Source organism: Oppia nitens, unplaced genomic scaffold (assembly GCF_028296485.1).
Source record: "Oppia nitens isolate AA-2021 unplaced genomic scaffold, nextdenovo-longstitch-racon4-pilon3 scaffold3_pilon_pilon_pilon, whole genome shotgun sequence".
NCBI lineage: Eukaryota > Metazoa > Arthropoda > Arachnida > Sarcoptiformes > Oppiidae > Oppia > Oppia nitens.
The window spans coordinates 6,273,640-6,417,818 of NW_026533221.1; the positions used below are offsets into that span (position 1 = coordinate 6,273,640).

Consider the following 144,179-nt stretch of genomic DNA (forward strand, 5'->3'; position numbering starts at 1 on the left):
TACCATAACTCACATTACATAATGTTTAATTAAAAACACGTTTGTATAGTAAATGACTGCAAAATGTATTTAATGTTTTTACTAAATGTTTAATAATATTTGAATCATATTTTGATTGAGTTATTGCTAACATACTGGTCCCAATTGAAACACATAGTCATTGAGATTAGGTACTTTATAATGTATGACAAATTATATTTTCCCTTTCTAACGATCAAGGGAGGGAATATAATATATTTTCCATATTTTCCGGGAAAATTGGAGGGATTTTATTTGGGAACTTCCCTCCCTGGGAATCTCAATCTAACCCTAACTGTATATAAGGTATACAGCGTCACTATCAGGGTTTTAAAAATGGCAGGCATAAACAATAGATGCCAATTTTGCCAAATGCCTGCCCTGACTCTGCCATGCCCTGGGCATCTATTTTCATGTGGTGACACCTATTATTTTAATTTTATATTATTAATTAATTTATAAAACATTGTTTTTATAATATATTTGCTTGTATTTTTGTTTTGTATACCTTTAATTAAAAGGTAATATCATTGGAAATAAATAAATTGTAAATTTAATTAACACGTTAAAACACTAAATTACGTTATTTTTATAAATACAGTTGCTTTTGGCAATTTAAATTGGCAGGCAAATAAAATAGATGCCTAAAATGCCAGGCATTTATGGCATCTATTTGGGCATTGCCAGGGCAGGCATTTATTTTCTTAAAACCCTGGTCACTTTACACAACTAACACAAATAACACAATAATTGTATATTTATTACACATTTATCTTACACTGTCTTAATGTCGTCTATAATATAGACTCTATACTATTATTGTATTGTAATATACAGTCATTGTATTATAGTGTACAGTATAGGCTAAATATATAAAATTAACAAAATTAACTAAATAATATACTGTATATACATAATTATAAATTTTAAAATACTTTTATATTATTACTACTAATTATTTAAAATACGAAATAAAAGAATTGAAGTAATAATTAACAATTTCATATAATTACAATTTATGAATTTTTAACTAAAATTTAACATTTTCTCGAATAATTTAATCATAAGTTTATATCTATTGAGAGTCGTAAGCAAATGTTTGAAATATATTATTAACAAATATAACATATACTGTATACCCATATAATACTATATAATAATATAACAAAAATCATAAAATATAACAAATAGTATAATTATGTTATAAGTAGTGTAACCGTAATATACAGTAGTATAATATATCAACTTTGTTATAATAATTATGTCTATTTGTTAGTCGAAATAAAGTTTATACATAAGTATAATATATAATATTATCAAATTAATTTTAATGATTTAAAATATAGTTTACATATTTTAATGTAACAGTACATTAACACTATATAATATTTTATGCTTAATATACCGTATTTAAGGTTATATAACAATAATTAATAGTTAATATATAATAATTTTATGTCTAGACAATATTTAAATGATTTTTATAAATTTTATAAAGGAGGAATTTAATCAGATTATCGAAACTTATCAATATTAATCTATTATTAAATTAATTATTTAAATTATAGGGTAATTACTAAATTATTTAAGCACTTGCATTGGCACATATGATATTTATGTAAAGTTTTACAGATACCTATAATTTAATTAGTATTTGAAATAAACTTATTTATCAATACAAACCTTGAGGTATAAATCAATGATATATTTAAATAAAATATTTTGAATCATAAATTGTAACATTAGTTATATTTCAAATATAATAAATTATATTTTAAAGTGTACTGTAAATGAATGTAATGTTCATTAAAACTTAAGCTTTAAAAATATTATAAAATATACTAATATAAAGTCCCTATAATTTAAAATAATACTACAACTGGTAGTCTATATGTATCGTATAATGTAATACTAAATATTAATAAATTTAATTATAATTTGTAGTCATGGCTTGTATCATAAAAATATAAGTAATTTTAGCATTTAAAAAAAAACATAGATTAATAAATACAATATAGATATTTAGCAAAAATGTTTCTTTTTTTATTTGAATAAAAAAATTCAAAAATCAAAATTGTAATATTTTAATATTGAGTAGATTAAAGGTGTACTCATATAATGGACAAAAATATACTTAAATATAGTTTTTATATTAAAATAATTATTATTAAATAAATATAGATAATTGATAAATAATTTATTTTTTATATTATAAAGATATATAATGAAATGTTATTTTTTAATACAATGAAATACATTAACTTCAATGCATTATCAATACATGATTTGATATGATTTGGTTAAGTAATGATTTTAAAAATATCAGTTATAACAAATTAAAATACAAAATAATTAAATTGATTGAAAGATAATAAATATTTTTTACAAATTTTATATACTATAAAATATTATTTAAGAAAGTTTACTATAATATCTATAAAATCATAAATGACTAAATATAATGTTAATTAAATTAAAATTTATTTAGTATAATATATGACTATTCAAATATACTGTACATTATATACTTTATTATATTATATTAATATTTCTATTAAATTATTAATTTGTTTTTAATAGTTTATTAAAAGATTATATTTTCAATAGACTTGAATTGAAAACTAATTAAAACTGAAATTTTTCTAATTAATGACTAATTTGTTATATTTTAATACATTTTTATTAAATAAATAATATATAAAAAGTTAAATATTATTTACTATACATTATATACAGTACAGTATATTAAATTAAATATTTTATGAAATAATTAATTTAAATATTCAAATATATATAATTTTATATAATTATAATGACCATGATCAATTATTACATTATTACTAATAATTATAATATAAAATTAATATAATGTAAATTATAATATATAATACATTATTAATACAACGTTATTGATTGTATGCAATAAACAGCTGTTGTATTAAATGGACAAAACATAACATTTGAAGACAACGTATGATATAATAAATAACAACAAAATGGAGAGTAAATTGACTTTATATGGGAGAGGGTTTGACTATACATTCATTAATAATGAGTCACTGAGTTAGTGATGAGTGAGTCAGTGAGTGAGTCTGTGAGTGAGTCTGTGAGTGAGTCAGTGAGTGAGTCTGTGAGTGAGTCTGTGAGTGAGTCAGTGAGTGAGTCTGTGAGTGAGTCTGTGAGTGAGTCTGTGAGTGAGTCTGTGAGTGAGTCTGTGAGTCATTGATTCAAACAGTTGTGTTGTTTGTTATATTAAATGAGTAAATCATATGAGTGTTAGTAAACATAGCATTAGTGTTGTTGTTATGTTAGAAATGGAGTCATCGGTGCTATTGTTGGACACTTCAGGCAATAATAGTCAGACTAATAGTAATACTATTAGTAATAATAATAATAATAACAATAATAATAGTAATCTAATGGACAGAATTGATGAGATCACTCAAGAAGTGGTCCAAGAAATGAGTCAATCCATACAATCAATACAACAATTAAGTGAAGAGTTGACTGAATCGCCGAAAAAGCGATTCAAAAGTGAGTCTTCAGTGGTCGAGACCACCAAACAAGTGGTCGACCAGAAGTTAGAGCACCGGTTGGGAGGCATACTGTGCTGTGCTGTATGTCTTGATCTCCCAAAGTCTGGCATCTTTCAGGTATGACTATTCATATCTTATTTACTATCAATCAATTGATCCATTAGTTAACTACTATTGCCTTAAACTAACCCATCAATTGATAACACAGTTTCCTATGATTTTTACATTTTTATTAATGTTTTATCATATAATATGATATTATAGCAAAAACAATGTATGAATATAACAATTGACTATTAAATTAGTCTATTATTATTATTATATAGAAATTGGCATCAAATGTAAATTTTATAACATATGTCTATCGGTTAAAACTATAAACAAATAGTTTTTAATAAATTTGTCAAACAATATATGTTTACAAAAATAGTGTTAACCGATTAGTGTATAATATTTAATTGAATTATGATATATAAATTATCAATTTTTATAATGCCATCAATGGACAGGTATGTATATTGATAATACAAATATCCTCATTAATGGACTGTTAGGTGAACAGTGCATATAAGCATTATTGGTAAGTATTTTGAATAAATGTCATTCAATTAGCAAAGTAATCAAATGTAAGCTTAGGTTATTGACATTTATATACAATTGAAGTGATGATAAAATAATTTGATTTAAGTAAAACTACTACCATTATCAGTACTGTTTACTATTGATTTATTTTAATTATATATACTTTATAAATCTACACTATAGTAGTGGTAAGTGTGAGTTACTGTTTAATTATATTTAAAATTTCAATTTGAAATACATGTCTATTTGTTACGATATGTGTGTTTGTCTACATTAATATTTTATTGCAACAGTTTGATTTTTTGCTATAATTTATCTTAATTATAAAATTATTTTAAATATTTATCAAAATTAACTAATTAAGCTTATTGTATTCTGATTTTTAAATTTTGTAATTTTAAATGAAATGTTATTTATTTTAATGATAAACAAAATTTATGTAAATTCATAAATTTATAGACTGTATTTAATAAATATAACGATAAATCAAATAAAGCTAGTATTATACCAAATTATTATTAAATGTTTTATTTAATAACTTGTATTTTTTATAAAACGTTTATTATATTTCTAAGTATTTTAATTATTTAGATTTTGTTGTTGTTGTTGAAAACCTTAACCCAAATAAGGTTTGCATTCAACATAAATATTAATATATATTTATTAATAACAAAATTAAAAAAGGGTTGTAAATTTGTATAATTAACTTATATTATAAATAATATGAATAATAATGTTGAATAAATAACTTTATATTCATATAAAGTGCACAAATGGGCACCTGATGTGCGCCGGATGTTTCACTCACTTGTTGGCTGATGGTATGAATTTGGATAAGATGTGCCATAACTTATAATGAGTTTGTTTAACGTATTATTGTACAGCACGATTGCGGGACGAGACGGCCACGTGTCCAAACTGTCGGTGCGTGATTTCACGTGATTTGTGTTCACGTAATTTGGCGGTCGAGAAAGCTGTTTGTGAATTACCCGGTTTGTGTCGCTTCTGCAACCAAGAGCTGCCCCGCGCTCTCCTCAATAAACACCAGTTTGAATATTGTGAGGAACGCATCGTTTGCTGTACTTATTCTCGCATTGGTTGTCCCTGGAGTGGACCCTATCATGAATCTGGTAATCAATTAGTTTTATTATCAATTGATTGTTTCATATATCATATACTGCTATATCTGCTATAGGCTCGCACTCATCTTCATGTATTCATCCAAACAAAACTGGACGCGAAGTATTGGATGTGTTGTTGACATCAGATAAAGAGGCAAAAGAAGACAAAAAGCTATACGACTCGATATTTGATTTGTTATCATTTGAAAAGATAACATTCAATGATTTACAATTAAAGCCCTATCGTACCGATGAATACATACATAAACTATATTATGAAACCTCACGGTTTACCGCATTTAATACCCAATGGGTTGTTAAGGCCAGAGTTAATGAGGATCAGAGAGATCCGACTCAATTTTGTGAGAGACAACTGGGCTATCAAATTGTCCTTAAAAGTAAACTGACTACTCCTATGGTCATTCATTATGTCGTGCTTAAGGTATTTGACTAAATATTAATTATTTTATTGAACTAATAAATCTTAATGAATATTAAGGGTCCATTTGGTGATATGAAACTATATCCACAATTACATAAACATGAGTTCAATGAATCAAGTAATGAGAGTCCTTTTCAATCAATTCAATTACATGATTCACATGAATGTAACAAATTATTGGCTGCAAAGGTAATTATAAGATAAACTGATAAAAACAAAAGTTTTATATCAATATTTTTAAACACATTTATTTGTTAGGCCATCAACTTTCGTCTAATTATGTTTCAAATGCAAAAGTAATTTAAACATTTTATTTATATTCAACGTTTGATTTAATCGATATTTAATTAATCATTCACTAGTGTTTCGACTAAATACAATATATAATTAGTAATTAGCTTTTATTTACACATTATGTGATTCAATAATATTGTGTTAAAATTATAATTTTTTTGATAATTAAATTTTTAAAATGTTGTTAAATATTATATATAAATTCTTCTACTAAAAGTCATGTAATAGCGTAAACAAATAATTGTGCAAATAATTTAATTTTATGTCCATATTTTTCTGCAATTTAATATAAAGAATATATGAAATAAAAGTCTATTATCAATGTATTAAATGATATTTACACATTTCACTGATGAATAATGACAATAAATATTATTATTTTATAATTGTTAAACAATACACAATGGATTTGGATGTAATTGGATCTATTGATTTAATTAATTTGATATTTGTTAATTGATTAAATCAATCCAATTACTATTAGTTCATTAGATATTTTTGGACATTAATTGTCTTTGTATTTAATATACAGTATATTATCACGAGTTTAGGTTAAGAGAGATTACCGTAATATATAAATAAATATAATATAATTAATATATGATTTGTTTTATTTTAGTTTACATTTTAGTCTATAAACATTAGGCTAAAATTAATGATTTAATTTTATATATGAAACAAAATGTTAGTTTTAAATGTAATGATATGATATTAATTTTGTACAATTCATTTAACATTTAATAAGTTATACATTTAAATTTATATACACATGAGAAAAAATATATCATATATTACCGTAAGTTTGAATAAATTCATTCAAAACTGATATTAACTTACAGATTAATAATAATACTTTAATAATATATAGTTATTTAATAATAACATTTCAGTTACAATTGTAATGTTAAAAGTATTACATGAATTTATTCAATTTTAATATACAATTTGTATAACTATTTTCTGTGTATTGTTAAAAATATTATTTGACACTATCTTTTAGATTAAAATATCCAATACTTTATGTTTTACGGTACCAAATGGTGTATTTGAACAGCTTTTTAAATAAAAATTATAATTATATTTTATCATAGATTTATAAAACATATTATCTGTTAATTCATAAAATACCAGTTATTGTTTATCATAAGAAATGCAATATTTTAAAGATTATATTTACTGTATACTTATATATAAATATAATTATAATCTTTTATTACAAAATAAATATATAATGTATTAATAAAATAAAAGTTCATTGAAATTGAAAAAATTGTTAAATACTAAGTAATTAATATTTGGTTTACACTAAAAGTCCTAAATATGTTGATCGTTGATATTTACGCTGAAGTTGTGGCCATTGAACCAGAAAGTGGTCACAAATGGCTAAATAGTAGAGAATTTTGCCCGAAAGGGACAGACATTCAGTCCTACAGAAACTCTCGACAAATACAATGCAAACATTTGTTGGCAATAGTGTTGCGGCCAAACATATGGGCAAACAAACTCCCGGTCCGTTACAAATCAACAGTTGTGGCCTAACTGTTATCACAATTATCATTGACTGTATTAACGATATAAATGTGGTAATCAATGATGTAATATAACTTTGTCCCACTGAACGACTTCTTGTAATTGTCTTCACCTCACAGTCTGGTAATGTTTGTCTCAATTTTGTCACTTTTTCAACACTTAACATATCATTATTGGCCACAATTAATGTAATTGGACTGTATTTGCCATTAGATTTTCCAACATTTAAATGAGACAACAGTGCCATCATTTCCTGAGTGTGTCCACCGCTTCCCATAACAGCCATCACTGATACAAATCCATGTTTGGCACCAATAATGCAAAACTTAGTTAATAACAAAATCATTGCTTTCATTGCTATTAATAGTAGAAACACTAACACTGCAAACCATACAATCAAATATATCATATTTCCTAATAATCCAAACATTATTTTAAATTAATCACAAATATAGGAAAATTTGTTAAAATTATTGATAATCAAAGTTAGTTTATTTATAAATACTAAATATTGTATTAATATATGAATCATATAATATGATATATAAATTAATAGTTATATAATATATGTTTGTTTACATCAAACATGTGTTGAAAGTATCAATAATGCAATAATACTGTAGATGTCATTACATGTGATAGCAATTGAGGTCAATATAAACTTTAAACCAATCAAATGTCGACAACTTTAAAGACATGTTTTATATAAGTTTATCCAATATTTGTGTATATATTTTGTTGAACCCATGTTTGTGAGCCCAACCCCAGGCTTTCAAAGCATTTATATAATAACAACAAAATTATATATATTTGTAAAAATGTGTGCAATTTATAGCATTTGTTGTCAAACAAGTATTGGCCACTAAATCAAGTCAATCGTATTAAAGGCATAATTGCTTACAATTCCCCCACAACTCCCCCGACAACTGTTTGGTCACTCATTTGAATTGAAACTCCATTTTCGCAATCATTGAAAATCTTAAAACAAATTGTTTGACAAATGCTTTCAATTATTCAAATTAATACCTTATTTGTCGATAAATTAATTAACAATTTTATTGTTTATTTTATTATGTGTTTTGTATTTACATTTGATATATAATGTTTTAAATGAATATAAAATAAAACTGACCATGATCATTTATATAAATGATATTATTATATATATATAATAAACTTTGTGATATATAATCTGAATAATCCTATGGATTAACTAATCTGAATAATAATAAAGATCTGATTTAACAAACAGATTAACAAATTTACTAAAGTTATGGATTTATTATAGCATTAAATGTCGATTATGTGGACAATCGACACAACAATTATAATATGTTTTTATAATCTCAATAATAATTGGTTTTACAATTAGGTTTGTATTCATTTGAATCTATATTACAAACATTTGTTTTATATAAAGTTGTCATATATTTCATAATTTATAGGATATAATCCTATAATATATAAAAGTAAATCTTACTTATCATACTATAAATAAAATACTAGAAATATATGATATTTATTATTATTGTATATAATTATATTTATAATAAATAAGTAGTTATTTCTTTATATAATATGTGATATTTATAATAAAATAAATATCATATACATGTATGATATAATCCCATATAGTATAAGTAAATTACATTTAAAACTTTTAAACATAAAATATTTGTTTGTATTTTGATGTCTATTTAAAGTTTGAAAATATTTAAATAATTTGAAAGATTGACAAAATTGAGATTTTTATTTACTATAAAAGTGAATGTTTAAACAGATTTTATTTGGAAAATATAATTAAATGTATTATAAAAGCCATATATACTAACAAAAAGTTATGAAAAACATGTAAATGAGGTCTCAATTGAATGATATTACGACTCATTGAATAAGTCATACCTTAAGAAGTCATAACTTTTCTCATAAGTAGAGCATTACTATTGAGTTAACTGTTTGTATAAACTGTTGATTGCTTTAAGGCTTGTCATTAGTTATAATAAGTTATGCCATCAAATGCATTGATTTTTAATATATATTTAACTTTAACTTTAGTTTTCTTTCAAATTATATAATATAAATAACAAACATTTGCAATATTAAAATTTGTCACAACTTGTATGTCATGTTATGTAATATCTATTGTATAGTAAGTTGTGTACAAATATTAAACATAAATTATTCTTTATATTATTAATTATTATTTTATATACAGTATTGTTTCAATTTATGTACAAATTATATCTTTTAATATATAATTGTTTTTTTTATAAATAATGAAATTAATGTATGGTTTCTACTTTCAGATCTTAACAAATGGTTTGTCACAAAACCGGAATCTCTTAATGACAACATTATGGACAACAAAAATTTTAATATATATTTTATACTTTTATTATACATTTTAATAAATGACACACTTTTTGTTTTAGGCGGTAAGTTAATTATTTAATTAAATTTAATATAAATTTAAACCAAAATTAATAAGATTTTAAGATTATATTTCTATATTGCAAATTTGCCTGAAGTTAGTTTAGTTTCAAATGAAAATTATTGATACTTTAATTAAATAATATAATATGAATATATACTGTACAGCTCCCGATCCGCCACGGGAATTATCAATTGATGTCCAATCGGGTAAATCTGTAGAACTCGATTGGAAGCCACCAATTAAAGGGGGAGTCAGTGGTTATAAATTAGCAATAGTTCCGCTATCAGAACAAGATGAGACCGGTATTCGCAATCTTGAAGTCGGTGCCAATGATCCCTTTCCTGTTGCCATAAGAGATCTGACTCCCGGGGCTTCATATGAGGTTCAGTTGCACTCAGTTTTATTAGGGAAGCCATCAAATGTATTTCTATCGGCCAACTTTACGACCAAACCTAACACTCCCGGAAGATTTATAGTATGGTTCAGGAATGAGACAACACTTTTGGTGTTATGGCAGCCGCCATATCCGGCCGGCATTTTTGATCAATACAGAGTCAGCATTGTTCCCAATGATGCCACACAGTCGATCCTATTTGTTGAAAAAGAAACTGAACCTCCCGGTCCAGCTCAAGCAGCTTTTTATGGTTTAACGCCTGGCAGAGCATATAATATATCGGTGCAAACAGTTAGTCACTCACAACTTAGTGATCCCACAGAAGCTCAATACAGAACAGTTCCCTTACCGCCAACTAATGTCACGTTTGATAGAAACACTATATCTTCCTATTCTTTTGATGTCCATTGGAGTCCTCCTAAGTCTATGTCAGAGTTTGATAGATATCAGGTCTCATTGGGTATTAGAAACTCATTACCGAAAATAGTGGCCAAAGATGATACCAGAATTGCACATTTTGCTGAAGATTTAGATCCAGGAAAGACATATGAAGTGGTTGTGAAATCTGTTTCGGGAAACGTTGCTTCTTGGCCTGTGTCCGGTAATATTACTACCAGACCTTTACCTGTAATGAACTTAAAAGCAAAACCTGGAGAAGTGTCAGATATATACTTGGAGTGGTCGGCAAACAATGAAAGTACTCAAGACTCGTATATGATTACATACCACGAACTCGAAGCTTTCAATTCCGATGGTTCGGTACAAGTGGTTAAAGATACTCATCTTCATCTGACAGGTTTGTTGTCAGGCCGTAACTACTCGATAGCAGTAGTGGCCATATCTAAAAATGTTTACAGCGAAAACACTGTTGTCTATCAACCCACTCGACCTGCCAGTCCTGTCATTGGTGTTGTTGAGCCTATATCTGGTCATAGTCTGAATGTTTCGTGGAAATGGGATGTGACTTCTAAGCAAGATTCTTATAAAATTGTGTGGACACGCAGTGATACTAAAGAGAAGAAAGAGGCAGTTATTAAAAATAATTGGCATCTTCTTGAAGATCTTTATCCTGGAGCTGGTTATGAAATATCAGTGTCGGCTATAAGTTATGGATTGATGTCTGAACCGCATTCATATTTCCAGACTGTTGTTCCGCAATCTCCCGATAAATTCCAGATAGCAATGCATACTAATTCATCATTAAGTCTTACATGGAGTTCTTCAACAGAATCTCTTGTCGATCACTATATTATTCGTTACCGACCTATCGGTAGCAGTGTTTGGCGTGAATTGACACCAATTAATAGCACTTCGTATGAAATTAAGGATTTAACTGCGGGTCAGAAATATGTAGTTAGAGTTTCGTCGGTCAGCAATAAAGCCGAAAGTCCTGATATTCGGGAAGTCGAACAAACACTTTCACCGAATCCTATATTCGATGTCAAGCATACTATTGATTCACATAATATATCATTTCAATGGTTGGTTCCAAGTGGACGAATAGATTATTATAACATTGTCTATAACACTGTTAAAGAGGCCACAAAACAGGAGTCAAAACAAATTAATGCTTCGAATGACACCGAAATGATGTCTGTATTAATTGATTCACTAAAACCTGGAGAACAGTATTCCTTTCGATTCTATGTCATCAGTCATAAGATCAGAAGTGAAGGAATTGGTTTACAAATCAGAACAAGTAATTAGATTTCTATATTATAATAAATTTATTAATTTTGATATATTTTCAAATATAGTGCCAGTAATTGATTCAGTTATTAATGTGGTTATCGATGAACACGAGACTAAAGTGTTGAGAATTAAATACACTCCAACTCCGACTCGTAATGTTGTCTTTGATAGATATAGATTTCAATTGAGTGGTACTAACATTCCGGCGCAGGAAAAGATGTTTAATGACACCAATAGACTCGTCGTGTTTGAGAATCTAGTTCCCGGACGTCTCTATAATCTTAGCATTTGGACAGTTAGTGGCGGCACATCATCTTTACCAATACAACGACACGCTCGTCTATATCCCGAACCGATACGTTCAATATCGGCATTATCTGTGACCGATAGTCAGATTACACTTTCATGGGAAGTGCCTTATGGTGATAAAGATGGATATGAAGTGCAGTATTTGGATCCACATGAGAAAAGTCTTGTGGTTAATGTGACATTTTCTGAAAAAATTGATTACTTAAATCTTAAACCGCATAATAATTATACATTTGTTGTGACAACTTTATCGGGTTATGGAACCCCAACAATGCTCAGGAGTTCGCCTGTTTCGCAGACATTTCTCACATTAGAATCAATTCCTGGAAAAGTTATAAATTTTCAGTCAATTGAGACTAAACCAAATGAAATTACACTTCAGTGGTCACTTCCGTCATCAGAAATGAATGGTATTTTGACGGGTTTTAAAATAAGTTATTACATAAAAGGAAATCCAGTTATGAAACATCAATTATTTGAACCGATTGATACTCAGGGAACTATTTATAATCTAATACCTGGCAAACCATATGTCTTTCAAATACAAGCGCATACCAAAGTGGGTCCGGGACAGAAAGCTATTTGGGAAGAAATTATGCCCATATGGTCGGCACCTCCACCAGCAGATAATGTATTTCCCACAGAAGTAGCGCACACGTCAACTACTATTAGGATTAGATTCAGAAAAAATTATTTCTCAAATATGTACGGACCGGTCACTGCATTTGCAGTGATTGTGGCGGAAGACGACAAAATTAATACAAATCATTTAGAACTGCTCTCTTGGTTTGATGTTCAGGACTATTCTGTTTGGCCACCATATCAAACATCAGAAGCTTTCTATCCTTTTAACACAACTATTACTGAAGACTTTACTGTTGGTGCTGATGATTGTACCACAAAAAGCAGTCGCAAATATTGTAACGGACCACTCAAACCGGGAACTACTTTTAAAATAAAGATTAGAGCTTTTACTACGACAGAGAAGTTTACTGATACTGTCTATTCTTACACAATATCTACTGATCCCAATAATACGGCTCTGTATTTGGGAATATGTTTACCATTATTATTATTGCTGTTATTAATAGCAATAGTGATATATTTAAAACAACGAAGACTCGGACCATTCAGTGCCACTAAAAAGATGAATAATATTCACAACAATGGAAAAGAAGATTCACTTTCTATTACTGAAAGTGAATTAATAACGAGTCGACCCATAAAACTGAAAGACTTTGGCGAACACTTCCGCATAATGTCAGCCGATTCTGACTTTAGGTTTTCTGAAGAGTTTGAACTTCTCAAACACGTGGGACGGGATAAGCCGTGTAATGCGGCCGATCTGCCAGCGAATAGACCTAAGAATCGATTTACAAATATACTTCCGTACGACCACTCGAGAGTCAAATTGTTACCGACTGATGATGAGGACGGCTCTGATTTTATTAATTCCAATTATATTCCTGGATATAACAGTCCCCGAGAATTCATCGTAACTCAGGGACCGCTTCACAGCACTCGCGATGACTTTTGGCGTATGGTTTGGGAGCAAAACTCCAGAGCTATTGTTATGCTTACCCGTTGTATTGAAAAGGGTAGAGAAAAGTGTGATCATTACTGGCCTTATGATACACAACCAGCCTTTTATGGTGACATTCAGGTGACAATACTCAATGAATCTCAATATCCAGATTGGACTATATGTGAGTTCAAAGTGCAACGAGTAAGTGATGAATATATCAATTATATTGAAAATGATTTGTTTGCAGATAATTGTGTTAATGATATTTGTTTGATATAAAGGGTGATCAGTCAAGAATAGTACGTCACTTTCATTTCACTACTTGGCCTGACTTTGGAGTACCTGAGCCGCCAAAAACTTTAGTAAAATTTGTTAGAGCTTTTAGAGAGCGGTGTTCACCGGACAGCAACAAACCCATTATAGTCCACTGTTCGGCCGGAGTCGGGCGCTCCGGTACTTTCATAGCATTAGATCGTATATTACAACGAATTAATAAATATGAATCGGTCGACATATTTGGTATCGTTTATGAAATGCGTAAAGAAAGGGTTTGGATGGTCCAGAATGAGGTCAGTCCTACTTTTACACACACAAAGTGTAATTGAAATTAATTACGGGATTTGTTTTTATTTACAATAATAGCAACAATATATATGTATTCACGAATGCCTTCTCTGCGTTCTCGAGGGTAAAGAAGATCTCATGGATTCTCCACGACTTGAAATGCATGACAACCAAGGATTTGAAGGTTTGCTTTCATCTAATTTATTAATTATATAATTATAAAAATCATTTCTAAATATAACCAATAATTCGGTTAAATTTTCAGAAAGTACTCAAAACAGTGAATTTATAAAAATAATTTAAAATTGATTGCTTGCATATCACAAATGTTAATATTTGTTAATATTAGTTATCAAACCATTAGTTTGAAATGAAATTATTAAGTAATTTGAAAAAAGGACACAAAAGGAAATCATTTATGGAGAACGACACCCAAAATGTAAATTAATAAATGATTTTTGAATATAACTTACGTTAGTGTTTAGTAATATTTTTTTGATAACTAATTTGCACATAAAATTTCATTGCAATTAATGATCGTTCGCTTTATTGTATAAATTTTTAGACCAAAATTTATTTTTAATTTATAAAAATATACATAAAATATTTCAAAATACTGTCCAATTAAATGAAAAATAATATTTTTTTTATATTTATTTCAGATGACGAGGGAATCGCTGAATCGGGAATTTAACAAATTTGTGTCAATCAATAATATAAATAAATGCAACTATTTTTATGGTTTTTTTATGTTTACCGTAATGTTTTGTACTAATTTTTAAATAATTATTTATTTATAGATTTATAAATATTTTTTATGTATTTAATTATTATTAAATAAAGAATTTCTATTTTTCTGAATATCTCTTAATTGTTTGAATAATTGCACGATTTGTTCAACAATTCTATTCTCTTCTTCAGTAAGATTTTCTTGAGTTCTTTCTTCGCTATCGATTCCAATGACATAAACACTCGGCTATACATTCAAAGTATTAAATAATAATATTATTTAAATGATAATATCTTTCAACTAAAAAAAATACCTGAAAAGAATCACTCGTTAATTGTTGACTAAGAATTTCAACCATTTCTTGTCTTCCGTCTTCAAGGGTTTTCTCATATATCAATTTCAATGGTATTGAATCAGATTGTGATGATATTGATGTAGTACTTGTGTTTGGATCAGCTGATACTTGTGTAATAACTGTCGAGGTTGAAGGTATTACGCGAGTCAATGGTAGTGTTTGTGTTGAATTCAAAGACTGTGCTCTTATTGTAGATTCATTGGGAAATAAAGGAGTTTGCGATCTGATTGGTGTTGATGTCATTATTTGTGGTGTAATTGTTTCGTTTCTTGATGTCGATGGCGTCTCATCTGATATCATGTCACTACTAGTGGATGTGTTTCTGATATTACGATTAATTCTTATAATTTTTGATTTTTTAGGTCTAATAATGTTGTCTGGGTTTTCATTTGCAGATAAGTTTCGTTTGTTATTATTGGTTGTCAAACATTTACTAACTTTAATATTATTATCTTTCGTATTACTTCTTAAAGTTGTAGACTCTTCTTGTAGATTACTTTGCAACAAAACTAATGATATTTCTTTGAATACATTTATGTCGTATTTCAGAAAAAATTTTATGACAAAAGTCCTTAAATGAAGAGGAATATCGGATTCTGTAAATTATAGCAATTTATATTAATATATTGTACAGTATTTAACTAAACAGTAAATAAATATCTAATAAATACCTTTAATACTGATTTGTTTATTAATGGTTAGATAGAAATGATTGTCATACGAACGGTTGACTAAATTGATTTCAGGAAATACTTGTTTTTTATGTTCATTGTCTATGAGTTCAAACACTTTTGCCACAACATTATGATTTCTGCGGATAAGTGTCACATCATTGCCTCCCATATCATGCAAATAAACTTCTATTTCGGGAATCGAGTTGTTTTGTGCTTCAATTGGAAGATTAGGTTCTATTATAATATCAATAGGGTTTCCCAATTGCACCTCAATGTCCAACTTTTCTTTATTTTCAATCGACATCAATGATATCTCAAATGTTATAATAATCTATTAAAATAAATAGTAAATTGCAGGTAATAGTAAATTTTCATTTTAAATATTATCAATACATTGTCCATTATTTTTCCTAATATAACCACATTCTTCAATATAAGTTTATGGCCTTTAATCTCAGTCGCCTCGACATTGACAATGAAATCACTAATAATAAACAAAATCAAATAAATATATTCTACAGCATTACTGGTGTGTATAAGAATCAGTATTATAATCAATGTCTTACTTGTGTTTAATTTCAGGTGAATATACTGTATTGGAATCGGGTTTCACTAAATTATCGAACTGATCGAACAATTCAAGTGTCAGATTAAATGGTTTTCCAATCATAACTTTCAGATTATTTTCAGAGACAACAAAATGATTGGTCTCATCGGGAATGACAGTAAATTTCATGGGTGGTAGAGAAGGCAGCGCATCTCCATTTGCAAACTTTGCTGTCATTGAGCTATCAGTTCCAGTGGTTGAGTTAAGACAAACACAAACTATTTGATACTTTCCAGCCTTATTAATGCCATCTAAAAAATAAATATTATTTATAAATTAAATATTAATATACTAATCAACTATTAATGATTAAAACCTGTTTGTGTGAACCAATAATCCCAATCCTTTGAATAATGTGCCAAAGGATACTCAATTTCAGTAACTGTTTCGTTGTCTAAATCAAAACATTTAAATTAATCATAAAAATCAACGATTTGTGTCACTATATAACTTACTTTCAATTTCGCGAAGTATTTCCAATTGAATGCTTAGCTTTTTATGAGTTCCTTTATACGGAATGCGATCCGTTTGTAATTTTTCAGAATTAGAATTCAAGAGTTCGACTCTAATGTCACCAATAGGTCGACCGGCCACAAGTTGGTCGCCTTCTTTTATTGGATACCTTTTAGGAAAAGTCAATTTAATACTTTCGGGTAATCGACAATAAAGTTTGTCCAATTCTTGGCCAATTATGTCCAATTCGGCTTCAATATTAATTTTAATGAAATGAATTATTTTTGACGATTCAGAACCATTTCCATAGATTTCTTCAGGCAATTGATGTATTTCAACAAAACCGGGAGAACCGATGTAATCGCCGCTACATTTAACGGGAACTAAGAATTTATCAATTTTTCCAATTAATTTCTGAGGTCTAGTGTGTTGTGTTTGAATGATATCTCCTTTTTTCAAAAATTTGTTTCTCCACTCAATTTTATTAAACACAGAAAACACGTTAGTTATCGAAAGCTTCCTTAAAGATTGAATATCAACACGTGGTATATCACCTATCAATTAAAATAAATTTAAGATTAGCATAGATTTACTAAAACAATATAACAGACTCACATTGATACTCAAAATAGTGGACCTGTTTATCGAGTTTTGTATGACAATTCTTAAGCCAATTCATAAATTCATTTTCGAAATTACATCTGACTCTTCTTCCTTGTCCATCAACTTTATAAAACACAAGTTTCTGTGTTTGAGACATCAATCGATTCAAATCCATAAAACTTTGCTTATTTTGTGAGACTTGAAAACAGGCGTCAGTAAAGAGTGCACCGGATAATCGGTTATAGCATTCTTCAAGTTCTTTAGTACAATTGGTATTCTTCGGATTGTATTTATTCCATTCAAAGTCAATGCAATCTTGTGGTATAAGTCTTCCGTGCCAAAAACATTCAAACACTTCACGCATCTTCTTTCGGGTTGCTTTTTGCATACAATCTTCAATGTCTTCATCGATAGTTCTCGAAGACGCAACAGACGTGGATTCGGTCAGATCATCATATATTGTGAGCTCCGGTATAGTTTCACTATCGTATTCATACGGATGATAACGAATAACTCCTTCAATAACCGCTGGCATGTTATCACTGTTTTGTCGGTCTGAATGTTCGACTTCAAACAGAAATGAATCCTTTGCCGAACGAATTAAAAGTGATTCGTAATCATCGTTAATATCTTTCAAATTTATTTGATGTTTTAATTGTGTTTCGATATTCTCTTCGAGTTTAATCTGAAATATCTTTATAATAATATTGATATCCTGTAGTTCTTTAACAATATTTTGTTTTTCATTTTTATTACCATCGGGTCCGTGAAGATAATAGTGATAAACTCTGGCTAAACCTTTAGTCCAATAGTTCATGTTTTCCGTATTCCGTTTGAACTGAATGTGATGTTTCGCAAAGACATCTTTTATACAGCAAATGGTGAAACTTTTGTAATCGTTTTCAATTTCAATAATAATTGAGTTCTCGATTTGATCCATAATTGTAGGGTTTTTTTTCAAAGGTCTTTCAGATCCTTTCGTTCTCTGAATGAGTTCTTCTTTATAAACACCGCTCGGATTAATACGAGTTTTTTCATCAAATTTACTCTTCGAAAGTGTCAATTCAAAGACACACTCTTCGTCTGCAGCCTTCGTGATCATTGTAGTGGTTTCGCCGATATTAAAGATGGCTTGTTTGCCACCCGCACCGAAATAGTTTATATTACTGTCCAAATATCGAATCATTCGTCGAGGACTCGGCGGTGGCATTGATTGGCGATCACGAAGTCCACTAAGTGGTAGATGCGATGAATTAAATGAAGTCAAATCAATGTTATTGTGTGTCTGATTTGATTCATTGTTGGCACCATTTCTGACAAACTTCGAGCACTTAAATTTGGCCCAATTTGTCAAATCGTTTCGACCCATTCCACAGCCGTTGTCGATAATGACGAGCAATGAATCTGATCCATAGTCATAATAACGGATCTCAACAAGTCTTAAACCGTCGTTATCCTTAGTGGCGGCCAATGAGTTATCGATCAATTCTGCTATTGATATGACTACTGAATCGATACCTCGGGAGTCATAGTACTCATACATTCCCGACTTTGTTATAGTGTCCGGATGTGGAGCGATATCGACCTCACATTTCATCACATTTTCTGATCTATAAATAATAATAATATCTTATAAGAAATAAGTAAATGTCAACCAAATTGTGTCAAAACAACTCACAGCGTCTCATAGATATGAAGCTCAAGATCATCGGTCATCACATCTTTGAAATTTTCGGGACAGAGTGGGGTGTTGTCAGTCAGGGTTAACACAAAATCAGTCGTATTATTAAACTTTTTAACAAAATATTGGTATAAATCCATACAATTGTCATCAATTTGTGACAACCGATACACACTCCTGGCATCGGCTGATCGATTTGGTCTCAGGTCACGAACCGTTATATTGCAATACATTGTTTGACACAAATTTATAACTTTTACTTCAAAATAGTTTCACAAATAATCAAAAGTTAAATTTAATAATAATTATCAACAAAATAGTCACAAAAAAGTAAACCTAAATAATAATAATTATTGTGTAAAACATTTGTCTTAAATGTCGTGTTGTAGTGAAACACGTGTCACGTATTGTAATACTATTGAGTGAAATGAGTGGTCAAACTAGTGGTCAAACTAGTGGTCAATCAGTTAATCACTTGATTATTGGTTTTAAAATACTATATATTTTACAGTACTATAACTTGTTATATGTTTTACAGTAAAACTTGTAAACAATACTTCAATTCAAACAAATATCAAAACATTACATCAGTATTATTACAATCAGTCATATGTTTTCCATATATGTCTTTTGTAACACAAAAAGTAATATTAATAACAATAAAATAGCAATTGTTAAGCAAAAACTGTATATAAATTGAAAACTACTAAAACATGAAACTGCAGATAAACTATGATTGAGTGAGTATTAATTCATTCATTAATGACGTCAATAATGTTTGTTAAAGTGTTGTAATTATTGAGTATTTATTTGAGTAAACATTAGGACAATGAGTGGTCAGTCGGCGTACCGTCGGGTCACTCAATGGATGGTTTTTTCGAGACAGTGGTATCTCTATGACGCCAAATGGCAGGACGTGTTTGACTCGGCAGAGCTGATTGGCCGTCACCTTCACGGTCGACATAAGCCGATCTACGATCCCGAACAAGACTGCGGTGACCACGTGGTGGTGATTAACGCGCGACACGTGGCGATGCCGGCCGATGAATGGCGTTATCGTCATTACTATCATCACACACATTATGCCGGTGGCAGACATTGGGCCACAGCTCATGAGCTGCACCTCAAAGACCCGACTCTTGTTTTATATAAAGCCATTTACAAAGCCGTCGGAAACGTTAAACTCAAGCGACAGGAATTGATCGCTCGATTACATCTGTATGCGGACGACAAAGTGCCACAACATATAATGAGGAATGTTTCCGATCAGATAAGACAATTGAGAACCGTTGACAAACCAATACAACAATACACTAAACAACAAATCAAAGACTTTCCCAAAATCTTTGATTATCCCGAAGATTATGCCATCAAATAATCACAAGATTTTTGTTTAAAATTCATAATTATTTGTAGTTTTCTTTAAATCATTTATAAAAACATTTATTAGTTTTTCAATTATAACTTATTATATATTATGTAATACTTTTTCTAATAGATTTAAATAGAAATTTAAATTATAGATTAAAATGCTTACAAATGTATTGATTATAAAATTAAAAAATTATTTGAATGATAATTGAAATATACGTCAAATGACAGTTCAGACAGACTGTAGTCTTCTTGTGTCGACTTTGTCTAAAATGACGAGTGGTTTAAGTGAATCGGAGAATGCCTTCATTTCATCGGCAATTCCCTCCTGACCTGCGGGTGCGTTGACACTGAGTTCAACCAAATATGATCGCGAGATAGCCTCGAGAGCGTCGGGTCCGACGTGAGGTTGAGTTTTGAAGAGTTTGGCCACAATTACTTTCATTCGTCCCTTTCGGAACATATATCCTTTGAGGACAAACTCGTAATCCAATTTAAAACCCATTTCTTGAAGAAATTGGACACAATCTGATGAAGTGCTGCAATCGATGCAATTGCGGACAATTGTTGCCCTATTTTTGTCTCCCAATTCTTGTTGTCCTAAATATCTCAAATGGTATGGATTGTTGGGTACATCCAATGATTTCCTGACCCGTAGTGAAGTGTTGGTACCATTGGGTGCTCTAATAGTGAACACCATTTCGTGGTCTTGAAATGGTTCGGCACTGGAGTCACAGTTATCACAAAATCCGCGCAATTTATGCAACAATTGTTCACAAGAGTCGTCTAAAATGCTTCCCGAAAGCAGATACTCGTGTTGTTGACCTAATCCAGTGCCCGATCGACGCCCACTTGTATTTGTCATCGACTCCATCACCGATTGGATCCAAACATCTAATTGTCTTTAAATTATCAAAACATTACGTTTTCATCAAATTATTCAAAAGTGATACTCATTTCAAACATTACGTCAAATGATTGCAATCATTATAATACACAATGTTTTACATTATGAGTCATAATTTATGACTACATTTACTGTACAATAGTTGACATTATTTTATCATAAATTACTTTTATTTAAAATTTATTTAAAATTACAATTTGTTGTAACATTTTGTCATTTCTATAATTACATTAAAACTTTGAAAAATGGATAGAAACTAGTTTTATGATATAAAACAATATTAATAAATCAATAAATTAAAAAACAGCCTAACATTTACTAAAATCGTTATTAAACATTTGATACATTACTGTATTACATATTTGCTTATAAAAAATATACAATAGATTAAAATAATAAGCAAATATATTTTAAATGTATAACAAACTATCAATTCAATTGAATTTCACTAATAAATTCAATTAAATCAATTTATATAACTGTTAGCATTTAATTTATATGCATAAAATAAAAACCAATATCAGTGTATTAGTTAAGCAATAATATGTTGTATAAGCGACAAATTAAAGCAATTGCCAGTTAAAAGCAGCCAAATTGCTGGATGTTTCCAATGCATGTGCTATTTGCTCGGGTATGCCGTGTCTGAGCCATATTTTGTGAAGTTTTGCATACGACGACTCACAGAGATGTAATGGATTTCCGCGAATCAATCCCTGATCTGTTTCGCCGTATTCATCAATATATGGCGGCGCCAAATAACAACCTATAAATACATACAGTATATTATAATCACATTTAGCCAATACATTGCATATACTAAACCTTTTGTTTTTCCGGCCAAAAGCAATATCTTACAATCCCTGATCCTGAGGAACATACCCTGTCCGGCACCACAAAAGTGTGAGTGCCACGTACACGACCCAACCATTGTCCCCTCCAAATCATTTTGACAACAATAACTGTGTGAACATAATATTGTTCCGCAAATCTATAATTAAATACAATATGTTAAATAGATTTATTTATAAATAAATCTATAATTTAATACAAACCAAACACATAGTGGGAGATCGGGAGTCATTTCCATCAGAGTTAGGACACGTAAATTGAGACACACTATTGATGAGATCGCTGTAATCATTGGGCAAACGAACCAAATAATTGAGTGAATGCGGTTGTACTATAAGTTTGGGCTTAAATTCTAATAATGAGTCCAAATCTGACTTTTCATTAATTATAACATTAACTCTTGGATGTCGGGCCCATATAAGTGCCAATTGTCTTAACGAAGTACTCTCAAGAAGAACTGAAAATTTCGAACTCAAACCCAAATAATGACAAAGAATGTCAAACTCTTCTACAGGAGTAACCGATTGATTGCTGTTATCTTTAAATTTTTGTGGCGGAGAAACGTTTGTCAGAAAATGAAAAAATAGAGCCACAGATCGTAGGAAAGGCAATAAATTTGTTTTTAGGAAGAGTTCGATTTGCAACACATTCGGCACCTTATAATTACTCTGACCCGAAGCTATCATAATCTCTGAATAAAATGATTGAATCGTCCGATTAACCGATTGACCAGTACTTGAAGTATCAAACTCTTCCACTTCCATAGGCTCTTCTGTATAGTTATCCGGACTTTGGGTTAATATTATCTAAAAAATAAATATCTTTTATATTATAATTGCGGTAATAATAAAAAATAAAATAATAATACCGGTAATTACCTGAACAATATTAAAAACTATCATTAAGTTAATATAATGTTTATCCGAAACATTTCCCAAAGACATTGAATACAATTTATTGTTGCATTGGCTATCGGTGTCCAACAGAAATAATGATGGAGTAGTGATCACAAGGGATATAAGCAATGACAAGGCGTCCAAATCAAGACAACAGTTATTGTTTGTAATGTGACAATCATTGACCAGAAGATATCGCATAATTTTAATGCAATGACTTTTCATAATCGGACCGTTAAATACAGCAATACTCGAACCGATATATCGCACGAGTGCTTTAAGACAATTGTATTTACGGGACGAAAGATCGGCAAATATTGTCTTCTCCTCCAAACGAAGCATTCGTTCAATCGATTGAAGAGTGTAAGAACACGACCAGTATATCATTAACGATATCCTCTCATCTTCTGAATTTGGATTCACTAAAAGTGATGTCTAAAATATTTGATAAATTTAAGTCTTTGTTTATCATAATTATATTATTTAAGACATACAGTATAAACGTCTTGAGCAAAGTGTTTCATAACATCCAAAAGTGATTGAGAAAGTTCTTCATTTTTAACGACATTGTCTTGATATTCATCGAATAAATTTTCCAGATATTCTTTGAACTCATTCGGGACATTGGCTAAGATGTCTTTAAGATGCGGTAAAATACGATAAATATATTTCTCGTCAGAATTTTCTACTCAAATAATAATAATTATTATTATAATACTAAAAATCGCAATAAATTTAATTATAAATACATACCATTAATTGAAGATTCCGTACAAAAGAGAATATCTTTCTCGACAATAGCGTGTAAACCAATTAACCAATTAGTTAGCGATATATCAGACTTTTTTGTTTTATTCTTTACTTCGTTATCGATGGCAGGTATGATAGGTATGACTGAATTTGATAGACATACACAAAGTGGACATAAAAATTCATGTTTGTCGACATCAAAGCTAACATGTCTTCCATAACGAATAGGACGGCGCCGTTCTTTAGCCAGAACTGAGTCAAAAAAGTTTTGCCAACAGTCAGCGTGCATAACATGACCACATGTACTTATATGAGGTCCAAAATTGAGGTCAGAGGTCACAAACAATGGATTCATATTATCATCATCGCTGCCTAATTTTCTTTCTCTGTTTTTTGACAATACTGTCGATCTTTGAATAAAAGCGGATAAAACAAGACAACGACCTGTTATAGAAACCTCTTGTTCTTCACGACAAAGAATACATGTGTGGCGTTCATTGGTAATACACTTTCCCTTTTGGTTCTCTCCGACGGCAATCGACTCAATAACTGGTGGTTCATAAGTTAAGTCCATTAATGAGTTTGAATTGGAAACACTTGGCTGACAATCATTAAAGAAATCTTTATGTTCAGCGATGAAATTCTTCTGCATTGCTGTCATTTGAGCCATTATTCTATCTCTTCGTTTGGCAGCCATTTCAGCAGATTTTTGTCTATCAATTTTACCTTTTGACAAGTTTTCGCTTTTATCTCCTATTTCTTTATCTCTCTGATCTTTGGCAACAAATTCTGCTTTCTTTATCTGCAAGACTTCATTGAATCTCTTTAGAGTCCATTTTAATAAATCTTTGTGAATATCGATTCGTGAAACTATCGGTCGATTTAAACATTCTTCTAATAATTGATAGATTCCTTTATCAATACACTTCTTAGAGAACATGAAATTAGGAACACTTCCTTTTGCTTCTTCATGCAGACCGACACCTATTATATGCAATACTTTTTCAAATTGAGTTTCAGAGAATGAGATGGCATGAAGATTACAAGTCCTCTTCAATACAGCTTCAATCAAATGAAGCATTACATCGCAATCTATAACATAACTTATTGATGAAAACTGTGGCGCAAAATCTGGAGGAATGGGTGGCGGACAACAAATAAGTTCCTCTCCATTCTGTTTCTTGCGTTTCATTTGCGATTCTTCAGCACATGACTGGTCTTGTCGTGAATAATGATAGAAAAAAGTATTAAAATCTTTATAATATTCAGGTTTTAATTCATATTTTCCCGTCGTTGGAGTTGTCGGGCGCTTAAAAATAGCCACTTCTTTGATTATGTCTTCAATACTACAATTATAAGGAGTTGTTTCCTTTGATAGTAAATATTTAACGAGTTCTGAGTGTGTCATTGGACTCATTGATAACCATTGAATGATTTCTTTCTTAATTCTGTCGTCATGTTTTACTTTTCCCACTCCGGGAACAAATCGTTCGGAAATTATTATAAGAATAAGTCCAAGAAATTCTTCAACTAATGAAATAGTTTGTCTAACAAAGTCTTCTTCTGGTTTGCGATTAACACTTTCATAGTTGTCTTGAGACCAGAATAATAGATTAAATTTGTTAAGAATATGAATTAAATACTCATTTGGTTCACATCGCGCGGCACCGATTTGAAGCATCAATATGTCTCTGTCGTACATTTCATCTCTTAGTTTGACGCTATGGTAGAAGTAAACCTGATTTACAAGAGAGTATCCATTGCGTCTCCACATACCAGCTCTGAACTGGGCTATCATTACTTGAGTCCTAAGCGGTAATTCAATTAACTGTATTGGAGTTGGCTTTTTGTCAACAATAAAGTTTCTTTCGTTATAATTTAAGTCATATTTTCCTAATTGCAAGAGAAGTCCCGCTACTAATCTTGAAAAAGGCAAATGAATAGTCACTGGAAGTGACGATACATCATAATCGAGACAATTGGCGTGATATCCACATAATTCCCATTCATTTGATGGACAACTACTTATAAATTCAGCCAACTCTTTAAGAGTATAACGTAAAGCCTTAATTAGTGTTGACCGATCTGAAGAACACCATTCAATAACTAATCCAACAATTGGTGCTAATCTAAGTTGCAAATTAACACCCGTTTCCCACTCGGCCTCGAATTCTACGTGTTGTCCAACTTGTCTGACAACTGCATCCATTCCTTGCATCCACTTTAACATATCAACCAAAGTGTTGAGTCCCAGCAGAAAATTCTTTCTTAAGTCATCAGTCCATTCGCTAGGTTTGGCAGAGAGGATGTACTTTAAATCAAATAGTATATAATGTGATCTTCTGAATGTAGTAATGGCTGATTGATTTCGTTCAAAGGCCAGCTTTCCGTCGTGATTGCGATGACGACCGCATTCGTTAAGAAATGTTTTCAAAAGAACTACTATAACATTCTCTTCGGCAATCAATGTCTGAGCCAATGACGGCACTGTAAACAACTGTAATGACAGCGATGTGATTGATATACTGTGGTCGTGATCGTCGAGTATAAAGTCATTCATAAGGTGTCCGTAATTTCTTATAAAAACTTTTGCGAATTCCTTTTTGCTTCTCGAGTCCATTAATAGTCCACTAATAAATAGTTGGTGCCATTGGTTTCTCATAAATTTCCACAATTGTGTGTCGGCGCACATAATTAGTTCCAAAAGTGGGGAATCAGGTGATGTAATGCCTTCACTAATATATACATCTTTAGACATCAAGACTTCAACCAAAATACATCGAAAAGCCTCACAATAGTTGATTATCTCATGTAACCAACTAAGCAATCGAGTGGCAAAAGTTTGATGGGCAACAATACTGGTATGCATTACATCTACTCTCACTGGTTTACTTCCGTGTCTTGAAGTGATTTTTTCAATATTAACCTTCACTTGATTACAAACTTGTAGTGTAGAGCACTTGACTATACTTCGACCCTCTCTATCAATAATTGTTGCATATTCTGTGGCTTCTTTAGGAAGACAATCAATAGCTCGGCTCAATGTATTGATAACCTGTTCATAGGTATGGATTTCATCATTAAATAGCATTGTCACGTGTGTGTCATCTTTTTCAGCTATAGTATCCTCTTCTCTGTTAATAAGATCTTCTGGAAGATCAAGATTTTGATTCCACGTCAAGATCTCAAAACAATAACATAAAACAGCTTTGAATACAAGTCTTGTTCTGTCGATTATATCCGACAATTCCGGCGGTATTTTCTTTAACGGATCGTTCATTTCATTATCCTTTAAAGTAAATATAAGTTATTTTATTAATTTAAGAAAAAAATTAAGAATAATTACCATTAAATTATTAGATTGATTGTGAATATCACAAAAAGGATTTGATTTCCAGGCCTCTGAAATGATTCTGTCTGTTAATAAACAAAGTTTTTAATTAAAAAATAAACAATTAATTAATACCTTTGTCGCCACAATCACAAAAACCTGATCCACCACTAGATGTACTCATTTTGTATCTATGATTCTTGTGGTTACTATCAATGATAACAATAATCATTAAATTAAAAACTTATTTTACATTTGATAATATCTGTTAAAAATGTATTTATTTATTATAATTAAATATAGAAATAGTGTTATTATATAATATATTGCAATTGTTTGTTGATATCATATGTCTTATAATCAAATGTCACAATAAATACCTGTTTCTGAAACAATCGACGCAAAGGACACATAACGGGTCGAGACCGCAGTCACAGCACGAATACGTCGGTTCTCCCGCTTTGAAAATTCGTCCGCAAAGTGTCGGCGGATCATCCGTTTTGTTGAGTCGACTAAAGATTGTCTGTGGAGTTCGGACTCCAGTCATAAAGCGCTCTAACGGTGCTATCAATTGATTTTTGGCCTCAATTTCATTAAATTGAATGTTAAGACAGTCCGAGTCGATGGCCGGTGAGTATAGTTTGGGTACAGTTTGGGCCCAATGTTGGCGAAAGTCTTTAACGGCAAGAACTCGACTCTCGTGTCGTTTAAGCCATTGTTGACTGAATTCATCGCAGATGTGTGTCATCGATGAAGAAATCAATTCATTGTCACACATGTCTCACCTAAACATACATTCATTACTATTATCATTACATCCATTGATTACATACCAAATGATTGCAAATTGTATCCAATATTTCAAAGAAAGCAATACTTGTTGTGATTATTCAAAACAATTAATTATCCGATTATTGTCTCAAATAATTAAACCAATTGTTAGTCATTGCGTTCATTGACATCACATCTCATGCATTGTTGTAATGTTAAGTCAATTGAATATTTAATACAATATTTAATACAATATTCAATACATTCATTGCTTTCTTGTATACCAACAGCTGATAAACAGCCATATTATGCATACATTCAATCATTTAATGCATTCAATACTCAAACAATTGACATTCAAATAGAGGGCGCATATTGTCTGTCATTATACAAAAATTTTGATTCAATTGTTAATTTTAATTTTATCGGTAATTTAAGAAAAAAATTATAAAATTACAATTAAATATAAGAAAAAAATAATAACTAATAATAATAATTAAAAAAACAATATAAATATAAATTAAATAATCTAATTAAAACTAATTTTCAATATTATTATAAAATTAATAGTGACAAAAGTATTGATTGATTATTGTAACATGTATTACATTATTATTAAATTTAAACTTTAATTAAAATTTAAGATATAAATTACATTATTTAATACAATATGTAATATAAATTTACAGTAAAACTGAATGGCATTATTTGTATTAATACAATTTATTAATTTCAATAACAATTTAAATATTAATAATTTTAAAAGATTTTTATTTTAAAGCCGACTCTAACGTTATTAAATACAGTATTAACGTTATCATCATTTTTATATAGATAATAAAAATAAAATAAAATAATAATATTGTTTATTTTATATATAAAGTATAACTAATTTAGACTATATATTTATACTGTATTTATATTAATTGTATTTTTAATAAGAAAACTATGTGTCTGAATATACATATACTTATCAACTTTTGACAAATAATGCAAATTTTATATCAATAATATTTATAATTAATATAATATTCACAATTTAAACTAATAATTATTTTATTAACAAATTATAAAACTGTATTAATTGTTTTAATAAGTATTTTAAATATATAATTATTAATTTAAAACAATTGAACAATGTATTGAATATTATCTGATGACATCAACTTTATAATTAAACAATAAACTTAAATTACAATATACTGTATTATTAATTTACAAACTTTGACAACCAATGTATGCTAAATACTGTACTGTATATCAAAATATAGATGCATTAGATGTCAGTGCAATTGTGTTTAAATCTAATACTGTATTAAACACTAGAGTGTATGCTCTAAATGATTGTTAACATAGAATATACAGAATATAAGGTATATATAGAATATGCGGAATGTTTAGTGAATTGTCAGTTAGTATTCAGTGACTTATAATAGCCGCCACTCTTTGAAATATATTTACTAAAAATTGTCTATACTTTAGAAAATTTTTTATTTATATGTTTCTTATCAAACAAATTTTGAAAAATATATAAATTAATTCCAAATATATAGCATTATTTAATAAATGAACCTCAATTTATTATAATTTTGTTATTTTTGACATATAATTTGATTTTGATGACAGTATTTTAATAAAGAGCTATATATGATATTAACTACTGTATTGTTATCGAAATTTTTAATTAAAAACATTTGCTTTTATTAAATTTGTAGTGTTTTATTGTATTTTTGTGTTGACATTTGAATTTACTACCAAAAGTGAGTATTTCACATAAACTAGATTTACATAAATTTAAATATTATTTTTATTGTACCATGCAATACAATATTATATATATTGTATATTAAAATTTAGTTATAAACTATTTATGTTTAATTGGTTTTTTATTTCTTACATTTGCATTGAATAGGTTTAACTATATACCAATTATAAGTTATATTGTAATCTTTTATAGATAAAATAAAAATTTTAAGTTTAAAATTCATTATAAGAATTTCATAATAAGTAATATAGTAATAATGATGTACAGTATTATTAAAAAATATATTATTAGTGTTATATATAATATAAATATTTTTACAGTTGTAATGAATAAATATAATGTAAATGTTGATATTTTAAAAACTAAAACATTTTCTGTTTTTTTATTTGTTTGTAACTTATTAAATATATGATGAATTTTTAATTTACAATATTTATATTATTTTATTATTAAACCGAGCATTTAAATTATAGTATATTTTTTGTAATGTATATGAATTTAATAATATTATATATATTATTGAAGAAGTTTTTGTTATTTTTCTCAAATTTTAATTAATTTATTCATTTTTATCAAAAAACGTGTTTTGTATTCTATAATATAAAATATATTTATAATTTCACTAATTTCAAGGGTCTATAATACAGTAAATCATTATATGCTATGAAAAGCTTAATCTCTAGTGTTATACATAGGCGACAAACATTGCATGCAAATGAACCTCTAATTGAACTTAGATTTAAATTGTTTTATTTAAATATATTTTAATTACTTAAATATCAAATAAATGTTATAATCTCTATATTTTGATTTTTAATATCTAATAATATTAAAGTAATATTTATTTAGTTGAATAGTTATATTTCTTTCTCAATGAAATATAAAATAAGATTATATACATTATATACAGGTAAATAAATATAATTTAATATATTAAGGAATCTCAAACTTTCACCTTTAATGTTAATAATATAATATATTTTACTGTATTTTAATGTGAATGTGAATGCATACTAAATAATGATTGGGTCAAACAAATGTATTATTTTTTATATAAACACATTCACGATATGCTTGGGAGACATGCAATCCAATGGTTTCACAAAACTAGTTATCACTGATTGGTATAAATAAATTATAATCAAAGAGTGTATTAATAATAATGATGATAATAATAATGATAATAATAATGATTTGTTTATAAAAGACTGATTTATTTATGATCTTTATTTAATTTGAATGTATCAGTACTTTGAATAAAGCAAAACATTAAAACTTAAATCAAGTGTTTTTAACATAAATATTAAACAGTAATTCTTATAACAATAATTAATACTATACTTTTTACATAAACAATTATTGCAGTATTTAAGAAATAAAATTTAGAGTTATATAATCATATGTATGAATATTTGGGAATCGCTAACAAACTGAGTGAGTGAGTGATTAAGGAGAATAAGTGAGTGAATGTGTTTGTGTATGTGTGTGTGTGTATGTGTGTGTGTGTGTATATGTGTGTGTATGTGTGTATGTGTGTATGTGTGTGTATGTGTGTATGTGTGTATGTGTGTATGTGTGTGTGTGTGTGTGTGTGTATGTATATATATGTGTGTGTGTTTGTTTGTGTTTAATAAAACAATACAAAGACAATTGGGAAATCATAAGTGAAATCATAATACTGTATAAGTAATGTATAAATTATGTATTATATTAAAATTGTACAATATATACTAAATATAGTGTATTCATGAAATATAATATACAATATATGAAATGCATTCATATATAGTATTTGTTTTATTCATTTTTCAAATTATAATAAATAAATAATTTTATTAATAAATACATAAATTATTTGTTTGAAAAATAGGATTGCTTATTTGAAGACAATGTTCATTAAAAATATTACATAAATTTATAATATATTTTAATATTTAACATTTTATATAAATGTAAGTTTACATATGTTTGTGTAAGATAAATCTTTTATATTATTAATGATTTATTGATTTGGATGTTTTATTATATATTTTTACATAATTTAAAAAATTATATTAAATATAAAATCAAGAAGTTTAACTAAAAACGGATATTTCTAAAATAATAGCATAAATAAAATGTATATAAACTATTAATATACGGTATATATATAATAATAGTGTAATTATGTATATATACATTATACAGGGTTAAGTAAGGGGGGGGGGTAAGGCCAAAATACCTAAGATCGCTAAGATCGAGAAATTGGGATTTTACCCCCCCAGACTTTTTGACCAAATTGAAAAAATTGTCGCTTAAAAACGAGGAGAAATGATCCCCCCCTAAAATTTCGGCGCCTAAGGCGCCGAAAATTTTTTTGAAATTTATAAAAATTTTAATTTTAGTTGATACTATTTTAGTAAGTGTTTTTATGTTTTTAATATTTATAAAAATCTAATTATTGATTAAAAATAGTTAAAATAACGTTAAAAGTCATCAAAAAATAACATTATTTTAATTAAAATAAACTAAAAAATTAAAAATTACCTATTTGTTGAAAAGAGTAATCATATTACAATTTAAATATAAGTTTAAGAAGTTAATAAAACAATAAATACTTATGTTTTTATTAATAATTTTTAAATTTTAAATAAAAAAATTAAAAATATTTTCAATTTTGTACTTAATATAATTAAACTTTAACGAAATTTGAGTTAAATAAGTAGTATTCAGTCAGTATTTGTATAAAAATAAAAATATATAACAAACTATAAACATTAAGTATTGTTTAAAAAATTAATTATGTTAAAAGTTAAAAATTATTAAAATACTAAAAATAACTCATAGTGTATCATTAATGCTTTTATCAACTATTTTTTAAATCTTAAATAAATTATTTTATTTTTTTGTTAAAATTTAAGTTTTTATTAATTTTTAAAATTTTTTTTTAAAAATATTTATTTTTTGTTAAAATTTAAGTTTTTGTTAATTTTTAAGTTTTTTTTATATTTTTGGAAATTTTACCTATTTTCCCGGGAATTTATACGGGAACTTGTGGGAATTTTATTGAATTTACATGGGAATATTCGGGAACTTAAGAATTTTTAGGGAATTTTCTCTAGACCCCCCCTTTGATTTTGGATTTTTGAAAAAATTTCCGTTTAAAAATGCAATAAAAATCTTACCCCACCCAATACCCCCCCCCCCCAAGATTTTTTGAGAATTTTGTAAATTTTACCCCGGTCTATCCCCCCCCCCTAAAATCCAAAACCTTGCTTAACCCTGACATTATACTATAGTATATATATACATAAACGATATCATTGAAGACTATTTCTATATATTAACTATTTGTCTCAATATTGTTAAATTTAGTTCAAATGATTATTATTATGAGAGAAATAAATTAATATTACTATTAGTTGTTATTCAGAATTAAATGAATCGATTAATGTTTATTTGAATCATCAAATTATTGATTTATACTATAAATAGTAAAATATCATATATTTACTAAAGTTATTGTTATTTATTATATATTTTTCATTGATATTTATACAAATAGTAAATTATTCATTTTTTGTAAATATTATATGAGTATTAAAGTAAGGCTTTATATTTTGAAGCATTTTGGATATAGAGAGTAGTTTTTTTTGTAATATTTCACCAATTGATGACATCAATTGCCAAAAAAAAGGTTTATAATATTTATGAAAAGTGTGAAATCGTAAACCATATTATTTTTTGGCTTTTATAATGTTAAAGATTATTATAATTTAACTTAATATACCTTATTTTCGCTTTTATCTAATGTTCAAAATGTTAAGACCGTTTGTAGACTTTTATTGAAAAATACGATATAAAACAAAATATAATTTTATTGTTATATGCTTTTTGTAATAATACAGTCTATAAAATCTATTTTAAAAATGTGTTTATTAGACAGTTAAGCAAATAACAATAATTATTCAAATAAGCGTAAATTCATTTGTGATTATTTTTTGTTTAATTTAATGAATAACTTGATTTATATTTATGTTTTTGTAAAATTTTTAGATAAAATTTAATGAAAATTTTAATTAATTAATATTAATATATAGTTAAGTTATATATCGTTGTAAATAAAATTACATTATTTAAAAAACTTATAGAATTAAAATTACATACTAAAATTTTGTCAATTATTTTAAATTAAAATCTTTTATATTATTATTTCTACAGTACTAAGTATGTACATAAAATTAATATACAACATAACACATATTTTACAGTATAATTAAAAATTAAAAAAATTGTTGATAAATTCGATATATTATAATATATGATTTAAGAAATAATTAAATACTATATATTTAACTATTAATATAATATAAGCACATTATATGTGTCTTATATTGAGGGTTGCAATAGAAGAAGTGTAAGGAGTAAGTCAACCCCCGTTGAGATTCAGATTTTTTGGGTCTTATCCCCTGTTTTAAAGCCCAAAGGTTAGGAGGCCCCCACCAATTTTATTATTTAGATATATTTAATTTTGAAATGAATTAATTAAACTATAGTTATATTAGAAATCTAATGATAATACTTTGTTTTAAGTTTTTCACAAAATTACTGTATTAAACAATTTGAAAAAAACTTTTTATTTTTAACAATTATATTAGTTTTATGAATCTGGAATTATCTTTTAATATGAAAATATATAATTAGAATTTAACTATTTTATCATAGGGTTATTATTATAAAAAGTTAAATTAAAAATATATTTATAATTATTTATATATAATTTATTAAAATTTAATATTACACCAAATAATAGTTGTTAAGTGACTTTTAATATAAATAAATAGCTTATGTATACAATATAAATAAATTAAAACTAGTTAAATTCTGAAAAATAATTAATTACATCAATATAACATTATTTAAAGTAAATATATATAACAAAACAATAAAAAAATTTAATTAATTGTATATTTGAACATAAAACATAATAGTTTATTTATTAATTAACGCAAAATATGCTTTTAAAATAATGAAAATTCAGATATTAAATAAATATTACATATGTAGAGTTCGGACAACATATTAAAGGATAAAGTTCCCAAATAAATTCCCTTCAATTTTTACGGAAAATAAAGCAAACATTTTCTTTTCTTTTTTAACCTGTTAAAAAGGAAAATATATTTTATATTAAAAAATCAGATTTTTAACATAAATTAGATTATAATGTTTAATAATAATATTTGTTTACATCACTCAATAGACAATTAGATATGTGTATTTTTCAAATTTTATAATATAATGTATTAAGCTTTAATATAAAATATTATATAAAGATTAATTCACAAATTATTTATTTATATTAGTATTTTTTGACAATTGTTATTAGTCTATTTTACTAATTTTTATTTATTTTAAACTTACTAATAAATACAATATCATTAAATTTTAGAATATCAACATTTTAATTTTTTGAGTAATGTTTATTATACATTTAGTTAACTATTATAATAAAAAAAAGTTAAAATCATATACTTATTGTAGTTGTTATTAGCTTTTTAAATATTTTTATGCAAAAGAATTTATTATTTTCTAAACTTTTGTAAAAATAATTATTTGTTTGATAAAATATTTTGAAGGTATTAATGAATTAAATATTTATATTCTTTTTATGAAATTTATGGGAAATTTATAGATAATTTAGTAAAAATTGACGTTAAAAAATGCAATAAAAACCACCACCTCCTATACCCCCCTCCCGAGATTTTTGCAAATTTGTCGTATACCCTTCGAAAATCTTTTGCAACCCTGCTTAAATTTTATGTTATTTAATATTGATTTCATAATTTATATTTTTCTATAATATTTAGTACATTAAGAAAATTCAATGAATTTAATAGCATTTTATACTTGAGGCTAATTTTATTAGAAAATGTTTTTAATTTTTTCAAATATTTCAATTTCAAACCTTTCAGCTAAAATGATTACTTAGATAATATATGTTTAGTATATACCGTACAGTACTTTATGCATTAATATAATGTATAAAATGTATTAATATATATATAAATAAAACTATTATATATCATAAATAGGGGAATAAAACAAGAGGGCAATGAAGAGGAAATCAATTAATTTTTGTTTGCTATTTATCAATACTTCTATATCTAAATGATATGTCATTTTTATAATATAATGTTAAATTTTTACTTTATTTCAAAATCAATATTTTTAAAAATATCTATCAATGCATATCATTTTTTTAATACTGCGTGTACTGTTGCAGTGCATTAATATACAAAAATAAAAAATTGAAGTTATAAAATATTGCAATTTAACAATTGATAACAATTTTTAAATATACCACAAAAATATATTTGTTTTAGTAAATTTGAATTTTAAATTTGATACTCACATGGAATTGAAATTTATATTTTCAATGGGTTTTAAAATTTAAAGTTTGTATAAATGAGAATTACATTCATAGACTATAGTATACAAAATAATTGAAATGATACAAAACATTTTTATAAATGAATTTTTAATATTGTAAATTCAGTACATTGTAAACATTATTTCAAATTTATTATATATTTTATTCAGAAATATATTATTAATACCTATAATATATAAATTATATTGCAAAGTTAAAAACATTCATTAATGATTAAAAGATTTTTCAAAATAATAATAATTACTATTTCATTTAATTTATCTATTTTAACAAAAACATCAATAATTACATTAAATATTAATATTATAATTATCAATTTATAATAAATATTATTTTTGTTAGTGAGGTTAGATAATTTGATTTTATAATTTGAAGATTTAATTTATGGCATAATTATTAATACTTAACATCAAATATATATCTCTAATTACAAATTACTACTTTGTTTATATAATAAAATATATCACATATTCAATAAATTATATAAAATAAGATTAATATATTTATAATTTGTCAATAATAGTATAAATTGCTTAAACTATGAGTTATAAAAGTAAATTGATTAAAAATATTTATTTTCTATTTTTATATTTATTTGAAATAATAATCATTATTTTTACCAATTATTTGATAATTTATAAATAATAATATAATAATTAATTGCAATTATTATAAAATATTTGTTATTTAATTACAAAAAAATTAGCAAAAAATTATGTTCTTTTGAATTTATAATGAATATTATTCTGAATTCTGAATATTTATTATTTATATATTTTTAATTTTTAAATGAATGAATGAATGAATAGTTATATTAAAAATTTAGTGATAATACTATGTTTTAAGTTTTTCACAAAATTACTGTAAAATTCTGTAATAAACAATTTGAGGAAATCTTTCAAAATTATATTATTTTTATAAATTTGGATCTATCTTTTAATATAAAAATATTTAATTAGAATTTTACTTTTTATCCTAAAGTATTAGTATAAGAAGTTACAAAAAGTACAATTTAAAATATATTTTGTAGTTTTAAAATTTTTCTTTAAATTAAAAGATTTACTCTAAATTGAACTAAAAGTTTATAATATTTTATCACATAAAAAGTTTTTAATAGTTATGCACTTTCAATGACTATATTGTATATATGAAATATTTTATATACTGAATATATGATAAAAGATAAAACATGTAATTTATAGTAATTAATTTATATAATATTTATAAATGTCTATCATTTTTATTTGTTTACTAAATTTTTCATAACTCTGCAAATAATGAAAAAAATTAAATACAGAAAATTATTTATTTATCAATAGAGTTATAATACACAATGCTTTAAGCTACAATTCAAAATTTTGAATTATTTTTATTTTGCATATATACTAATGCATATTTTATAATATATTTAGAAATATAAATGGAAAATATAAAGGATAAAACTAAGGTTGTTATAAAAATACTGTAAATAAAACATAAATGCAAATATTTTTGACAAATAATAAACATGTACTGTATCTATTGCAATGAATTAATAATTAAGTATTTTCTCATTTTATCTTTACATAATTATTAAAATTAATTAGCTAGTAATATATAATAGTATTATAATTATTTAATTATTTAAATAATATTTACATTTTTGCTAAAATTAAATTAAATTTGTAATTAATCATTAAGGTCAGTATATTATTTATTTGATCTAAAATTATTTGAAAATTTTTATGCTAAGTAAATATAGATTATAAAACATTAAACAAAATGATAAAATATCTTTCATAATATTTATCACTAAATGTAAATTTATAACAACCCTAAATATAACACAAGTCATGTAAAATAAAACTGTCGAAAACAGTTGACTTTTAAATATAATAATATATTTACAATTATTTACACATTTATTATTGAAGTCCTTTTATATGAAATCAATGTAATGAATGTTATATTAGTAAATCAATTGATTTGTTCCATAAATTTTGTCATTAATTTTATCTATCATTGAATCCGAAAAATAAATTTTTGCAACAATTCTTATATAATATGATTATCTTATCTGAGCTGTGGATTTGGTTGGCTTTCAATAATTGAATGCACATAAAGACAATATAAAAAAGATAAAACTGATTGTACATAAAAATACACATATTTTCATTATACGGTATATTTATTGAATTTTCCTAATATATTGAAATAATGTTTTCTTGTTTGAAATTTTTACACTTTTTTTTATCTCAAAGTAATTACTTAATGTAACTATAATTGTAAAAATTAAGCTAAATATGTTAGCTATACATGTTGTATTTTACAAAATGTTTTTAATACTACTGTATATAAACATAAATATATAATAACTATAGTAACTTTACAAAAAAAAGTGAAATGTATAAAATCTATAATCTAAAAACAAACTTTAAATATATTAAAATTATATATTTATTATAATACATCAAATCTATAGTTATATACTTTCAGAGAATGTTTTTCTTACTTCATATACTTATAATTTAATGAATAAAATAAATAATAAATTAAGTTAATTATTAAGCAATTGTATTAATAAATTTAAATAAGTAGAAAGTAATCATTAATTAGTGATCGTTTAGAATGAAACCCACTATTGATAGCAAATTGTAATCTCAGTTACAAATGAAATGATTGCAAACAATTATTTGATATTTATATATTGCTTAGTATTTTTAGTGTATATCTTAGTTAATCTACTCATTATTACAATCATTAGCCTAAATATGTTTTGCACTTAATTGTCAATTAAGTCGATTAACATTACTCTTGTTTTGTAATAAAATCTGATTTTAATTACACAATACTCTAAACAATAATTGAATATTAAATATAATTCAAATTATTGTAAATATAGTTATTCTCTAATATTAATGATTTATGTTAATTACAATTTTAATTAAATTTTATGCATTACTCTAGTGTAAAAGTAGAAAATAAATTATATAAAATTTAATGACATAACAATAATTTAATTTAAAATATCATTTACTTATTGATTTTTTTATATAATTATATGATAGTTAAAAGATTTTATAAATTTAGTATAGTTGCGCTACATAATTAATGGTTATATTAAATACTGTATAATTGATGACAAACTTATTAGTATATAAAACAATTTATTATAATATTTATCATTACTTAAAAAATGGTTTACATTAAAGGTTATTATTAATATCTTGGTCTATAATTGTATTATAATTTGATCGATTTGTAGCCCAAACCGGTTAATCTTGTAATTCACATTTGGTCTACATTTTCATTATACAGTTCATCTATGTATCATCACTTTACTTTGTATTCAATGCTAGTATTTTATACGGAATGTCCTATTGTTATATAATATAATATATTACAGTACATACAGATATACTGTATTATGAGTCCAGTAAATTTGCTATATAATCATATCTTTTTTACTAATATTGTAATACATTTAATGTATTGATTCAAACGATACACATTATTATGCAATATATATATATATATAATATCCGATTATATGTTTATTTAGTGTCTGACTCGTCATTATTTTTGAGTGTTTTTTATTATGTCTATTGATTTAAACAATACGTATATTACTGTATTATATATAGTATTTATACAATAGAAATTTACATTAAATAAAAACATTTTAAAATTATCTTTAGTAACTGTTTTATTACTAACATAATATATAATAAAGTATTTTTCTAATAAATATAATTAACTTAAATTTTGTGTCATTTATTTTTATTTATACATAGTTAATAATTATTTAATAAAATTATTTATGAAGTAAATTTATTTAATTATATATTCTTGATTAAATAATATATATATAGTACAGTATATTAAAATGATAATTATTACTGTGGCAAATATATTTCGAGACAAATTGTAATATGAAAACTTAATAGATTTTTCTGCATTCGGTTTAATAATTAAAAATTATTTTTTTATGGTATTAAATTGTAGAGATATTCATTATTATTGTTAATTTTTTAAAATATTTTATAGTATAATAATTAAAGTTTTATAATGCTACAAAATTAGTAACCTCAATTTTTAGAATTGTATAATTTATAAAATCTAAGAAAAACTATTAATCCTGATAAAATAATACAAGTATTTTTATTTTATTAGATTTCTGACAATTAAAGAATTATTTATGAAAAATTACAAAAAAATACAATTTATACTTATTTCTAAAAAACGAAAATAAATTTTAAAATGTTTTTGTTATTTATTAAAATTATATTATTCTAATAAATTTTTTAAAATGATTAAATATTATATTATGTTGCCTGCTTTTAAGAAAATAATAAAATAATTTTTTATTATTGACGAAAATACCAAACATTATTAAAAATTAAAATTGTGCTATTTTGGAAGACAAATTTAGACCTAATTTTAGATAAAATTATTTATTAAAAATTGTAAGCATTTGATAAACTTACTGATTTTTACTAAAAAATAAACATCAAATATTACTCTTTAAAATTAATATTTTTTTGTTTAAATTTATTTTTATTTTAAACATAAAAATATCAAAAAAGATTACTGTTTTAAAATGTCATTTATCAAATATTTTTGTAAATAATTCCGAAAACTTTTTAGACAAAGATATTAAACTACTATTATTTTGATAAGTGATAATCATAGAAAATATGTACATTAAAACAAAAATATAAAACATTCTAATATTCGAATTATTTTAGAAAAACTTAGTACAAAAATTCTGTCTCGAAATTTACTAGCCACAGTAATAATAAAATATTTATTTTACTTAAATGACAGCTAAAAGAACATTATAATATATAAAGTAGTCGTATAAAACTTTTTAAAGATTAAATACAGTAGTTTAGATAAATAGAAATACTAAATAATTAACTTACATTTTGATAGATCTTATAATAATAATATTATATATAAAAAACATTATTTTTGAAAAACAGAACTAGATAATTACAAATAAGTTTAGTATATCGTTAAAAATATTTTTTTATTTATTTATCTACTGATTTAGATTAAAAAATATAATGATGGAGATACTGGGGTGGAGGTGGGGGTGGGAGTCAACTGACAAAAATTCTTGGGTGGGATGTCGACTAAAACTAATATTAATAAAATTTAAATATTTGAACTTATATTTATCTAATAACTTAAATCGATTAAGTTATAATATTAAGTTAAAAATTAATTAACATTAAATTCATAAAATATTAGTTTTTTATCTGAAAACATTAATACACTATTCAGAGTATAATTTATTATAATCATATTAGTTATCTTAAAATAATATTTTACAAATAACATAATTCTTTTTTTAAAAATAGTTAATTTTTAAGATTTTAGTTACATAATTTTATTAAAATAATATTATATTTAGATTAATTTTAACATAATTTTAACTAAATTTTAACTATTTTACTTTTAATTTGATGTAAATAATTTAGAAAAAATAAATAATAGTTAATTAAAATAAAATTTTAGGTCATTTCTCGTTTTTAAGCATTTTTTACAAATTTTTAAAGTTTCAAAAGTCTGTGTTTGGGGTAAAATCTTCAAAATCTTGGTCTCTGTGGGTAAACCGAAAATATAGCTATAGCCTACCCTTATTATAATGTAAATTAAATTATTATTTATTAAATTAATGTTTTTAATGAAATTCATACTTAATTGAATAAGTTTTATTTATATAATTTATAACCAATAAATAAAATTATCATAATTAATGTAATAAAAAATTAAACATGCTAAAAATAATATTTGAATATTATAAATAAAATCTAATTTTTATTGAATATAAAAATTTTGTTTGCTATAAAAATTAATTATTCTTATTGTATATAATACTAAATATTGTACATTTTTTATTTATTAAAAATAATCATTTATTTTCAAAATAAATTTAATTTACAAATAATTCACGAATCTATTGTTAATTTACTTTATGTTTAAACTGATAAAATTTAAAGATTTTTATGATATTTAGTCTATTGTATTATACTAGAGTCTAGTAACTAGACTTTAACTGATTATTATGAGATTCATTATGTTAAGTATAAAAAACCACTAAAGGGTAACAAATGTTTCATAAACTGTATGGAAAGTCATTATATTTGTATTATAATTGCATAAAAAGTAAGTAAAATATACTATTAAAAGGTGAATGCAATATATATATATATATATATATATATAGTATGGTTAAGCAAAGGGGGTAGAGTGGGGTTAAGCCAAATGACTCCCTAAGATCGTGATTTTTGGATTTGACTTCTGCAGACTTTTTGGCCAAATTTAAAAAATGTCGCTTAAAATAAAAGAAATGAAACTATAATTTATATTAAAAAAAATATTTTCATTAATATTTTATTAAGTGTTATTATGTTTCTATAACTTATGTGAATGTAATAATTGATTAAAAATAAGTTAAATAGTTAAAATTAATCTAAATTTGATATCATTTTAATTAAAATATTCAAAATTTAAATTTGTTGTAAAAACAGTAACCATATTATAATTTAAATATAATTTTAAAATAAATAAGTTATTAAAACGATATATACTGTATATGAAAATTTTAGTTAAAAATTAGAAAATAATTTCAATTTTATAATTACTTCAATTAAAACTAAAATTGGTTTAAATAATTAGTATTCGGTCAATATTATAGAAAAATAACATTTTAAAAATAAAATTATGTACCTATAAACATTAATTAATATTTAAAAAATTAAATTAAAAGTAGAATTATAATAAATAATTAAAATACTAAAAATAACTCATATTGTAGTATTAATTTTAGAAATATTTTAAAAAATAATGTAATTTAATGGAAATATTGTCTATTTTTCTGGAAATATTCGGGAATTTAAGAAATTTTATCTTGAACCCCTTGATTTTGAACTTTTGAAATAATTGCCTTTTAAAAATGCAATGAAAGTCTACATCCACCCTATATCCCACAAGATTTTTCGAGATTTTTGTAAGTTAATCCCACCCTAGACTACCCCTCTCCTCCTAAAATCCAAAACCTTGCTTAGCCCTGATATATACCGTATATATATATATATATATGAATTTAATGATGCATTTGCAATATTTGGAGTGATTTGTGAATATTTGTCTTATTCTTTAGTATTACTATTATTAAAATTATTATTATTATTACTAAACTATTATTATTAGAAAACTTGTAATTCTTATATAACAAAGCAAATTATTTTCCATTGAATACAACTAACGTGAGTTTTATTTGATTAAAAATACATTTATTTAGATGTATAATTAAAATAATACTTTAGTTGATATTTGATATAATTATAATTTTTAAATTTAAGTTTTAAGTTTAAATTTTAAATTTCTAAATATTCATCATATTTAATATGATATTTATCATAAGTTTTTTATATTGTTTAGTTTTTAAATTCAAAAAACTAAAATTAATAACACGCGTTTTGTCCATTTGTATCGCTAACGTGTTTGGATAAAAATAAATGAAATACAAAATTTAGTAATTTTCTTGGAGTTATAAAATAAATTGAACATGGTACATTATTTACTTTACTATGAATGTTATTACCTATAAGTAAATATAATTTATCGATAAATTATTTTCAATTTGATCAGTCTATTCACGAAACACTTAAAAAAAATTCTGAATAAAAAATAGCACAATAGTTATAAAAAGATTGCATTCACTAAACTTAACAAATATACTGTAGATTGTAAAAGAAATTGAAATCAATTTTTTATCAAATTTTGTATTTCATTAAATAGAATCAACAAAAAACTGTATTTTAAAAAAATAATATTTTTAGAACATAGAGATTTCAATATCAAGTTTACTTTTATTTTATTTTTATTTTAAAAGTATGGGAATTATAGATAATGATAACATTTTTAATAAAGTATATTCAGGTTATCATAAAATTTAAATAATATATTTCAATAAATAAATTGTTTATCTAAACTTAAGATCTATATTGTGAATGTAAAATATACTTTATATATACAGTATTATACTTAAACTTTAGATTTTAATCTAAAATATAATTTATAGTATATATTACATTCACAATATATGTATAATGAAAAATTATATTTATATTTAATGTTATTATATGAAAAAGGACTGTATTTTACAAATAATACAAATATGTTTGAGGTTTGAGTTGAACTCATTTTAAGAAGTGCTTTGCTTTTAAATATATGATTTTATATTTTGCTATTAAATCAATTGCTAAACGAGTGAAAACTTTGAAAACTTTGAGTGAAAATATCGTTGTATTGAAAAAAGTATAATTGAGTTCATAAATGAATTGCTTTAATATTTGAATTACTTATATAAAACCTCATTTACTTTTAATCAGAGAAGAGAGAGAGAGAGAGAGAGAGAGAGAGAGAGAGAGAGAGAGATTAAGAATAAATAAAAGATACAAATGAGTTAGAGATGATATGTCCATACATATGATATATAATCTCAAATATTTATAATAATATGAGATTCAAAATAATTACTGAATTTTGAAATAGTAATTATATAATTGAAAATCATAACATAAATTCAATCTCAAATATTTGATCACAAGTTGTTATTTTATTTCTACAGTCCACATAACAATGTGCCTATAAATATAAAAATAATAATACAGTATACTTTATTGATTGACATATAAAAATAAATTTACTTTTTTTGTAAATTTCATTCAAATACACAATTTACTGTAGTACACAAAAAAAGATTTATACTGAGAAAACAAAATTTTAAGTTTTTTTTGTAAAATAAATATATATTTATAAAATATATTTTTGTTTTGTTATAGTCTTAACGTTATTATATGATTATAATTATGACATACTATTCACATCATTATATATAATTGGTAAAAGTTTTATCCTTTATTACTACACAACTATATTTGAATCATTGTTTATATTAACAAATATTGATTTATTTAATTAATTCTTAATTAATTTAGAATTTTGTAATTTCTAATTATAAATTATGATATTTAAATATTATATAAAATTTTTTAAAATTTTGTTGGGATTAAATTATACTAATTATAAAAATGATTGAAGAATTGTTTTGGCATTGTTAGTAATGTAATATAATATTGAAATAAATTTGTATTGATTATCAAGAAATTAAATTGCCAAGGTATATTATTTTATTTTTAACTTTAATAACTTTTACATTTTAAATATAACTATAATGGATTTTATTAATTTATTTTTCGAAATTAAATATACATAAAAATATTTTTATGTTAGAATTTTTATTATTATTATTAATGATATTTAAAAAATATTTAATAGTATTTAATAAATAATTATAATTAAGATAAATATCTCAAATTTTAAATAAATTAGTTAATCAAAATCAATTAATGAATTGTTTTATCTGAAATATAAAATCTCTTAAAATTAACTGTAATATGAAATATACTATATTTTAATTTTTAAATTACTAAGTTTAACTTATTTTATTACTATATGTAGAAATAAACTTTATATTAAATATTATCTTATATTTAAGTTTTTACAAAATAAATATCTCATTTACTATAGTTTTTAAAATATCAGATCTCTGTTGTTAACATTATCTGTACTTAGTGTTGGCAAAAAGTGAAATTTCTAGAAAGTTTCTTAAAGAAATTTCTGTCTATACGATCTTCATGTTAATTTTGCTCTCTCAATATTAGTTATCTTTTAACAATACATTATGGTTACAAGTAATAATTAAATGTTATTACTGTATTATTTTATTTAATAATTAAATATTATTATTATTTTAATTACTAGTTAAAGTAAAAATTAGTCTTTTTAATTATATTAAACTAAAAATATAATTAAATGATTAATAAAATTTTACAAAACTAGAATTATTATAATTTTATATATAGGGATACCATTTGTATAGTATATATATATATTGTCTCATTAGTATAATACTACAATAGCTATATATGGATACCATAGAGTACTAATAAAGTAAAATTTCTATAGAAATTTATATTAGCCCATCTCTACCTGTGTTAAAATATTATAAAATATAATTAAATTTTTTACTGTTTTATCTGAATAATATAATAATTATATTAATTTACTTAAACTAAATTAACAAATAACTGTTAAATTTAATAAAAATATTATGTAAAAATATTTAATATTTAAATAAAAGAAATATATTTTGTTAAGATATAAATAAATTGATAAATAGTTAGATAAAGTGAACCTTTAGATGTTATTTTTAAACTCATGTTTTATTTGAGATTATATCTACAAATATTGATTTTTACTTTTATATTATTGTTGTATTAAATAAAGAATTTTTCATTATATACCGGTAATATAAATTATATATATATATATACTTATGTAATACAGTTTGTACAGTATATGCATATTCATATATTAAAAGAATTATCATATTTATACTGTAATTCTATATTAAAATTTTAATGCAAATAACTTAATAATATTTAGCTGAAAGCGAATCCGTTTGCAATTATAGATAACAATATATACTATATATATATATTTATATAATGTATTATCATATTATCATTACAATTATTTTTATATTATACAAATGTATTTACTTTTATTATTTTTAAATCTATATACAATTTAATAAGTAATTTCAAACTCAAAATATTAATAAATTATAAATAGATATTATAAATACTATAGTTAAATATTCTAAATGCATCAAATTATATGTCATACAAATATTTCAATAAGTATTGGATCAAAATAAAAATATGTTTTGTTAATAAAATAATTTAATTAAAAAAATATCTTTAGATTATGTTTATAAAAATATAATTATAAAAAATAAAAGTTTGTTTTTATAATTTAAACAGTTATGTTATGTTTTATTATTTATACTATATTATTGCAATACTAATAATACATTAGATTTTTATGTTGCATAAAATGTTAATCTATTATATAATACTACTGTAATTATACAATTATTATATGAAAATTATGTCAAATTATTAAAAGCTTTTTATAATCTAATAACACGTTTTACTAAAAGATAATGGCATAAAAATTTAAAATTAAATGAATCAATTTTTTAAATTAAAAGACTACAAAATAATAATCAATATTATAATGTATTAATAGTAACTGTTATCACTTACGGTATATGTTTTATAATAAACATTTTAGAAGATCATCTTTAGATAAATTACCATTAATTTCTAAATGTTATTTTTAAATTATTTATTTTTTATAAATAAAAAATATAATTTTATTGTTTTATAAAAAATATTTAAAATTATCAAATTTTTCTAGTCTTCAATTCCATGTTTGACTAATTATAATATATTCTTTTATATAATCTTTAATAAACTCACAATTTTATTTATTTATTTTTATTATACTGTATTTACAGTACATTGAAAACATTTAATGATATAAATAAAAAATGATTATTTTGATGATTTAAGGTATTATGATTTAAGTTAAATATTATATAGAAAAGTATTGTTAATACATAGTCCTAAATCCAATGTCAAAATCATCTTAAAGATGACATCAAAATCGAGATCAACTCTTGAGTTGATATCATCAAAAATAGTCTTTATTTGTGTTTTTTTTTAATAAAGACTTCAGTCATTTGTCTTTTTTATAGTTATTAAGAGCTGACATAGCTTTAGGACACTGATGTCCGGAGTTTTGCCAAACAAATAATAGACTTAATCCAGTCAACTGTTATTTTCATATTATTGATAACTAATGAATTACAATTATAGTAAAACAATAATTGTTTGTTAAATAAACAACAAAAGATAGAAAATTTTAAAAATTATTGTAACTTAAAAAAAATACTTTTAATGCCTTAAAGCTTAACACTAGTTATTACTGTAGTAATAATGTTTAGGCATTATTGCTAAACAACAAATAAAATGTAATTATTTACGTAAATTGAATTTAATATTAATTTACCGATGCATTCAATGTTATAAATAAATGCTTTTGATATCAGAGTATTATTTAATAAACGCACGTTATTTGGCAATTTAATAACTATGAAATACATTATTTTTATTTATACTGTATATAAACTATAATTTGTGTTTGCAGATGAAAATTGAAATCAATAAAAATAAGTTTAGATTAAATATGTTACTAAATAAAGCACAAAATATCAATAAAATTGTTTAAATATTATTATTATATTAAACTCTACTATATTAAATACTAATTAATTTATAATTTATTATAATAAGTTAAATTGTTAAATTCAAACTAATATTTTATTTTAATTTTTAATAGATAAGTAATTGAAAGTATTATATATGGATTGATTTTAACAATTAGTTATTTTATAAATAAGTTAAAAAATAATTGAAAAATGTTGATATTTATAAATTAGTAAATATTTAAATTAATTAAATAAATTATTTAATAAAATAAACCCTTATATTATTTTTATATTAACTAAATTTAATTAGAAATTAATAAAATTATAAACAAATATATTATAAATATATAATTTTATAATAATTAATTTATAAAATTTATCAAGTTTCAATATATACAATCATATAATATGTAGAAATACTTTAACTAAAAATTTTATCAAATATATTATATAATTTTATAATACTATAACAATGATGAAAATTTTTATAGATTATTTAATTTAAGTTATATAACTTACACTTGTATTATTTTAGTCTATATCAAAACTTATAATAAATTTATATATTTATGGAATAATGTTTTATTATATACTGTAAATACATTAGTTTATAACAATATGTAATTTAATAAAATAAATTATATTTTATATATATTTAGTGAACATTTATATGTTTGTGTCATCACATATCTAAATAATGTGACATAAAAAGTGTTATTGATATGCAGTTAATGTGATTCAGTTGTATTAATATAAACTATTTATTATATATATATATGTTTTTCTTGCAGATCATTACCCGTGCTTTTGGCAAACTATATGCTGAAGAATAGACGGAACAGTACTCAGAGCTAAATAGGGAAACACATAACACACGAGTCCTTATAAGACACAAGACCTGTAATATCCTCAGACATATCAGCAGCCAATGCAACCAATAATACATTTGTATTGATATTTAATACATCGATACAAACAATTCACGTAAAAAGCATATCATAAAAGCTAACGAAAAAAGCGGCGGTCTTTCATATAAAGCCAGTTATACTACAATTGATTGGTATATAACTTATTATAATCAATAGCGCATATAATGACAGAGGAGTCATACCGTATACGACTCGTCACTCTCGGAGGTGTCTCTGTTGGCAAAAGTGCTATTCTTAAGGTATCAATCAATGCAATGCTTTTGCAATACTTATGTTATGCAAAATCATTAATAAATCTCATATCAATACTTATAATACTCTATATCTTTTCATTTGACTTATAATATCTATAAAACTTTTTGATTAATACCTTTTATATAACTTCTTTAATATATTATATAAATTTAATATACAGTATATCAATATATATATATATACTTTTCATTCTATTTATATATATATTTATAGTAAATATATTATAGTAATAATACTGTACTTGTTTAGCATAAGTAGTTTTAAATGTATTGATTCAAATATAAATGGCATAAGTTTGTTAATTTACATTTTAGTAAATTGATGTCTACTTCAATAGTTTTCAATTTGATTGTTAAAAATAATTAGCATTTTATTATTATTATAAAACAGAGATTTTTATTCAATACATTCAATGAGAAACACAAACCAACAGTTGAGGACTTGTTCACCAAAGACTTTAACTTAGGAACTATGACTCTAAAGGTTTGCACTTTTAGCTAATTTTAAATATATTATTATTATTATTATTATTATTATTATTATTATTATTATTATTATTATTATTATTATTATTATTTGTCTGCAATCGACGGCTGATTCATTGGTTGTGTAGTCGTTGTTGCGTTTTGTGATTTAATCAATGATTTGTATTTCAATGGATAACACGATAACACTCAACGTTTTATATTTTTTGTTTTCACTGGTCTCTAGAATTTTATGTAAATTCTAGATTAAAGTTAAAATAATTTTAATAATTATTATAGTATTCATCAAAATATCTAATGCCTGTCAATAAATCATAAGAATTAATGTTATTTTATTACTCTATACTGAAAATGTTTATTACTGTATATATAGTTATTAAGGATAAAATCGGATTAGTTTTGTTAGATATGATATAAGCAAAAAAACTAATTTAATGATCACAATGACAATCATATACTGACAAGTAATTAGTAGTAAAATAATATTAAGAAAATTGCACTAAAAATTGAATATATAGTATATATAATAATAATAATAATAATAATTAATATGTAGAATATAATAATTAATATTTTAATTATTATAAATTAATTAAAACTTATTAAATTGATATTTTATAATATTTTGTGTTGACAAATTTAATGTATTGTCAAATTTTTATAAAACTGCAAATAATAATTTATACTATTTTTATATATAATTGATATTATATTAAATTAAAGGTTGACTTTTTGGACACTGAAGGAGATATGCAGTTTCCAGCAATGAGAAGACTGTCCATTGCCAACGCACAGGCATTTATGTTAGTCTATAGGTATGTCTAATGTATATTATAAATGATAAATGTATTCATTGTTAATACATATCATATTCTAATATTTATAGTATTAAATATACCCTTCAATTAGGATATAAGATATATTGTATATAAAGATTATATCATATCATTGATCCATTTAATATAACTATAAGAGTACATAATATATCACATTTATTAGCCCAAATATTAAGAGCACTAAAAAACTTTATATAATGATTACAATATTTTACTATTATTACAACAGATGTATGAAATATCAATACATAAAATATGTATATAAATGTATATAAAATTATACATAAATGTTAATTGCTTTAAAAGCACATTAAATGTCATAGATTTTTAAAAATTAAAAGTTATAAACTAATTAAATAATTAGTAAATTGTTTGTCTTTTTGTTTACAAATAAATATTAATTATCAGGGTTAAGCAATCTATGATATTTGAGGGGTATAAAGTGGGTGAAATGGGAAAATGTTATTTTATTAGACAGTATACAAAATTATATGTATATGATTTTTTGTGTGTAAAATGTGATGAGTTATGGCACTGTATAATAAATAGTGTATTTTGGAGGCATAAAAATGTGTGCTTTTATGTACTCTTATAGTAATATAACTTATTTTTAAAAAAAGCTTTGGTAAGGCTTTGTTTAAATATATAGTCTATAATAATATTCTATTAAATTGAATAGTTTTTTAGTAAATATGATTTTCTATAAATATTTTAATTTAAAATTATTTACTTATATGACAATTATAAATAGTATTCTAATTTATCTAATAATTATTAATTAATTGTTAGATAAATAATAGAAGGCTTTGTAACTATGATAATAGGCTCTATATATGTGTATATGATGACTGTTATACAATATATTAATTTATTAGAAATTATCTAATATCTAGCAATACTAACAAACTTTATATATAAATTAAATCAAATCAAATCAAATGAATTTAATTTTACTCTATTTGTTATAAAGTATCGATAAGTCGAGTACTTTCGATATAATCAAGACTTGCTTTGAGGAGATCAAAGAAGTGAGGACTGATTTTCAGGTATAGTATATAACAAATACAAAATTAATTAATCACTCAATTTATTTGTGATTTAAGACAAATGTATTTTCTTTAACGCGTTTTATCCCTACCTCCCGGTGCCATAAATTACTGTGTATAGGAAATACCGATAATATTTGTGGGTAACAAATGTGATCTCTCAGATGAATTCAAAGAAGTGCCCAAAGAGGATATGGCTGAATGGGTCAGTACTACCACTATTTCTACCACTTTTATACTATTTATATACACAAACATGAATATAATTAATTGACTTTTTATTGCATTTACTGATTTATTTTACTGTATATGCCTTACATTACACATTGCATTACATTATAACACATACCTTATAAGACTTCTTAACCATTGAAAGAAAAATTAATTTAAGTATTTCTTTCAATAATACAAGTATAGTGTTATTAAGTAAAAATTGTATCCAATTATTACTAGAGTATAATTTATACACAAATAATATATATTTAAAGTATTATACGTTATGTTTCGGTATATAATATTGTATACGTATGGTATTTATAATATAATATATTATTTAATACTTATATTTTAATTAATTGTTGGATTTAATTATTACATATATCTATAATAAAAAGTTAAGAATAAAATATAGAAAATATTAAAACAAAATTTTTAAACACATTTTTATATAATTTAAAAGTGATTGATTGATAGTGTTATTATTTTTAAGACTAAAATCTCAGTAAAACATACAATTGTTTTCTTATATAAAATTATTTTATAAAAAATAATATACTGTAAAATATTATTGTTTGTTTATAATTTGACTTTTAATGGATTTTAAACTACACAATGTTTTTGTTTTCCAAATAATTTGTTTGAGAAAAATAATAAATTATTGCAAATATAGTACTTATGAAAAATTCAAAAATAATATAATAATACAATTTTGTTATAAATAAATAACAAAAATAAATTATAAATAATGTAAACAAAAAAAAATATTAGATATATATTTTTATATATATGTGCTTTTTAAGAAACTAATTCATGTAGATTTGTTTGTTTTTAATATGCATTATTGGTAAATTAAAATAATAAATTTCGTAAATTTTTTTAATATAACTTATAATCACAATTAGAAAATAGAAATAAGTTAACAATAAAATATATGAAAAAATATAAGAAAATATGATATTCACTAATTGTTATATTAATTAGTGGCATTAAAAACTTTTAATGTAAATTAAATTAAAAATTATTCTTTAAAATAATAAATGATAAAAATTTAAACTAACATTTATAATAATTACAATAATTATTATCACAAATTTATTTCAAATATGCTATATTTACTTAAATTTATTATATAATATAAATTATAAATAGTCGCTACAATATTTACTCATTATTCATCAATTTAATGTTTATTTTATTAATATTTATCATATTAATGCAATTTTTAAATATATATATATAGTATTTATCATAAGTATATATTATATGATTTAAAAAAATATTTGTCAATAATAATGTATAATTAAAAATTATACATTAAATGATATGTCATTTAATTTCAGGTTTTCTGTGAATTACCAAAATTGCGAACAAAAGTATGAAACTGAAGATATAATGAAAGCAAATGACTAATAATTGTTGACATTTTAGGTGATGGAGTGTTCGGCCAAAAACAATACAAATGTTAAGGAGATATTCAATGCATTTCTTCATTTGGCTCGCATTCCTCTGCCTAATGATGAGGGACTTCGTCGTCGATCCAGTGCTCAGGCGAGGGTTCAAAACGGAAAATCAAGATTTGCAGGCAATACCAGTCTAACACCAAATCACGCCATTCCTGATGACGAAACCGGACAACGACTAAAGCCTAGGAGTAGAAGTTTAATTAGGAGGTCCTCTAAGAAAGTCAACAAAAGTAGAGAACCGACCTCTGATGCAGACGACTGTGCCATTTCTTGATCGCATTAAACATATTACATATCATAAGTATATCGTATATATAATTAATTACTCATGAATTACTGTAAACATAATATGTTATATTTTCTTAAAAATAACAAAATATAATACAATCATACATAACATATAATATATTACTTCAAAGTTATGAAAATATATTATTTGATATTTAAAATTATTGATATTATACATGTTCTTATTGTATGCTATTATATATCATATTATTAACATTTTTACTGTAAAGACATTTTATTCATACATTAAATGAATCGTAATATCTATCTATATATCAATATTTCAAAAGCAGAAATTTTTAAATTTATACGAAAAGTAAGTTCAAAATTTTGAATATTATATGACAAACATCGATAAATGCATAATAATCGACAGTTAATGATAGCAACCATTTTATCCAAATGTCAACTAAAATACAAAATATTCTTTAATATTTTATATTTATATTTCAATGGATCACAAATCTTATAAACTATTTTAAATGTATTGCTAATTTCATATTATTGATTATTATTAAAAACATGATTAAAATATTTTATATAATATAAATACTGCATACATATCAATATAATTTATTTAGTTTATTTACTTAGTAATAGTAATTTACTTATTGTAATGTACAGTTGGATATAATAGTATAAATATAAAAATCTGTTTTTATTGTTTTTAAATTATATTGCATTTTAAAGCAATAACTTAAGCAATAAATAAAAGATATCTTGTAGTTTATATGATACATAATTTTTAAATATATATAATAATAAATTACTGTACTATAAATATTATAATATAAAATTTAAAACAAAATATATTATTCTGTAATAGCATGTTATTGTTTTATAAATGCATCTTATTTTTGATTGATTTATCTGAAAAACTAATTTTGTATTACTATGAGAAGCATTATGTATACAAATAGTTTAATACAACTTATAATTTTTTAATCAATTCTAATATCTAACTACAATATAAAAATTTAATTAAAATCATTTAATTAAATGAAACATTACAAAAAATAACATTTTTGTACAAAATTTTCATATTTGACAACTTTTATATAGCGTTTCGATTTTTACGAATAATTGTCTCATATTACGATAATTTTATTGATTTCAAAATTTCACATCAAATATTAAAACAATAGTTAAAAAACATATTTGTTGTGAACTACTTTAGGATTATTTAATATTTTTAAGAGAATCGACGACAAAAACAATAACTTTATTTTAAACTTTTGCTTTTTTATATTATTTAATGTAATTTATAAAGTATTGAAATAATATATTAATTATATTGTATTATACAAAGTTAAAAATAGCACAAATATAATTTCAATAAATAATGTTACTGTAAACTCAAATATTTTAAAGTATTTATTATAATTGTATGAACTGAGACTCAAATTTAACATTAAAATTATCAAAATATAAGGTAGTTTATATATTTCAGTCCTAAAGTCTTAACTGACAAATAAAATAAGTAAAATAAAACTAAAAATAAATCAACGATTTTTTGAATTTGTTTTTGATTTATCTTAAAATGTCTATAAATGTCATAATTTTTAACATTGCTTTAGTATTGCAATTATAAATCGTCTAAATTTTATATTTTCTACTCCATTCTCAATGTATAAAAATGTGTTACTTTTAATATGTATTGAATACACACTGTAAATGTCCAAATTTTATTGATCCCTTTCCTAATTTGTTTGAACGCTTTATCTGCTAACAACTTATCTAAATTTTTATTTAATAATGTAGAAACATTTTATTTAATAAATTTATAGATAATTTTAAAACATTGTAATTATTTAATCAATAATTAAGTATGATATATATTATCTATTCAACTTCAGATTTAAAAATTAAACTTATTATATAAATAATAAAAATATTATAAATTATTATTTTATATAATCATAAATTATTTGCATATATATTTATAGCAAACTATAATTATTATTATTAAATTATTTATAAAACAAAATTCTTACTAATTAAATAAAAATTCTAGAAACTTATGTATAATATAATAAATTTATGTAAAATAATCAAGCTTACAATATAAATTTGGAAAATAAATAATATTATTAATTTAATTTATGCTATCATATTATCATAGCATACGACACATTTATAAGTAAATTATTTGATGTTTGAAATTTATTATTACAATATCTAACAATTAATAAAACTTTAATTATGACAATTGTTGAAGTATTTATAAATTATAGTTTATATATATATCGAAAATTATTATAATTTACAAAATAATATTTTTTAATTCAATTCAATGTAAAAAATAAAATTACTAAAATGCATACATTGTTTATATTATTTAGATATAATAAAAGCGTAAATTACAAACTATATCATTAAAATTACATTTAACGTGTGTTTAAGGCTAAACGCGAATCGAAATTTTAAGTATAAAGTAAATACAGTTAATTCTGTTGTAATAAAATATATAAACTTTACATTATTACTGTAAAACTACTAATAATGATTAAAATGTTATTTTTTAAATTAAATTTTGCTAAAAAATAATAACACATTGATTGCATAATAAATGTTTTATTGAGAGTTGTTTAAACAATTTTTAAAAATCAAATTGAAATAATAGTCTGTTAGTCTACATATTTAATAATAAAATGAGTTAAACAAAATGTAAGTATTTATTTGTAATTTTGTTTGTAATAATTAAAATTAAATATAAAATTAGTGCATAAATTATTAATAACTAGAGACATCAAAATATGTGAAACACATATTTCCATATATTACTACATTTTTACAAAAATTTAAGTTTAAGTTGTATAAAATATTGATTTTAAAATAAAATTATCAAATTAGCAAATATTTGCATAAAATGATTAAGAAAAATGACTAAATTAAATAAAAAAATGTGATAAAAATTTAATGAATTAAATGGCAAAACATTTATAATTTTTAAAATCTTAATTTAAAATTAATTTAATATCTTATATTATGACTATTTTAAGACAAAAAATATCTATAAATTTATTATTAATAATATACTATCAATAATATACTATTAAAATATGTACAAATTTGGTTCAATTATAATTGATTTTTTTAATTTAAGTAAATTTTAATAAAAAGAATAAAATATAAAAAGTGTCATTTCATAAACTTTAAAAATACTGTATAAAACTAAACAATTGCAGTATATTTCTCTATAAAAACTATTGTTATACTATATTATATCCAGGGTTGCGAAAAGGGAGTAGGGGGTAAAGCCATCTTACCCCCCCTGAGATCGAGATTTTTAGCTTTTACCCCCTGGCCTAGTCAAAAAGTTAGGGGGTCCCCTAACAATTTTCGGCGCCGAAAATTTTTATAATTAATGTAAAGTTTAATATTAAACAAAAATATAAATACTAATTGAGTTTTAATATAAATAAATAGATTATCTTACAAAATAAAAAAATAAAGACTTATTAAATACTGAAAAATATCTAGAGTTCGGGCATCTAAAGGGTGGATAATTCATTAATAAATTCCCTCCATTTTTCCAGAAAAATAATGTTTTTATTTTATAAATTTGTAATAATTTTTATGCTTATTAATAAACAATTTGATTTGTATTTTTCAGATTTTATAATACAGTGTCATAGCATTGATTTCGATGAATGAGATAATGATTTCGATTTAAGTRACAATGAATTCGATTACGAGATAAACAATTCGATGACTGATGTATTGAATTCGATATTTGCATAGAATATGACAAACTGTAAAACAATGTCAAAGTTTGCATTAAATCTAAAATATAATGTAAACCAATAATATAATACAATAAACATATTAATCGAATTCAATATATCAGTCATCGAATTCATTGTCACTTAAATCGAAATCATTATCTCATTCATCGAAATCAATGCTATGACACTGTAATAACTAATTAACTAAATTATAATTTATTTTTTAAAGACGTAATAATAAATACAGTACATTATTGATAATTTTAAAATAGCAACATTGTAACTAATTATTAATTAAATAATAAAAGCAAGTAATTATAGGAGTTGTTTTTACCTTATATATAATGTTAGTTTGAGAATATATTTTGTCTTAAAAAATTAACTTGAGAATATTTTCCTTATTTATGAAATTTATGTGAGAATTTATTGACTATTTATAGGGAATATTAAAGGAATTTATTAGAATTTTACTGGGAATTTATTGGGAATTTATAGGAAATTTATTATGAATTTACTGGTAATTTACTGGTAATTTATTGAGAATTTATAGGGAATTTACTGGGAATTTATTGGGAATTTATAGGGAATTTATAGGGAATTTATAGGGAATTTACTTGTAATTTATTTGGAATTTACTGAATTTATTTATAGATTCGATGGCAGTATAGAATCTATACTATAGATCACTGGTGATCAGCAAAGTGATTTTTGATTATTTTGATTAAAATGCACTGTCGAAGCTTATGGTTTATTAAAATATATTTCATCTAGCTCAAATACACTGTTACATATTAATTTTAATTAAGTAGTATATTTTATTTAATATTATATAAAAAAGGTTATTAAATTTGTGTATTAGAATTTTTTTGTTTTTTATCTTGGTCAGTAATTGTTTTCAAGTAAGGAACCGTATAATCATTGTGATAACGGCTGCTATAGATGGTAAAAAACTGTCGTTTAAAAATGCAATAAAAATTTTTCACCCCCCTATACCCCCTGAGATCGTAAACCTTTCGCAACCCTGATTATATCAATACTATAAAACATTTATACATTTAAAAAATAAAACATTTATAATATTTTAATATATATTTATATTAATTTATATAATAAAATACTTGTTTATTATATATACTGTCCATTATTTATATCCAATGAAAAAATATAACCAAATTTATTAATACATTATACAATAATATATTATATATATATTATAATATATAAATATATAAATAATATTAATACAATACAATATAATATATGACTTATTAAGACAAACTTATATAAACAATGGTAATGTATGGCATTATACTGTATAATAGTATGATATAACAAAATAATCTCAAACACAAACATATAATTATGATATAATGACTCAGTTTAACAAATATAATACATTTATTACAAAATCCAATCAACACATCAGTATTACAAAAATAAACACAACTTTAAGCAAGTAAGGTATTAAATGACTCAATGTGACAAAATAAACCAATAATAATGTAAGGCATCGTATTATTAAGTTTAAACAAAATAATTTCAACTATAATCATGTCTGGTATTATATGATTCAGTAAAGATTTATTTTATTATAAGTTTTAGATATAAAATATTGTGATTGATTTGAAAAAATCAATTATCATAATTAATTGTTGAATAAGACCCATAAAAAATTTTGAATATTTTAATTTTTAAACATTTTTACTTATATTTTGATGTTTAAATGAAATAAAATCAAAATTTTATTTTTTAATAGACAGCCATTTTGTTGTTAAGATATAAAACAAATATTTAAATAAATTTTTATACTATATTTTGCTATTTTATTTAAACTTAAACTTAAAACTCTTTTTTTACTTTGGCGGCCATTTTCTCTATGTTTGAAAATAACAGTTTTAATGCTAATCCACTTATTTTTTAAAGAATTCAAATCTGAAATCAAAATTTAAAAAAAAATTTTAAACGGACTGACAGACAGAAGGAAATAACAAATTCAGAAATATATTCTTTTGAAGAGTTGGTTAAAAGTGAATTTTAGTGAAAAAACACATTTTATATGTAAATTTTATTTCATGTATTAAGTAATATATTAAATATAATGAAAGAAAAATGTATTTAAAACTCTAATTAAGCTTTTAATTGTGTAAAATTTTAATTTAGTCACAAAATAAATTAAATATTAATATATGTAAAAATTATTAATACATTATAACATATTGTAAATAATATATTTGAAAATTTTAATTATATATAATATTAATTTGCTTAACAAAAGCTGATAATAAATAATTACATTTTATTCTAAACTTTGGTTATTCATAAAAGTCTATATTTTTCATAACATAATAGGTTTTATGATGTTTGACATTAACAACGATAGAGTGAATAAAATACAATATAATCTACACTACATTCAAATCTTTTACATTTTTAAATGTGTTTTATTACAATATATCGTTAATAGTGATTGATTTAAAAATAAAATATAGTTCTTATATTATATATTATATAAGAGTCAGTGTTTGTCATTCAATGAGAAGTGACATTTTGTAAATAAAAAATATATTAAATAATAATATATAATATAATTACAAATAAAAAATACTGACTGTTATATTGAAAGCAATTATCTATTGCTAAAAAATTTTTGGATACATTTTTTCTGCATATTTCTGTAATTAGATTTAATTTTAGTAATTCTCTATTATATTATGTCTCTATAATAATAAAAATGACAAATTAATGATATTAATAATAACTTTTTTTACTAGTTTTAAATCTATTTTGTAAAATTATATTAAATTATTCTATTAAAATTTTGAAAACAACTAAAAAGTTATGAGTAATTATATTAAATTATTTATTTTTAAATGTTTTCATAAAACAGATACAATATATGTATTATTAAAAAATTATATATAAAAAATATTTTTTAATTATATAGAACCTATAAAAATATTTTACATATATTGTATATAAGCAAAAAAATACATAATAAGAATCCAATAAAATCCATTAAAAAAATATTTAAATATACAAATTATTCATATTATTTTACATCGAATAGCAATAAAAAAAATTATAATACAATTAAATATATTTTTTGAATACATATATCCACGTTTATATATTACTTTTAAAAATAATTATAATTATTAATAATTATATTAAATATATGAAATAATGAGAAGGTGTGCTAATTATTTGAATATTTTAATGAATCTGATATGTTATTGAGTGATACAAATAGACACTCAATTATTTGATTTATATCATTAGTGAAAACCTTGTTATGATAGCTAATAATAAAGTCAATTAATTTTTAAGAGTCAATTCCTGCGGAGACAACAACTGGTTTGAAACAAATTGCAAGAAAAATACAACTCTATTGATATATTTCTAATTATCATATCATTTATGTGGTGCACATATAACACACAAATGTGCAAAACATTTACATTTTAATTAAATCCAACTGTTTTGTAAATAATTACTATAAAATCAATACTAATAGGTTTTTTTGTATAAAGAAACACATACAGTAAATAAACATTAAATTAATTTTTGTCTTTTATTTTTTATAATAATAATACTTATTTGGATTTTAGATTTTAAACACGATAAATATTAAAATTATATTTAATTTATAATTATTAATATTAACAATAACTTATTTAGTAATTTAAATTATTATTAGTTTAATATTTCGATATAATTTATTCATTTTTGTTATTGTTATTTTAATTTATAGAAAAAACTTTAACATTTTAATTTACATTGATTTCATATATTAATAAATTTAGATTTTTATAATTATACAATCTAATAATGTTGATATTATATAGAAATATATAATTAGAAATTGAATATTTTTTGATACATAATTAGTACCGTTTAGGAAAGTCGCTGATAAACAATATAAATAAATACTAGATTTAAAATTTCTTTTATAATGAATTTGTTTACAAATAACAAAATCGATAAATATATTACTTATTTTCAAAACGATTTGTATAAATTGTTTTGATAATTATATGAATGTGTTGCCGCACAACAGTTTTGTTTTATTTATATAATAATTATGATTTTTATTGTTGCGTTCAAATATACTAATTAATTTTTCATATAATTTATGTTTAAATGTCATTATAAAAATGACAATCTTTATAATTATTTTTGTCAATTTTAATTAAAAACAGTTAACTTTATTTAATTGTCCACTTATTTCATAATTTTTATTCTTCTTATTCTCAAATAAATACAGAAGTACTCAAAAAATATAGTAAACATTTTTTATGTAATTTTTGTTTTTGTAACTTTTATAAAAATACATATTTTGTAGTATTTTTATAATACTTTACTTTATTTATAATGTATTTTTGGAGAAAAAGAAAGAAAGAAAGAAAGAAAGAGAGAGAGAGAGAGAGAGAGAGAGAGTCATAACTATTGAGACTCTCATAGATTGAAAACAAATATTATACTAAACTAATGTCAAACACTAAAAAAACTATCATTTTATGTCACTATAATCCTGAAATATACTGTATATAAAGTATATACCGGTATATTATGATAGTGTATAAAATAAAATAATAGATAATATTAAAAGTGTATAGAATCTATAGTAATATTATCATGGTTGAAACTAAACATGCTTTAATTTGTTAAATTAATTATTTTATATAAACAAATTAATTTATTATTGTTAGTTTCAAAACATAATTAAATAAATATTAAGTATATAATAAGTATTGTTTTAATTATAATACATAGTAAACAAACAATAATATAGCACTTCATATTTTATGTGACACTGAATTAATTTATATATTAAGATGTGTTTTACAGTATATATCTTTAAATTACTAATTGGATTAATTGTTATAATTTTTTTCAATTCTTAAAAGTATATAATTAAAGCAAAAGATGTGTTTAAAACTTAAATAACAATCCTTTTGTATTATTATAGCATTTTTAAAATGAATTACCTTCAGGTCATTAATAAAAATGTAAAAGTGATTTAATAATTTTGATACAACAATTATATTTTTGTATTAATTATAAAATTACAATATAAGATATAAGCCTAAAGAGATTATAACAATTTCACTGTTAAGCAAATTAATTTGCATGAAATATATATTAATCACTAGTTTTTAATAATATTGTTCATAAGTTATATCATTATTTACATATTTTATTTATAATTTAAGCTCTTAAATCAAATAATGTGTATTTAATATATATATGCAATTAAAGCAGTTTTTGAGATTAGATCAATAAAGTAATTAATAATAAAGAATTTTAAATATTAAATTCTATAATGAATTAAATAAAATAATATATTATATTTTTTATTCATCTAAGTTTATTTTAGTATAATTATATAATATTAATATTAAGTAATATTATATAATTTATAAATAATAATAATAACAATTTTTTTGTATGAATTAAATAAGTCATGCTTTTATCTAAAACATGACTTTCCTATTAGTTTCTTATGATTTTTAATATAAATTGATTCATATATTTAGTGAACTACTAGTTCGACAATACAATGACAATGATTGGGAAAGTTAGCGCTGTATTTGATTGTAATCACTTGTAAAAAGGGCACACCGTATGTATTAATATGATTTGAAAATTGGTTCACCAAATGTTAGCCACATATGAAAGCAATTTAACAAAATTGTATTTTTTGCTCCAAAAAAATATCGAAATAATATTGATATAAAAAATGAAATAGCGATTGAAATCTCTATAACAATAGATTCTGTTTAAGTCAAACATAAAAAATCAATAAAATAAATTGAATTCAATTTTTATGTCTTATTTTGTCTTGTTTATAGTTCAATAACTAATAAAAACGTATAAATTGAATCACTTATTTAAGCAACAAATGCTAAAAATTAATATTTTTATGAATTTTACAAAATATATACTTACTGTATATAGTATTTGTTGGATTTTATTTCATTGAAATATTACTTTTCATTTATTGGTAGATAAAGTATTATTACATTACTTGTAAATATCTAATATCATATTACTATTGATATTTGCAATTAATCATCAAAATGTCAATGTTTTATGTGATACAAATATTTTAAATATATCAATCACTTTACTTTAATCAATTATGTTATTTAATCGCACATTTTGTTAATTAACTGTATTTATATTTATCAATCTTGATAATTAAAAATTAACGATTTTACAAAACAAATTAAAAATATTTTAGAGCTAACGGTAAGTACTGTATATGATTTGGTTTATATGAGTTTGGATCATATGAACAGTAGATACAGTATTTCACTATAAATATTGTATTAAAATAGTTGCCATTCATTTATTCTAAGCTTATTTACAATTTTAAATATTAACAAAAATATATTCATTATTAATAAATAATTGAAAAAATATATCCGTTTATTTCAAATTCTAAATAATCAATACTTAGAATGAATTAATAAATAATAGTATTTATTTCAACATAAACTACCATGACACTTTTATTGAATACTACGTTAAAATATTTAATTATATAACTGTTTAGATAGAGGAAGAAAATTAATTATAAGATTTTAGTAATTATTATAATTTCATATATTTCTTTGTTGCCTAAATGGCAATCATTTACGACAGTTGGCCACATAACTGCATAATGTCGGGATTATTGTCGGGATTATTGTCGGGATTATTGTCGGGATTATTGTCGGGATTTTTGGGAAAGAGCATTGAATCATGTTTAAAGTTAATTTTTAAAGTTAAATATCTAATTACTAAAATAAATAAATATCATATAAACATAAATCTCTCTCTAAAACTAATCATTTTGTATTGATATACATAAACAACTAGTAATCCCGACATTATGTAGTTATCGATAAGTTTCTCTTTTTTGTTATCCCTATCCCTCAGTACCTTCTGATGAGTCTTTCCGCGACAATAGACGACGAAATAGCGCTATAAAGGTATAAATTGTGAATATATACTATAAATATAATTTAGTGTATTTTTATCATTTTTCAATATTCATTATATTCATTATTATTTTCAATTATCATTTTCTATAAATATAATTTTTCATTTTTCAAAAATTTTCAATTTTCAATATATTATAAACTCGACGTCAATAAAATCAGCATTTAGTTATATTAAATTAATTTATAAAATAAATACCAAATATAATTTTAATTGATTAAATTAATTTTAAAATGTAATACTGCAGATAAAACTGCAATAAAACTAATAGTAAATGATTCATTAAATAAAATGTATATTAAAATAATGTGACGATTTTGCTTTATTTTGATTACAATATCTATTTTGGAAAAACAATATTAATAATAAAATTAATTTTTCAATATTATTACTGTTAGTAATAATCAAATGTTAAATAATATTTGTATTATTATATAATTTTATTATGATATAAAATATAATTTTTTATATGTACAGTACGTTTATGCAATGCATTATCACTTGTCGTTAAGTATTTTTATCATTATTGGTAATTATTTATAGTAATAGTAAGTAGTATTATGTTTGATATTAAAATTATGGTACCGGTAATTATAAAGTAGACAAATAATAAATACTCCAAAAATTATAATTAAAAATAAAATTTATTATATTTTTTAAAATTTCATATATAATTAAATTAATAATAAAGATTAGCAACACTTATTCCGTCTGTTTTCACAACTGTCCTCATTATTAGTCGGTTCGTCAGCTATTACTAGACCTCTATTTTATAGAAATTAAATCAATTATTAAATAATAAAATGAATGACAAATTTAATGTCTAACCTTTGACCCGATCCAGACATTGTTGAGCGGCTTTTAAATTGTGTTTGTTCTTGAGATGACTGACTTTTAGCCATCATTTCTAATATCAATAAATATATTGATTTTCAAATTCATGTTAAATATTCAATAAAAATACAATACTTTTAGTTAAATCAAGAAAGAGGTCATCGATTCCACGGTTTTTTTTAGCGGACGTACAGTAATGCGTGGCGTTTACTGATTGACTGTATTTCATTGCTTCGGCTATCAGTTCATTGTTTGCAAAGTTGTTTTGCTGTTCAAGTGATAGTAAGTCAATCTTATTGCCGACTATTGTCAGCACAACATTATTGCCACGGATTTTACGTAACTCTTTGACCCACGACTTGACTTTAGACAGAGAGTCCGAGTCAGTCACGTCATAGACAAGTAGTGCTCCGTTTGAGTCCCGATAATAGATGGGTCCCAACGCGTGAAACCTCTCCTGACCTGTACTTTACAATACACATACATATATATCATCTCAATTGGTCGCCAATATGTCATCAATTGGTCACACATACCGGCGGTGTCCCAAATGAACAGTTGTATTCTCGTTTCGTTTAACAAAAACTTTTTGGTCAAAAACGATGCCTGAAGTGTGGACTCATGTGCTTCACTGGTGGACAACAATATCATCGGATCAAACAAGTGGTCAAACAAGTGGTCAAAGTCTTACTTGAATTTGTTGTGACAGTATCTCAACATTAGTGATGTCTTTCCCACACATCCCTCGCCTAACAAAACAATTTTGAACTGTTGTTGACTTAAATGGTTGGCGTTTGTCGTCATCTTCAGTGACCAACAATTCAATTGATAACCAATTGATCAGTCAATCAATCAATGTTTCAATTGAACCAATGTTTTCATGTATTGATGGCTCAACCAATCAATGACACAATACATACACTCATACTATACGTCAATACATTACTGTTTGAATGCATTGTCAATACATGCTATACATTGCACCACATTATGTGCAACCCTTACACGTAATCTATTGTATTATAACATATCATATGATAATCATTGTATAATAATATTAATTTAATAGACTTTTTCTAGATTTTATCAAACAATTGACTCAAACATCAAAATTCATTAATAAGTTTTTAAAAACTATTTTTATAGACATGTTAAAAGTTTAACTTAATTTAAACAACATTTATTACATTATATAATCTAATAACTTGAGGACACAATTATTTTACTGACAATTTATCATTTTTATTACAATTATTGCAATTATCAAACAATTAGACCCAACAGTTAAACATTGGGTTATCCTTTAAATTTTTATACGATTAGTGATTTTCAATAATAAATTTATTATTACATACAATTATATGCTGTTTAATATACAGTATATAAGTTATACTGTATTAATATATTTAATCAATTAAAAGTATATTATACTGTATTATATATTTCAAAATTCAATACTTTAATCAATTATACAGTACTTTATTTACTGTAATATCATATGATGTTTAAGTATAAGTATATAATATGATAATTGTGATAACCTATTGATAACCGATTGATAATAATACGGTTATTGAATATAACTATAACTTAATATAAGTAGTGATAAAACACTGGTGACCACTAATTAATTAAGTATTTGTATTAAATTTTAATTAAATTAAATTAATTATAATTTCAAAATTGATGATAAGCTAAATAATATTTAATTATTAAATAGTTTGAATAAATGATTCGTTTATTAGTTTATTACTAATTAAAGTTAATATAAATGTATTTTATATACATTTATAACAGTTATTATGAGATATAAGTGATACCAAAATATTGAGATATAATTAAAGAGAGTTATGAATGAAATAAATGATAAATTATTTGTCTTTATCTTTGTCTTCGTTGAGTTTGATTTGCTGTTTAATGAAGACTTTGAGTGACGGATCAGTTATGTATTGATCTAATTGTTTGATTGCCTCTTGACTTATATCTCCATAATATTGTTGCAGTTCTTCGACATACTTAACCCAAACACAGTTATCACATCCCGATTGACAACAGTTTTCCGGTGGTTTCGGCGGTCTTTTAGATGTCTTGTATTCACTCGTTGTCTCTGTTTTGACATTCTTTCGTTTATCATCTGAAGAATCGTTTGAAAACCTTTTGGCCACAAATAACTTATCCGTAATTATTTTGATCATAACTTTATTGTCAATTAATTTACATTTGATAAGTGAAGACATGTTTTGACCAATTGAAGTGATATTTTATTATCACATAAATTGATAATACATTTATTGGTCAAACATGTGATAAAAGTTGTCAAAACAGTGAAGCAATCTTCGGGTGAGTCAGTGATGAGCGCTATCTTCCGGACCATTGAGTCAATGGATGTCAACATTAGTCATGTGTTTATAATTTTAACCATTGATTGAATGTATTGACAAAAGTTTGTATCACTCAAGACATCACCCAATGGTACGCTTCGCTCAGATAGTCATTGGACCGGCGGGTAGTGGGAAGTCGTCATATGTGTCGGCAATGATAAGTCACGGACAGGCAATGGGCCGTACATTAAGTGCTTTCAATATGGATCCGGCGGCCGAATACTTCCAGTACAACCCCATCGCAGACATCAGACAACTGATCACTGTTGACGACATTATGGCCGATAAAGACTTATCATTTGGTCCTAACGGTGGTCTCATCTTTGCTATGGAGTTCTTGTTGGATAATATGGATTGGTTTGAGGAACAGTTGGGTGATATGGATAACGATTACATATTGTTTGATACGGCCGGACAGATAGAGTTGTCCACACATTTAGATGTCATGCAAAAGTTGATCCGTTTTCTTCAATCACATGATTTCCGAGTTGTCGGTATATTTCTGTTGGACTCACAGTTTATATCCGATGTCTCAAAGTTCTTCTCAGCCCTAATGGTATCACTTTCGGCAATGATTAGTCTTGAGATACCAGTTGTAAACTTATTGACAAAAACAGATCTTTTAGACAAACCTTCTCTCAAAAGACTTGAAAGTTTTTTAGAGCCCGACTCTTATCTATTGGAAAATCAATTTCCCGAAAAATGGGGTCAAAAGTATAGAAAACTTACCGAAGCTTTTGGCCAATTGTTAGACGATTACTCTTTAGTCAAATTTATGTCAATCAATATTTTTGATGAACAATGTCTTAATGATGTCTTACTATCGGTAGACAATGCACTTCAGTTTGATGACGAACAAGAGGTCAAAGTGCGTGACTTCGATGAACCACTAATTGATGAAAATAGTGAAGATATTGTTGATAATGATTAACATTGTATTTAATTTATGTTTAAACAAAAGTTAAAATGTTTTATATATTTGAATAAATATTTCTATTAATAACTTATTGTTATATTTTTTAATACTTTATATCTCTTTCTATAATAATTATTAGTGTCTTGATTTCCAACTAAAAAAATTATTTTGTCGGTTCAACGCTTATAACTGGGACTTAGTATGTCCACCGAAGTTGACCAGTGGACGCTATTTCCGAAATTTTATTATAACTATAAATAACTATTTGTTGGGTTAGAAACTATAAAAACTTATAAATAATTATTTCATTGATTTTGAAAAATATAAGCATTAAATTGTAAAATATTGCACAAATATATGTAAAAACAAAAAGTAATAGTTATATAAATTATATAAAATGTGTAAACTGTTAATCAACTCATATTACTTTTTTAACAATAGAAATAATTAGTTTATTTATATAAATCATTTTTGTAAATATGCTGAAAACAAGTGAATTATATATCAGTTGAAATATTTATAAGAAAATAAATAACTATTTGGCTTTTTTGGCAATTATATACAACTATTTAATACAGTTTAAATAACTATTTTAACAACTATTTGACTTTTTTTAGCAACTATTATAACAACTATTTAATAGAGTATAAAAAATTATTAATCAATACACTAATAATTAATGAATTTTTAGATTTATAATTACCGGTAATTACTAAAAAACTTCTAACATTTTGTTACAATTATATTGAACTCATATTTATTTGTAATTTATTATATGATTCAATAGAGTATCAGAAATAATTAGTTATAAAAGTATTTTTCAATTTTTACGAACTCCTGAAAGGATCTGAATTCTATAAGTCTGTCTGTCTGTCTGTCTGTCAGTCTGCCAAATGACCCCCCCTTAAGATCAAGATTTTGGGATTTTACCAGACTTTTTGACCAAATTGGGAAAATTGTTGCTTAAAAACGAGGAGAAATGACCCTAAAATTTCGGAGCCGATTTTTTTTAAGTTTATAAAAATTTTAATTTTAATTGATACTATTTTAGTAAATGTTATTATGTTTTTAAAATTTATATGAATCTAATTATTAATTAAAAATAAGTAAAATAGTTAAAATCACGTTAAAACTCATCTAAAAATAATATTATTTTAATTAAAATATTCAACTAAAAAATTAAAAATTACCTATTTGTCAAAAAAGAGTAATGATATTACAATTTAAATAAAAGTTTAAGATAAATTAAGTTAGTAAAACAATAAATACTTACAGTATAATATAAAGTTTTATTAATTTTTTTATTTTTGGAAAATTTACCCATTTTCTAGGAATATATACGGGAACTTTATGGAATTTACATGGGAATATTCGGGAATTTAAGGAATTTTTAGGGAATTTTCTCTTGACCCCCTTGATTTTGGATTTTTTAAAAAATGCAATAAAAGTCTACACCCACCCTAGATCCCACCCAAGATTTTTTGAAAATTTTGTAAATTGACACCACATTTAAAATCCAAAACCTTGCTTAACCCTGATATATATATGGACAACAATATATCAATTGTTATATTCAAATGCGTTATTTTATTATATTTATTAAATAAATACAAAAATTATTTTTAAAAAATTATTACCCACGAATATCCAAAGATTTTTTCATATAAATATATTTTATGCATTAATAGATTATTTATTCATCATTATGTCCACATTATTCAATATAAATTAGCTTAAAATAATTTATGTATAGGTTTTTAAAAATTAACAAATAAAAACAATACAAAATTAATAAACTGCTAATAATTTATAAATGGCACAAAATTTCTGATACAATTCATATTACTTTATATTCATAAAACAAACTATTTATACGAATATAGGAGTATCTTAAAACTCGACTCATTTCAACTGTTTGACTATTGATAGTATATATTATATATTAAATAACTTGTAAACAATATTTTAAATTTAATAATTACCAAGGGCATAATTATAGATAATATTACATTGAACATTATTCTAATTGGTTATTTTTATTATTTGTACAACAAAAATAATCACTTTTGTCTAGTAGTCGATTCTATTATCTAGTTAATTCTACAATTAATAAAAAATTTACCAATTAAAATAATGTTCAATGTAATATCATCTATAATTAAGCCCTTGGTAATTATTAAATTTTAAGTATTGTTCACAAGATATTTAATATATTATATATAAACTAACAATAGTCGAGCCATTCAAATCAGTCGAGTTTTAAGATAATCTCATAAATAAACCAAAAAATTATTGAAATAAGTGATAAATTTATATAATAATCATTTAGTATTAATAGTTTGTTTATTCAGCAGTTTTTTAATTAATTTTCTAATTAATAGTTTTTTTGATATCGTAGTTAATTTTAAATTTTTCTATTATTGATATACATTTATTCTGTACAAATACATTACACAATTTTAAAATCAATTATCAATTATTTAAAAATTTTAAAGTACTTTTTTGATGACTTGTTAATGTCTATTAATAGCTTTAAACAAAAACTATTAACTTATTATATATTTTATTTTATTTTATTATTTAATAATTTATCGATTAATTGTAATAAAAATTTTGTATTGAAGAGCAATGCAAAAAATAGTGGCAATAAGTTATCATCAGACAATAAGGTGACCAGCATAAGCAATAAGTTACCGGCTCATGGCAAATGGCATTATGGTAATTTTTGAGTTTATTTAAAAAAAATTAATATGACATACAATGTATATATTATATATTGAATATTAAATATTAGGTGAGAATTGGCCGAATCACGGCTGGAAAAAGTGCGGCGGACAACAACAGTCACCCATTAGACTCATATCGCAAAACTCCGAGTCCCGTGAAATGCATATTAATTTTAGAAACTATAAGAAACCCATAAAATTAGCTTATATTCAAAACAATGGACACACCGGTAGTTATTTACTAATAGTTATTTATAATAAATTATTCATATATTGTTTAATATTAGTTCAGATTGGATTTGCCGATAAATTTAAAATAGCAGTTTATGGTTCGGGAACTAATTTTCAATCATATTTATTCAAACAAATGCATTTTCATTGGGGTAGTTATAATGGTGTCGGAGCTGAACACCTAATCGATGGATATAGGGGTCCATTGGAGTTGCATTTAGTTCATTATAATAAAAAATATGGAGACTTTGATACGGCTATGGATAAAGTTGATGGACTTGTCGTTTTAGGTGTTATTTTTAAGGTTTGATAGCACACACATACAAATTATAGATATTGTATTATTAAGTTTAGTTAATTCTTTCATAATCAATGAAAAAGTATAGTTAACTTAATAAAATCATAGAAATACTTTAGTAACTTAAAGATTATTATTGAATATTACAATACAATTATAATGTTAAAGTATTTTTATGAATTTGTCAATGAATTTTCCTATAATAATATTAATTGATATTATTTTTTAATAAATCAGATTAGTTCCCGAAATAATCGTTTTATGTCAACTGTAATAGAGTTAGTCAAAGAAGTTCCCAAATATAATGATAGAGCCTTTATATTGCGTTCATTTACATTGCGATCATTGTTACCGTCGAGAATAAAGCCTTTCTTTGTCTACAACGGTTCCCTAACAACCCCTCCCTGTCATCAAAGCGTTTTGTGGTATTTAATAACATTTTCTTTTGTTTAGTTTTTATTTTTCGAAAACATTATACATTAATAAAATTAAATAATTATATATATATTTGTTATTTAAGGATTGTATTCAAGAATAATGCAAATATGGGAAGTGTTCAGGTAAGTCATTTTAATTATAAAAAATTTATTAATGTAATCAATATTTTTTACAATCATATAATTTACTAATATTTTGATTGTTGTTTATTATATAATATTTGAGTCAAAGCTAAATAGTATTATTATACTAAAGAATATAACAATACATAACACATATGTTGAGCACAAAACCGGTTCTCTTTCCTCTATTAGATAATTTGTTATATATTTTAACTATAATTTCATTTTAATTTTATATAATTACTAAATATAATTAAAATAATCTAATAATAGGAAAAACAGTTTCGAAAGTGTCGGTCCGAAAATAATAATCCAAAAACAGGTCGCAAAAAAACCATTTCAAATAACTTCAGACCCATTCAGGCTCTAAATGAAAGACAAGTCTATATCTCGGCTTAACTATTAAAATGTTATTAATATATTAATACGAGTCCTTTCTCTATAATATTAATTATCTATTTTTACAATAATTATATAAATTATTTTTAAAAATTACAAAATTATAAAAAGGAATGTTATGTAAAAAATGTAAAATAGTATATAAAATAAATAAAATGTTATATTTAAAGTCACTAATGAACTGTACAAAATTATATAATGATAATAGATTTTTTAAATCATTTAAAATCAAATGTGTGATTGAATTGAGATTTTTATACAAATGATGAGAAGCCTGGAAGTGGTGCTCGACTTCCGGCCATATTATTCACTATAATTCGACCACCATTTAGATTAACAGAAGGACAGTCCAATTCACTATCTTCTGATGCATTAATAGCAATGGCAGCTAAATAGCTCGGTGGTGGGGGAGCAGGAGGTGCTGGTGGATCACGAGTAGGCATAGAAAGTCTATGTTGTGTTGGCACTACATATTGTTTAGCATTTCGTTTCCATGATGGCTGTCCTTTCCTGAGTGTGTCGTTAACATTGGCGTAATGGTTAACAAAATGATTGGCAGCACTCATGTCTTCGTGATCTGACTCCGACTCTGGACCCGAACTACTCATTTCACTGGGTTTTTCGGTAAGACTCTCACCGCTACTCTCATAAATTCCGGCTCCTTTGATATCATCGTCGTCTTCTTCATCAGAATAAGTGATGGAACCGGGAGATGGTCGAGGGGGTGACTTTGTAGCTGCTATACTGGTCACTGTATTTAATGTTCCATTACTTCGCCTTTGATGTGTTAGTGTATAATTTTGTTGTCTCATTTCAAACCCAGAAGGATAATGTGTATCCATATTGTCATCCAAACCAAAGCCTACTTCTGAAAGTCTATCCTGTGATCCCTTAATCATTTCTTGTTTATATTTATTAGCTTTATTTTTAACACAAAGTACTGCCACTACCATAATAGTTATGACAACACTAAGACAGGCGCATAGTATAACAAACCAACTTTCACTGCAAAATTAAAACAAACAAAAAATAGTTTAGTTTTAATCTAAATTATAAATTAAAATTACAAACCGATAATAAGGCATACGAGCCCTCAGTTCCAAATGAGATGGTGTCTGTATAACAACGGCACCGATAACTTTATCGGGATAAGCGGGTTCACTAATGCCGTAATCATTCATTGACATAACACGAAACGTATATTGAGATGAAGGCGCCAAATGAGTGAAACTGATTTCAAATCTTTCTTGATGTCCATTCTTTATTTGTGCGATCGGTTGCCATTCAATAGCTCCCTTTACATTCAAATTATTTGCTTCAATTAAATATCCCGTTATATGTCTATAGTCGGGATTCTTCCACTTTAATTTAACGGATATCAATGTTTGTGTTGATATCACATGAGTTGGTGGTGGTGGTGATCCCGGTTGTGGACCAGTTGTTACTGTAGTTAATAAAATATGATGATAGTTGTTAATTAATCTTTTAAACAATTATCGTAATAGACATACCGTTTCCAATGGTTTCTGGTCCGGCACCAGCAGATGTTTCAGCTCTAATTCTAAACGTATACATAACTCGCTCTCGCAGTCCATTAACCACTAAATAGCTGTCATTAATCTTTTGTTTAACTTGTTTACTGAAATCGTTAATAAGTGTCTCATATGTGATATAATAGCCCAGAAGTATACCATTTGGTTCAATGGGTGGTTTCCATGAGACCTTTACCTGAGACATAGTAATCTCAGAAAAGACAAGTGTTCCCACTTCTCCGGGAATGTCTTCTTTAGTTTCAATAACAATAGCACGAGAACGCGGTCCATCTCCCGCTGGATTAAAAGCGGACAATTGTATGCTATAATTTGACCATTTATTTAGATCCAAAAGAATAAACGACTCAGTAGTGTCGGGAACTATTTCCATCATTTCTCGCGGCTGTTCTTGATATATGTGTCGATGAGATCCCAAATCATAATTTTTATATTGATAATCAATTAGCTGCCAATAAAATATTTTATATCCCATAATTAGACCATTTTGTTTGTTTTTGTCGGGAGCACTCCACGTCACTTTTACTTCAGTTGATGACAACGCTGTTGTTGTTATATTCAATGGTTCTCCAGTTGGAACAGCTAAATGATAATTCAAATAATTAGCAATAATGTCGATTACATTACAGTATATGTCAATAACAATCAATACAAACCTTCTCCAACATAAACTACTTTTGGTTTACTGGATGGTCCGTCGCCCTGACTATTATAAGCAATCACTTTAATTTCGTAGTGTTGGTCGCGCTCTAAATTTTCAATTGAAAAAGACGTCACATTTTTACCCCTAACCAAACTTGAGGGACAGTTAGATGAGACGCCCTGTTGTGATATAATACAATAATGCACTTTATAACCGGCACCACTTTCGTCTCCATTCCAGTCGGGAATTTCTGACCATTTGACAGCAACAGATGTGGTTGTATAGGGAGAGACAATAACATTAAGAGGTGTCTTATCAGGTTGTGCTGGAAGTGTTCGTGTGATCGGCGACTCAAGACTCCAACCACTGTCGCCGATATCATTCGTTGCTTTAATTCTAAACTGATATGTCGTAAATGGTTTTAAATTAGTAATTGTGTAGACTCTAAGTGTTGGATCAATTTTGGTGGGATATGTCCACCAGTGTCCTCCTTGAGATGAGATTTGTGCCGTATAGAAGCGCAATGGTGCGTAACCATCACGACCAGGAGTCCAGCTAATAGTCACTTGACGGGAACTAATCTGTGAAGTGCTAATCAATGGCTGAGAAGGTGGTGAAGGCAATTCTCTTGAGTTAGTCGTATAGACGAGCAATTTGGCGGCTTTACCCCAACCTTCACTAGTTTTGGCGGTCACGTCAAAGATATAGTATGTTTCAGGTCTCAGGTCTAGAAATCTATGCGTGCGATCAATTGATGCAAACTCTTTAAATATGGATCGTCTAATGTCTTCATCACTCATTTTGTATGATATCCTATAAGCTAATATCTCTCCATTTGGTTCTAAAGGTATGTCCCATTGAATTCTGGCTGTAGTTTGAGTGACATCAGGAAATGTGACATTAGATGGTGGCCCCGGAACATCTTGGAATGTATGAACTGTTGTTGAGGTACTATAAACACCATCACCGGCATGAGTATAGGCACAAACACTTATCCTATATGTGGTATATTTCTTAAGTTCGGTTAAAGTAGTGGTTCGGGTTTGATTGCTCTCAATTATTTTATATTGCGTGCCATCGATTTGTTTTGATGACATGTATTTAACTTTAAATCCTTGAATTATACCATTCATGTCGTCATTGGCTACTTCTCCCCATTCGACAACAATAGTTGTAGAAGAGGTAGCATTAACTTTGACAGAATCGGGACCAGCACTGGGTGTTGCCTCACTTGTACGCTGAACTATAAGACGACTGCCAGTTGAAGATCCGACATCATTAAGCGCATAGACCTGAACACCATAACGAGTGTACTCATCGAGAGATGTTATAAGATATGAATGCGAGTGATAATCGTCGGCAATAAATGAATGAAGAGTAGAAGAAATGCCTTCGTCATCATTGATTTGCATCCAAGTAATGTTATAACCTCTTGGATGTCCATACCATGATTCTGGAGGCAATGGTGTCCATCGCACTCGTAATGCAGTCGGAGATATTGATCTAAGTGTTACATTCATAGGAGGTCCTGCAGGCAAGGCTTGTAGTGTTTGAAATGGTGGCGACAATTCACTGGGTCTTAAACTTCTTCCCACAACATTAACTGGTATTAATCTCAACCGATATTCAGTATATGGTCTTAAATTATAAACAGTTATTGCATCGGGTTGTGTGTGATTTGTCGACTCGTAAATAACAGACCAATTGGCGTTTCTAAGTCTAAACAATTGACTTTCAACGATCCACTTATTTATGGAGGCGTTTCCATTAAAACCAGGAGTAAATTGAAGAACAACAGAAAAGGCACCGATATTAGAGATGGCCAAATGGGTTGGTGGCTGAGGCAACACTGGAGGTACACTGCTTTGAATTGTTGAACTCTCAACAGGTCCGGAACCTACTTGAGTCCACGCATTTATCTCAAATGTATAGGCAGTTTGAGGCTTTAGGTTTGATATAATTATATCGTTTTGATCATCCGTCAGATTTGTTTGTATCTTTTGACCGTCATTAGCACCGACGGCATAATGTCTTAATGTATATCCAAGTAATTTCCCATTAATACGATTAGGTGGTGACCACAACACGTGAACACTTTTATCCAGTATATCTCTAAACTTAAATTGTGACACTTTTTCAGGTAAATCTTGAAGTGTCGTAACAACAATTGGATGGTCAGTTCGGGGACCATCGCCTGCACTTGTAAAACAGAGCACTGTTATGTAATAAGTTGTATAAGGTTCGAGACCATCCATTAAAGCCATTTGTGCTCTTTCAGGGAAAGGAGAGGGTGGTTGTAATGACTCTTTGTATAGTTCTGTATATGGTATGGACGTATCGTTTGATTTCCACGCTTGAAGTTTATATCCCTGATTAATACCATTAATAAGCTGAGGATCGGGTGAATTCCATTCAATACGAATAGAAGTTGAGTTAATGGCAACAGCGGACAGTTGTCTTACTAGACTGGCTGGTCGGCCCTCTTTGGTTCGAACAAATATACTTTGACTATAAACCCCGACTCCCATTTCATTATAGGCTGCAATTTGAATTTGATAATTTTGCCAAACAATTAGATCATCCAATAGATACTGGAGTTGGGCAGAATTAGTTACATTATGTTGATACCATTGGGTGTGCTCAGCATAACCGGCCAACTTATATCTAACAATAAATCCCATTAACTGTCCATTAAGTGATTCAGAAGGTGGTGGTTGCCATTGAATCATAATAGCTGTCGAAGAACGAGGCGCACCAACAACACCAATAGGACTGGCACTGGGAGGCTGTGCGGGAAGTGTTATTGATGGTGAAGTGGCAGCACTTGGTTGCCCTTCGCCAACATTATTAACAGCACTGACACGGAATTGATAAGTCATGGCTGGTCTCAGATTAGTAAGAAGTATAAAGTTTTGTGAAGCAGATATGTTGACCGATGCTGTGGTCCAACTGTGCACTCCATACATAAAATCATCGTCAGCGCTGTCATTATCACCATTTGTTTGACTCAATGTCCTCATTTGAACCACATATTTGATAATAGGACTGTTGCCATCAAAAGGTGGACTCCAACTCACATTCACGAGACCACCATTAATGTTGAGCTCTGCCCTCACATTAGTTGGCAGATGTGGTAATTCAATAACATCGAGCCGAGCACTGCGCTCTTCAGCCCCAACATCCGACTCTACCCGACACGTGTAAAGCCCAACATCAGTATTTCGAGCCTAAGATAAACATCATTAATAAATATCTTTAACAATACAATAATCCCATAATACCTGTTCAATTCTAAGTGTTCCGTCGGACATGACTTTTACACGAGAACTTGCGGTAGCATTCCGTCCATTAAAAGTCCACAGAATTTTAATGGGAATCGACGGGTCGTGTCTTACTTTGCATTGGAGTTCAGCTGTTGAACTGAGAATAACTTTGCTATCAATAGGCGGCTGATCTATATGTGGTCGCACTGGTAAATCACGGGACGGATCAGGTGCTGAAACAAAGTGGCTATTAATTTGATAAAAATTAACAAATAATCATAACTTACCAGATCTAAATGATTGTATATTTTCTATTGTTATTAACAATAATAAAAAAGGTTGAAAAACAAATCTAAGTTTCATATTTGCTTGATATTTATCGTTTCAATTATAACTTTAATTGTTTTAACCAAAAACTAAATGAAAACCTAAAAATATAAAATCATTATAATTGAAGTTTTTTGTCATATTTCAAGTCTAAATGCTATATCATTGTCCAACCATTTAAAGGTTGACATTGCAATCAATGACTATTTTATTTAACAGGAAGACAGTCAATAAAAACAAATGTAATTCAATGTTATATAAGTAAATGCATTAATCTGAATGTTTGGTCAAAAAGTCAATTATTGTATGTGTAAAGCATTGTCTTTTAAATTGATTGCAAGTCATAATCATTGCATATATGCTATCAACTGATGTAATACTAAAACAGGTGAACAGTTATGATAAGTAATGTTTCGTATGTATTGAATGAAGCAATAATTATATTGTTGTGTCCGACACACCCAAACCAGTCTTTGCCTATCTCTCTCTCTCTCTCTCTCTCTAACAACGCATACATTCACCTAAAACCCTAACCAACAACACCTATACTTCCTTTAAGACATACGTTTAAATGACTTTCAATTTTTGTGAAAACTCATAGCGCCTAACAAAGTGAATATAAAGTACAATGCATTAAACTTAGCGGCTTTTGCTATCAATTTTTAGTACATTATAGAAAAGGATTGAAAATCTATAGTATTATCAAAAATTATTTTTTTTCACATTTATGTCCACCTATAGTGTCCAATGAACACAATTCCTAAGTTTAACAATCATATTAATATAAATATTTAATTATGAATAACATAAATGAAAATAATTATTAAAATAATATGGCATATAAATCATATAAATAATGATATTTATGTTATTTTTATAAACAATAATATATTATGATTATCCTTTAGAAATAATTTTTTTCTGACAATAAGTGTAATCAATAATCAGATGAAAAGATTAATAAAACATTTATGATATTTAAAATAATTAACAAAACTAATTATAAGTTATCACTTAAATATGTTTTGATTATTGAGACAACTTTTTTAAAGATAAAATAAAATTATTGGCATTAAGTGTCAAATCAATACATTACTGTAGTAACCAAAACAATAAACTATAAGTTAATGTCATTAACTGTAAGTTTTTAATACAATACTGTATATACTGTAGTAATAATCAGTGAATACAACATAAAAACAATATAAAAGACAAGTTGTCATTAAATTGAGTTAATATTTCAATCATTAAATGCATACCACTTGTGGTTAACTGTGTTTACGATCATTGAGTCGATGATCATCGCGACCGCAACCATCAAATCCATACATTTTCATCTATTTATTATCACTTTTATTTGGTCCCAAACATTACACTAAACAAACTAAAGTATTAACACATTATAAAGTTGAGTAACAATAGGCTATAAGTTAGTGAACAGTATATGATATTATTAGACAAATAGTTATACAATATGTATATAAATATCAACAAAACAATTGCATGTATTTTATTATCATTTAAAAAGACATTCAATAATACATACAATAATTGAAAGCATTTATTAAAACTATTTGTAAAACATTTTCAATGATTGCGAAAAATGGAGTTTCAATTCAAATGAGTGACCAAACAGTGATTCGGGGGTTTGATTGTGGGTTATGTCAGGACTGGTACTCCTATTCAATATTACACTATTCTCTATAATACTAATGCATTGCTTTGTTTGTTCAACGGTTGTGAACCAAGGGTTGGACACTATAGTCGAGAGTCACTCATGTATTGTAAGGAGTATTAAGACTAACATCTGATTGGTTGCAAGTTTTCAATGACCTCAACTCAGGTTCAATTAACTTACCATTTGATGCCCTCTATTGGACTCCAATGTTATCATATGTTTCAATACTATCGTATAAATCAATTAAATAGTTTTCAAACTTATGATAATTAATTAATTATTAAAATATATTGCTATGAATGCAATATTTTTGGTTACTTACAAATCGATGATTATTATTATTATTACAAATCAAATATGTACTTACATATTACAATTATAAATAATTTAATCATAAAATTATAGAGTATTTAATACTTGTATTTTTAATTTTTTAAAATTTTTGTCAAATTGTATAATATTTATATAGTTTTTTAAAAAATTGAGTTAATTTATAACATTATAAAACGTATGTTATTATTATTATTACTAGAATTTTAATGTTATTAAATGTATTGTATATTAGGAATCAGTAAATCTTTTTTTTTGTTAAGTATTTAAATTCAGTGATAGTCTGTGTGGCATATGTTCACTATTACTGTATTGCAATGTATGACAAAACAGTAAGGAATGTATGGGAGAGAAGTGCCGGTGAGAGGGACTGGTATGTCAATTGTAATGTATTATATTATGAAATATTCTAATGATTTGAATGCATTTTTAACAACTGTCCCGGTTTTGGGTCCCTCACACTGTATGACACCTAAAGTATGAAACAGATTAACGATAGAAATATTTTAAGAATTTTCACTATATCTGTGAAAAACATTTAAATTCTTTAAATATTCATTGGATATAATAATAAAGTTATTTTTAAGTTACGGTAAATAACATAATTTAATATTATTTAAAATCAATTCAAATATATAAAATATACACACTTTAATTATTAGTTATTTATATTGATTTTATTTTGATTACATATAATCTTCAAACATTCTCATAAAGTTTTCTAACTTTATTAAGTAATTGTTGAGATCCGTAGTGATCGGCATATAAATCAAGTGATTTCTTAGCGTAACTGAAACTCATATCGTAATGACCCATCTTTTCAGCCAACAGTGCCTGATTGTAGTGCGGCTCATACCTGTTAATTAATTAATAAATTGTCGTTAATTAATATTATTATTATATAACATATCTATCATTGAGTTTTTAAGATCATGGCTTAAAACATTTGAATCTTAATAATAATAACAAATAAAAATTACAAAATCTTACAAATGTTTGCCAATTGTGGCGGAGGTTTGGAAGTAAGCCTTTGCCTGTTGTATGTTAGTAGTGGTGGCATTGCTTTTACTCATTTCAATGACACCTAAATTATTATAGGCTTCCGAGTGATCATTGTTTGAAACTAAAGCTAATCTAAAGCATTGAGACGCCAATTGTTTATCACCCGAACCAATAGCCAAATGTCCGATATTATACCAAATATCGGCGGTTACGTCATCAGATTCAGAAAATATGAGCGCTCTTTCAAAACAAGTGATGGCCATATCAAACTGTTGGGACAGATAGCAGGATAGGCCTAAATTGTTATATATTTGTGTATTACAGGTTCCCATTTGAAGGATACGTCGGTAATAACGAAGTGCAATCTCTGGCTGATCGTTATAAAAGTGGTTGACTGCTATTGAGGCGATGGCCTCTATATTGATGGCATCATAAGTGAGTACTTCTTTATATAGTTTGATACTATCGTCCATTTCATTCATTAATTCATGAATTCTCGCCGCATATGTCAACAAATATGTTTCGCCGGGATATTTGTTAAGGCCTTCACTGTATACGTCTAAAGCAGCCAACGGTTGATCCAATCTCTCATAAACTTTACCCAACCATAGATACACTTCAACCGGTACTTCATTATGTTTGAGAGCCGACCGAAATTGTTTTTCTGCATCTCTAATCATTCCTAACTTATAATAGCATTTACCTAATTGAACCTAATATTTGAATTTAAAGTTTTAATAAACTAAATGTAAACTAAAGTGTATTAAACTAAATGAACATTACTTTCCAAAACCAATCCTTAAATTGATTGACTTCAGTAGCTTTTGCAGCCAATTCAAGAGCAACTCTGATATTATTTTCTTGGAAAAAGATGTATTCAAACAATGGTTTAGCTAATGTAGGAATGGCTGCATATTTTCCGATATTCAGTCGACTCAAGTTAATGAAAGGTCCGTCGGGTTGTGTTAGCATAGATGTCGTTCCCATTCTCACAAATCTTCCTGAAGACGAAGTCAATGGTCGGGCAGTTCTTGCAGTTCGCGGTGTTTTTAATGCATTTTCCATTGTTCCCAGTCTTCCCTGAGTGCCGGGTCTAAGCATTCCTGTTAATGGACGGCCAGACTGTGTGACCGGTCTTATAGATTGACTCGTTTGCATCGATCTTGCAGTTGGTAATGCCTTCAATGAAGTTCCGGGTCGGGCTACTTGTGCTATAGCGTTATCATCCATAAGACTTTCTGCAATTCCCTCCTCATCTGCTTCAAGATCGTCAACATATACCTGTTCTGTAAGACTTCTTAGTTTTAGACACCAAAATGCCTATATATATCAATATATACAAAAATACCACATCTGTAGTAATATGATTGAAATAAATTAACTCAATACTACAAAAATAGTTTTAAATAAAAAATAATCAATAATTTAAATAAATGCTGTTATTTGAACATTTCATTTACTGTATGTAAATTAATTTGAAACAATACATGTACTTTAGACTGTATGTAGATTTTAAATTTAATTATTCATGAGTATAAAAAATAGATACTAATAAAATGCATAAAATGCAATTAGTTTTTACGGTACATTTAATTTTATTTCTAATATCAATTGTGTAAACCCTGAGATACAGGTAAGCATATTCTATATAAATCTCTAAAATTTTTACTTTATTTATAGTATTTATTTTAAATCATTTTATTAATTTAATTTTCTATTATTTAAGACATAATGAACAATAAATTTAACTATAATTAAACATTTAAAAAAAAGATTTGCCTTATTTAAAAAAAATTAAATTATAGTGTAATAAATATAATATTATTCTATATTGATACATTAACAATTAACAAAATTGAATTATTTGCTTAAAAATTTATATTAAATGTAATATTTAAAATTAACACAACAAGAAAAAATTGTAGTAAAAAATATATTGTAATTTCAAAAATAACAATTTATTTAACAGACTGATGATGTGCTTTAATTAATTTTCATTTAACATAACTTAAGTACTGGTGAAACCTAACACACAAATAACTATTACTTAAAACAAGAGGTCATCAAAAAAGTAACACTTTTGCTAATTATTTTTCCAGCGGTTGAATACAAATGAATGTCTAAAATATTTAAATCTCGAGTAAGGATTCACTTAAATTCATTGCAAACTTTTCGTGATTTTTTTAATAATCTATTTTACCTTTTAGTAAAATACATACAGTTTTATATTTTTATTTGTTACTAAAATTTTTATTAAAAATTATTCTAATAGAAGAAATTTAAGATTTAAAAAAAATATAATGAAAGTTTTATAATATTTTTAAATTCATAATTTTCTAATATTTATTTAATAAAATCTAATTAAGTATACAAACATGTAATTTATAAAATGTTATAAAATTTAATTTGAAAATCATGAATTTTATATATTCAATACTATATAATACTGTATAATATTTTATATACATTTATTTCTGTACTTATCTGTTGTTGTAATCGTAAAATATTTCTTATGAAAGAAATGTTATAATAATAATAAATACAGTATTTGTAATAATAATAAATATTTGAAAAATTCTTTTTGTGATAATCAGTATTTAATATAAAAAAATACTATATTTTGTTGTAAATAACATAAATATTTTATTATGGATTCCATAAATTCTCAATTTTAATGTATTACTATAATAAATCTTTAAATAATAATAAGCACTTATTTTTGAGGTTTTTTATTGTCAATAAAATTTTAAAATTTTCAAGGATGATAAATTAAAATACCAATTAATTTTTTCAATTATAAAATTAATTAAAAAATATTATTATAATTTTCTGTAAATTTTATTGAAATTTTCAAACAAATTATACAGTATTTGTTATAATTCAGAATGTTTTTAAAATAATATAACGTTTAATTGAATTTAATATTTAAATGATATTATATATTATTACTAAATTATAGTACTGTATATATTATATATGAATTTACAGTATATATTAGAAAATGACAATTTAATTAATTTCATAGATATTTGACATTATATTACATACAATACCTGATCGTATGGATTGGCATCGAGTGCTTCATTGCATACTTCAATAGATTTATCAAATTTTCTTCTTTTAAATAAATTTATAGCAAAAAATAATGGATCCAATTGTTCCATACTTTTTAAATATAAAAATAGTCATCCGATTTCATATAATTGTCTTTAATTTATATCATATCAACCATTATTACAAACTTTGCTATTTGTTATGCTTTTTATTATAGCTTAGCTTCTCTATGGCAACTCATCGATCAAAATAACTAAAATATATTATTATAATTTGTAGATATTTTTGGTCACAAATAAAATACAAAGAACTAACACAACAATGTATTCATTTAATAAATTAAATGCATTTTATTAGATTAAAAGTTTTCGATATAATTTTTAATAACATATAAATTAATTTATACAAGTGTTAACATTTAATTAAAATAATTTCATTTATTATAACATATTTGTGTGTTTCACAATATTTTATAATTATTTTTGTAATGAGTGAAAATCGCATCAAAATTTTGTTGTTAACATTTTTATTAAATATTATCAGTGGTGTCATTAATATACTGAAAATTACAATATTATGTTATCATAAGATATAAAGTGCATAATTAGGTGCATAACATCTTTCCATGTAATGTAACGCTAATACAGTATATGTATAAATTCAAAATAATTAATTCACACAATTTTAATATTTATTTAAATCATAATTAAAATAATCCAATCAATGACAATCATAATAATAATAATTTTGTCAATGAATTGAATTAAATTTTGAAATGTTTTTTGATTGTCTACTAAAAAAAACTAATTCTGATAAAAGAAATAAATCATAAAGAGTTTAATATAAACCAAATATACTATTTTAGAGGCATATCGTGTGAGTGTTTGAGGCAAAAGGCACATCAAATATATTGTTTTCATAATTAACTTGAATTATGGTTTAAAAGATGTAAAACATAAATAAAAAAAATTATCAATCATTATAACACTGGGAAAACATTGAAAATGTAGAAAAAGTGAAATAAATAAAATAAAAAATTAAAGTAAAGTAAATACAATAAATGTAACAATAATGTGAAAACAACTCATCAAAGTTGTCAATACAATGATTTCATTATATAAACTTATATTTATAAAAGGGTCGGAATGTTGGATACGTTTCAGTGAAACTACAATTTGTTGAACAGGTGTTCAATGGATTCAAAAATAACAATAATTACAGATTATAGATATATTTATAATATATTGTTTTAAAAGTATAACATTAATTAAATGAGTAAAATGTTTCATGTAATTGTGTTAATCAAACTTATTTGAACACATTTTAAACGCCCATTCAATTAATCTGATTCTTGACAATAATTAATCCAAGAATTATATATTATTAATATATTCTCAATACTATTCTTCATTTATCTCTTAAAATGTTAAGCAATAGCTTAATACAAGTCAAACCTTCAATTTATTTGAAGATTTATTTATTATTATTAATTATATTTTACATATTATTCATTTATTTAGATTATTTTCAATAATTAAATTATGTGCAAATATATGAAAACAATTTTTCTTAGCAAATTTTTGAGTTATAAAGAAATATATTATATTATATATTAAAGCAATAGCTTATGCTAAAAATGGTTAAACTCATTATTATTAAATTATTATTATTATTTCTATTATTAACACTGCTATTTTAGAGACTCATAATAATACCAAATTGCACGTCAAAGTGATTTGTAATTAGAAAAGTGTTAGAAATTTGTTTAAAAATGTGATAAATGGATGAAAAGGTGTTGTAGTGTAGCAAACATTTACTAATTTCATGTATTTTTTTTATAAAACAAATTAATACAGTCAACAACAACAACAACAACAATAAAAAATAAATAAAATAATGAAATTGTAAATAAAAAATAATTATTTTGATTGATTGTATGATTGACTGATTAATGAATGACTTAGATATGAATAATATAAATGTGTATATATTGTATTAGAGGCACAAAAACGAGTAGTCAATAGTCAATAGTCGATTGAGTGTCGAGTGTTTCTATCACATCGTTATCTATTTGCCAGTCCTATAGTATTATCAATACATTCCTATACTTGAGTTTCTCTGTCTTTCATAGAGTTGTTATATTTTTCGAAATCTGACGTTAAAATAAAAATAAAATTTTTAAAGTCAACAAAAAACATGATATAAATGAGAAAATTAAATTCACTTCAAAAAATTGGTTTAAGTTTTTCAAATAAAATCATAGAAACGTACTTAAAATATAACAACAAATAAGGATAAGTAATTGAATCGAAAATAATTTGAAAGAAATTCAATAAAACAGAAAACAAAGTCATTTTAAGTGATGACAAGTAATCAGTAATTTGTAAAATCGGTCATAACTTACGCTCGAGAACTGCCGCCAGACGGTCATCACCTGCTTTGGCCGCTAATTGTTTTGGTGTCAGTCCTTGTTTGTCAAGTATGAAAAGGGATGCGCCATAAGAGGCAAGCATTGTACAGATGGTGTGCTGTCGGTGTGCAGCAGCCGTATGCAGAGCTGTCTGTCCTCTTTCCGATTCAATCAAATCAATCAGATCTGGCGTTGCGGCAGACAATAGGAATCTCACGATATTATCGTAACCATAATGTGAGGCGTGATGTAGTGCTGACTTTCCTATTGTTATTATTTGTTATAATATAATTAGATTTTAAATAAATTATTAGAAATAATAAATTTATAAATAAAATATAATTCATTACAATGTTAACTAAAAAAATATTTGAGATTCAAAAAGATTACTAATTTACATTATATGAAGTTAATTAACTTATTAATATTATCATTTTTATAGTTAGTGGTAATAATAAAATTGAAAAACTGGTAATTTAATACTTTCATTTGTGATAGCATTTAATTGAAACTATAATTACAAATTTCTTTTAGTTTATTTGAAATAAATTATAAATACCTTTGTTATCAATTGCCAAAAGACTGATCCCTTTGTGATGTAATTGTTTGAGTAATGATAGGTCACCTAATTTGGCCGCATGTAAGACCTCGTCTTGAGAGAAATCTTGAGGAATACTAATAGGAGTGAATTTATTTGAGAACCGGTTGTCATAAGTTGATGAACTTCCTACAAGACTATCATCACTAGATGACAGATTTGGTGTATTTATAAGACGATGTGTTATAAGTTCAGGATTGGTACCAAAGAAATCAATATCGTCTTTATCTTCGGGAGGACTTTCCGGATCAAGAATGAAAAGATCATCGTTACAGATGTCGACAACAAAATGCAAGTGTTCTTGAGCTCTGTCTATGCGAAAGAAGCGCTCAGCTGTACAGGCTATCAGAACCAATTGAATGAGACATGAGATCAGATTTAGTGACAATCAGTTGTGATATATTAAGACAAGCAAATACTTACAGTCAACGAAACACCAGTCATGCGATACAAACTTTGTGGTGACACTGGTATTATCAGTACCGGACTGCATAACACTATAGTCCTTATCTCGCATTAATTCATTGATTTTAGTCCTAACATTAACTAACTCCAGGTTCTGATCGATACACAACGTTCCCAATAGAAGTGCTGTCATTGTATATTTGAATACAGAATAATATAATATATATGAGAAATAAACTCTATATATTCAGCTTATTTACTGTACTGTATGGGCATTATATTGAATACTATATATTACATAATATATAAACTTAATTTAATATTCAGAGACTAAGACTAAGAAAGATAAAAATATAAATAATCGATAGGAAAGCACTGATATATTTGCAATAATATGTATTCATAAGACATAATAATCACTTACATATTTCCTTAAGTTTATCTTTATTGTAATGATAGGTCTCGTAGTCATTTAAATTCAATTTTCGCACTTTTATTGTTAACTTCTCAAGTGTAGGACTAATGATATGAAAATAAAATACAAATCATATACACATAACTAGAAATAAATCTACATTAAAGTGGTATTAATATATAAGTAAATATTTATTTGAATCACATACACATATTTGATAGGATTGTGGCGGTTTGGTTTGGCGATCAAATTTGCTTGATTTCTCAATTGTAAGGTTATAATCGATGGTAGGAGACGACAGGGTTCACCATCCACTTGCATAGGAATAGTACGTGTGGTTATTATTTTAGCACTTCTACACTGAGCAATACACGTGCCGTGTCCTCCAGCTTGCAATAGAGGCTATCATTGATCAAACATTTCATATTAATATTAATAATAATATTGATTATCGATTCATATATGGTTTCATTACATGTATAATAAATCAAATTTCCGTCATTTTTTTATAATATATGTCTCATATATTTTATTAGTAGAAATCGCTTAATTGATTAACTATATATATGATATAAGTTATGCTTTAAATCATACTTATAATAATTTTGTGTAAATATGATGAAATAACCAAATAAGTGATAAATATTAATATCTACACAAGTAAAACATTATCTACAAAATATTACCAATTGAAATAAACATAAGTTATTGCAATTTAATTAAAACCTATTAACTTAATTAAACATCTAGCTTACAGTGAAATAACAAATACATATTATCATCAACAGCTTAATGTTTGTATAATTTTAATTTTATTATTTAATATATATTTCTAATATTTTTTATAAAAAAAAATAATTATAACTAAGCATTATTGGTAAATGTTTCACCTATTATAAAATTATACATGACATTGAATATAATGTTAAACAATATCTTAAAAATTTAGTTGTATAATATTTATTATAAAATATTAATTATGTTAGATAAAAGATTGCTTTTATTAAAATCTTTCTTATTAAATTAATAGAGTAAACGGTATGTATAATTATATTACAGTAAATTGTTATCACTTTAACTAAAAATATATAAATAATTGCAGCACTTTTTTTTTGTTTACCGTAGTCTTAAATTATTGTTTTGTAAAATATTGATTATTTCTAAATATTCTCATTTATCTTCAATAATATTCCTTTAATATACTGTATATTGATTTATGTAATTATATTTTTGTTGTTAATTCAATTAATTTCTATAATGTCTTAAGAAATATTTACTATTATTTATATATATTCAGTAGAATACAGTATTTACAGTAAAACATAATTAGACTTTAATTTAATTTTGTATTAGTATTTCATCAAAAAGTTAAGTATCATTGATAAAAATAACTTAAGAGTTATGTATCGTAAGCTTAATTATTATAATAAAACTAAATACTGTATATAATTACATAATAATGTTGATCAAAGTATTAACTTTTAATAATATACTTTAATTACTTACCAATTGATATGTAGTTAAACCAATAACTTCAATGAGTCCATCGTCAGTCCGGGGAGTTTCATATGATGGTGAACTAGAGCCCCAGGGTCTGGTCCCACCCCCGTAACTATAAACATAAAATAGATAAATCATTATAAGTCAAATAACTTACAAGAGATATCAAATTACCAAAATAATTTATTATTGTATTTTTATTTATTTTAGATTGTATGTCATATATAAATATAATAGTATATACAATGTGTTTTATGTATTGATTTTAGTTTAATATAGTAAATATTACCAAACATTATAGAGTATAATGTATATAATTATTATCGTAAATATTATATATTGATAGAAATGACAGTACAATAAAATGTAGTTAAAGATTACAATAAGTCTTTGTCTTTTCATTTGCATTTCTATACATTTTTAATTTTCTTATCAATATATTATAAATTAAATAAAGTTTTATTTAAAAATTTAATAATTATTATAAAATTTTATATTTAAAAATATAATTTATACAAATGTCTTTAATATAGTGTAGTTAATAAAAATAGATATTTAAAATAATTTTATAAATTATAATGCAAAGTTTTTATTAATTAATTTTTGACAAATAAGTATTTAAAAAATTATTTTAAATCATATACAGTATTTGTATGTGGTATGAAAGCTAAACATTATTATAAGAAAATGTGAATATTCATAATAAAATTGTTGTATTAATATTAAATTGCAATATTATATTTTATTATTAATATGTATGGAAATTGTATGATATTTTATGATATTGTGCTGTACATCAATTATATAATAAAATAGTGTACACTGTATTACAACAACAAAAAGCGATGTCCACTATACAGTAATACACTGTACAGTATATAAATTATTTATACAGTATTTCTCAGTAGACATTATTTGTTAGATAAGAGTATTGAGTAATAAATCATTTTTTATACATTTATGATAAATATAAAAGTAATGCAAACCTCGAAATATTGAGAAATAAGACGGAATGCACTTTAAGTTCTTTGAGACGAGAGGTTAGGTCGACTCCATCGCACTGTAATGTAATATAATTGCAGAGATCTTTCCATTTGCGTTGTAATAGATCTTTGCCACCCATCTGTCCGTAAAACATTTTATTTCTCAGTCTAGAATTGAATCGTTCGGGATGTGCCTCCCGTGCCTCATGAAATGATAAGGCTATGTGTGCGTCCACTCCAATGGAGAAGTAATTGTTGACCACATTTAGTGGAAGTTCATGTTTGGCGCCCTCATCTTCTTTAGGGTTCAGTTCAGTGGGAGATATACTTGTATTTCGTTCAACTTTAAGATTCCAACGGTCCAATTGTATCACTTCTCCATCTTTAATGTTTTGAAGTATTTTCGAGATCGGCTCATCAGTATAACTGCCGCCCCAACCCAAAGCACGGGCTAAATCATTACCCGTACCTAATGGTAGTACCGAAAGTGGTGGAGGTGGGTATATAGCTATTTCATCCAACACTGATAGCACCCAACCGGCTGTTCCGTCACCACCACAGGCAAGAATCCGTAAATTATTTACCTTTTTATATAACTCTAAGCCTAACTTAGGACCGCCCTGTGAGAGATCAAACACTTGACGAGGATTTAGAAGCCATTGAAACTTTTGCATTAATTTTGAGCCTTGATTTCCACCGCTTTTAGGATTTATAAACACTAGTAATGGCTTAGATGTCGATGAGGGGATTGGCTTAATGGCAAAACTCCTGTGCTGGCCAACCATCTCTTTGTTTGGCGGTACAGATGTACCATAAAGTGCGTGAAGACTGTGGTGCAAACTATTATCAACGGTAACATTAGGAGGCGTCGACTCATCCTTTTTTGTCCGTTTCTTGGAAGAAGCTCTCTTCGTTTTTGGTGATCGTCTTATCGATGACTTGAAAGATCCCTAAATATAATTTAAAACATTTCATTTTTAATGGTTTAGTCTATGCTTTCATTATTATTTTTTTTTGTTATTTCTAAACTAATAACAAATAATAAAAAAAGAAATAAAAACTTTTCTTAGATATAAAAGATTTGTCAATAGTATAGGAAATTATAAACAAATATCTTGTTTTGAACGGAAATTAAAGTTTTAACGAAAAATCAAGCAAATGGATGAAAATAATGATAATAATGTTTTGATACCCTTCGGGGAAGTTTGACGATCCAAGAGGGGGGGACTAAGAGGTCTTGATTAATACCGAGGGGACAATTCTCGCCAATCCTTTGCATATTAAAACAATTTTCTTTATTATGAAACGCCGTTTTACACCACGAGCAAGAAATGGCCACAATCTCCTGTTACCGTATTTTTTGCATTTTTATTAATTTTTAGTCAATCCATATGTCTTAAAAAATGCTTACTTTGTTGCCAAATGAAAGTTTTGATTGAAACGATTTGCCGCACTGTTTGCATCTTCCCTTTTGATGTCGTCTATGCACCCAATGGTGATGTATCACAGTTTGCTATACATTTTATTCATTATAAACATTATTTTATTATTTTGTTTACTTTTATATAATCCAAGTATAAGTAAGGCTTTTTAGGCACTTATTATTATTATTGCTAAAATATATGACACAATAAATATGTTTGGCACTCACTTATGGTTACATACATTAAAATTATTATTTGCTAACTTTCTCCAAATAAACAATTCTCTCATTTTTATTAATACATTAATAGTAAAACAATTTAAATAAACAATTTTACTAATATTTCTACACTAAAATAATTTCTTTATTTATAGATAATCTTTTTAAATTAATATACACATCAACTAGTTTTAAAATAAAAATTAATTAAAAATTATAGTTCAAATTCTACAAGTTTATAACATAATCAAAATAATAAACCTAAAATTGTTTTAAATATTTTTTAAATATAAAACTTTTGGTCATTGTTTGTTTATACATCAATAACTTGATAGTGATATTATAAAATATAGATCGGTATGTATTTAATAACAATCAAATATAAGTCACTTACTTCTCTATACTGTCTGACCCCGACATCTTTGAAAGTGGGTTTACAATGAAATTTCATTTTATCGATCAAAATGCTTATACATCCGGTGTGGGCCGTTATCTTACAGGCCGGACAACATAGTCGAGGACCTTGTTTCTAGACATCATAAATATTAATATCATTTATAACTAATTTAATAAAATTATCATGCAAATTTAATAAACTCATATGATATATAGGTATAGTTTATTGTAAAAATTTAATATAAATTTAAATGGTCCAAAAAATATTGCCGGTACAATAACTTCATACTGTATTATACATTCATTTATTAATTTACAAACCGTATAAAATATCAAATGTTTGCGCATTACCTCAAATTGTTATATCAAACTTTATTATAAATGTATAATACAGTACAGTATAAGCATTTTACTAATACTACTGTATATGTGGTACTATAATATATTTAATAAATTTTTAATTAAAATTATTATTATTAAAAGCAAAATATATTTTGTGATAATTCTTATTTAGAATATAATTGTAATATTAATTCAATTTTCATCAAAAATCTTTATAGAAATCATTTCAAAAAAATCATTATTTAGTTTTAGCCAACAATTGAAAAAAATGTGACATAAAAAATGAGATTGTGATTCATTTTAAGGTTTATATATTATATTTAAAATAGATGTTTAATAATAAAATGCAATCGTTTGCACAAATCAAAGGAAATATATTATCACAAAAAATACATAAAGTAAATGTTTTTGTGTGGAAAATAAATCGATAAAAAATGCATTACTTATCTAAGTTATAACTATAGCATTAAATTTTCGAGAATTAAAATATCAAAATTAGTCAAAATTGGTCGATAGTCGGGAAGTGACAAAATCGATAAATTATATATATATTGTATTTATAATATCATACATATTTTATATCAAATTAATATTTAAATTAAATTCCCTATTTATAAATTAAAAAAATATGGGAAATCTCCGAAATATTCAAAGTCTAGTTATAACTAAAAAAAAGTTAACCAACTCTTGAAAACTGAATATCTTTTGCATTTTGTTTTACAATAACTACTGTATTATTAATTACAATAATAACATATGTTTTTAATAAGCAATTTTAAGATAAACAATAAATATCTAATAAAATAATTATAAAATTCATATGAAATGATTTGTATAACAATCACATACCGAACACTCGTTTTCTCCGACATAACAGATATCTCCCGAGGCATTGGTGGACACCCAAAGATGGTCGGCATTAATAGCCGATTCCTAACACATATAATAAAACATTATAAATCATTGTGTGGTCAGACATGTTGTTTGGTCAGACATACGCCCCAATCGGGAGCACTCCGTAAAGTGCGGGTCTCTCCACTTTCGGTCGATATCTTGATCTCTCCCTGAATAGCCTTCCTGTTGAAGACAAAACACATCACCCGTTAAATCAATTTGATTAGCACTTCATTAGTAATTTAATGTTAATAAAGTTAATCAACAAATAAAATCAAAAAATAAAAGACAACTTTTTTCGGCGCTTTTTAAACAAATAACTCTTCAAATCAATGATTATATGGATGTTGTCTTTAAAGCACATTATTATACATTATTATCACCATTAATGACATGACTAGCGGTCATATAGTATAAGACAACACTTTTTAGCAAATATTGTCATTAAATCAATATTAATATTAGTAACAAAAATGTAATCTAATAACTGTATTAATAACATAGATATCAAAATTATATACATTGAAAATATATGACAAATTTGTTTGATATTTACTGTATATATCCTACACTTTAAATGATTATAAAAATGTATTGAATGTCTCAAAAGGTGTACAACTTTTAGCATTTCATTTCAATTGTATATCAATTTATGTTTTTTCATTGATTATCATCACTGGCTTTGAATGACACAACACATACCAAACAACATATCAATCATTGAAATTTCATTGCAATTTAAAACTATATTTTTAATAAACATTTGACAAAAATATGTTCAAATAAATTAATAATAACTTATGATTTGTGTTTTAATTGAAAAACAAAATCATATTCAACTAAAAGCACTTATTATTACAAACTATAGTTATGTTATTATAAACTACTTTTAGTATAAATAATAATAATATTAATTACATTATATGTAGTCATGAATCGCCATAACATTGTATTCAATTGTATTATTATTTTATAATAATATTATTAAAAATAATTGTAAAATCAATTATATAGTAAAATAATAGAAACAAGTTTTGATATATTAATATATATTTAGTGATGTTATGTCACATCAATAATATGAGTAATAATTTGATGAATTGCTGTCACAATCATATTGATTGATATATTCATGTTTCAAATGACAATACATTTTACAAACTATAATAATATTTATTTTTTTTAAAAACTGGTTTAATATTCACGTTATTTGTGTGTTAATCATAAGCCGTCAAATTGTGTTGTTATTATACAAATCAAATTAACATCAAATACAGTGTAATACAGTATAGCATATACTCTATAGAAATATGACACTACAATAGCACCGGGACTTTCCCCTTCCCTGTGTTGCATATCATATGAATGCTCAGAGTATTGCCTGTTTTCACTGTTGAAGGCTGTCCTACCCATACATTACCTATCAGTTAGTTTGTTGTTAATTATTGATACAGTATTTTGAAATAGACTATAATATTGCTAAAACTTATACCAAACTACATGTATTAATATTATGATATATTTAGCCATATGTTGATAATTATATATTATATCTTAAAATTGTTAATATAATTAATTTGAACATATTTTCTATTTTCTTCAACAAATAACCCAAATATCATATATGATTCCCAAAATCATTTAGCGTAACAAATACAACAATTTTATTATTATATTCAATAATTTCTATAGTATTTAAGATACAGTAGTTATCAATTTTACATTTTTATCATTAATATAAATAATATTACTTTTAGTTTAATTAAAAAAAAATAATAAAGAAAACTTGTTATGACTTATAAGATGAAGATAAGGGTATTTTAAGGCATAAATTATTGCTATAACTATGTAATTATAAACATAAGTTATATTCAATTATTGATAATAAAACTCCTTTATTAAGGGTTGACGAGCCATAAAAATATGTGATTTACAAGAAAATCTCTGATAATATTATATTAAGTTTTAATTTTGATTTTATTTCACTCATGACTTAATGCTGGGAAACATTGAAGAATTTTTATTACATTTTGTAAATCAAATATAAATACAATATTTGTTTGTTGCTTATAAAGACATACAATATATCGTATGATATTTTTATGTAATGCCTATTCAATTGATAGGAAAACACATGAAATGACACTTAAAATAAAAAGTCAAAACAGAGAGAAGTTTACTATTTATTAAGTACTACTGCATTGGATTGTAATCATATACAGTATAGTGAATATAATAAGTTAGAGTACATAACGTTTATTTATTGTACCAATTTTGTCATTACATTTTATATATACAGTAGTTAAGTATAATATAAAGTATATATTATACCATTATAAGTACAATATTAAAGTAAAATTTATAATAACAACTAAATATTAGTATTTTTTATGTTAACATTTGAAAAACATTAAAATTTGTTGTAAAATACTAAAAACGTAATAAAATATGAATTCATTTTAATAATATCACATAATTCTAAAAAATATATTTTATATCCCAATATTAAAAAAATTCAATACTTGAAAAATTATAAATAATAGAAAATAGGTTTAGTAAATTTTAAATAATAATTTTAAATTACTATACAAGTTGTGACCAAATTGGTGAACAAGGTTTTTTTTTAGTATAACTAAATAATAAATCGAACTAGATTAAAATATTTTATTTAATATTATTGTTTATTGAACATATAAAATCATTTAGGTGCCTCCATGTTTTAGTACTGTAAATATATGTAACAAATTTTGATTAGTAAATATTTAATTACTTATCGCAAAAATAAATTAGAAAAATCATAATGAATTTAACAACATTTGTTTGTAATTTTCAGATTATTTTTACATTTTTCAATTAACTGATTTTTTTATTCAATTAGTTGATTAATCGGTATTAAAAACATTGAAAAATAATTTATTAAAATAAACAATATTTATAAATTGAATTTTCATAATTCATATGATCTCAACATTGAGATATAATTTATACTTGAGTTGTAATTTGTAATTCACAGCTTTTATTATACAAACACTTTTCACAGTAATGTTTATTCATTGAAAATACTGTACTTAACTTTCAGAATATATAATACTTATATAGTATATCACATTATAATTTATATTAATTCAATTTTTAAAGTTGTAATATAGACTCATATAATACAGTACTTTATATAATATGATACAAGTAATCATTAATATAAGACTTTATGTAAATTTTATACTTTTGTTACTCCATTTCCTTATAAACTTAAGACATTGCCTGTGGCTAAGCATTCAAATTTATAATTTAAAATTATATTAATTTAACAAATTATTATAAAGTAAATTTTTATAATTTGATTTTAAAATATTAAACTATTTTATGTCCATTTAAATATATATGACACACATGATAAACGAAAAATTATGATTAACTAATACAGTCCTTAATAGTGAATAATTATTTATATTTATATATCATTTCATAGATTTTTTATAGTAAACCAAAAAGGTTTCTTTGAATGAATAAATCAATCAATAAAACTTAAAAAAGAAGTTTTATGGTTTGAATTGCAAATTTTCATTTTATAAAATATACAGTAGTTTATTGTAAAATTATATTAGATTAAATTGAATAAAGTATTATAGATAATTTTGTCTAAAAATAAAATATTCAAATTTATAACTATTTGTAAATAGTATTTTGTTATATAATATATGTGTATATTTAAAAATTATTATCATTATATTTATACGCAATCTATTAAAACTCAATTAATAAAATTAATCAGATTTTGAATCAAATTATATAACATTAAAAATCTATAATAGAAATCATTTAGCGTTTGCTAACATCTGTTTTTGTCTTTTTATTTCTATTTTATTTCTTAATATTATTATTGTTTTGTTTGATCACAAAAATGTGTAAAAATCTTTTTCTTGCTATAATGTATGATATATTATAAACTTAGAATAAAATTGCATTTATCTTTTAGGTTAGAGATCAATATATACTATATATATATAAAATCATATTATATATGAATCACATTTGTAGCCTATCTATTGCTTAGACAAACAAAATAGCCAAATAAAATCAACAGAAACTAAAAAAATGAAGTTATTGTTTTGTTGGGAAAATTGTATACAAATGGAAATTTTAGTAATAGAATATTGTATAGAATAAAGTGCTGTAATTTAATTGATATTGATTTTTGTTATATTTTATATTAGAGTACTTTAATAATATTTTTTAATTTATTATATATATATACTGTATGTACAAAACTTAAAATTTTGACATGTTTAATAAAGTAAAATATTATAATTATTGATTATCTAAATTATTATTTTAAATATACTGTTTATGAAATTACTAATTTGTGTGACTTATTGCATAATTGTGACGCAAATAGTGGTTACAAATTAATATTTCATTATTAACTTATAATTATTTGTCAAATTTGTAACAATACTTAAATAGTAATTATATTAATAATACTAAATTTATTTATAAAAAATACAAAAATTACATTTATTATTTACGCTACATTGGTTTTGAATTTAAATATATATAACATATTTTAAATAAAACATTGAAATCTGATCTAAAATGAATCGTAAATAAAGTTGTTAATTAATATGTGGCAGACTTTCTGTGAGAAATCAATTATAATAATAATAATAATATTATTATATTATTACTATTATTATATTCTGTATTTACAAATATATGTGTAATATTTGTTGAATAAAAGTAATTTAGACTAAAATTCAGTAATTTATTACTAAATAAGTGTCACTTTGTTTGTGTTTAATGTTATTTATGTTTTAAATAATTCCATTTAAATTCAGTTGACATTTGGTATTTAAATTACAATACACTATATTCTGTAAGTAATCTTATATATTGTATTATATATAAGTCAAAAATTATTTTTTTTAAACTAATAAAAAATTTAAATTATCTGCTGTTATTTATTATTGTTATTATATTGTATATTGTTGTATTGTAGATTTTATATAATGAAGTAATAAATTTAACTTATATAATTATTTGAGTTATAATAGTTGAGAGCATTTAAAAAATAGTTTTAATTAACAGCTTATAAATTAATTAACATTTTGTATAAGATTAATAATAATAATAATAGAAAAAATAGTGTTTATAAAATTTTCGCATAAATTAAATAATCAGTAAATTAGATCTTTTATTTATTTAAACATTTTAATCTTAAAAATACAATTAATAATAACTAACAATATGAAAATTTATAATACTATATATAGATATCCATTAGTAAAATAAGGTTAATATATTTGTCGGCCAGTTATTGCCGGTTAATATATTTGTCGGCCAGTTATTGCCAGACAGTTGCGTAAATAAAACAAAACATTGGTTAAAACAAACGATTATTTTATTATAGCAAAAAAAACAATGAAATATAATAACTGAATAATACGATAACAAAACATTTGATTATATACAGTACTATACAGTAGTTCAGTATCGGTATAAGTGTTGTGTTAAATATATGTGTTGAACTCTATGGTAATATTAATGTTTTTCAAATATTTTAAATAATTATATAAATAAAAGACCAAAATTTAGTTGAATTCTCTTTTTCTAATTAAATAGATACCAATTTAACAAACTATTTTGATTTACTATATTTAAACTATATGTCAATTTTTTAATTATCTCATTTAAAATATAAATATATACTATATATGAATAAATTTATTTAGTACTTATATTTTTGTTAATTAAAACACAAAATATGAATAGTTGATAAAATTTCATATACTGTAAATACTATAATAAATAAATGTTATACTCATTTACTCATGGTTATTTTGTATTATATATTAACTATTATACAACATATTTAAACCAGATAATAAATTTAACCTATTCAGTAAATTTTGTTTTTTATATGTAAAACTAAATAATGAATACCATATATTAGTCAAATTTGTAAATTATTTGTTTTATGTCATGTAAAATACAGTATATCTAAATTATATATAGAAAATATTCAATTTTTACACTTATTATCATTTATTATATTAAATGTATTTCAAATAACTAGTATAATATGAATGTTTTGTATTTTTATAAATTTATTCAGAATTGTATTTTTATATAATAGAACTGTCTTTAGAATATTCTGTGTTTACAAAAGTGTATAAAATTTAAATAAGATATCGATGTCTTATAAATGACAGTTAAATGTGAAATTCAATATTCCTAAAAATGTTTGCCAATAACTAACCATACGATAGTAGCATTCAATTATTTTTTCAAATACACTATACAAGTTATGTTAAAAAAAATATTTATAACTTTAGGAATAAAATCTATAATAAAAATAAAAGATTTAAATCAAATTTTCAACACAAATAACATAATTCTTTACATGTTTTGAAAATGTATTAAATGAATGAATGTTTTGTTATTTCTTAAAACAAGAAACTATTTAAATGCAAACTATTCTTAATTTATCTATTGTTTGCCAAAAAATACATTTTGTTTTATCTATTAGTACAATATCAATATAAAATTACATTATAATAAAATATAGCCATAAATTTAATAAATATAAATATTTTTTTCTCAAACTGATCAAAATTCATTATTTGTACTTTCATATAGTATATTTGTATAAAATTATCAGCAAAAATATCATAAAAATACTATCAAATAATGTTAATGTTATACTTATTAAATTATAAAAACCACATATATATATATAATATAGAACATTGAAATAAATTTAAATTTGGGATTTCCACTTCAATTCAATATCTATACTATTATTATATAATATACTCTACTGTTAATAACTACAGACATATAACAATACTAATATTATTGTATAGTAATTTATTATAATAATACATTATAGTTTGGTTTGAATTATAAACTTTATATGATATTTAAATTAAGTAAATAAAAATATATTTAATTTATATTTTAATATTTATAATAATAACTTAATACATGTATATAATGTATATGAAAATTATTAATGTCAATATTGATCTTTTTATGTGTTAGACAATAACGCTTCGGGTGGTTATCAGCAAAATTTTAGTCAAGTAAAAAATTATATTTATTATAATTGTCAATAATATTATATTTGATTTGATTAAAATTATATCAAAATAACCATTTTCCCATTTGACACTATTATTGATAATTTAGACAAAAAGTATTATACAATAAAACTAAGACTTGGATTCATTTCAAAATATTTCTTTTATCAAAATCGTTTAAACTTTTATATATATTACTATAACATTATTATACTGTATTAGTTTATTATTTTATTTATATTAATTCAAGTTTAAGTGTTTTTTGAAACTACAATTAATGTTTAAATATATCTATAATTCTATATAGATTAGACAATTGCAATAAATGTTATCAACTTAGAGCGATAAATATTACAAGTATTTATTATCTATAATATATATTTTTAATTGATAATAATTTCAATGACAATTTGTTTACTATACAGTATATAATAATTAAAATATTATTTTATATATAATTAAAAGTGTTTTTATTTTAATCATAAATTTTGTTAAATAAAACAATTTATCGCAACTTCTGTTGGGAAATATTAATTGAAAATTAATTGAAATATTATAAACATATTTCTTCAGTTGTGTAGATAACTAAATATTATAATATACTATAACAGACAAACTTTATTAGACAACCATAATATTATCAATGCATTAAAATAAATTATGAGTATATTTGAAAATTACATAATACCAATGCATTGTATATACTGTACTATATACTGTATATACTGTATCTACCAGTGTTGGCAGAGATAAAGTGTATGTATAATACAAAGCGTATTATACAGTATAATACAATGTAAATTACATGACAATTTTGGCTTACAAAAAAATTTTAGCGCCACCAAGTAACAAAAATACTAAAATTCACAAACAAACACATGTTTTGTAATAATAATTATTTTTTTATTTTGAAAAAAATTGAAATTAGCTATTCAATTTAATTCTGGTATTGAAATATATTAATAAAATAATTAATATTAATTTTTAATAGTTTTAGAAAACAACGATTTTAATAACGATATTGAAATTATTTAATAATAATAATTTTAATAAAAAAAATAAATATTTTATCATTGTTAATGTAATTTTTCTATATTGTAAAATATATCCAATACATTGTATTTTAATGTATTTTACAAAGTTGAAATTGAAAACCTTGTATTTTTCCAACCCTGGTATCTACTGTAATAAAGTTTGCTGTTATAGTATATTATTCAATATAACTACATTTGACCAAATGAAATAAATAATGTATATGTTATTTTTATGTTGTTTTACTTATATCTATTTTGATACTAGGTATAAACACTTTCAACAAATAAATTTGTTTTTTATATAAATTAAATATTATTTATATAATACACTGATAAATCAAAAATGTGTGGTACAGTTCATTCAGAATAAATACATTACAAACATAGTTTGCAAATCTTATTGCAAAATGATACATAAAAATAAATTTTAACTTCAAAAAAACAAAAAAAAAATCGTTCAGTTCAATTAAATAATTTTAAATGAAATATTTAGGTAAAATAGATCCTAAAAATTATGAAATTTATAAAAAAAAACATCAAAATATCTAACATTTTATTTTAGCTGAATATATTTATCATAAGCATTAATAATAATTACAATTTACATGTATTATAAATTATTATTTGACATATAAAGGCAAAGGTATAGTTGATATAATAGAGAATTTCAAGTAATGTCTTATATATATATATTATATACTGTAGATTCTGCTCTCATAACTATTTAAACCAATGATATTATCAACATTGAAAAGATTACATAAAATCGATATTTTCTTAAACTAAAAAAACTCGAAGCAATGCATAAACTTATTATATGACATATAGTATTGAGTACTACAAAGTATGAAAAGTTGAAGTATTTGTGAAAATAAAAACGTCACTTAATAGCAAAATCTGTATAAAAAACATTGAAAATCAAATCCATTAGACAACATAACATACACTGCGTTTTAAAAGTAGAGTCAAAGACTTTTTAAAAATAGTGAAACACAAGACTTACTATATTTACCGGTTTTGACAATTCAATTAACTCTTAATATAATCAGTGAATTATATTATATTTATACTATTTATATGTTTATATGTGTAATGTTTTGACTTATTTTTCAGTTAAGGGTTAGTTAAAAATTATTTGACGAGAATTATAACGAGAAGTAGTGTTAGTTTAAGAGTTCCGGATCAAGACTTAGACGTTTTACAAGAGTTTGTCTTAAATTTATGTTTAGAGCTAACTCTCACTTTAAATGCAAAACACGCTAATAATGGCACAAATGGTCTCATTTATTGGATTTATAGAGATTACTATATATACTGTATAAAAATAAATAGTGTGAGTGTATTAAAAAAGATTTCTGACTTACAATTCAATGTAATGTTAGAAAAAGATCAAACAAAACAGTCAATTCTCATTAATAAACTAATAGTTTGGTATTAAAAATGTATAAAAATAACAATTATAATATATATATATATATATATTTACCGGTATATACTGTATATAAGTCATATAATAAGTTATCCCTAACTCTATGTGAAATAGTAAGAGAAATCTTACTTAGTAGTGATGGGAGAGTGTCTGTGAGGTGGTATTATAAGATAAGGTCCGCCCGGGTTTGTCGGCAATACTATGTCCACTGAACGCGATCGATGGGCTTTAGGTCCAGTTTCAAGAACTTCTATGTCATTCCTTTTGGGCACTTGTAGCAGATATGGCGAGTCTACAGAAGCAGATCTATGCTCTCGAGAACCGGTCAATACGGGTACCTCTAATGACACTACAGTTATGCCACTTCCAGTGTCTTCCTCTTCTTCGTGAATATGAATTTCTGTTATGTCTGGCGGCGGACATAACGTAACAATAGGTAATCCTTCTAATGGTTCAATGGTTTCACACTCTCCTAACTCATCCAAATCATAACTCGTGTTCTGACAAGACGTCAAACCGTTTCTATCGGTATCCGATATATCTTCACTATCATCGCCATAAACAGATGAACCCTCAGAGCTAATTGAACCGGATTTGGATGGAGGAGGAGATGATATAGCTTTTAAATATTCTTCCATAAGAGAGCAATGATGACAGTCCTTAAAACCCGTAAAAGGAGATGAAGAGCCCGCACCTGAACCACCACTTGATGAACCAGAAGATGATCTTCTAATTAATAATTTCCATTTGGGAACATCTAGTGTATGACTTGATGGTAAACTATCATTTATGGTACGAGCAGTGGCCGAATCAAAAGATCGTGACCTAACACTTCGTGTGCCAGACTCGGGAACATTCAACTTATTGCTGTCGGTGTCAATGTCTGAACTGTTTACAGACTCCTTGAGTCGGATCTCATCGAAAGAAACACTTCTCATTTGTTTGCTGTGTTGTCCCACTTGAGGCACATTTAATGTGATTTGTTGTATCGACAGCTCATCCTCGTTATCTACCGATTCGTTTGGATTCTTTACATCTCTTAATTTAAGTACAATCGTATGTTGAAGTTGTTGTTGCTGTCGATGGTGTTGTGGTGTCTGATTGAGCTCTTGAGTATCATTTTGTCGTTGATTGTACTCATTATAGAGTGTTTGTTGTTGATGTTGTTGTTGTCTTTCAATGACCAGTTGGTGGTGATGTTGTGCCTGTTGTTCGAGAGTAGGCTGTCTTCTCCGGAAAGTTTCACGGAGTCTATGCATAGCTTTTGAAATATTTTGAAAAATATTGAAACAGTTGTCTGATAACTCTGGGTCTCAATTATTTCATATTATTTTGAATCACTTAAGTTTAAGATTCGTATTTAATTTGTTACTAACTATAAACTTGATATTCATATCTATTATATTATGTACAATAATAGTTTAACAGTTGATTTACTGTATCATATGATAAAGTATTAGCAAACTGTTTGTAAGTGAAGCCAATTGACAGATAGAGAGGGCTTTGTTGGCAAACCATATATTGATTTGTTGTTATAGATGTCAATACATTAACATTTCAGTTGATATCAACTCTTCAAGTGTTCACTCAATAAGCAATGAGTTAGAGTTATCAGACATTCAATTGATTCAAAATACACACAAAACTTGACAACAAACTTATTGATTAATAGATGTAATATACACTGTATAATGAATTGTAGATTTCAACAGATAGTGAGAAAGGGAGAGAGAGAGAGAGAGAGAGAGAGAGAGAGAGAGAGAGAGAGAGAGAGCTTAAAGCAATTAAGAGAGCACTGAGAGCACAGTTTGATGTCTCAATACCCCTCCAAATGCATTATATAATAATTTATTATATGTTTTGATACAACTTAAGGGTTTACACTATAAATATATTGATAATTATTAATGAAAATACACTTACAAATTTCAAACAATTTGTTTTATGCTATTTAAAAGTGAGATTATATGATATGACAAATACTTATTTAAATTTAAAAATATAACTGATCTTAATAGTGATATACATGAAGCAAACATTAAATTAGTTGTCATGAATTGAGTCAAAAATATTATTTCATTATATTATTTTTTAAAACAAATGTCTCACTAATTTTCCGTTATTATTACTGTATCATACATTCACAATATTAACATAAAGTAATAACAAAAAAATCAATAGTATTTATAATAATATATAGTAAAAATTTATTGCTTGAAATACATGAACTTATAAGTTGAGTTTGCATTAATATACAACTATAATAGTATGTGTGTTAATTATATTAATATAGTTTTATGTTAATTTAACATTTTTATTTGATAAAGCAGTTGATTGTTTGAAAAAATAGTTGTAAAAAACTTATTGATATCATTGAATGATTTAAAGGAATGTTAAAACCGGAACTTTTTAAATGTTTATATTTAGTTAACAATGAATTCAATAGAAATATTCAAAACTATGGGGAAGTGTATTGAGTGACACATAAACAGCTGAGTTGTAGCCAATTCTGTACACACACTCTCTCTCTCTCTTTCTCTATAACTGTTATCACCGATACTTAACACACAAATATGTTTTCAGTTGACGCAAATGTTGTCTCCCAACCATACACTGACTGACATTATTATTATAATACTAATAATAATTTCATAAAAACATAAATTTTTTATTATTTTCAATTTAATTCAATTGCAATTATCATTTATTAATAATAATTTATACAATTGAAATACAATATTTAGTGAAGTTATCTTTTCAATAGACGTCGAAAATAAATAATACTTTTGAATTTTCAATGAGTTATGTTGTGATATTAATTTAAATATAAGCCACTAAATCATAAATGAAATATTTCTGTTCAGAAAATGTGTCAAATAATAAATATTTAAAATTTGTATTTATTAATATAAGAAATAACTTATAAATTTATGTTAAACACACATTATGTTTAAATAAAACTTTAATAGCTATTGAAAGTTAGAAAAAAATATATACAACTTTTGTATTGTTATTCAAATAATAATAAGAAGGAAATATATGAAAGTTTTGACATAATCTTTCAAATTGAAAATCAGTGAAAATACAGATATGAGAAACACTTTTATTATATTTATATCACATAATCATTATTATTAGTTTGAAATGAAATGCAATGAATGTAATCACTCGACAATCGACTTGAGACTCGTCTCTCTCTCTCCCATTACATCTAAAAGTAAAATAAAAAATAAAAAACGAGTGGATCTGTGGATCTTCTACACAATGTCTCTGACAGACTATGCGCGTCAAAACTGTTTGCCGATATATAACGGTATATACAGAATATATACAAATAATATATATTATATATAATAGCAACACAACTGGTGTACCAACAATTTCAGTACATATTTACCATTGAGAGGCAACACATATCACAAGATATTACTATTCAATAGATTCAGCGCATCCACTGACATGAAGGCATGCGCTCACCATTATATTGACTATTGTTTTCAAAATTTTATACCGGAATCGCCCGAACCAGTAGTGCAGTACTGCCGGTACTCTTGCCGTATATTCATTTACACATGTGTTCACATTACTATTGTAGTATTGTATTTATTTCATACCAGTCCTCTTATTTCATTTAAATTATACTCAGACTACTTATCTTTACTTTCTCTCTTTCACACACACACACACATACACACACAAACACACACACAAACACACACACAAACACACACACACACAAACATTCATACACATACATACAAACTAAATAATTCAAATATTTATACTATTATTGAAATATAGCTAATGTACGTGTGATGAACAATATGTTTATATATAGTCAATTGACTACAAGATATAGGTGTGGCACAGTTATAATAAATGAAATTTAGTGCTTTAGTGATATACCCGCTATAAAAAGTGATACTGTATGAGCTCAGGTATAATAATTTACGAAATTAAAGTGTAATTTATAAAAGAATAAAATGTGCCAATAATTGCATATATAAGCCATTAAAAACATTTAAGTAGTTTTTCATATTTTTTATGTTTTCAAATTCTGAATTACATTTAAATTGTTACGTAAAAATCAATAAAATAAAAATTTTCACAAAATTTTACATTTATATATTATAGTGATTCAAACAACTCATATCTAGAGTTATATTATATTTCTAAGTCACGGCATTTGTAGACAAGGAAAACAATAACAATATGTTTAGTATTAATACCTATTATAACAATAGAAATATTTCATATATTATTCATTATTTATAATGAAATGGTTTTGATTGTATTGATTGTTATATACTAAGGGCAGTACTGGTGAGCACTCAGTTGTGATTTATTTTATCAATTAATTAAATTAAAACTCTATTCTCACTAAATTTACTGTATATATAAAGTAATAATAAATTGCATTGAAATCTATACTCAGTGTAAATATAGTCAAATGTTTTAAGCAGTCATTGAGTTACAGTACGTACAGTTTGCGCCCATAATATAGCTTTATTGTAATACACTTAAAACTATGCAGTTTTGCTGATAATACAAATTGTAATAAATTTCAATAACTAATTGTATATTAATGTTATATCTATTAATATTAATAATCATATGCTTAAAATGCCAATAACTAAATAAATGACAGCTACTATTTTTAAATTTAAATATAATATTTATTAATTTTATTAATTAATTTTTACAGTAAATAAATAAACTAACAAACTAGAAAAATGTAACTTTAAAATATAGTATATGCCAAACTAAAATGTTAGTATTAATTATCAAAAGTAGTTGAAAATATCTAAATAAATATTAAAATATATTATTTTTTATAATAAAAATAATTTATTAAAACTATAAATACTGTATATTATTAAAAAGTTATTTATTGAAGTTTGTTAATAAATACTGTATTTATATAATTAAAATATATAATTTCTGTCTTATAATTTACAAGGATATAAAAATTTTATTGTTTTATTATTTCATAATATAATAATAAGGTTTTCAAATATTAAATTGAAAATATAAAAAATAAAAGAATAGAGATTTTTTTGTATTTTTACATAATATTGTCTATTTTTAATAAATTTAAAAATATTATTTTAGTTTTAATTTTATATTTAGATACTCTTTTATTTATTTTAATTGCATATTCTTGAATTAAATTTTAATTATATATTTTTACAAATAATAATTTTGAAAAAACAAATAAAACCAGCATTTTATATTATATAAAACACAATTTAAACATAAATAATAACAAAAACTTGTATAAATTATTAAAAATTACAATTTATAATATAAAAATATTTAGCTATTTAAACAAATTTCAAGATATTTTTTTTAAGACAAAAGTCAATATTTTATATAATTAAAACATTTTGTGTCGTTATTACTATTATTAGTAAAATATCATATAAATAGTACAATATTTACAGTATAAACACGCACTGAGATATAAAAATGACCTAAATATATATATACAGTATTGTATTTGTCTAAACAATCTTCAAAATAGGATACTATTTATAGATTCACGTAAATTCATGTATATTTCCATAGAGAGTGAATTTATGTAATAAGTTATGTTATGTTCAATATATTCAGTATGTCTTATATCAAACACTATTAAATATGGTTTGTTTATTTGATTTACAAAATATTTATTATAACATTAAACATATTCTACACACAATAATTGCTTTTTATTTTAAAACATTGCTATTTATTTTAATTAATATTTCAAGAAATAATACTTCAAATAAATAATTTTATTACATTTCTATTTTTAAGATCCAATAAGGAAATGAGTTTTCTAATAGAAATTCATAAAACTATTTTATAAACACTGCAAACAAAAATTAATTAAATTGTTAATAATAATTTATAATGATATAATAATGATATAATAATTAATATTAAATATTTAAATTAAAACTTTTGAATAATTATCAATTAAATTAAAAACTTTTTAAAACATTAATCAGTTTCAGTTTTATTTATATCATTCAATTGGTTTATAACTATAAAATAATTTCTATAAAAGTATATTTATTTTCCATTAAATATGAAGTTATGACCGGGATTTGAAATGACAGTGTTTTATGGAAAACATTATTAATAGTCTATTTATTTGATATTTTAATGACAAAAATTCTAAAATTTCATGTAAATCATTGTAATATCATTTCTAAAATATTCCAAAAATTATCATTTTTAAAATCTTATAACACATTTATATAATTATTATCTTAATAATAAACTTTATCAACATTTCTATTTTTAAATGTTAAAATTTATTATATTTAAATATATTACGTATTACGTTAAAATAAATTTAAATTAAAAAATTGTTGAAATTAAATCACGTTAGACGTTGACTGTAGTTATATTTTGTTAATTGCTTTATTATAAAAATTAACAAAAATAATTATTTAACGTACATAAAATTGTATAATTTTAATGAAAGTATAAAAAGCTATTTAAAAAATTATAATTAGATCTTCCTTTATAATGTTATTTTTATTTTTAAATCTTAAATGTCGTTTGTAGATAACAAACATAAAGCTAAACTTATATTTAATGTTATAATATATTTATTTACTAATGGGAACAATGTAAATTTATAAAAAAATAATTAAAAAAAGTAATTTATTAGTTATAGCATTTTAAATTAAAATTTCTAAATATATTTCTACAAACTAATTATAATTTTCTTATTATTAGTTTGGCAAATAACTATTACTTTTTTCCATAATTTAAATACTGTACTTATAATTTGAATAATATAAAATATTTTAAAAATATATTTGATAATATTTTTTATTAGCTATAAAAAATATTTTTATATACATTTTATGCTAATATCTAAAACCCAAAATAACAACAATAACATTAATAAAGTCTATTTTATTTATATATCTCTTTATATTTCTTATATTTAGAAACAATTTTTTAAATTTATAATAATAAATATTCTACCGATAAAAATAGTAATAAATTATTGTTAATAATGTGTCACTTTTTCCATAAAAATAATTATAATAATCTAAATCATCATTAATTTTTAATTTAAATAATAAAAAAGTTAATTTAAAATAAATATCGACTTTATATATAAACATTAACATACAAACATTGATAAAAAATATAAAAAATTTACGAATGCCTAAAGCATCTCTAATAATCTTTAATAAACAATTTTAATGTAATTTATAATTATTTACTAAATATAATTAACATGTTTTATAATATTATTAGACTAATGCAAAAATTGTCGTAATTGTCGTATAAAATACTATAAAAGATTAAATCCTTCCTAAAATATTTGCTATTTTACTATCAGTACAACCACTTAATATCAATTTTTTAACCGTAAATGTATTATAATAAGTAAACATCTAAATTATAATACAATGATTATAAACTAATAATATAATATTGACTATTATTCAAAAAATATTCTACTCGTATTTATTTGTTTATAACTTGATGAAAATTGTATTAATTTAATATAATAATAAACTCAGGTAATTTTATAAAAATAAAATATTATTATTATTAGAAAGCCTTTATAAAATTTATTTGTATTTTATCTAAATTATCAGTAAATACAATAAATATATACTTTATGTTTGTTTGGTGACACTAGCAGTAAAACCAAAGTTTGAGAGCAAAAGTAAATATTGGATGCATTAACTATTATACTATGTTTTTATAATACCATAGGAGATAACATCTAACATTTAACTCGGCTTTTATTTACAAGTAATTGCTATTTGAGTTTTAGTTCATCACTAATTCAAAGCTTTTATATAAAATAATAATTGTTGTGAAACAACACTGTTTTATCAAAGATAACATTGAATGAAATAGTATTATAATCAATACTGATTTATGTATAGTATATATACCACATATTGAACTCAAACACCAAATTTTATTATACGATTTAAATAAAAAAAATGTTGTATTAAACTCTATTTTGAGAGTCATTGTAAATATTTTGCCTATTTTCAGTGGAAACTCTATCTACACTAAACATTTTCAGAACAAACTCGGTACTTTTTTATTTATGTTACTTATGTTTTTTGTGCAACATTTGGTAATTATAAAAGATACCATATTGTCATGAGTTGTTTAAAAAAAATGCGACATCATTTATGTAATTATATAATTATTTAATAGAGATATAGTTACACAAAAAACATATGTAATATACATAAAAATGGCCCGAGTTTTCGGTAGATCATAAGGACTGTATCACACAGACACAGACACACACACACAGACACACACACAGACACACACACACACACACACAGAGACACACATACATTATATACAGTATACTGAATATATATTGCAAAAAACAAAACTTTTTCTAAATTTGTTTTAATATTACTAATTATTAACGTATTTCATTTAAACAACAGAATAATAATTTTATAAATATCATATAATTAATATTAATGATTAAATTATTTGAAAAAAGTCACAAATAATTCATACTTTAGTTAATTAATATTTCAATGTTATTATAATACATATTTTCTGTCTAAATATTAAATAAAGCATAAGTTATATAAAATAATCAATGTTAAAGATATTTAAGTTATTCAGATTATAAAAATATTAAATTCAAAATTACTTGAAAAATTGCTGGAAGCGTAACGGTTTAGTATTAAATATTATATTTATTAATATTGTTGAAAACAAAAGTTAAAATATCAGAGATCACAACAAAATTTAAGATCAAAAGTAAAAATAAAACAAATTTCATAATATTTTTTCTTATATCTAATACATACATAAAACATGTAAAAGAAATTCAAGACTCAGAGAATTCAATAAATTATTCATTTATTGTATGGTTTGAGTTTCACATTAAAAATGCTACGATTTTTAGTGCTATTATTATATGGTTTTGTATGATAGTAATAGCCATACATTATATAAAATTAAGTAAAATCTATAGACGAAGTATTATATCAAATAATATCAAATATAATACGAAAAGTAATGTTTAAGTGCTTTGAAACCTCACGAAAGTGTCGTTTATATTAATTTTGTTTTAAACCCGTTTCGTGTTTTTTGGTTTCAAAGTAACAAAATGTAATCAAGATTTATTTCATTTTCACAAACTATACAATAAATTATTTTTTTATAAATCAAATATATTTGCATATTAAACCAAATGTTATGGTTTCAGATTTTAAAAATTGAAAATGTTATGTACAAATTGTACAATATATATATACAGTATATAACGTTTATTTTAAAATGTACATTTATTTGACTTATAATTGATCTAAAAAAACATTTTATAATAAATAAATTAAATCACATTAATTTTTATATTTAAAAATTATACTGTAATATTGTAATACAAGTATACTATAATAATAATATATAACTCAATAGTTCAATGATCTGTCGGATTTCATTAGTGGCATCAATGATAACTTCTATAAAATATGTAAATCATTTAATGTATATACTGTACAGTATACCTCATATGTACTATAGATACCGTATATGTAAAGTATATACTATATACTGTATATACTGTATATACAGTATACCTCATATGTACTGTGTATATACCGTATATATAAAATATCAATATAAAGAAGCGGTCAATTGATCTTGAGCCGTGTAATTTTTGAATAACTTTTAAACGGTTAGAGATAATTTAATTCTGTAAAATAAATTTTAAAATATCATATCGACCACACTTAATATACACACAATCACAAAACTAGGATGACCAGATATACAAAATATCGGGACCAATGAAAGACACTATGCTACAGCTCAAACTACAACTGACAACTTTTTTATGACAATGAAAATTTGTAGTCAAGAAATGATAGTTTAATATAAAAAAGGAATCATCAAAATCGGATTTGTAGTTTTATTTTTATACCTTGTTATGTTTGTTATAAATCACATTGTATAAAATTGTCTAAAATAAAATTGACGTTATTTATGAATATTATATACTTATTAAATGAAGATTTTCATATTATTACTAAATATAAAAACAAAATTTTAATATGTCGACTAGTTTTCAAAATAATCGACTTTCAATATAAATTATAATATCAAATTACAATAATGTGATTTATATTGAAAGTCGATTATTTCGAAAACTAGTCGACATATTAAAATTTTGTTTTTAGAAATAATAATATAATTGAAAATTTAATCTTATAAATATATAATAGTCATAAATAACGTCATTTTTATTTTAGACTATTTTATATAATATGATTTATGACAAACTTGAGGAGCCATATAAACAAAACTACAAATCCGATTTTATATTAAACTATTATTTCTTGACTACAAGTTTACATTGTCATAAAAAATTTATCAGTTGTAGTTTGAGCTGTAGCATAGTGTTTTTCATTGGTCCCGATATTTTGTATATTTGGTCATCCTAGTTTTGTGATTGTGTGTATATTAATTGTGGTCGATATGATATTCTTAAATGTATTTTACAGAATTAAATTATCTCTAACCGTTTAAAAGTTATTCAAAAAATACGAGGCTCAAGATCAATTGACCGCCTCTTTATACTGTATATGTACTGTATATATATGATATGTCCACTATTTTTTCAAACAAAATAATGGGTGAAATAAAGATTTCTCATTAAATTTATCTTTAAATCAATTCTGATGAGCACTAAGTAAATGATAACCACTTAATAGGTTAACGCATTTTACACATCATTTAATTATTAATTAATTAAAATTAATTTGAAATATATTATAGTTTTAAATGTAATATCTTATTTTACTTATAAATATAATTGATTTAGAAAATAGATATTAGAATAATTAGAATTTGATAAATTAATTTAAATATTTATATAAATCCTAAAAATATATAATTCAATACAATCCATGTGTTTACAAATGAATTAATATTAAAATTATTTTTATATTAGTTGTCTAAAACTTTAAAAATTATATTTAAATATCATGTAATAGATTGATTAAAAACAAGATAAAATGTTTAATAAATAATTATAGCAATTTGCAGATATAAATACAGTATAATCTCTTAGAAAGAAAATTTACAATATTATCAAATATTTTATAAGTTAAAAGTTTTAATTTATAAATCTTTTATTTTAAATAAAAATTTTAAAGTAATATTTATTGGTTTACTTACACTTTCTTGAATAACAATTTGATTTATTATAAGATTTTAAAAATAAATAAATGTCTTCTCTGAATAAGTCATTTATCAAATGTTTGAAAAAATGTTTATTTTGTTTATTATATACAATACTATTTAAATAATATTGTCTTTATATTATACAACTTTTATAGTTAATAAAATTTCTCAAATAATAATTTATTTTATAAAATCTTGAAATTTTAAAGATAAAATTAATTATAAAAGTAAAGTTTTTGCATTATTTTTTTTCATTTTTTTAATAATATATTATTGATTAAACAATATATCAAAGTCTATAACAAATACAAAACTATTTATTGTTTGGTTTCTAAAATTGATGTAAAATATATTAAATTTTATTGTTTAGTTCTGTTTCGGTTTTAACCATTTTATTAGAATTTAGAATTTATTTATTATTTGTTTCAGTTATGCCTTCAATATCTTACAGTTGTTTGTATTTTATGATATATTTAACAAAATAATTACAAGTCTTATAACGCTATCATCTATTTGTTTATATTAATGATTAATATTATATTATAATATTATATTATAATATATTAATAATAATACTATTAATTCAAATTTATTATTATTATAATTTAAATAAATAAAAATTATTTTTATACTTTGATCGGTATTACTAATACTTATACATCAAAAAATAGTTTTTATGCAAAGTTTTTAAAGGGGGTGGGGGTAAGGCCATCTAACCCAAATGAGATGGAGATTTTTAGGTTTTACCCCCCCCCCCTTAGCCTAAAGCTAAAAAAGTTAGTATATCTCAAACCAATTTTCGACACCAAAGACTAAAAACTAGTTAAATACTGAAAAAGTAATGAATTATTTGAATATATTACCTAACATACATAAGTAATGTCGTTTCAAAAGTACAAAAACTAGTTTTATTTTTAAACGGCAAATAGAATGTCAATTGTTTTAGTGTACTAATATAACATAAAATTATCTATATAAGGTTGACTAAGTAGTTTTGGATTTTAAAAACTAATTATGTCAGAATTTAGTTTTAAGACCTTTAAATATAACTTGTATTCTAAGTAATAATTAACACTTTCAAAAATTTTAATAAATTTCTAAAAATTTTACAATACAATAGCTTCATGATAAGCATCATTGCAATTTTCAGCGGGCGATATCTATGATTTTATTGAATAAAAAAGTTTCATTTTCAAAATATTGATCTGATATCTCGTAAACAATTGTTTATAATTTATTATTAATAAAGAAAAATAATAATTTAAAACAACATAATTACAATTTGACTATCTATTTTTAAACTTTTAAATGAAAAAACTTTTTTTCAATGCTTTATGCCATCCAAAAATAACGTTACTTTTTGTACAATAATAACGACATTACTTATGTATGTTAGGTAATAACATTATTTACTCTAAACATATGTTACTAACAAAACATTAAAAATTTAATTTTTTATATTTAAACAAAAAATAATTATTTATCTATTAAAGCAAAATATGCTTTTAAAAAATAAAAATCAAGATTTTGAATATTACATATGTAGTGTTCGGGCATCTCTACAACGGAAGAAAGTTCCCTTATAAATTCCCTCAAATTTTCCACATAAAAAATGTTATTTAAACTTTAGACTAAACTTATAATTTATCAAAAAATCAGATTTTTAACATAAATTTTATTATTTATTTATAATAATTGTTTATACAGTACTACTCAATAAACAATTTGATAAGGATTTTTCAAACTTTACAATAAAATCTGTTAGTTATAGTAAACTACTAAATAAATATATGAATCATATCTCAAATTTATTATTTAGGATTAATTAACAATTATTTTGTATAATTTTATTAATATTATCTTTTAAGACCTAATAATATATACAGTAGAATATCATTAATATTTAACTTCATTGTAATTTTTTAAATACTAAATATTTATTATATCTTAAATTAATTATTTAATTAAATAATAGAAAACCAGTAATTGTTTTTATCATATATATATATATATATATATATATATGTAAAATTTTATTTTTTTTCTAAATTTGTAAAAATAAATATTATTAGTTTGAGAATATATTTTTGAGTCTAATAAGGAATTAAGGTGGACATATTTTACTTTTTAGGGAATTTATTGGGAATTTATTAGGAATTTATTGGAAATTTACTCAAATTTATTAAAATTGTAGTTTAAAACTGCAATAAATATGATTAACTTTTCACCAAAGTTTATATTGTCGATATTGTGGAAGCAATTGTTATGCAGTAAAGTGATATCAAAAGGCGCTAAAACTATTATACATATTAAATCAATTTGTATGTATTATTTAGGGAAAATCTATCAATACATATACAGTATGTTTAATATTAATATATGCCTTCCTTATACCCCAAGCTTTTTTCGATATTTTCCATTTTACCCCCAATACCCCCATGAGATCGAAAACCATTGTAACCCCGTTTTTGTGACCCAAAAAATATATCCAAAACTTAATATTTGTATTTTTATATTTCTTATAAGTTGTTTGAAATTCTCGTAACTATTGAACAACATTTTCAAAGCAATTATTAAAACTTATTTCTATAGTTTAGCACAAATTGATTCAACGCACAGATGAAACGTATCCCAATTCAATGTACTTCAAAAATATTGGAAAATCTCTATGATTTCATAGTTATTTTGCTGATTAAAATAAATGATATTATTTTTTAAGCTTAATTTTTATGTTTTTATATATTATTAACAATTTTATTTAATATAATAAAAATTTATATAAATATTGCAAATATTGTAATATATATATATACCTGTATATAGAATATAACTAAAAATATTGTATAAATTATAACATAGTTACAGAAATATTTAATTTTTAACGTTATATTATATATTATTCTTATGGCAAATGCGATGATTTAAAGTACATCTATCTTAACAGTGAATGATTGATAAAATAAAGTGTATAATACTATACAGTACTGTATAATAAACAAAATAAGAAATACATTTTACATTATTTCTGACATTTTTTCTTTGTATTACTTCTAATCTTATTAAAAGTCATCTGAAAATTTCAGACTAAGATTGCAAACAAGTATTAATTTTTTATGAAGTAATCACAAGTAAATACATTGAAGTTTTTTATTATCTTTAAATCAATATATGATTCACATCATTGTTTATAATAATGTTTTCACTATAATAAGTCTATAATAAATGCAATCATATTTGTGTTGTATTTATCGATTTGGTCATAGAAGTTAAATTAATAAAATAAATTATTTTAATAAAAATTCACTTTTGTATTACAGTACAAATAGCTTTATTTTGTCAATAACTTTATTAAATAGAGAAAATTTTTATAAATAAATTCATTTTTTAAAAATTGATTTTATTTTGTTAATTATAAAAAATAACAAAAATTATTATGTAAATATCTAACTAAAAAATACAATTTATTATTACTTTGACAATTAGATGACATTACAAACTAAAGTAAAGGTATGCGATATAAAAGTTACTTAAGTTGTCGACATCTTTTGAATAACAATGTGTTACCATTTATACGACTTATAAAATAGTATTGTAAGTTAGAGAGAGAGAGAGAGAGAGAGAGAGAGAGAGAGAGAGAGAGAGAGAGAGAGAGAGAGAGAGAGAGAGAGAGAGAGAGAGAGAGAGAGAGAGAKAGAGAGAGAGAGAAAGAAAGAAAGAGAATAAAATTCTATACTATTTATTGTCAGTTTTTATATAGTTTTCAATAAATTGGATTTTGTCTTAAAAGTCAAACAAAAGTCTATAAATCTTTGTGTATTTCATAAACTTTATTCACTTAAATAAAATATAAATTAAAAAAAAAAATAAGTCGTTGTGAATAATATCCTGAGCTATGTTCGCACTGTAAGTATACTTGACTTAAGCTGGGATTCACAATCACTACTCAAAAATTACTTTTTGATGACAACAACGATTGCAAAACAAAGTGAATAACAATTTTATATACAATATTCTCTTCAATAAAATATCCATCAATTTATTAATTTGTTTTATCTTTTAATATTAAACAATATATTATAAATATATAACATTTTAAATTCTTTATGAAATTAATTAATAATGTTATAAAAGATCTTTACTATAATTGGCTTAAGTTTTAAAATAAATTATATTAAGTTTATTTTAATGTACATATAGTATATATCATACATAAAAACGTAAATCAATTTTATTGAATAATGTACAATAACTTACAATAACTTAAAATAACTAACTTTGTGTAAACATAACTAATTTATAAGACTAGTACTCAAATAAAGGAATGCCAAATATATTTTGAAAAATAAACAAATGTTTTTAATTAATTATACAAATATTTGATATTTTAAATAATAAAATTGTAACATATTTAAATTGCTACTTGGTTCTTAATATATTTAATTTAAATTTTTTATATACATTTTTGTTTAGTTCAATATTTAAATATATTTTCAAATAAATTTGTTTTGTTATAATTTTTTTATAAACATATGTTTATTATTGTATGATTAATTAATATCAAAATTTATGATAATTTAATTATGAAATCTATTATAAAATATCAAAAATTGATAAATGTACTTATTATTTATTAAATTCTATCATATATTAAATAAACTTATATAAAAAATTTAGATGATTTAAATAATGTAAACAAAATTGTTTAATATGATTTAAAATAATATATTATTTTTTATTTGTAGTAATTTATAAACAAATAATAGTCTAAATAAAAATATCAAAAATATATAAAAAATTATTTTTAAAGTAAATTCAAATAAACTTAATAAATTCAATTTCAAAAATTATATTTAAAGAAAAATTTAATATTTTTAGTATTTATGATATATAAAATTTATTTTCAAAATAAACATAAATCTAAAATAAAATATAATAACTATATAGTTTATGTTATATAAGTTATATTTTATATACATATAACTAATGGTACACTATTAAAATATTTAAAATAAAATTTATCTTTTTTAAAGTTTAAAATAACTAAAAAATTATAAATAATAATGTTATTATTAAAAACATTTAATAACTTTATTTTATGATTATTGTGTATTAAATACATATATATTGTATACAAATTAATAATTTAGTACTATTTGCTATTATAATGAAATTAATTATTTTCTTAACTTTATGTTTGAATAAATATAATGATAATAAACAAACAATTCGTTAAGTTTAAAAATCATTTAACAAAATTAAAATTTTATTATTTTCATAAAAATAATTAATTAAATCTAATTACTAAAACATAAAAGATATTTAATTAAATATTTTGCATTTTTTCTAATTATATTTCAATAATTTAACAAAAATGTGTAAAAATATTGATTGTAATGCTGAAAGTTAGAGTATCTTTAAAATCAGTAGAAATATTATATTATTAGAAAATATATTATTGAAAGAACTGGATATCATTGACAACAGTTTAGTGTTTTAGTTTTATATTATAAATGAGTTATTTATTAATATACAGTTAGCGACAATAAAATTATATAATTTTAAATTTAATTTAAATCAATTAATAATATAATTATAATTTTAAAAAATAATAAAATCAATTTAAAAAATAGATACACTTATAAAAAATTAAAAATCTACTTTAAAAAACAAAAATAAACTAAATTTTATACATAATTACTAGTGTCTTGATTTCCAACTTAAAAACTATTTTGTCGGTCAAACGCTTATACCTGAGTCTTAGTATATCAACTGAATATAACCAGTGGATGCTATTCACGAAATTTTATTATAACTATAAATAACTATTTGATGGGTTAATAACTATAAAACTTATAATTAATTATATAAATGATTTTGTAAAAATATAAGCATTAATTTGTAAAATATTGCACAAATATACAAAATATTTTTTACAATAATTATATAAAACTGTAAAATGTTTTTAATTTATATTATATTTTTTTTGTTAACAATAGAAATAATCAGTATATTTGTGTACATTATTATTGTAAATATGCTGAAAATAAATAAACTATATATAATTTCAAAATATTTAAAAAATAAATAACTATTTGACTTTTTAGTCAACTATTATATAGATATTGAAAAGTTCTTTAATTTAAAAATACATCTGAGATTTTTTAAAATGAAATATTATTTTATGATTCAATCTAATCATAAATAATGTAATTATTTGCAAATATTGAAAAATAACAATTTCAGTAAATATTTGGGTTTTTTAGAAACTATTATAACAACTATTTGATTATAAAGGTTTTTTTTATTGATTTTATAGTTTAATATAAAACTTTGAAGTTTTACAAAATGAAATTGTAGTTTTGCAACAATAGTTTGGAGTTTTATAGCAATAGATTGGAATTAACGTTAATTTATATATTTATAACAATACTAATACTTCACTGTAAAGCAATACATTCATTGCATTGATTTTCAGACTCATTGCTTTACAGTGAAGTATCACTATTGTTAGCAATACATAACTTAAACTCCAATTTATTACTATAAAACTCCAAACTATTGTTGCAAAACTACAAACTCATGTAAATTACAATTTTATTTTTCAAAACTACAAAATCAATGAAAAAACCTGTAATTATATAATAATCAATACTATATTAAACAATAATTTTATAATTTATTTATATTTTGGGTAACTTTCCTAATAATTTTGTATATGATTTTAGTATAAAAGTTACTTATAGAGTATGTTATGCTTATAGTTAGTCTAGATATGAGTGACATTGCCATCAGTTTTGTAATAATAATAATAATTTATATAATAAAGTGCTATAAATTTTTATATTGTTTATGTGATTTTATTTACCAAGTGTTTGTGTAACCTATTGTGTGTTTTTATATTTTATTGAATATATTATCAAATTTATATTAAATATTTTTTCATATTCTAATAATTATACTATAAATTTTTTTTAACTATAGAGTAGTCATATCATATACCTAATCATATAAATAGATTAGGCTGTTTTATAGTTTAAAAATATTTTTAAAATAAATATTAAAAGATATTTAAATGCAATTTTCATAAAATTCAACAGAATTATAGACTTGAGAACATTGAGAAGCGTTTTATTAGTTTAATTAAAAAAGAAAATCTAATAATTTGTTTATTTAACAAAACTTATTACAACTAAATGTCATTTGTTTACAAAACAAGTGTAAATAATTTAAGACATTAAGAGTTGAACTTATGTTGAATTTTGACAAAATTTAACTAAAACTGATAATATATTGACATTACTGTATATTTTATTTTCTTGTTTGACATATAAAATATTTGTTGCCTTTGAAATCAATATAATAATAATATATAGATTTCAAAGGCAACAAATATTTTATATGTCAAACAACAAAATAAATATAATGTCGATATATAGTGTAGATAAATATATATATATTGTATTGATTTTTTTTTGTAAAAAAATATAATACTAAATCAATCGTAGTTTTGTTAACATTTATAATTAATCTATTATTGGCAGAGATAACTATTATATAAAAATAGAGACTCTAACTAATGATAGTTAGTTATATCTTTATAAAATATATAAAATATTTTTATAATTCACATATTTTTTTAAACGAAACGGCTTTGAATTTTTAGTTTAGAATTTGCCAATTATTTGAATAAAAGTTTGTTCATACTGTAGTAAATAATATAATAATAAATTAAAAAATATCCTTAAAATTAGTTAATAAATTCACGTATTATTAATATAAAATTATTATTTGAACAAATTAAAAAAGGTTTTTAGTTTGAAAACAATTTATTAAAGTAATTATTGTTTTACATTATTACTGTATTCAATATACTTAGCAATTAAAGCAATAATTATAGTAATAGTTGACAAAAATGATAAAAGTAAAAGTGTATTACATTTTAGTACAGAATAGTATATAAAAAAAACAAAGAGACAAAATTAATGAGTTAGTTATGTTTAGTGAAGTTCATTGTATACTATAGTCTATAGTATTGTCTAATTTGCCAAAATCCTCACGTCTTTGGTCTCTCCTATGCCTACAATATATGTAACCCTAACTTCACAATGCAATGCACTATCAATGCCATTCATCTCTCTCTCTCTCTCTCTCTCTCTCTCTCTCTCTCTCTCTTATAGTTAAACTTTAATTAAACTTAACTTTATTTTACTGTTTGAAAACATTTTATTTTTTGACCCGTATTTTTGTGAATCAATCAAACAATAACTGTTTGATGAGAGAGATTTGAGTAAGATTTAAGAGGAGCATTACTTTCTATGCCTGTCCTGACTATTGAAACAATTGTTATCAAATGTTATCAATTGTATGTTTATATTATTATATTGCTTTGCATTTATTTTAAGACTACACTTTAGTAGAAATAATATATAATAGTAAAAGAAAAGTTGAGTATTAACTAAATTTATATAATCAATGGATAAATAAATGAAAATTCTTGCGCTAAAAAAGATACTCAAATAGATTTCTAGTGTTTTATTATTATAGTCAAGAAGTCAGTTATAGTTAGTCGTATGTATCGGTGGTGAGTGTTGTCCAACACAATGACATATATCCCTTAGGACTGTCATTATTTAGAGGAGAAAAGGATCTCCTTTTTAACGGCGTTTTTACATTTCTAGTCAATTGTCGATAGCATAGGCATAGTATTGCATACTATAGTAATCGTATGCTAAGGCATAGTATGACATAAGAGTATTAATGGTATTACTTATAATGCAATTTAATATTCTCTCATCAAATTCCATGAGAAATAATGACTGAATGATACTCTCCTTATGTCTCGCGGAATATGACTGTCCTTTCAGTTATATATTGACTCATAAATTGTCGGATATTCATGGCGTGGGTCTCACTAACTACAGTATTGTCTCTTTAATGTATAAACACAACACAACACTACTCTTATTCATATAATTAAATTGAAGTTTATTTTATTGAAAGTTTAAATTAAACAGAAATAGAAAGACAATTATTTAAGTGTAAGAACTAATTATTTGCACTTAAAATAGACATCCAATTAGTGTAGGAGTCGTTCTGTAATTTTATAAATAAATTGTAAGCCATAAATGAAATTAATGATTATCAACATTAATAATTTATATAACAAAATATACAGTATTTTACTACAAATTATAATTAACTATATGATATACAGTATAAGAAAAAAATAAATAGTTTTTTATATTAACTACTGTTTGCTTAATTTAGAAGTTTGCTTATATTAAATTATGTATATTGTTTTAATTTGTATATACATTTTGTTATAATTAAATTCAAATTATCATACTTTTATAATTAAATACAAAATTTAAATGTTGAGAATTAATATTTAACTCACATAATCACATAATATATAGCTTTATATAAAATATTCACATATTTATAATTATATCATACATAGATAATATAACACAAAATTAAGCATAAAATTATTGCAATTTGATAATTACTATATTATTTTAATTTATTATTATTATAAACTTAATTTAAATAATAATCATTACCTGATAGCGTACTGAGTTTGAATTATAAAAACTAATCCCATACTTATAGACTGATTTAATATGAATATAAGGCACAATAAATCTATATATAATTCAAATAGTTATTATATTTATTCACATTTATAAAAGACAGTTATAACAAGTGTATTGTATATCAATGTGAATATACTAAACATCTCAATGTTAATGTTCAACAAACATAACGGGAATCACAAAACTACTAATCTTTTAATTTACTAGTCTTTAAATATTTTTTATTTAAACTTATTTTAAACTTTTGAGACGTAAGTATTCTCTAAACTAAAAATAACTGATTTTATTTAATGTCTTGTTTATCCTCGACCTTTAAAGAGAGGGTAATAGTAACCCAACGTATTGCCAAAAATATTGATATTATTTTTCATGCGTAAACACTTAACAAATATTATATAATTTAATGTTTTTAAATTGTCGTTAAATATCATTTAAATTGTGTGCTCAGCAAACAAATAAATATTGCTTATTGTGTGCATTATATAAATTAATCACTTCTACAAATTAATTAAATAAAAATATGATAATCTGTTACATATCATATTATGTTTATGATTTCAATAAAATAACATATTTAAGATAATTATGACATAATTATTTTATTATTATTTAAATTATACTTTTTTGATGATACAGTTATGTATTGTATTATTTCTATTATACAGTACTTGAAGTATTTTTGAAATTTTTACTTAAATTAATATAAAATATAAATATTATTAATAAAAATTAATTGTGTGATAACAGTATAACATTTAATACATATAGGTAAAATACATTTAAAAGTTTGTTTAAATTGTTAATAATTTTGTAAAATAATTGTTTTCAAATTATAAAAATTAAATCAATTGTAATAAAAATCTATTCGTTAGTTAATATAATTCCTATAAATTCACTTAGAAATTATGTAATAATGTAAATATATAGTAATAAATAGTAATATAAATAACTTAATGAGCCGTTTATAATAACTACTGTATGATGATATTGACTACTGACTCATTTTATTATATTAACGATAATACTGTACTTTATATAAATTTATTGTATATATAATATTAAGTACAAAAGCAAAACATATATTATATAATACATTAATAAATTAAATACATTTTGTTCGTTAAGAACTCATATGACAACAAAAGCATGTTTTTTAGTATCTCTTTAGTCTATATTTAGAATCACATATTCTTTATAGCAAATTGCCTCTCAATACTCAAATTCTCTCTCTCTCTCTCTCTCTCTCTCTCTCTCTCTCTCTCTCTCTCTCTCTCTCTCTCTCTCTATTTATCTATCTATCTCGTGTATATGTGTATACTGAATACTATAATATAATGTGTGTGTGTGTGTGTGTGTGTGTGTGTGTGTGTGTGTGTGTGTGTGTGTGTGTGTGTGTGTGTGTGTGTGTGTGTGTGTGTGTGTTAAATATACCGGTGCAACACATAACATATAAAGCAAAAATTTCGATTAAACTTTTTTCGCTGCATTTTATTAGCCAAAAGCACGCAAATGTGGAAATAGTGTGAGAGAGTGGACACATGTTATCGGACACAACAATAGCTGTAAATATTAGCGACAAACTTCTATTAATTTGCTGCAAATGCTTATTATTTGTCACAAAAACAAATACATTATGTGATTATTATTTAATTGTAAATTAAAATCATTGTTTTCATTAATCAATTAATTAATTATTTTTCGATCGTTAATCTAAAAGATAAACCATTTAAATGTTTATGACTTAAACAAAGTGAGTTTATCATTCAGTACTTTATAACCACTACAGTACAGTACATTCAATAATAATAATGTTTATACACTGTATTATACATTAATTTTAGTTTACATCCCTTGATATTTATTTATTTACTATAATACACATTATATATAATATCATATAAAGTCATTATATGTTTTGGATAAACATTAAACAATTATTACTCAATTGGCTATAATTTAATTTATAAATAATATACAAAAAGAAATGATACCATTATATATGTATATGTAATATAGTTTTATGTATTTTACTAAAAATATGTTTATTAATATCAAAATGTGTCAAAATTAACTAAATATTAATTTATAATTTTCATAATCTATATTACACTATATTAACATAACATTAATGATATACGTATTAATTATAAACTAAACAGTATAACAATTTTTCATCAAATACATTAATATTTTTATAAATTTTATATTATTTAGATTTTAATATAAAATTACTAATATAATAATAAATTCATATAATGTTAAATCAAATAAATTTAGACATTTAATTATAAAAAACTATATATTAACTTTTTTGCTTATTCCTATATAAAGTAATATATTAATAGTAAAAACTTTTGGCCAAAATATATATATTGATTAATTAAATTTGTTGAATTAACAAATCCACTTAACTAGACGTTTATTTGGTCAGTTTATATAAAATAAATAATTCAATATATTTGGTGGTTTTATAGTTAAAATAAGTGACAAAATTAGATATATCTTAATATTAGAGGTTTATATAAATTGCCACTTTTGTATCTCAATGGACTGATTCGCTATTTATATTTATTAAAGTTAAATCTTGAGCGTAGAAAACTTATTAATATTTTAAATTTATGAGACACACAAAACTTGATAAATAATGATCAAAAATTGTAATTTAAAAATATAGAAGTTTGTCGGTTATAATAAAAATATATAATAATAATAATCTTTAGAAAAAATGTATTAAATGTCAAAAATTCAAATTAAAACCAAATATATTTTTTACTTAAAATCACTGATTTTACTGAATTTTTCTGTTTATTGTCTAATATGTTTTAAGTACAGTCCTATCATTTCACAAGATTAGTATAAAGCTTATGTCAGTATACTGTATATTATAATACAGTATATGTGTATAAAAACTAATACAAATATAAAATGTGTTTGCATTTGAAATACACGACTTTATCAATGCTATTAAAATGGGAAATAAGGTCTTATATGCAGAAAGACAACTCAATAATGCTTTTCATTTAACTATTTTTAGAAACTTTTATTCAATATTATAAAGAAGACAAAATTCCTCTTTTATTAGACATTAGTTATATTTTTCTCTATCTGATAGACCTTTATATAAATTTATATGATGTAAGAGATATATGATTGATTATAATATACTATATATATATATATATATATATATATATATATATATATATATACTGTATAAAATATATATATTACAAGAGTATATAAAAATTGTTTTTTACATTTTAATACTTAAATTAAATTAAAATCATTGAAAAAATAAAAATTAAATTAAACTAACAAACAATAAAAGAACTGAATCTCTATTTCTACTAAATAATAAACAAACAAATAAATCATTAATGATATATTGCTAATTTAAAAATTAATTTGAGATTTCACAATATCATAATATATAATAATTTCAATTACATAATATATTGATTATTTAATTTGAAAAATCATAATAAAAATTAATTTTCGAAATGACTTTTAAGCTATATATGAAAGACAAATATTTTGGCTTTTGATAAATGGATTTTGTGTTACATCTGATATAAGAAATTCAGAAATAAAAATATTAAATGAATGCAAAGGTAAGGCCATTATATAGTAAATCATACTTTCATTGACAGTGATCCACAACAAGTAATTAATGATATGTTATTAATGCATATTCAGTGCTCTGATGCAGAAATTGTTAATCACATTATATGATTCACACAAAACAATTGTATTATATTATTTAATTAATTATTTATAATGAAATTAATAACAATAAATATTATTAAATAAAGAATTTGATTTTAATGTTATATCAAATAAAATGTTCATTTAAATTAATTGCAAATTTATTATAAATTAATTCGCTTTTATACCAATATTAAAGTATATAATTATTATTAATATTATTAATAAATATATTTATCGGTTAATAAAGTGAATTTAAAGGTCGTTTACATGAATTTCATTTGCTTTTATTATTGTTAATTATTTCATTTTAATATTTATAATTAAAATAATTTGATTATTCTAGGTTTAAAAAATTACTATTAGGGGGGTTACTATTAATTGATTAACTAATCAATAGCTTAAATTACTTAATATTTATTATTTTGCGTTTTATTACAAATATTTAAACTGACAATTATGTATTTATTTGTTATTTATGTTATTTACTATATATTATTTAAATATTTTATAATCATAATATTTGATATGTATTTGTGAATAAAATTTAATATATTTAACTTGAAATGAAATCACAAACAAACTATTTGACTGATTGTACATCATATCTACCAATTGGTGAGTACAGTCAAAGCCGAGTCATATAAGTTTAATATTCAAATGATATAACTTGTGGTCAATTGTTATATAGCTTTGAAATCTAACCCAATCTTATTCAACAAGTTTTCAATGCATTAAAAATCACGATTCTTCAGTTTAGTCATCACAGCTATAAATGTATGACTTTTATCAAAGGTTTACATTTAAGATCCATAAAGTCAAGCCTTGAGTCCATACGATAAAAGGATTATATTTATGTTGTATATTATAAACTTATGTATACAGTGTACTGTAGTATATACTGTACTGTAAATATATATTTATATATCGAGTAGAAAAATACAATCTTACACATAGTAATATGATTTTTTAAAAATATGTATATATTATTTATATATAAGTAAATATAAGTTGTAAAAATGGATTTTTATATTTTAATTTAAATTGAAAGTATGAAATAAATTTTTAATAATATATAAATTAGATAATATTTTTATATATTAATAGTTCTATTTCTACATTTCATATTTTAAATGTTTGTTTTAATTTTTATATATTATTTTTAATTATTAAGATCTGTATGAATAAAATTAAAATATTCTGTTAGCAAATTTGTTAACAAACTATAGCTTAAAGCATTATTGATTATATTTTTTAATCCAAAATTCAAAATATGTGAATAAAATATTAACTTTTTTAAGTCTTATAATAAATTCAAAATAAATGTCTAAAAGTATAAATGTTTAGAGTATTGCTAAATCATAAAAATTTATTTTTTAAATGTGATTAAATGTAAACTAAAAATAAATGATTTTGTTATAATTCTCAAATAATAAATAAGGCTTAGAATTTATCTAGCTTATTTATTTCCAATGTTTTCTATATTATTCAAATAAATTTAATAATGCCTTATTATCTAAATGTTAACGTGAGCATAAAATTTTTGAAAAATTTAATTGTATAAAATACAGAAACAAATATATTTTTTTAATAATAATTTGTAAAAATATCAAAACAGTATAAAACAATAGATAAAATATTTATTTGTATATTTGAAGATAAATCGAGTAATATTTAGTAATAACTTTAAAGATTTTTTTTATTTAAATCATAAAATTATATTTACAATTAAACTAAAAATATTTTTTATATAAATATAAATTTTTAATTGTCTAAAATACTCTATATCTACAAAATAAATTATTTCTATTAAAAATTTAAAATATATCATTATTTTCTAATAATCTAAATGTAATTTATTAATATTATATAATTATTTTTGTCATCAAATATTAAATTAACCAAAAAATTTTTTAAAATGTTTAATTAATTACAATTGATCTATAAAAATTAACTATTTCAATTAGAAATTACAAAATATAAACATATACAAAACAAAACACAAACAAAAACATTTAAATATTTAAAAATTAATTTAAGAATTTCTATATAAACTAATTATTATAATTAATTTATTAATTATTCAATTAAATATAATGACTTAAATGTAACTTAAATTAATATTATTATTAAAAACTTAATGATGTTCAGTACTAATGATAAACGTATAGAGTATAATGTAAACTAATATTATTTTATTTGATAACACAGAAATAAACAAATTTAAAACTAAATATTAATAATGATATTTAAATAATTATAGCATACATACAAAAGCATTACAATACAATACAATACAATAGAGATATAATTTTTGAACATTTTTAACATTTTCAGAAATTGTTTGTATGAAAACTTCAAACAACTACACGACGACGCCTTAATATTTTAATATTTTCAATAATAAATAATTTATTTATGTATTAAAAGCTATAATAATATTATATATCTGTAGATGTGATGAATAATTTTAAAAACGGATTGTCATTGAGTTGTTTAAATCTGAAGTGACTGACAAAATAAATAATAATAAAAATAATAATTGATTGTTGTTTTAGTAATTAATTACACTATATTTGTCAGTATATAATTTCATACATATTTCATGACAAATATAGTGTCGCCAAGGGATCGATGAATGAGTGCTTTGAGTCTAAATCATATGAAAGAGAGAAATGTTTGCAAATCTTCATAAAAGTAATGTTTTCATAATAAATGTATTGTTTGTTAACACGGCTTCATATGAATTAACTAATACATTGAAATCAAACAATGATATTGTTTTGATAAAAATTTGTATTATTATAAAAATAATAAAATATAAATCATTACTAAAATTATTCTAAAAATATCAACATATCCTAAAGGTTATTTGTAAAACTAAAATATAAAAAGCTAAATATCAAAGTATTATATAACACTAAATATTACTAAATATATGCAAAAATTAATTAAAATTAAAGTGTATTATATGATAAATAAAATTAAAAACAATCTTAAATTCAAATACTACATTTATAAATAACTAAATATAAGAAGGCGGTCAGTTAAATCTTATCCGTTGTATATTTTGAATAACTCGAAAATAAGAGAATTTGATTCTATAAAAAGTATATTATGAATACAATATTCGCGAATAACAATATAAATAACAATATTGTCATTCGATTATCTCAAAAAATATTCGACATTAAAATTTTGTTTTTATAATTAGCAATACTTCATCTAATAAGTTTCTACTATTCATAAATAACGTTAATTTTATTTTTGATGATACTTTTTTATATTAAAATACTATTCATTGGTCCATTTTTTTTGTTTATTATTGTCTTGTAAATAATTATAACCTGTAGTTTGATTCTAAGGCAAAGGGTATGAAGAATGTCCAGATATTTCTTGTATCAAATGATCAAAATCTATTGATAGTGTAAATAAAATTAGACTTTTGTATAATACTCTTATATAATTTCTACAGAATCTAATCATCTCTTATAGTTTGTGTCATTCAAATTATACAACGGATAAGATTTAACTGACCACCCTTTTAGAATAGTTTTAATTTTTAGAGTAATAACAAACATATAATACTGGAAATCTTTACAACATTTAATATTTCATTTTCAATTCTACAATAGTTATATAATATTATAAATATTTTAAGTAAATAATTGATCAAATATAATATTATATGCATTTTATGATATCTTTTAAATATTTATTATATTTCTGGTCCAAAGGTATATACAATATATTATATATTAGTAATGTATAAAATACTACAAAATTCTATACATTTAAATATTATGTCTCATTCAAAATATCCAAAATCAAAATATCTAAACTTATAATATCAAAAAAATTTGATTCAACTTAACAACAACTTACTCAACAAATAATTCAGATAAAAATATCCAAAATTATTTTATATAGATCAAAATGTCCAAAATAAATTATTTTAATAAATATTTATTATAATAATTTAAATTATTACTGTAAATTGTAATTGTAATAATTTTGGATAATTAATTAAATAAATTACTTCAGTTGAATCAAATGTATTTTGATATTATTATTTTAGAGATTTTATTCTGATATTTTAAATTATGTTTTTGAATATTTTGGATGCGACCGATTATGTAAGTAATATATATACCGGTATATATATATATATATATATATATGAAAATAAGTAATAAAAATATTACTTTTTAAAGGTTGGACCTAGATTAGATTTTATTTTTAATTTAAATTATTATTATTATTTTGTTAATAAATTAAACAACAAAACATATACTTATAGTCTCTACAATAGATTATTGTTAATCTCGAAGCTATAGTACAGTAAAGTTTAGAGTATCATAATTAAAGACTTGAGAAATATATTTTTACTATCAGAATATGTAATATAATAAAGTCTATGACATACGAAATATTATAGTTATTGTAAAGTAGTTTCTTTTAATTCAATATTTGCTTCTTGTAATTAAAGTGGGGTTTAATACTTTCAACTAATAATTTAAATTAAAATATTAAATAATTAATTGACAAAACATAATAATCTAATAGTTATGAAAGTTAATAAATTATATGTTTGTAGTTTTAATTTTAGTAATAGTAAAATAACTGAATATATTATCATATAATAGTGAAATCTAAAGAATAGTTATAACAATCGGTTGACTTATTATATAATGATAAAATCAACTTAAGAAATTAAAATATAAAGACTATTATCATTTTATTATATTAATTGTAAAAAATTGTAAAACCTTTTCAAGTTTAAAAAACAATTCATTAATTATTTTTATGATATAACAAAAATATAATACAGTATAGTATAAAATCGATAGTTATATATAATTTGTATAGATATTTATTAGTCGAGATGTTTATCGATTAAAATATGTATTTTGTATTACTCTAACCATTATATAAACTCTATACACAATTTTATAGTAATTTCTACAATACTGTATCGTTTGCCACTAAGCTGTGCCTCTCATAGAGTATAACAATCAGTCAATTCAAACAAATTAATGAATCAACTCATATAGGATAACCTCAAATACATGTATTTATCAATATATAAATATATATATATATATTATATATATATTAATACAATATATAGAAAAGTATAAAGGAGTCAATCAATGAATGAACTCAATAATAATGAATGAAAGCAATTATAAGACCAGAAAAATAAGCAATTTATATAATAATTGAACTAAAATAAGGGTTTTCTCTCGATTTTTGCTCAAATGGCAAACAATTTCATATTTGTGACTATTTTGCCAAATGATTGCACGACATGTTTAATGAGAAAATACTATCAATTCATCTGTTATGTAACATCTAATAGATATATATGATATAAACATATTATTAAATATATAAATTATTTATATGCGTAGCTATTATTCAAAGATAATTTTAATATACCGTATATTTTATATTAAAATTTTTATAATTTATTTAGTTCATTTATTGATATTCATGAATTAATTTAAATAATCATTAATTCATACACATGTAAATAATAGACTAAAAATTACAACAAACATTTATAATCTATATATAATATAATAATAATATATAAATGTATCAATATTATTATTTGATGAATACAATAAGATAATGATTATTATTATTATTATTTAATCTAGAAATCAATAAATTAGTTACATTATTATTATATGTTATTGACAGATAACATAAATTTTTATAATATTGTATAATTGATTTATTAGAAGTCAATAATCAAGAATATTAGTTACAATATCATATTTATCACTATTGTTACCTAAAATGTATTATTTCTATATTTTGTGTATTAACTGAAGGCAAATGACCTCATTATAAGCATAAATGTTTATGAAATATAAAATATCTATAATTATGAGTTTAAATTACTCATGTATATTTTTAATATTATAAATGATTTTTATCAATTTTCATTAAAATAATTATAGAAAATATGTTGTAGTTGACAACGATAATAAAATGTGTATAATAATTAGTAATACTAACTTACACAATAATTATTGTAATAGATAATTATTCATAGCCTTAATAATCATTCAATTAGTTATTATATAAGTTAATGACCAATAGGTCTATAGAATTAAATAATAATTTATAAGTATAATTATATAGATATTTGTGATAACTATTATACAATAAAAACTATTCTCTAACATTGATATAACGATATTATGAATGAAATACATAATATAAACATAGTGTAGTTCTCTATCATTTCACTTATATACTAAAATATCGATCTCACTATACATAAGTATAAAATGTAAATCAATACTATATTAGATATATTTAATGAGTGAATATAAGATTTAAATAAAGTACATAAAAATATGAAAATTAAATTAAATTCATATTTTTAATTAAAAATTAATAATACAAACTTAAAATTAACTATACCAATACATACAGTACATAATATTTTATACGACTAAATTTATACTTAGTACTGTTCAGTATACTATATTTTATATTTAACAGTACACTTAACATAGTATAATTTGTATATAAAATTTGAAAATAATATTTAATATCAAATTAATAGTGTTATTTTTAATAAATTTTTATAATATAGTTCACAAAATAATTTTTATTGAATTACTTAAATAAAATCTAAAATATTATTTTTCAAAAATTAATACAAAATATTTGCTAAAATTTTGTAATTAGAACTTTTAGCGCTGTCTATTGAATAGCAAACAAATTATTTTAAAAGATTATTTCATTGATAATAATGTATATAAAAACTAAAAGTTCATATAATATTATATCACAAAATCATAGAATAATTAAGAATTAGAATAATATAACAAAATCAATATCATTTAAAATTGTTAAAATTTTTATAATATTATAATAATTGTTTGTTTTATAACAAAAAATAAATAACTTTAGTAACAATGCTTTAAAAAATTATTATTAAAAACAAATATTATTAAATAATTTTAAAAGACTTAAAATCAATTATAATATTCTTAACTCTTTATATTAAATTGTTTTTATTGATTTACAAATTTTATTGTTATTTTTATCTAATCGTTTTGTATTATTATAACCTAATTTTTGCATCAATGATTTCATTGAATACTCACTAGAAGTTAATAACAAATTTTGAATATTTAATAGTAAATTATAAAATAATTTAATGTTTTTTTTTATAAATTACCTTATAATTATAATTATTTCAATAAAATTACATTTTAATATATTATATTTTTATTAAAATTATTAAAATTATTAAAATTATTAAAATTATTAAAATTATTAAAATTATTAAAATTATTAAAATTATTAAAATTATTAAAATTATTAAAATTATTAAAATTATTAAAATTATTAAAATTATTAAAATTATTAAAATTATTAAAATTATTAAAATTATTAAAATTATTAAAATTATTAAAATTATTAAAATTATTAAAATTATTAAAATTATTAAAATTATTAAAATTATTAAAATTATTATTATTATTATTATTAAAATTATTATTATTATTAAAATTAATATTATTATTAAAATTATTATTATGTTTGTTAAGGATATTTATTTGAAACTATAGATATCTATATTATTGAATATATATTTATATATAAATGTCTATATATGTCAATCATCTGTCTCATAATGTCATATAAATGTGTCGATAAAATTAATGTATTTTTACAAATGTTTTATCGTTTTCTACATTATATTATCGCTATTTTGCTCTAACTTGTAATACATATTGATATATATTTTATAATTTACAATTTTATTTACAACTTTTTATTTGACTTTTTTATATTACCTTATAGTTATTTATTTAAATCATTTAATTATGCTATAAAATATTAATATAATTTTATAACTTATTTGTAAAAATATTTATGTAATTTTTGTTGTGTACAATTCAATTCTTTTAATGCTAAAACTTATAATTATTACTAACATTGTATAAGTAATGTAAAATTATAATAAAAAATTATATTTATTTTACATAATCAATACAATCAAAACTATTTGTAAACATAATAATAAAATAAACAAAAATTACAATTATGGCAAAATATTTTATAATATCAATATTTAATTGTAATTTAATTAAAATGTACTTATTTTATAGTTATATTTACAATATAGTGTACATTCACAAAGTTTTATAATAAAATGCAGTAATTTACCAATAAAGTAAAATAGTTTAATTTGCATAATTGCTAAAATATCAATATATTAAATAAAAATAAGATTTAACAATAAATAGATTAATTTATCTATTAATTAATAATAACAAAATTTTTTATATAAACAAATTAAAAATGTCTTTTACATAAAACCAATAGTTTTCGTATAAATTTTTGGTAATTTAATAACACATATAAGTATGTCTTCTAAAATATCTGTTGTCCTCAATATTTGATTAAAGTTTGTTATTGTAATTTGTTTTCATTGATTATTATAAACATTGCTAAATATAGAATAAACCCATTAAATAATTGTCAGTTTATTAAACAATAATTTATTAATCTATTCAGTTATATTTAATACACAGTTTTTATAAATTTTTTATTAATAAACATAAATAAAAAATATTAAATTATATAAAAATATATTATTTCTATAATTATTAATATGTAAACATTTTAACCATTTTTATTTGTTTTATCTATTATAAAATATAATAATTTTATAAATTTTTAATATTTTTTAATTAATATAGAATTTCTATAAAGTTTATTTTACATTTAAGCTAAATAAACATATTATTAAAATTTTAAACTACTTTATGACAGCTATGACAACATTTAATAACAAAAACCTAACAATTTTTATTGCAAAAGTATGTGACAACAGCTTTTATATTGAATAACATTTTTTTAAAGTTTTAACATTTGATTTAAATTATATTTTATATCACAACTAAATAGAATTGTTTTATATTTATATAAATATATATCAAATGCTTAAATGACAAAAAAATCACTTATCAAAGCTTCAAAAATAATTATACATTAAAAATATTTTGCTGAAATAATTAAATATGTTTAATATAACAAAAAATGTCAAAAATCTTATTTTTAATACAATACCGCATTTGTATAAAAAACAATTTTGGTGTGATTATTAACACATGTCATTTATTTAAATTTATTTTTATTAAAATAAACCGCAGTTAAAAATGTAATAATTATATATAACCATAAATATTACACTATTTTATGGTATAAAAAACATAATATCGGCTTATGAATGGTCTTATCAAATATAATAGACAAATATAATAGATATTTAGTATTTCAAACTTTATTGTAAATAGTTTCAACTCACCTGACAATTCAAAATTGGTTATCACATTAAATAATAATAATAGAAAGTCTATAATAAAACTCATTTTATAATATAAATTACTCAATTAATAAATATAAAACTTAATAAAATAATATATATTAAATTATACGTGAATTTGTAATAATCTATTGTAAAGACTTCTACACCAATATTGACGTTAATTTTATTTCTTACTAATTATAAGCAGTGATTAAACAAACTTCAGTAAAAAATAATAATAATATAAAATTAATGTAAATATTGGTGTAGAAGTCTTTACAATAGATTTTACAATTACTGTTAGTATACAGAATACAGAATATAAAAATAACATTATATTATAATATTAATATAATTTTGAATTAATTATATCAATATTTTCAAAAAATTCTTTATTAGTATTAATAATTTGCATTTAAGTTAATTTTTAGTTTATAAATACCCCGTCCGACATAAGTTACTCAAGTTTTAAAAAAATTAATTTCTAAAAACTACAAATGATAAAACTCTAAAATATATCTCATATTTTTTTCTTATATAATTAAATTTTGTTTGTTTTATAAAATTCAAAAAATTAAACAACTAATGAAAAAAACATTTTTGTTAGAAATGATAGTTATGAAGAATATTAGAAATTATCAGATATTAAACTTTTAATATATTTTAAGAATATCCATTACAAGTAATGTTATCAAAATTATTTTATTTTATTCTATGTTTATTTAAACTTATTAATTAACAAAATATTTATGAAATGCTGTTTATTAAATATTAATATTAAAAATATTAAAAATACTAAACATTAGAAATATTTTATGTTATAAATGTTTAAAAACAATATCAATAATATGCTCGTATATTAATACTTTTTTACTATATCTATTTAATTTTAATAATATAATTTATTTTCAAAACCAAACAAAAATTTGTTATTTTATAATATTTATAAATAATACACAAAACATATTTTGACAATAAATAAAATGAAAATACTTTTGTGTGATTACCTGATATATTTAGCAAACTTATGGCCACTTTTTTTATTATTAATAATATTATGAGCGTTGGCTAGCGATGACCTCCTCTGTTGGTATTTCACCTGAACTACTGATGTCACACATGGAAGTGATGTCGACATCTGTGAGTTTCGACGATTATGTAGTCTAAAGGCTGGTCTGTGTCTGTTATGTCTGTTATTATCTTTACTATTATTTGTAAATATCTTCATATGATTACTATTCTCACTCAACACTGGATATTCATCACTACAAACATCTATTACTGATTTGGTTTTTTCCATTATTAATAATAATAATTAAATAATAATATTATTACTGTATTAACACAAAACAATAATTATTGGAGACTAAGTAATTAATTTATAATAATTAATATATTTGAAAACAACACAATTGTTTTCCACAAACTCTAAATGATTGACACTATTGTTAGTGACACAGAATTGCATTCATTATTAGCACTTATTTATTATTATTATTTAAAGGAAAAGTTATTTTATTCATACACTGTATGCTAGAAATATAATTGTCTATAAATAATAACATATACATAACACAGCGTTCACTACAAAACCAAATATTCAAATAATTAATTTTAACTGAAAAATTTTTAAAATTTATGTAACTATTAATAAAAACAAACATAACATCAATAGATATGTGAACTTTAAACTTAAATACTTAGTTTATAATTATAAACAAAAAGCTATTTCGATAACTTTTAATCTATAAAAAACAATAAATTGTTTGGCCATTCAATTATTTTCAATTATATATATCTAAGACATAAAAATATTTTTAAATAATCAAAATAAACGATCGACGAGTTGTGATTTACAGTTATGTTTTACTTAATAGATAAATGTCTGTATTAAATGAAAATTATTGTTTAACTTATAGTAAACGAAAACTATTAATATATATCAATCATTCACTAAAATAATGAAATCTCATTTTACACAAACAATTTTAAGAAATATTTTAATGTATGTCAAAAAAAAAATTTTTATAAAAGGCGTAACATAAGTAACATTTTATTTATAAACAATTATTAATTTTATTTTTTTTATTAAATCTTTACCCAAAAAACACAAAATAAAAATAAAAACTAAAAATTAGTTTTTGTAAATATAATTATTAGTATATAATTAAGAACTTAATATACAATTAATATAAAAAGTTTAAAAGTATGAACAATGTTATAGAATAAAAACAAATTTATTTATTTTATTTATAATTATGACATTTTATTACACTTAAAGCATATTTGAAACACATTTTATTGATATGATAACAGTTATTATCACAATCAAGGGTGTGATTCATTTAAATTGCATATAAATTACACAATTTATTTTGTTTATAATTTATATAATATTATTATATTTTTGACTTATCGAAATTTAAACTTTTCAATTATTTATTTTTTACTTCAATTGGTATATTTTCAGTCATTCATTGGCAAATCATTTCCCCAAAAATATCAAATTTTAGCAATAATTTCCTTATATGATATACAATATATTATATGGAAACGACTTAACATTTACACATGTAATGTATTTATGGCAATATTAACAATATTTGTTATTAGTGTTTGTGAACAAATTTTTTGCTGACTAATAAAATTGAAAAATTGTAATAAATAAATAAAATATACATCAAGTTATATATTGTTGTGTATATATATACTGTATGTCAGTTATAAAGTGCATATAACTATAGTTTTCTGTATAATTTAACCATACATTCAACTAATATTGCAATAATGTTGAAACTTTTGAAATAATTTAAGAGACATTTTACAATTTGTGTTACAATTTGTTTAGTTGATTATAAAATAAAATGCAAGTGTAATCAAATATTAATGATTGTGTTTATATGTATTTTACTGATTATAACAAATCTTATTTCAAAATGAGATAATGATAACAAATATTACCTAGGTTATTTTATAATTTTTATTGACATACAATTTATATGAAGTTTGAATGACTCGCTTGCAATGTATTGTATTTAATATTTATATATTTGACTGTATAGTAATAATTTGATATAAAATAAGTAGAAATGACTTACATTTTTTTGTTGGTATTTTATTTACTCAATATATTAATCAATCATATTTACAGTCAATCAATATAATATTGTGATGTGTTTTATAAACGCGTTTTATTAACTTAGCTATCATTTTGATCACAATTTATATAAATGAATTGAAAATCTTGTTAATATAAAATTAAGATGTTTTAATTCAGTGAAATGTTTAGTTTTTTCAAAAAAAAAATAATAATAATATGTCAAAAACAATGTGATTTTATTAATAAAATGTTTGACAAATTGTTGATTTAAACAAATGAATGCATTGTTATTGTGTGTATCGTTTGTGTAGTAATTCATATGACGTAAACTAATTCATTGACTATAAGTCACTAAATCATTGATAACTAAATAAATAATAATTTTTAGTATTACTACAAAAGTATTAATCAAAAGTATTTGTTAGATATATTACATATGTTAACACATTTTAAATAATGAATAAGTTAAATGTTATCGACATGTGAATAAATATTAATATTTGCATCAATTAAATTATAAATCAATTGTTTAAAAAACATGAAAATTGAATAATTATGTGGGCTATTGATATAAAACTAATAAATTGCAATTTATTTATTTGAAGTTTACTGTAACAGATATTGTTAATAAATTTTTAATTAATTAATTACCATAATAATTATTATGTAAAGTATAAAGATACAACATTAAAACCCTGTATAAACTTAATTTAATTTTAATTAATATATTTTATTAACTATTAGTAAGATTAGTCTGTATTTATTGTATGCAAATAAACGCTATAAATAAATGAAATCAAAGTAAATAAATAAATAGTTATTTAAATCAAAATAATAACAAACTTTTTAACATAATTTAAGAATCAAATAAAATATTTAAAATAAAAAATATTCAAAACTTTTGCAAATCTAATATTTTTAAATATAAATATGTATTTTTACATTTTAAATTTTATATAATACATTTAATATGCATACAAATATTAATATAGATGCAAATGCTTTATCAGATTTTTTACTATAATTAGATTAAAGTTTGACATGTTTTTATTTAAAAAATAAATAGTTTTAAAAATATTTGAAAATTTCAACATTTCTTAAATATTTTTTTCAATTTCAAAAAGCAATGATAAAATACAAATAAATATTATTAATTCAATATTGAGTACAAAGCTTTTCTTTGAAATGCAATTATTTTTGTTTTGATAAATGCTATTAGTTTTGAATAATAATAAAAATGGGATTACATTTGAGGACTTTAGTTCTCAAATAACAAATTATTGCCTAAAATAATAATATTAAAACATTAATATTTAAAAGTGTGTTATTAAATTTGTTTTGAAAATTAAAATTGATGATAGTAAATTTTATTTATGCATTATTTTATAATTTAAAAGCTATACAAACATTTTCATAAACACTATATTCAATTGAGACGTTTATATAAGAATTCATATTTTTTTTAATTTAATAATACTTGAACCAAATTATAATGCATTTAATGAATATATTGTGATATATAATGTTAAAAGATATCTCAAATACCAATTTCCTGTCAAATGTTAGAGCATTACATATGACGTAAACAGTTTAAAATATTATTTTATTTTTATTATCAATAATACCATTATTACACCGTTGATTAAAGTATTGTATTAAAGAAATGCATATTTAGTATATATATATATATACTGTATATAATTATATGTGACAAACTATACTTGAAATAATAATATCAAAATATATTTTAAATAATAAATATTTTGTTTTTTGTAATAATATATGTTGTATAAAAAAATTATTTAAAATTATTAAAGATATTTAAAAAAGAAATAAATTATACACTATAAAGCTTTTCATTATAAATAATTTCAATTTATTATTTTAGTAAACTTAATGTTTAATTTTTGTTCAGTCATTATTTCATATATATATATATATATATATATATATAAAATCAATTATTAGCTAAAATTGGGGTTAAAATACATGTAAAATTATATATATATTTATATAATATAAAATTTGTTTTTTGTAGAAAATATAAATATATATATAATCATTGACAAAATAGGTGAGACTAGTTTTTTGGCTATAACTTCTCTCAGTATTAGGTTAAAACAAAAATATTTTATTTACAACTATGGTTTTTGATAAAGTATACAATGGTTAAACTACTTTGTTTGTATACTGGCACCGGTATGGTAGCACCAGGATGTCTAATATCTCAAAAAGTATAAGAGATAATAAAATTCAGTAAAATCCAAAATATATTACGTTTAAAATCATTTGAACACGTATTTCAGCATTTTTAAAATTATTGATTAGTTTTTTAATAAATTAATCTCAATCATGTAAAATTGAAAATTTCAATTAGTTATAAAATAAAAATGTCAGGGTATTTTGTATTGTTGTTATTTTTAATAAATTCATTATTTAATATAGTACAAATAATATATTAAATTTAATTGCTAACTTAATTAGATTTTAAGATACTCACAAATTAATTTTATATATGCAGATTATCATTAGTCTTTAATGATTAAATTATTAAAATAAATAAATTATAATGGTGAAAAATTAATTTACGAATATTTTAAAATCTAAATAAGTTAGCAAATTAAATTTTATAGATTATTTGTACAATATTAAATATACAATTTATTAAAATTGATAACAATACAAAATTTTATTTTATAACTAATTTATATTTTCAATTGAGTCGACTATCGCATGGCCGGCGATTGTCAACACAATATCGGTAATCGGCGGTAAAAGTAATATATATAAAACACGTGTTAAACGAAAACGTTTTTATTTATTATTCAAAATATGTCTACTGTTCCGCTCAGCGCTTACTCTACTACTGAGGCGTTGGGGGAACGCATACAG

At 23.0% G+C, this 144,179-nt stretch overlaps 15 protein-coding genes across 17 annotated transcripts; 6 read left to right on the plus strand and 9 right to left on the minus strand.

The window, feature by feature from the left end:
• Nucleotides 1-3,073: 3,073 nt before the first annotated feature.
• LOC128958626 (zinc finger TRAF-type-containing protein 1-B-like) lies at nucleotides 3,074-6,023 on the plus strand. The gene is made up of 6 exons (XM_054304518.1): nucleotides 3,074-3,671; nucleotides 4,903-4,957; nucleotides 5,021-5,266; nucleotides 5,332-5,699; nucleotides 5,757-5,888; nucleotides 5,958-6,023. The coding sequence occupies exons 1-6, from the start codon at nucleotides 3,288-3,290 to the stop codon at nucleotides 5,997-5,999; spliced, it is 1,227 nt and encodes a 408-aa protein (XP_054160493.1). The 5' UTR covers nucleotides 3,074-3,287; the 3' UTR covers nucleotides 6,000-6,023.
• A 1,270-nt stretch (nucleotides 6,024-7,293) lies between these two features.
• LOC128958627 (UDP-N-acetylglucosamine transferase subunit ALG14 homolog) lies at nucleotides 7,294-7,924 on the minus strand. Its single transcript, XM_054304519.1, has one exon. It carries the CDS (start codon nucleotides 7,876-7,878, stop codon nucleotides 7,294-7,296), a length of 585 nt encoding a protein of 194 aa, XP_054160494.1. The 5' UTR covers nucleotides 7,879-7,924.
• A 906-nt stretch (nucleotides 7,925-8,830) lies between these two features.
• Nucleotides 8,831-15,167, plus strand: LOC128958624 (tyrosine-protein phosphatase 10D-like). Of its 2 annotated transcripts, none has more exons than XM_054304516.1 (7): nucleotides 8,831-8,895; nucleotides 9,830-9,958; nucleotides 10,122-12,050; nucleotides 12,109-14,078; nucleotides 14,159-14,446; nucleotides 14,520-14,625; nucleotides 15,104-15,167. In XM_054304516.1, exons 2-7 carry the CDS (start codon nucleotides 9,880-9,882, stop codon nucleotides 15,133-15,135), a joined length of 4,404 nt encoding a protein of 1,467 aa, XP_054160491.1. In that variant the 5' UTR covers nucleotides 8,831-8,895; nucleotides 9,830-9,879; the 3' UTR covers nucleotides 15,136-15,167. The 2 variants fall into 2 exon arrangements, with proteins under 2 accessions (XP_054160491.1, XP_054160490.1); XM_054304515.1 differs by lacking the exon at nucleotides 15,104-15,167 and adding an exon at nucleotides 14,707-14,754.
• A 97-nt stretch (nucleotides 15,168-15,264) lies between these two features.
• Nucleotides 15,265-19,801, minus strand: LOC128958010 (structural maintenance of chromosomes flexible hinge domain-containing protein 1-like). The gene is made up of 9 exons (XM_054303825.1): nucleotides 19,542-19,801; nucleotides 17,876-19,473; nucleotides 17,263-17,814; nucleotides 17,124-17,201; nucleotides 16,767-17,058; nucleotides 16,594-16,684; nucleotides 16,198-16,531; nucleotides 15,485-16,122; nucleotides 15,265-15,417 (listed from the first exon to the last, which is right to left on the minus strand). The coding sequence occupies exons 1-9, from the start codon at nucleotides 19,775-19,777 to the stop codon at nucleotides 15,265-15,267; spliced, it is 3,972 nt and encodes a 1,323-aa protein (XP_054159800.1). The 5' UTR covers nucleotides 19,778-19,801.
• Nucleotides 19,802-20,271: 470 nt separating this feature from the next.
• Nucleotides 20,272-20,937, plus strand: LOC128958814 (39S ribosomal protein L13, mitochondrial-like). The gene has a single exon (XM_054304751.1). It carries the CDS (start codon nucleotides 20,374-20,376, stop codon nucleotides 20,920-20,922), a length of 549 nt encoding a protein of 182 aa, XP_054160726.1. The 5' UTR covers nucleotides 20,272-20,373; the 3' UTR covers nucleotides 20,923-20,937.
• Nucleotides 20,938-21,114: 177 nt separating this feature from the next.
• LOC128958813 (mediator of RNA polymerase II transcription subunit 18-like) lies at nucleotides 21,115-21,900 on the minus strand. Its single transcript, XM_054304750.1, has one exon. It carries the CDS (start codon nucleotides 21,787-21,789, stop codon nucleotides 21,148-21,150), a length of 642 nt encoding a protein of 213 aa, XP_054160725.1. The 5' UTR covers nucleotides 21,790-21,900; the 3' UTR covers nucleotides 21,115-21,147.
• A 421-nt stretch (nucleotides 21,901-22,321) lies between these two features.
• On the minus strand, nucleotides 22,322-28,737 carry LOC128958812 (E3 ubiquitin-protein ligase UBR2-like). 2 transcript variants are annotated; one of them, XM_054304749.1, is made up of 10 exons: nucleotides 28,482-28,737; nucleotides 28,029-28,433; nucleotides 27,784-27,857; nucleotides 27,664-27,719; nucleotides 24,321-27,606; nucleotides 24,062-24,252; nucleotides 23,550-24,002; nucleotides 22,875-23,477; nucleotides 22,645-22,810; nucleotides 22,322-22,585 (listed from the first exon to the last, which is right to left on the minus strand). In XM_054304749.1, the coding sequence occupies exons 2-10, from the start codon at nucleotides 28,424-28,426 to the stop codon at nucleotides 22,386-22,388; spliced, it is 5,427 nt and encodes a 1,808-aa protein (XP_054160724.1). In that variant the 5' UTR covers nucleotides 28,427-28,433; nucleotides 28,482-28,737; the 3' UTR covers nucleotides 22,322-22,385. The 2 variants fall into 2 exon arrangements, with proteins under 2 accessions (XP_054160724.1, XP_054160723.1); XM_054304748.1 differs by having other exon boundaries at nucleotides 27,664-27,734.
• Nucleotides 28,738-49,626: 20,889 nt separating this feature from the next.
• Nucleotides 49,627-54,296, plus strand: LOC128957569 (ras-related protein Rap-1b-like). The gene is made up of 7 exons (XM_054303358.1): nucleotides 49,627-49,957; nucleotides 50,364-50,456; nucleotides 51,182-51,273; nucleotides 52,265-52,340; nucleotides 52,462-52,545; nucleotides 53,900-53,932; nucleotides 53,988-54,296. Exons 1-7 carry the CDS (start codon nucleotides 49,883-49,885, stop codon nucleotides 54,294-54,296), a joined length of 762 nt encoding a protein of 253 aa, XP_054159333.1. The 5' UTR covers nucleotides 49,627-49,882.
• An 11,421-nt stretch (nucleotides 54,297-65,717) lies between these two features.
• Nucleotides 65,718-66,826, minus strand: LOC128958011 (ras-related protein Rab-21-like). The gene is made up of 5 exons (XM_054303826.1): nucleotides 66,551-66,826; nucleotides 66,396-66,490; nucleotides 65,995-66,321; nucleotides 65,854-65,932; nucleotides 65,718-65,790 (listed from the first exon to the last, which is right to left on the minus strand). The coding sequence occupies exons 1-5, from the start codon at nucleotides 66,661-66,663 to the stop codon at nucleotides 65,718-65,720; spliced, it is 687 nt and encodes a 228-aa protein (XP_054159801.1). The 5' UTR covers nucleotides 66,664-66,826.
• Nucleotides 66,827-67,730: 904 nt separating this feature from the next.
• LOC128958013 (oxidoreductase-like domain-containing protein 1) lies at nucleotides 67,731-68,105 on the minus strand. Its single transcript, XM_054303828.1, has one exon. It carries the CDS (start codon nucleotides 68,094-68,096, stop codon nucleotides 67,731-67,733), a length of 366 nt encoding a protein of 121 aa, XP_054159803.1. The 5' UTR covers nucleotides 68,097-68,105.
• A 97-nt stretch (nucleotides 68,106-68,202) lies between these two features.
• On the plus strand, nucleotides 68,203-69,171 carry LOC128957537 (GPN-loop GTPase 3-like). The gene has a single exon (XM_054303314.1). It carries the CDS (start codon nucleotides 68,329-68,331, stop codon nucleotides 69,169-69,171), a length of 843 nt encoding a protein of 280 aa, XP_054159289.1. The 5' UTR covers nucleotides 68,203-68,328.
• A 2,118-nt stretch (nucleotides 69,172-71,289) lies between these two features.
• LOC128958016 (carbonic anhydrase 6-like) lies at nucleotides 71,290-73,370 on the plus strand. The gene is made up of 6 exons (XM_054303830.1): nucleotides 71,290-71,325; nucleotides 71,781-71,874; nucleotides 71,951-72,112; nucleotides 72,170-72,417; nucleotides 72,649-72,858; nucleotides 73,245-73,370. The coding sequence occupies exons 1-6, from the start codon at nucleotides 71,290-71,292 to the stop codon at nucleotides 73,368-73,370; spliced, it is 876 nt and encodes a 291-aa protein (XP_054159805.1).
• Nucleotides 73,371-73,608: 238 nt separating this feature from the next.
• Nucleotides 73,609-80,909, minus strand: LOC128958748 (protein sidekick-like). The gene is made up of 8 exons (XM_054304670.1): nucleotides 80,700-80,909; nucleotides 80,413-80,537; nucleotides 79,114-79,254; nucleotides 78,845-79,059; nucleotides 75,577-78,790; nucleotides 74,882-75,502; nucleotides 74,442-74,814; nucleotides 73,609-74,375 (listed from the first exon to the last, which is right to left on the minus strand). The coding sequence occupies exons 3-8, from the start codon at nucleotides 79,187-79,189 to the stop codon at nucleotides 73,625-73,627; spliced, it is 5,250 nt and encodes a 1,749-aa protein (XP_054160645.1). The 5' UTR covers nucleotides 79,190-79,254; nucleotides 80,413-80,537; nucleotides 80,700-80,909; the 3' UTR covers nucleotides 73,609-73,624.
• Nucleotides 80,910-81,860: 951 nt separating this feature from the next.
• Nucleotides 81,861-85,327, minus strand: LOC128958018 (tetratricopeptide repeat protein 8-like). The gene is made up of 4 exons (XM_054303833.1): nucleotides 85,217-85,327; nucleotides 82,947-83,483; nucleotides 82,152-82,876; nucleotides 81,861-82,017 (listed from the first exon to the last, which is right to left on the minus strand). Exons 1-4 carry the CDS (start codon nucleotides 85,325-85,327, stop codon nucleotides 81,861-81,863), a joined length of 1,530 nt encoding a protein of 509 aa, XP_054159808.1.
• Nucleotides 85,328-87,098: 1,771 nt separating this feature from the next.
• LOC128958772 (diacylglycerol kinase zeta-like) lies at nucleotides 87,099-105,706 on the minus strand. Its single transcript, XM_054304696.1, has 14 exons — nucleotides 104,474-105,706; nucleotides 94,907-94,985; nucleotides 94,758-94,841; nucleotides 93,565-93,699; nucleotides 92,940-93,041; nucleotides 92,721-92,873; nucleotides 91,532-92,478; nucleotides 90,552-90,657; nucleotides 89,254-89,447; nucleotides 89,055-89,149; nucleotides 88,649-88,816; nucleotides 88,187-88,567; nucleotides 87,622-87,891; nucleotides 87,099-87,369 (listed from the first exon to the last, which is right to left on the minus strand). Exons 1-14 carry the CDS (start codon nucleotides 105,601-105,603, stop codon nucleotides 87,320-87,322), a joined length of 3,894 nt encoding a protein of 1,297 aa, XP_054160671.1. The 5' UTR covers nucleotides 105,604-105,706; the 3' UTR covers nucleotides 87,099-87,319.
• Between the last annotated feature and the right edge of the window lie 38,473 nt (nucleotides 105,707-144,179).

Excerpts from the sequence above, each read along its gene's own strand:
- LOC128958626 (XM_054304518.1), top strand. The coding sequence starts at position 3,288 with ATGAGTGTTAGTAAACATAGCATTAGTGTTGTTGTTATGTTAGAAATG. Across the intron at positions 4,958-5,020 it reads CACTCACTTGTTGGCTGATG|CACGATTGCGGGACGAGACG; the intron begins GTATGAATTTGG and ends ATTATTGTACAG. Across the intron at positions 5,889-5,957 it reads ACAAATTATTGGCTGCAAAG|GCCATCAACTTTCGTCTAAT; the intron begins GTAATTATAAGA and ends TTTATTTGTTAG.
- LOC128958627 (XM_054304519.1), bottom strand. The coding sequence starts at position 7,878 with ATGAAAGCAATGATTTTGTTATTAACTAAGTTTTGCATTATTGGTGCC.
- LOC128958624 (XM_054304515.1), top strand. The coding sequence starts at position 9,880 with ATGGACAACAAAAATTTTAATATATATTTTATACTTTTATTATACATT. Across the intron at positions 12,051-12,108 it reads TGGTTTACAAATCAGAACAA|TGCCAGTAATTGATTCAGTT; the intron begins GTAATTAGATTT and ends TTTCAAATATAG. Across the intron at positions 14,447-14,519 it reads TTTGGATGGTCCAGAATGAG|CAACAATATATATGTATTCA; the intron begins GTCAGTCCTACT and ends TTACAATAATAG.
- LOC128958010 (XM_054303825.1), bottom strand. The coding sequence starts at position 19,777 with ATGTATTGCAATATAACGGTTCGTGACCTGAGACCAAATCGATCAGCC. Across the intron at positions 16,532-16,593 it reads TAGGAAAAATAATGGACAAT|ATTATTATAACATTTGAGAT; the intron begins GTATTGATAATA and ends TTATTTTAATAG. Across the intron at positions 16,123-16,197 it reads TAAACAAATCAGTATTAAAG|AATCCGATATTCCTCTTCAT; the intron begins GTATTTATTAGA and ends TATAATTTACAG.
- LOC128958814 (XM_054304751.1), top strand. The coding sequence starts at position 20,374 with ATGAGTGGTCAGTCGGCGTACCGTCGGGTCACTCAATGGATGGTTTTT.
- LOC128958813 (XM_054304750.1), bottom strand. The coding sequence starts at position 21,789 with ATGGAGTCGATGACAAATACAAGTGGGCGTCGATCGGGCACTGGATTA.
- LOC128958812 (XM_054304748.1), bottom strand. The coding sequence starts at position 28,426 with ATGTGTGACAATGAATTGATTTCTTCATCGATGACACACATCTGCGAT. Across the intron at positions 27,735-27,783 it reads TTGTGATTGTGGCGACAAAG|ACAGAATCATTTCAGAGGCC; the intron begins GTATTAATTAAT and ends GTTTATTAACAG. Across the intron at positions 23,478-23,549 it reads TAGTTTTTAATATTGTTCAG|ATAATATTAACCCAAAGTCC; the intron begins GTAATTACCGGT and ends TTTATTTTTTAG.
- LOC128957569 (XM_054303358.1), top strand. The coding sequence starts at position 49,883 with ATGACAGAGGAGTCATACCGTATACGACTCGTCACTCTCGGAGGTGTC. Across the intron at positions 49,958-50,363 it reads GCAAAAGTGCTATTCTTAAG|AGATTTTTATTCAATACATT; the intron begins GTATCAATCAAT and ends ATTATAAAACAG. Across the intron at positions 50,457-51,181 it reads TAGGAACTATGACTCTAAAG|GTTGACTTTTTGGACACTGA; the intron begins GTTTGCACTTTT and ends ATTAAATTAAAG.
- LOC128958011 (XM_054303826.1), bottom strand. The coding sequence starts at position 66,663 with ATGACGACAAACGCCAACCATTTAAGTCAACAACAGTTCAAAATTGTT. Across the intron at positions 65,933-65,994 it reads CTTTCTTGATTTAACTAAAA|AAATGATGGCTAAAAGTCAG; the intron begins GTATTGTATTTT and ends TATTGATATTAG. Across the intron at positions 65,791-65,853 it reads ATGTCTGGATCGGGTCAAAG|AGGTCTAGTAATAGCTGACG; the intron begins GTTAGACATTAA and ends TCTATAAAATAG.
- LOC128958013 (XM_054303828.1), bottom strand. The coding sequence starts at position 68,096 with ATGTCTTCACTTATCAAATGTAAATTAATTGACAATAAAGTTATGATC.
- LOC128957537 (XM_054303314.1), top strand. The coding sequence starts at position 68,329 with ATGGTACGCTTCGCTCAGATAGTCATTGGACCGGCGGGTAGTGGGAAG.
- LOC128958016 (XM_054303830.1), top strand. The coding sequence starts at position 71,290 with ATGTTCAATGTAATATCATCTATAATTAAGCCCTTG. Across the intron at positions 71,875-71,950 it reads TCATGGCAAATGGCATTATG|GTGAGAATTGGCCGAATCAC; the intron begins GTAATTTTTGAG and ends ATTAAATATTAG. Across the intron at positions 72,113-72,169 it reads TCAAAACAATGGACACACCG|TTCAGATTGGATTTGCCGAT; the intron begins GTAGTTATTTAC and ends GTTTAATATTAG.
- LOC128958748 (XM_054304670.1), bottom strand. The coding sequence starts at position 79,189 with ATGAAACTTAGATTTGTTTTTCAACCTTTTTTATTATTGTTAATAACA. Across the intron at positions 79,060-79,113 it reads TATACAATCATTTAGATCTG|CACCTGATCCGTCCCGTGAT; the intron begins GTAAGTTATGAT and ends ACTTTGTTTCAG. Across the intron at positions 75,503-75,576 it reads AGTAGTTTATGTTGGAGAAG|CTGTTCCAACTGGAGAACCA; the intron begins GTTTGTATTGAT and ends ATTATCATTTAG.
- LOC128958018 (XM_054303833.1), bottom strand. The coding sequence starts at position 85,327 with ATGGAACAATTGGATCCATTATTTTTTGCTATAAATTTATTTAAAAGA. Across the intron at positions 82,877-82,946 it reads TTAAGGATTGGTTTTGGAAA|GTTCAATTAGGTAAATGCTA; the intron begins GTAATGTTCATT and ends TTCAAATATTAG. Across the intron at positions 82,018-82,151 it reads GCCACAATTGGCAAACATTT|GTATGAGCCGCACTACAATC; the intron begins GTAAGATTTTGT and ends ATTAATTAACAG.
- LOC128958772 (XM_054304696.1), bottom strand. The coding sequence starts at position 105,603 with ATGCATAGACTCCGTGAAACTTTCCGGAGAAGACAGCCTACTCTCGAA. Across the intron at positions 94,986-104,473 it reads CACTCTCCCATCACTACTAA|GAAGGCTATTCAGGGAGAGA; the intron begins GTAAGATTTCTC and ends TGTCTTCAACAG. Across the intron at positions 90,658-91,531 it reads TTATTTCTCAATATTTCGAG|TTACGGGGGTGGGACCAGAC; the intron begins GTTTGCATTACT and ends TTATGTTTATAG.